Here is a 142,943-nt window from a genome sequence, read left to right on the forward strand (position 1 = left end):
TAACCAATGGACTGAGAAGTTTGAGAATGATGGAAATTTATGAATAAATCAACTTAAAAGCAGACCTGGTTTTTTCCAATTTTATTTTTATTTTGTTCCAAATTAATAATTTGCGTAGTAGTTAGGGTTAGATGCTGGACTTCGGATAGGTGACTGACGAACAGGTTAGCAATACGACTTATTGTTCTTGAGAGCAACAAAGTTCATCACCCACACAACAATCAGGTCATGATCAGGTGAGCGAATGGAAACATCTAGGCTCCAAGAAGATTCGGAGGTCATATTTCAGTGTTAGGAAAGAGAGTAATCCCCTCACAGCGCGCGACGAATTTATGATAGCTCAGAAACAATTAGAAACAGATTAAAGAATAAATCCCGGTGGAACATAAGCGAAAGCGAATCAATTGAAGTCAATGAAATCGAATGTACCGGATCCATTGGCTCCAACAAGAAGGCATCGGGATCCCGGAGAGACGTTGAGATTGAACTTGGTGAAGAACGGGGATTGGCCTTCGTAAGCGAATTGTAGAGCACATACTTGGATGCTGGCGTACCCGTCCTTCGACTGGCCGACTCCAGTCCCCATTATGTCCATCCACAAGCCTCACAGACCTGTGGGCATTTCTCCGTAGTTTTAAAACTTCCGTGAACGGAGGCACCAACCACCTTCATACGTGGGCAGAGATTTTCCTAACATGTGTCATCTTGTGATATGGCCAACAAATTGATTTTTTTGTTATTTTTAAATAATTTTAAGTAATAACAAGGGTAAGGTTTAGAGGAGGATGAGTGCAATAATCGGCATTCAAGGGAGTAAAGTATAATTCTATAATTCTCTAGGAGGTGGATATAATTAACATTTTATTCATAAAAGCTGGCGATGGTAGACCGTAGACCAAAGAACAAAGAGCAAACAAACGATTTACTGCTTCTTATTCCTCTGCTGAAAGTATGAGAGAGGACTCGGAAACAACCCGAACCAGCGGCGCAGCGGCGACGGCGAGTCGTCTCATCCGAGAATCGGTCGTTTTCCACCTCCAGCTGGGTTCCTTATTGAAGAATTCAATTTTAAGGATCCTTTAGCGGTCGTAATTCACCTGGTGATCTCCTATTTTTTAATTAGAAAAAATTTGTTCTCTACATTATTTGCTGTGACTTCAGATTCCTCTTTGCTGTCTTATCGTTCGTTACTCGTTCGTGATTCCAGCGCGCTTCTGGAAGATTTTTTCTTTTTAGTTTGTTGTTTGGGTATTTTGTTCTCGAATTCTCCGTTGTCCCGTTACGACGTCGACTCTTGTAAAAAAATGTATTGACTTGGATTGATGCAGATTAAGAATCAAAATATGTCATTTTCTTTTGTTTTGGTCAAATTTGTGTCGAATTTTGGGAGTTTGTTGTGAACGAAGGTATATGCTAGTTTTTTTAAGATAATATTCTGTTCATTTGCTTCGGTTCTCAACCATTATGTTCTTTTGGCAGGGGGCCACGGTTTGGCGACATTATACATAGCAAGTGAGAAACATACCCAACACAATGAAGGGAGAAGAGGAGGATAATCTTCTATTAAGCAGTTTAGGCATCAAATCCGCTAATCCCGAAGATATTGAACGTGATGTAATCAAACAGGTATCTCTCAAGCTATACTCACTCTGACGTGATTTTTAAGGGTTTAGTCTTGCATGCTTATAATTATTTTATTTCTGTCTCTTGGTTTTGGCATAAACTGAAATGGTCGTCCTTTCTGGGAGAAGATATACTTTTTTTCCATGTTTTTTATTCCATTCTCAGATTTGAATGGCAGAAAGTAAACAGGAATGCATATAATATATGTCAGACCACAATCTAGATTTTGGAAATCGAAGGTTCTATTGTGGATTAGTGAATGTATATGTATTGAGTGCTGAACGTGACTACTTGGAAGTGGTCTGTATAATGATGGGAACATAGAAGGATATGATTAATGCATGAAGCATTGGGACGCTGTGAGTCAGACATTAAACTTTACAAGACCTTAGAACTGTATAAACGAAAATTATCTGTTTAATTCAAACTTTTGAAAAACATTTTCATTTTAATTTTTTTTCAGAACCCATGCCTGTGATGAGTTGCACTTTGTTGTACTTAATAAAAAGAATGTAAGCTTTCATTGGAGTCATAACATGCTTCCTTTAGAAATTGGATATATGAGGCAACAGGAAATTGATCTAAAAGCTAATATGATATTTTTTGGGCATATGACATCATTAGGGTGTCTAGTTCATATAATTTCAATGGCTATTTCTTGACCATTGCAGGCAAAGAATTATGCTGGAGGTAGCATTGAAGTTAGAGAATGCAGTGAGGAGGAAGAACTTGACCATAAGCCACCTTCTACCAGTCGAGCCAAAATCTCCAGTAGGCTTAGAGCCTTAGAAGTTGAAATAGAAGCTGTTGCAGAAACTGTTCAACATACAAAAAGAACTGTGAATATTGAAATTGTTGGGGAAGGAGACCAAGTGGATGATAAGAAGGATTCTCTTCAAAGTTCTGACAGTGGACTAGCCCTTCAACATGCACTAGCTACTGATCGTCTTAGAAGCCTAAAGAGAACAAAAGCTCAGCTCCAAAGAGAACTTGATGATCTTGTGGAGAATGATCCTGAGGAGGATATTCTGTTAGACAAGTTAGTTAAGGAAGAGCCAAAGCTGAAGAGAAAGTTGAAAGAAGTTCAGTCTTCAGGCAAGGATTCCAAAAAACGTCAGAAAGTTGTGGCATTTGATGATGATTTAGGTTTTGATGCAGTCCTTGATGCAGCATCAGCAGGATTTGTTGAAACAGTGAGTTCGATACAACTTTTCTCTCTAATGTTACCTTTCAGAAATGGATACCAACAAATTTGTTTTCTAAAAGGAAGGAAACACTCTGTATATGCCTTGTCATTGGCTTGAAATTTTGAGAGGCCAATTGAAGGCATTTCTAGTTCTTGTTCTTTAGCATGAGTTTTTGGTGCTTGTAAGTAAATCGGTATTCTACCTACTAATTGATCCTCAAGCTTAAAGTGTTTGTCTATCAGGAAAGAGATGAATTGGTCCGTAAAGGCATCTTAACTCCTTTTCACAAGCTTAAAGGTTTCGAGCGTAGACTTGAACAACCAGGCCCATCAAACCAGAATTCTTCAGTTGACGAGGACCCAAATGAGACTCTTGCAGCTGTCTCCATACCTAAAGTGTCTCAATCATTCTCTGAGATTGCAAAATCTCGCCCGACTACCAAACTCCTTGATGTAGAGGCATTACCAAAACTGGAAGCACCTACACGTCCTTTTATCAGACTAAAAGTTCCTCTAAGAGTTCCAGATCTCGAAGGTGCTGAGGGACCTGATGTGAAAAAAGGAAAACTTAAAAAAAAGAGGAGACCTTTACCTGGCAAAAGGTGGAGAATAATTGCTTCACAAGAGGAGCTGCTGAATGGAAATGGTATGCTTATTTTCTTTTCCCTAAAAGTACTTTGTGATTGTTGAACTTGTGCATGGTTCAAATTTTGCATCTTTACCATTTGAAAGTTTTATATGCAGAAAAAGACTTGGAAACATCTGATTTTGAGGAAGAAAACCTAGAAGAGATCGATGATCCCTGTGATAATCAGCACACTTATGTAACTCTTGAGGGAGGACTAAAAATTCCAGAGAACATCTTTTCTCATCTCTTTGATTTTCAAAAAGTTGGTGTTCAGTGGCTATGGGAATTACACTGCCAAAGAGCTGGTGGTATTTTAGGAGATGAGATGGGTTTGGGGAAGACGATTCAGGTCTTGTCTTTCCTTGCATCTCTGCATTTTAGTGACATGTACAAGCCCAGTATCGTCATCTGTCCTGTAACCCTTCTGCGACAGTGGAAGAGGGAAGCCCAGAAATGGTATCCTAGTTTTCATGTAGAGATACTGCATGATTCAGTTCAAATTCCCTCTGGTAGAAAGAAAAAAGGAAAATCCGATGATTCTTGTAGTGAAACAGACGAGTCATGGGATAGTGATAGTGAAAGGCCCACTCCAGTTCGTTCTACTAAAAAGTGGGATCACTTGATTGATCGTGTATTTAAATCAGAATGTGGGTTGCTCATCACAACCTATGAGCAAATCCGTTTACATGGGGAGAAACTGCTGGATGTTGAATGGGGATATGCTGTATTGGATGAGGGGCACAGGATTCGAAACCCTAATGCTGAAGTTACACTGGTCTGCAAACAGCTCCAAACTGTACACCGTATAATTATGACTGGTGCACCCATTCAGAACAAGCTCTCTGAGTTGTGGTCTTTGTTTGATTTTGTTTTTCCGGGCAAATTAGGTGTTTTGCCCGTGTTTGAGACTGAGTTTGCTGTTCCTATCACTGTTGGTGGTTATGCTAATGCCACTCCATTACAAGTATCTACTGCTTACAGATGTGCAGTTGTTTTGCGTGATCTTATAATGCCTTACCTTCTCCGACGAATGAAGGCTGATGTAAATGCACAACTTCCAAAGAAAACTGAACATGTCCTATTTTGCAGTTTGACTTCTGAGCAGAGAGCAGCATATCGAGCTTTTTTAGCTAGCTCTGAAGTGGAGCAAATATTTGATGGAAATAGAAATTCTCTTTATGGGATTGATATAATGAGAAAGATTTGTAACCATCCTGATCTGCTGGAAAGAGAACATTCTGCAAGTCACCCTGATTATGGAAATCCGGAGAGAAGTGGGAAGATGAAAGTTGTTGCACAAGTACTAAAGTTGTGGAAGGACCAAGGCCACCGGGTTCTTCTTTTCGCTCAGACACAACAAATGCTAGATATTCTTGAAACATTCTTGATTGGAGCTGGACATGTGTACCGGCGGATGGATGGGCTTACTCCTGTCAAACACAGGATGGCCCTGATAGATGAATTCAATGACACTACAGATGTTTTTATTTTTATTTTAACAACTAAAGTAGGAGGGTTGGGAACCAATTTGACGGGTGCCAACAGAGTGATAATATTTGATCCAGATTGGAATCCTTCAACAGATATGCAGGTAATTCCCTTGAGTGGTTTATTTGTTCTCTCTTTGTCACATCTTTTTTTTTAAAACTGTTGTGCAAGTATCTTCATTCATAATTTGATTCTATGTAAAAGTTGATTTGGCTGTGTTTGGAGACTGATGGGGAGACGATTCTCTAAACCAGGCTAGAGAACGTGCTTGGCGAATCGGGCAGAAACGGGATGTAACAGTCTATAGATTGATTACAAGAGGGACCATAGAGGAGAAGGTCTACCACAGGCAAATCTACAAGCATTTCTTGACGAATAAGATACTGAAGAACCCACAACAAAGAAGGTTCTTTAAAGCCAGAGATATGAAGGATCTTTTCACTTTGCAAGATGATCAAGATGGTGGTGCCACAGAAACATCAAATATTTTTAGTCAATTGTATGAAGAGGTGAACGCTGGTGTAGATGATCATAAGCAAGAGAAATTTGAATCCTCGACTCTGGCCTCGACTGATATTTCTCCCCTTGGAGATAAAAAAGGTTGTCTTGATGGAGCATCCACTATTGAACTGCAAGGAGAGGTTGATCAGAGTGGTGAAGTAGATGAAGTAGATGAAGAAACAAATCTGCTAAAAAATCTCTTTGATGCGCATGGACTCCATGTAAGATTTCCCTCTGGCATGTCTCTTTATTTTGGTTTGTTCATGTCCACTGCACAGATGGCTCAATTATGATGACCTAGTCTCTTAATAATCCCCATGAATGTGGTTATAAAGCCTTTGGAGGACGATGTCTTAACCTTCTGGTTAGTTCATTATAAATAAATTATCAGGAAACTAAACATCAATCACTGTTGAGGATTGCCTCACTAGTCTATTGGGTCCCTCCCCATCCACTTGGTTGTTTATAGACCGCTGGTCGTAGCACTTTGAGTTGGGATTTGCTGAAACCAGATTATGGCTAATGTTCATGATTGAGCTGCATACATGGGTTGCTCCAGACTCAGATTTCAGCTTACCAGTGACTGGTTCAACAAATCTTGTTTCTTATCTGTCAATTTGTCATGTGTCAATGCATTGAAAACCAGTTTAGAAACTCTATTCCTTTAATGTATGTAAATAATTGTTTTTTCTCTTTATCAGAGTGCAATGAACCATGACATGATAATGAATGCCAATGATGGAGAAAAGATGAGGCTTGATGAGCAAGCTTCCCAAGTTGCACAAAGGGCTGCTGAAGCATTGCGTGAATCACGGAAGCTCCGGAGCCGAGATGGTGTTTCAATTCCAACATGGACCGGAAGAGCTGGTGCTGCTGGTGCTCCGCCGGCTGTTCGTAGAAAATTTGGCTCAACAGTAAATACACACTTCAATTCTTCAAAGCCTTTGGAGGAGTCATCTGGAAATGGTGGACCTTGCAAACCCATTGACTTTGCAGCTGGCATCTCTTCTGGGAAGGCTTTATCTTCAGCAGACTTACTATCTAGAATTAGGGAGACAAGAGAGAGAGCCGAAGCTGATGGCCATGATTGTCAAGGTGGTTCTTCCTCTGGCTCTCATTCCAGTGCACGAAATCGAGGGGGCAGCAGGGGTTCTAAGGCTCCAGTTAAGTTTGTGCAGCCCGAGGTATTGATTCGCCAGCTCTGTACATTCATACAGTTACAAGGTGGAACTACCAAATCTTCTTTTATAGTACAACACTTTAAAAACAAAGTACCCTCCAAAGATCTGGGTCTCTTTAAGAACCTTCTCCGTGAAATAGCCATACTGCAGAAAGACCAAAACGGGTGTTCCATATGGGTTCTCAAGGCAGAGTATAAACATTAGCAATCTCTCAGTGTGGCAATTCAATTTTGTGCAGTTTGGATCCAGACATTTAAGCTGCTGCAACCAAGTTCTTTCGAAGAAGGTAGTAATTGTGCATGTTTAAACGAGGCTCCTCCCTTACTTTGAATAACTGCAGGTAGCATATAGGTATTGGAAGGGGAAACCGCTTACTGTGAGGATCCATCTTATCTGCCATTTTTGGTGTATAGATTTGGTAAAACTGCTTCGGCTCATTGTAGAAATTCTTTTGATTCTTTTTGTTGTCTAATAGAGTGCCCTATTTGAAAGAGAATTTTTGAATTTAACCTCTCAAGACCTGTACTGCCTCAGAATTCTGGGCCAACAAATTTAAAAGAAAAAACAGTTCTTTTCTAATCTTGAGTGTGTAATGGAACTATTTACAGCTTTGGTATTGGAAACGCTTGTTGTAACAGCTTATGTGGGTGCACCAGAAATTGTGCGAAGGGAGAAGAGCTGTGACAACCCTCAAAATAGTTCAATTCCAGAATAAAACAGGAGTCTGAGTTTGTTTGGCATTTCTGTTGACACTGTCACTTTATATCAGAATCAAGCTAGTTGGAGTTTAGAAATTGGAGTAGACGACAGGAAATCTGAAAGTGTGTGACCAGAAATAATCAAGCTAGTTGGAGTTTAGAAATTGGAGTAGACGACAGGAAATCTGAAAGTGTGTGACCAGAAATTGAGCTATGCAACATTCATTGATTATTTTCCGACAAGAACAATACAACGCCTATCTCATGCCTCTCAAGCCGAAAGAAATAAACAAAGGAAAGAAAAACAAAAACGTTATGAAGAATACAAGGAAGGTTATCTTCGAATTACGCAGATGCTGTCATAGATTTAAAACGCTGCCCATCCCGACGCTGTACTCTTTGCTGAATCTGACCCGGTGGAAGGAAGACTTCTCTGCAAAATAACCAGCACCCAAATGTCAGAAAAGTAGCAGATTTCTCATGGGTCTATCATCGTCTATCAGTAATTTTACAACAGTACTCGACCAAAACCTTTAATACAAGGGATAATCACGGATTGCGCATATGTACTTAAAAGACTGTTTAGAACACCGAAAGTAGAGAGAAAAAAAAAAAAAAAGGTTTTTCTTCTCTTGTTTGGATACCCATGGAAAATGAGAGAGAAAATGAATATAGTTTATCTTGTTTGGATACAAGTGAAAAAAAAATTAGAAATATTTTAATTTTTTTATGATTAAGATTTTCTATCAAGTTTCCATTTCTTTTTTTTCTCCCAAAATTCCATCATTTTGTTAGAGAAATTTTTTTCACTAAAAGAGAAAATGACTTTCCATCTTGTTTTCTTTTTTCTCCATGATTCTCTGCTGCCAAACAGCAGAAAATCACTTTCTTTCTCCTTTTTTTTTCTTTTCTAGGGGTTCCAAACAGACCATAAGAGACACTACCTGAACCCACTTGAACATGTTCAGCTACCAATGAATCACAATGCCCCATGGCGGACAAGAGACACAAGAATTAGAATTTGTTACTGTATGTGAATGGAGAAGAAACTATTCAAGAAATACCCAACCGACAGTGTTAAGGTCATAAGACCATAAATTTCGACACCATGTAAATAGCCCACTACCACTACTGAATACTACAGTTAAAGTCCAGTCTGCACTCGGCCTACCAACGGCTTGTATTGATGCTCACTTGATTCAGCCAAAGGTCGAGTTGGTTCATCGGGGAGGCCAATAAGACACTACGAGGGCTTTCTAACTTAGAAAATAGCTATAAAAGTGCATTTTACCATCATTTCAAGAGAGTAGATTTGGATGAAAAGCATGAGAGAGAGAGAGAGAGAGAGACCTCAAGAACTGAAAGATCTGATAAAGAATCAGCTGTATGCCTTTTGTCCTCATTCACAGGCTCGAGTTCAACTGCATGCGGAGAAGTCATTCGAGCAGCCACAGGGTCATTGGGTGGGGGAGGAAGAGCTGACCTGATTTTTCCAGCCCCACTTGGTGGCGGTGCAAGAGAAACATTTAGCTTTCCAGAGTTAGAACCACTTCCTGACAAGCCTGCAGCTGAGAGCATACCAGCTCTGCTAGATGGTTTGGGCTTGACATTTATCCGGATAGTCTCCCCGTCCTAAAAACAAAAAGTTAGCAATTAAATCTTAGGAAAGAAGAAAAAGTACCAGCATTTATGTATGCAATGTAAGAGAGTCTCTTGGAGTCAAGTGCAAAGATATTGTGAAGGAGTCACAGCACCTGTCTATGAAACTAAGGTAATATAGAGATTTTTTTCTTTTGACAACAATAAATAGAGATCTACTGCACAGTAATTTACAAAGAAGTTCTAGCCATACAGGGGGTGCCTAGGAAGTGAGGTACCACATACCCCATTTCCTTCTGCATGGAACCCTTTTTTTTTTATATCTTGTAATAAGATACATCTGCAAATTTGGACACCTCTCAAGACTTAAAACAAGCAGTTTTCGAAAGGATATTGATGTAAGAAATGTTTTTGCCACATCTTTGGGAAGTTTTCGAACATATAATCTGCTCCTCTGCTCTAAGTGTTCATTGTAATATAAAAACAATCAAAAGGTAAAGTATTGAAAATTTCATTATAAGCTGTAGACTAAATCGGTCTTTGTTTACTACTTAACTATACCTCTTCAGCTTGTATAGTAATTTTTTTATGGTTATGACCACTATATGTTCCTATTTTGAAGAGAAGATATACAAACCTTAAAGAGCGGTGTTTCTCAGTCAGCATGAATGAGCAGAATATATGGCTAAAAATAAACCATCAGTAAGTCTTCCATTTTTTAAAAAATTTAACCTCATGAACATCTTGAGGATTCAACTTCCTTCACATTTGCTTCCCCAAATGTGACATTCAAGTTCTAATAACATTAACTACCACCCTGACTACAGTTATTTACATGTGAGAACAGAGCATTAAATTTTGCCAATATTAAGTATAAAAAGTTAGTAATAGTATCCACACTGATTGTACTAATATCCATAAAAAAGATGTATATCAGGAAAAGAATGGGATTTACTGAGTTTGCAATTTCAGTACTGGGATATGTATTCTGCAATTCTATCAGCATATTTCTTTCCAGAATACAGAATCCTAAAGTTAAGGTGCTCTCCATGGATTACTGCTGACATTAGAGAGAATAGAAGAAAGAGAAAGAAAGAAAAGACAAAAAGAGAAGGAAGAAAGGAGTACAGAGAGGTGGAGGAGAAGAGAAACAGAGAGAAAGAGAGGAGCAGAGGGGGAGGAAAGAAGCTCTCCTTCTGTAATTCACTCAATCTCTGACAAAAAAAAATTCTCCAAAGATGTGAAAAATAAAGTTTAGTAAGAAAAAGGGAAGAGAGAAAAGTGATGCTGGGGGAGAGATAAGAGGAAAGGAGAAAGAAGAGGTTTTCTCTTTCTTTTGGCATTTTATTTCCTTTCACTCAAAATGGATGTGGACCTCTGCAAGGATAATGAACAGACTGTAATTCCATAGAGAAAGGAGAAGTTCCTCTTCTGAATTTTTATTCCCTTCATAACATAATGAAAATGACATTCTGAAGCATGGGAAACAGCAGATATTCCTGTTCTACAGTACTTATCTTAAACATGGTCTTGTTCTTATCAATAGAAAATTCTCTACATATAAAGTTACCAAATGGTTGAAACACTTCTTTCTCTCAATCATTGACACTCTTTTTCTACTTTAAATGTCTGAAAACAACAATATAGTAACTGACAGAAATTAGAACATCCAGTTAAAAAGAAAAAAATAGGAGTCAGAATGTCAAACGTAGTGTAAGGGAAGGTTAGTCATTTTACATTGTGTATTTCGCTGAGAGTACTGCTCATGTTTAGAATGTTGAGACGAATCTATAGTTCAGTTTTTACATTGTTTAGAACTGTGGTTAGGAAGTTAAAAAGAGTTATGTACAAGAGAGTAATTCTGTAATTATACCTCAAACCACTTTAAGTTAATAAGAAAAAAGAGGGGTCGTGTACTGACCTAATGAGAGCCTACTTGACGTGCTCTTCCAGTCTCTCTCCTCTCCTTCTGTCCTTCTTCACTCTTCATTATTCGCCTATTTTATATTCTCTTTCATGATATCAGAGCAGCAAGGTTGAGCCCATAAAACTCTTCTTCCTATTTTAATGCAGCAACTCTTCAAAGAAGGGGATTTCAGGATTTACTACTGACTGAGAGTCAAGGTTTGATTTTTCTTGTTTCCTACAGTGTGTAATAATCCTCGGATTAATGGTCTGTGCTGCCAATTGAGCAAGTTCTATGTCTAATTAGTGCCCCAAGGGAGTTTTGACTTGGGATATCCCATCTGTAGTGTGCAGGGTACTAACCCTGTGCCTAGTGCTTGCGTCATCTTCAGGGGGGCAGATATCAGCCAATTTCTTGCAATTTTTGGAGGTAAGGCTGAAATTATTCTTGTTGAAGGTGTTTTGGTTGAAATTTGAGTTTCTGATCAAAGCCCTAATAATTGAGCTGGGGCCCACATAGCCTGTGTAGGCATCACTCCATGGTGACTTTAATTTTTTAATTGAGTTGGCTGTTATTTATTACTTATGGTTGATTCTGGTAAGATAATCACCTCACACAATGCTAATTCATATGCATGCTCCCAAGTTGTATTGAGGTAATATTGTGCTTACTGTTTGTTTTCTTATAAACAAGATGGTGCAGGACAAGGTACGTCCTTTAATTTTCTGCTTCCGATTGTGGCGTTTGGAATGGGAAGTAATACAAACAGAAAGGAAAAGGGGAATTGAGAAGAAGAAGAGAAGAAAGAGAAGAATAGACAAGAAGAAGAGGGAGAACGGGAAGATAAGACGCAGAGGAAAAATCTTAATTCATTTTTAATAATCACTAACCCGATTAAAATCAATTAATAAAAGAGAAACTAAAATTCAAAATTCAAAAAAGGGATAAATCACTAGCTGATAAATCTCATAAAATCAGGAAGATAAAAACAAAAAAAAAAGCAGGTAAATGAATTACAAAAATATGGAATCACCCAACCACAATGTGGTGAGTCCTGGCGGGGTCCTATGCCTCCGAGTGTATACTCGGGTGAGTGGTGGCATACTGGATAGCATGCTGACCGAATTACCAAAATCGATGACATGCTGGATATCACGCATATGAGGCAGTGCATTAGGAAGATCCTGGGGAAAAACATCTGGGAAGTCCTGTAAAATGGACTCTACCTCTGGTGAAGGATCTTCAAAGGGGTGTACAGGTGCCACGCGGGCTACCAATAAAAAAATGTAGATTCATGCAGCATTTCTTGCTCCAGATCCTTGAGACTAATGATGTGTAAAGTTTTCTTTTGAGTGTTCAGTTGTCCCTTACCTTGTGTTATGGGCTTAGGTGGTAGTGGCTTGAGGTGGATAGTCTTTCCTTTAAACACAAAGGAACAAATTTTAGAGCACCTATAAATGGTGGCATCCAAATCATAAAGCCACAGTCTACCCAAAATAATATGACCCACATCCATGGTAATCACATTACACCAAATATCTTCCTTGTATTCAAGGAATTGACTGGGAATCAAACACCGTCCTTCAACTAAGATGGAAGTGTCATTGACCTATGAAACCCGATACGGTCTAGGGTGTGGAATGGTCTCAAGGCCTAGGTGGGTAACAGTACGAGACGATACAGCATTGATGCAACTGCCGCTATCAATGATGACTTTACAACCCTTGTCGCCACACTTAATATAAGTATGAAATATAATAGTTTGACACTAGTCATCAGACTCTTTGGGTTGAGTCAACGCACATTGGACAATATTCATTATGGGGATGGAAGTGGTAATAGACCTGATGCAACTTAGACTGCTCGAGTTGTCCTCACATTTTTCTTCTAATAGATCAAAATCGGTCAGGTCAAGCTCATACTCTATATTCTCCTAATTGTCTTACGGTGACTCTTGATCCTCAATGAGTAGGGCCCAAGTACTACAATTGAACGTAATGTAGCCAAATCCTTGGCATTTATGACACTGAATTCTAGAATTGAATTTGGACACATCTTTCCCTATTCCTGAAATAGGGGGTTCCGAAGTGCGATTCACTCTCAAAGGGGGTGCCCCTGATGGTGGATGACCTAAAAAGCATTGGACGAGTGTCAATCCCACATGTAAGTGAGAACTTGGAGGCTAGCTCGTAATTATGTGCAAGTGCATAAGCATCCTCCATTGTTGTGACACCTCAAAGTAGCATTTCACGCCTAAGGTCATCATTGAAGCCTTTTCTAAATCAACTCAAGGTAATCACCTCATCTTCAATGACAAAACAATGCATCCGAAACTTATCAAACCGAGTGATGTATTCGCCGAAGGACTTATTTCCCTGCCTAAGATTGTGCCACTAATCTAAGAGAGTGCTTCGATAGGAAGGGGAAAGGTATTTAGTCTATAATTTGAGCTTCATTTTCTCCCAATGTGTAATAGGAGGTTCACACCTTCTAGCGATATCCTTCTCAACAGTTTCCCAGAAAAGTTGAGCAGTGCCAGTTAAAGTCATTTTGGTAAACCTAACCTTCCTATCCTCAGATAGTTCATACAACTCGAAAAATCGGTCCATCTCACGAACCCATGTGGAAAATACCCATGGATCCAAACGACCATCAAATACAAGGGCCTCGACCTTTATATGTTTCAAAATTTTGTCTTCGGGCACCTCATAGCACTGGGGGTAGGATGCATAATTCCTAAAAGAAAGGAATATATGAGGATGAGCACGTGGGAAGTCCTCCTCTTTAGTACCATAACCTCTAGGAGACCTAGCTTCTATAGGGCTTTTCCTTTTGGTTGATTGAATTTCTAGGACAATGAGTCTATCATTAATGGTGCCAAGTTGTTCTCAAATCAACAAAGATGCAAGACAAGAGTGTATAGACTAATAAGGTAAAGGAAAAAATGAAACTAAAACAGTTACATAGATCACACTAATTGGCCAAGCTTCAAAATTAACAATAAGAATTGAAAGCACATAGGTAATGTAGGCACACAAAAACTAAATGTCATTATTCTTCTTTTTTAGCACGGATTTTGAGGTCTAATTAATGTTGGTACAACTAACTACCAGCACAAAAATAAATATTAATGCAATTTAAGATAAACCGTGTAATACCGAAGAGGGGTAGAACGACGTAACCTGGTAGGCTGGTTGGGGTGGACAGAAGTGACGTATGCAATATAAACAATGAGCTAGAGCAAACAAGTTGATGATGATTCTCCCTTTCTTTTAAAAATTATGAAGACTTACACATGCAAATCACTCACGATTGGAATTAAAGGCCATAAGGGGGGGTGCCAGACTTTGGTTCGGTGCTGGTGACGAGACGATGTTGGTTGTCGATGGGGGCGATGGTTCCGGCTGACAACGGCAACGGTGTTTTTAGCGGTGGCGAGGTACGTTACACAACTATTGACGATGAAATGAAAGATCAAGCTCATGTTCAATGAGGAGCATCGGTGGACGGTGTCGCTAGCAGACCAATGATGGAAGACGGTGTTGCAAGACGGCAACAATGATAGAAAGACCTCAAAGATGAGTGTCGATGGCTAAAATCAGGGTTTTCAGCGGTGATGTGGTATTTGCGAGAGGTTGGGTGCAGTCACAAGTGACGGCGGAGAAAGAGAAAGAGAAAGAGGTCGGTCTATTGGTGAGGACCAGCGATTGGATGATCGATTGACTGAGGTGTTAGGTCGACGTGTTGATGCTGCGTAGCTTTGAAAGTCAGCTCGAAGAGGAAAGGCTGAGAATTGAGAAGTTAATTTGGGTTGAGGAAGGGGTTAGTTTTAATTGAGTAGTGGTTGGTTTCGTTAAAGCAAGAAGGATGGGCGCCAAGAGGATGTCGGAGGAGGTGAAGGCTCACCAAAGGGATCATCGGATCTGATACCAAACTGATGCGGGACGAGATATATCCTTTAATTTTTTGGTTCCAATTGTGGCGTTTGGAATGGGAAGTGATAGAAACAAAAAGGAAAAGGGAGTTGAGAAGTAGAAAGAGAATAATAGACAAGAAAAAGACGAAGAAGGAGAAGAGAAGAAGCAGAAGGAAAATCTTAATTCATCTTCAATAATCACTAATCCGATTACAATCAATTAATAAAAGAGAAACTAAAATTCAAAATTCATAAAAGAGATAAATCACTAACTGATAAATCTCGTAAAATCAGGAAGATATAAACAAAATAAAATCAGATAAATGAATTAAAAAAAATATGGAATCACCCAACCACAATGTGATGGGTCTTGGTGGGGCCCTATGCCTCTAAGTAAACTCGGGTGATTGGTGGCATACTGATGTCCCCACCAAAAGATACCTTCTTAAGCACTTGGAGGCAAAGTTCCCCTCCAAATACTAAACCATCTGCTACATTGTTTCCCACTTGTCTCATATTTTTGGATGTGTCGATTTTACTTATGATACATCTGCTAAAAAATTGTCTACTTGTGCAATCAAGTGTATTTTTTGGGGTTATTGTTATACACTGAAGGGATATAATGTTGTCTATCCACTAGAAAGACGTTTATATCTGTCGTTGAGACATTTTTTGAAGATGTTTCTTTCTTTTCTCTCTGACAAGGAATCAACTCCATCTCTTGCAGATACATGTATAGTTGCTTTTACTTATGTGGAAGATTTTCCTCGCTACCCTTACAGGTATATCAACGGCAGAAAACTGTTCGAACATTAGTCAAGGTTCCCTCTCTCTCACTTGTTGCAGAATCCTCTTCGTCAACAACTCTTGAGGTAACCGGTTTAGATCTTCCTATTGCTCTTTGTAAAGGCGTACGTATGTCCACTAGAAATCCGTTGTCTCGGTATGTGTCCTAAGGTTTGTTGTCCACTCGGTACAAACAATCTGTTATGTCTTTGTCTTCCTATACTATTCCTTCTTCAGTAAAAAATACTCTCTTGCCTCTTCAATGGAAGCAGACTAGGGATGTTGAGATAGAGGCACAACGTAATGGAGGTACATGGAGTTTATGTGACCACCTTCGGATGCTACAGTTGTGGGATGTCGTTGGGTTTACAGTATGAAGTATAGAGCATAAGGATCTATTGACAAATATAAAGCTAGATTGGTGGCAAAGAGGCATACTCAAACTATGGCATCGATGTTTTTGAGACCTTCTCACCCATTGCCAAATGGACTTTTTGTTTGCACTCTTGTATTTGTTGCAGTTAACCAAGGATGGCCCTTGTACCAATTGGACATTAAAAATGCCTTCTTAAATGGAGATTTAGATGATGAGGTAAGGGGAGACTGGACAATGTGCAGATTGAGGAAGGTAATTTATGGACTCAAACAGAGTCCTAGGGTATGATTTGAGAAGTTCAGCTAGGTAGTAATGTCTTTTGAGCTCTCAGGGAGCCATTGATCACTCTCTTTTTGTTATGAAGCGCTCATTTGAAATTGTAGTATCACTTGTCTATGTTGATGATATCATCTTGTCAGGGATTGATAAGAAAGGAATTGAGGCAGTAAAGGACCATCTTGCTAAACATTCCCAACCAAAGATCTAGGTTCTTTAAGATACGTCTTTGGGATAGAAGTTGTCAGAAACAAAGTGGGGCTTGTCTCACCACAAAGGAAATAGTAATTGATATGCTACAAGAGTATGACTTCCTGTGGAGACACCTACCAAAGTTGGTAATGATCTTCATGGTGATGAGCTTAGAGACAGAAAAAAATGTGTCAAATATTTAATTAGGAAGGTGATTTATGCCACAATTACTCGTCCTGGTACATCATTTTCCATAAGTGTAGTAAGTCAATTCATGGAACATTTACGCAAAATTTGTTTGAAGGCTGCTCAAAGGATATTAAGATATTTTAAAGGGTCACCTGGAAAAGGGTTGCTTTTTTAACCTCATAATCATTTTAAAATATAAACTTTATTAGATGCAAACTATGTTAGATCCTAGCGACATTGGAAGTCCATGTTTGGTTATTGTATGTTTATAGGAGAAAACTTGGTAAGTTTAAAGAGCCAAAAGCAAAATGTAGTTGCTTGTTCTAGTGCAAAAGCTGAGTATAGAGCTATGGCTTATACTATAAGCGAGCTAATGTAGGTAAGATATTTTCTTTAGGAGTAAAATTAACATGCTACATAACCTATGACCATGTATTGTGATAACTAGGCAACCATTTTCATTGCAAGTAATCTAGTGTTTCATGAAAGAACCAAACATATAGAGGTTAACTGCCACTTTATTCAAGATGTGGTAATGAGAAAAGAATTTGTTACCCCCTATGTCCGTTATAGTGATCAGGTTGGTGATGTCTTTATTAAAGCCTCAGGTAGAAGTGACTTTGGGACATTTTATTACAAGCTTGGGGCTCTTAGACATATATGCTCCAACTTGAAGGGGGAGTGTTAAATGTATTGTAAGGGTAGTTTAATCATTTTACATTGTTTGTGTACTTCGGTGAGAATATCATCATGTTTAGAATGTTGAGATGAGTCTATGGTTCAGTTCTTATGTTGTTTAGAGATGTGGTTAGGAAGTTATAAGGAGTTACGTTCAAGAAGAGGGGTAATTCTGTAATTAATCTCAAACCACTTAAGTTAATAAGAAGAGAGAGGGGTCATGAGAGCCGATTAGACGCTCTCTTTCAGTCTCTCGTCTCTCGTTCTTTTCTTCTCTCTTCATTATCCTCCTATTTTTTTATTTTCTTTCACAGAAATACAAGATGAAGAGACAAGCATAAATACAAGAAACAGCAAACAAGAAAGACCATATAGGAAATCTGGTGAGGCCCCAATTGTCAGGCACAACCTCATCATCAAACTATATTTTCACCCTGCCACTTCAACCAACTTTGGCAGCCAAAGCTTCTGCTTTCAGATAATGGATAATAATAAAAGCAACACCAGCATTAAAAAAAAAGTTCTAAAGTTATGGTTATAAACCAGGATGTGAGCAGCATGAAGCTGACTAGATCAAATTTCAGCAAAAGAGAAGCAATTACCAAGGCACCTCTTTTGGAACCTTTGACCTCTTCTAAGCATGGGTAACCAAGACTGAATTTTCATCGCTTGCCCTTGTTCTCAACTTGTACACATCATAAGACAGACCCCCTTATGCTTTCTCTTTTTTTTCTTTTGGACCCTTTTCTTCCCAAATGAGCTTCAGGTAAAAGAAGTGGCACATCTTTCAACTTACTCTCTGTCATACTTCAAAAGCGACAACATGAATTCTGTTAACAAATACGTATACACGGCAATGTGAATAACACTTTAGTGAATGTATTCCGTATAGACAAGAGACTTTCTCTATGCACAAGTACCCCATGATACATCTATAAGTTCTATTTGTGGGTTCCATCTTGCACCTCTCCTGGAAAGACTAGTTGTGTTTTGCAGTCTGGAGAGATCTCTTGCCAAAATGGCAAAAGTCTTTCCACATACATGGAGGAGTGCAGACAGAAAAATCAGCCCATTAACCTGTAGTGCCCATGCTCTCCCACCCCTGTCCACCAGTACAGAGGGAGATTTTTTTTTCTTGTCATATTTTATTAGATAGCTCCAACTAAACACCGTGCCAGCCTCTCAAAGTCCTATGTAATGCATACAGATTTGATGCCACAGAAACACAAACCTTTATTAAACTATTGCCTCTCTAGACCAGTGTCGCCAATTGGAGCAACAAAATCAACCAGCCAATGAGATAAATGGTCCTAGACATAGACAAAGCAAGACCAATTTTGCTAGACTTGTATTTGTTGATCCTACTAACACATTTGCCGCTCACATACAAAAGAAAGATCCACTCGATCGTTCAGTGAAAGCAAATTTTCAGGATCAGCCATGGTAAAAACGTATGCAGAAGCCAAGTTCCTAAAATGAAAGGATGTACCATTATCCTCTAAATATGAAGAATTTCAAGTTCAGTAGTCCGTGTAACATCAGAAGAATAATGTTCCTACTTACAGGAATAACATCACCGACGAAAGCTGCAAAATCTGAAGTATCAAACAAATTCATCCTTTCCTCGCCCATAAAAAAAAAAAAGCTTGCGTAACAAGTTCACATTTTGCAGTGGAAATAAAAATAAAATAAAATAAATGAGATAAGAGTTTTTATTCCAATTGATTAAAAGATAATACCTTTAATCTATGGTTCACTGCTGGATGAATATCGATTTGGCAATCTTCATTCACTTCTCCAGTCTCCCTTTCATGTTCCCTCTTCACATACTTCTCATGATCTGACAAAGCGACGTTAAAATCAAATGCTTCATTCCGCTCCGTGAATCCTAACCCTATAAACGCATGTTTGCCCATCCCGTCCTCAATTTTCAGCACAAAGTACCGAGATGAGTCAAGAACAGTTTCCACAGAATTCTCTCTTTGGCCGGGGTAAACGAAGCAAGCAGCAAATAGCTCGCCTGAATTGGGATCCTCCAGGCGAATCTCACATCTATCCTTACAAGAAACTACTCTGAGACGTCCTGACCAGATCTTGTCTGATTGCAGCCACTCGCCACATTTGTATCCGCCACTGGTAGTCCGAGGCGGAATTTTGTAGACGGAGACTTCACGAACCACCAAAAGAGTGTGCTCGAAAGAGTCCTCTTCCTCAAACGACATATTGTCTCTTTGAGCTCTAAGACTTGTTTGGAATAGTTTGGCGGGTCTAAATTCCAAAGTTCAAATCGTAAGGAACCGAGTCCGAGATTGTGACTCAAAACATGTATTTCAACAATAAGAGGTGAAAACTTGATCGAATTTAAAAAGGGCAAAAGGGTTTCTTCCGGAGGGCTTTTGCTAGGGGCGACAAAACGCTCGACTAGGAAAGCTTTTTGCAGTTTCAACACGAGTTGAAAAAAATGGTCCGTCTGTTACAATGCCAAGCTTGTCGGTATCTAAGAATGCGAAACCGTAACCTTGCAGACGCGGAATCTAGAATCCTAGATTTGGCCTTCAGAGCCAGCGAGAAGGCATTAGGCAATTTCAAGGTTCTTTCTAAAAAAATGAAGAATCTATCAGTTTTCAGAAGATCGACATCGAAACTGCGCCTCTTCGAAATACCTGAAACCTGCGTTTCGGAGAATCTGGCCGGTTCGGTTTCCGAGCACGGAAATTTAACAACAAGACGCGGTAGAGAGAGGGAAACAGGGGCTGAGATTGGTGGATTAGCAGGTAGTATTGACGACGTGAAATTAGAGGTAATTTGATGTGGATCTGAAAAATAACCTCCCAAAATGATGTATTTTCAAATGTGATCGTATAGTTAGAATCTAAAGGGGGACATTTACCTATAGGTTGTAAACATGGCAGGCTAATCCGATACCAAAAACGTGTAAACCATGGAAAACGGCTAAGATAGTCGTTGATCATGATCAGATAACTGAGATAATGTTTCGCATCAAATGGTTTTCGTATTGGATCACCACTCTCGGTTGTTAATATAATTTTAATAAAAACATTAAATATTAAAATATTTTTATTTTTCTATATTTTACATAAAATAAAAGTTGGAGGAGAGAAAAAGGGGGGCAGGGGGGTGGAGAAGCAATGTAATTGTTAATTTAATGAATTAGAAATGTGACATCTACAAGACAACATTTTTCTATGACATGAAGGACTTATTTGAAACTCATCCTTCAATACATGGTCTATCACTTCTTCTTTTCACTCTTTTCAAACATATATAAGGTTTTTAACCAAATAATTCACATTTTCTTCTTCTATATCAAATGAGAAAATGTGACCAACTTTCTCAAAAATGGGTTTCTCTTTCTTTGATGAAAATAAGGTGTATATTATGAAATATTATGTGATATAACATTTTATAGTATAAATATAAGCATTAATAGTATTACATAGTAGGGTTTACCCACATAGTGCATAAAATGGGGTTACCTAAAGTTACTTATAATAAGTTGCCTATAAGGCCAATTATAATGTTACCCTTAAAGGAACTTACGATCATTCAATTGACCACAACAACCAACCTAAGAATAACCTAAACTCACAAAGGGATTTTCTAGTAGCTTACTAGGCATTCTTTTCTAAACTCGCAAAGGAATTTTCTAATAGTTTACTAGGCAATTTTTTCTAGACCCACGAAGGGATTTTATGACAGCAACTTAGTAAACACCTAGGCCTAGATCTACCAAGGGTTTTTCAGCATTATTTACCTTCACAAGGAATCATGGCTCATAGAAACAACAACTAAGTCTTCCTAGCATTTTCCTCTTCGGTCGCATAGGCCTCTCTCGTTCAAATTGAGTTGAGGATAGTCTTATCTCGGCAAGGGTTACTTGCTTAGAATTCAACCCAAATATAAAAACCTCTCAATAAGGAAGATGTTAGGTCCTTGAATGACTAGATTCCAAAGTTCAAAGCTCTTAGTATAATTAGATTGATTTTGAAATATAGGGACACTTAAAAACAGCTCAATCAAATGATGTTATCACAATATAATCCATAAATAATGTTTTGAACAATTTTGTTGATTTTTAAGTATAAGAACTTTCAGTTCAAATTTACTTAACCAAGTGTATTCTATTGGACTTTTCAAGTACCCAAATCCTATCCCAAAATATGGTTTCAAAGTATGAAAGCTCTTAGGAGTTACAGCATTTACCGTCTAGAGAGAGAAAATTTGGGGAGAAATCAACTCAAATAGATGAGTTCTCTGCATTCAAAAATAGAACCATTGAGCTAAAAACTGGATATTTTATCCTTTCCAAATATCAAAAAATCTAAATTAAAAATTCTTAATAAAATACTTCATTTTTTTATATAATGAGTTGCTAATCATATAGATAGGTCACTTACATATTTTAGACTTCCATCTTGCATAGATCAAGACCTTCATTCTAGTTTTGCAACTTTTATGGAATAGGCTATTCGGATGTTTGTAAACTAGTTTGACTCTTTGTTAGACATCTTTTCTTCTTCTTTCGGGTGTTTGGCTTATTTTGCATGGATATTCAAACGATTTGTTTAATGGATGCTTCAATGGTTTTTCTCTCTACAAGAATATTGTTGCCTCAACTAAAATTTTAACTATGAAATTATTATTTTAACATTTGGTGAAAAAATTTGATGTACAAAAAAAACTATTTCCAATGAAAAATTTCACAGAAAATAGTTTTTTGGAAAAATTAATATCACCAACAAAAAATGTTCAGTAGATATGTGGGAAAGAAACATTTTTTTTATAGAAAATGGTTTTCGTCAATAAATATTTTCTACCAGTACTAAAAAAACATATATCTTCGGGCCAAAAAATATTTTGTCCATAAATACTTTATATTTTTTTATTGCTTCTCACTCATATGGGGTTGACTCCCTCATATGGGAAAAAGAAAGATATTTGGTAGCAAAACTTAACCTTTATTGGTAAATATTATTATTTGAATAATATAATTATATATATTCATTGAAAATTTTAATTTTTGCTACCAATAGTCAATATTAGGGGCAAAACATATTCTAGTAATAAATATTTATGTCTATTATTGCTTCTCGCTGAGATGGGGTCGAATCCTTCCCATATAATTGACTCTCCCACCATACACGGAAAAAGATATTTGGTAGCAAATTTTGAATTTTACAACTGAATATTATTATTTAGATAAATTTAATTATAAAAATTCTTCATCAAAACATATTTTTCATCACCAATAGTCAATATTAGGGGCAAACAATATTTCACTATTAAATACTTTATATTTTCCATTGCTTCTCACTTAGATATACAAGGGTCGACTCATTTTTTAATTCCAATATTTACTGTTAGCTATGGTCGACTTTTTTTTTTCTTCTCATTCTGATGGAGTTGACTCTTCTCCATGTACTCGACTCTCCACATATGGAGAAAAATATATTTACAGCAAAAATTTGAATTTTGTTACGAATACATTAAGTTTTTTATTTTTTCAAATATCTTATGTGTATTATATTAGTTTTTAAACACAGTTGTGTGTAAAATTCAAATAATATTGCTAAATAACATTTTGAATAAATTTAATAACATATTATCTTCATTAAATGGATGTTAAATTTTAAATATAGCTTTAAAATAATTGTTTTAAAAATTAAACATTAAACTTTAAAATACAATTAAAAAAGGTAAACTGATATAGTGCAAATATTATTAAAAAATAATTTATCTTATTTTAAAAATGATGATAATTGTATTGATAAAGTTTATATGAATAAAAATTATTACAAATTAGTATATACAGTTTTGATATAAAAATAATTATATATTTCCCACTAATGAACGCCTAAGTGAATAATTTTATAATTAAATTTATGATTATTTTTATAATTAATTTTTATCAGACTGATATCTAAATTTAAGTGAATTAAGGTCTAAGCTGAAATAATTATCTAATTTAATATTTTAAATAATTAGGTTAATGCAATATAACCTTATGACGTTTATCTTATTTATCAAGTGAGTTAATGTAAATAATTAAGTACAATCTATTGCATAATAAGGCTAATATAATTAACATCATATACCTTATTAGTGATGAATTAAGTTTAACATAATGGCTATTAATTTTCAATTAAATGGGTATACTCAGTCAAGTTAACTAAGTATACCTTAGTTACTTAAAGGATGGGCCAATTTTGTGTACCTTGTATACCTTAATGATTAATCAAGTGTACTTAGAGGGGTTTAGGTTGTTGATTAGTTAGGTTAGTGTAATATGACATTAGGTGTACATTACCCAAAAATTTAAGCTTTACTAGAGAAACATATAAACTTAGTGATTAATTATTTTTCCTTTTATGATTTAATTTGTAGTTGATCTATATTAAGTTATTTTTATAACTTTTATGTGAATGAAATAAATTATTTAATTTAATAATGTGAATAATATATTATGTTTTTATTTTATCTAATTTAAATACAATAAAATAACTTGTTAAATGAATGTGTATTTTTATTAAAATGATAAATAATTTTGAAAATATTTTAGGTGTATTTGACTAGTTTTTAAACATAGTTATGTACAAAATTTAAATTATATGTCATAAATAATACTATCAAATAAATTTAAAAACTTGACTAACAGATTTCATATATGGCCCTGATATTAAAAAAATTGAACTTCTGCCCTATGCATGGGGTGTTTTTGTTACTACTCACTTAGATAGGTTTAGGGCTTAGGGTTTAGATGGGTCGACTCCTATTGTGAGTTCTTCCCAATAGCAGTCGACTCTTATTGTGAGTAGGGGTGGCATCGAGCCGAGTTGAGCCTGAACCTGCCTATGTTCGTGTTTAGTTTGATTTAAATATTTTGAACTCGAGCTCGAGCCTAAAATTGTTATCGAGCTCGAGCCTAATAATTTTAACCTAGTTCGAGCCGAGCTTGAGCTTCAACATTCATTTAAAACTTTTAAAAAATACATGTCAGATAAATTGAATATAAAATTATGTATACATTTTACAAAAAATTGGGAATGGCCTCTACTTAAAATTGGGCATAAGGGTGGCATCAAATCCAGGAGTCCGAACCTTGTTCAAGCCGAGCTTGATTTAAATATTTCGAACTCGAGCCTAATAATTTTAACTAAGTTTGAGCTCGAGCTCTAGCCAAGTTCGAGCTTAACCTACATTTAATACTCCATATAAAATATATGTCAAATAAATTATATATAAAATTATGCATACATTTTAAAAAAAGAATGATAGGGGAGGTTCAGGATTGAATTTCAATAATGGATTAAAACTCACCAATATTAATCTTTTTTACTCCAAATATTTTCTTGTTTGTTTTGTAACTTTTGAATATGGTCATAATTTTACTATGGCCTCCTTAATGCCCCTGGTTGAAAATTTATATTATAGGAAAAACTAGAAATATTTTTCCGATGATACATATTTCCAAAAACAAACCTTTAAATAAAATCCTATTACTATTAGTGACTTATTAGAAAATTATAAGAAATATTTTAAATTTTTCTTAGGAAAGTTAAATGGACCTTTTATTGCCTCTTCTAGGGAAATAAATAAAAATTAATAATCAATCTAATATATTACTATACTTATCGATAAATTTTTAATCAAATAAAATGTCAAACACAAAATTGCAATGAAAATTGTTTCATGCTAAAAGTATTATAGCATCAATTATCAAATACTTATTCAAAAACAATTTATACAATTTTGCCAAGAAAATCTTACTTAGAAAATTATATATTTTTTTAATAAGAATTTTCACTTAGAAAAATATTTACAAAAAAATAAGACACTAATAGTCCCTAGAAACTTATTTCTACTAAAATATATTTTCAATTTCTTCAAGAGCCATGAGGAAGGAGAGTTTAAGGATTTTTTTTTTCACTTTATGATCTCGCATTGGGGGGGGGGGGAAGGGAATTATTTCTCCACTGAACTTAGATATTTTCCGCCGAGACGCCGTGGGAAGGGGGTTACGGCACCGGCGAGTAGAGGTGGCATCGAGCCGAGCCGAGCCCGAACTTGCCTATGTTCGAGCCGAGTTTGATTTAAATATTTCGAACCCGAGCTTGAGCCAAGCCTAGCTCGAGCCTAAAATTGTTATCAAACTCGAGCCTAATAATTTTAACTGAGCTCGAGCTTCAACATTTATTTAAAACTTTAAAAAAAATACATGTCTCAAGTTCGTGCTCCAACATACATTTAAATTTTTCAAAAAATACATGTCAAATAAATTGTATATAAAATTATGCATGCATTTTACATAAAATTGGGAATGACCTCTACTTAAAATTGGGCATAAGGGTGACATCGAATCCAACTGAGTTTAAACCTTGTTCAAGCTAAGCTTGATTTAAATATTTTGAACTCGAGCTCGAGCCGACCCTGGCCTCGCACTTACAATCGTAATTGAACTCGAGCCTAATAATTTTAACTAAGTTCAAGCTCGAGCTCTAGCCGAGTTCGAGCTTATCCTACATTTAATACTCTATATAAAAATATATAAAATTATACATACATTTTTAAAAAAGAATGATAGGGGAGGTTCAAGATTGAATTTCAATAATGGATTAAAACGCACCAATATTAATTTTTTTTACTCCAAATGTTGTTCAGCTGGTTTTGTAATTTTTGAATCTGGCCATAAATTACTATGGCCTCCTTAATGCCCCTGGTTGAAAATTTATATTCAAGGAAAAACTAGAAATATTTTTCCTATGATACATATTTAAAAAAAAAACTTTAAATAAAATCCTATTACTATTTGTGACTTATTAGAAAATTACAAGAAATATTTTAAATTTTTCTTAGGAAAGTTAAATGGATCTCTTATTGCCTCTTCTAGGGAAATAAATACAGCATCAACTGACAAACACTTATTCAAAAACTTTTATACGATTTTCTAGCCCATCTTGAGGAAAATCTTACTTAGAAAATTATATGATTTTCTAAATAAGAATTTTTATTTAGAAAAATATTTAGAAAAATATTTAGAAAAAATATGAGACACTTATAGTCCCTATAAACTTATTTCTACTAAAATGTATTTTCAATTTCTTCAAAAGCCATGAGGAAGGAGAGTTTAAGGATTTTTTTTTTTCACTTTATGATCTTGCACATGCGAAATCATCTTTGCGCACAAGGAGGGGGGGGCTGGTTCAGGTTTTTCGCCAAGACGATGCAGAGGGAAGGGGGTTATGGTGTCGGCGAGGACCTGTCGTAGAGGATGATGGTTGCGACAGATTCAGAGGCAAAGGCGAGGGGAGGAAGAAATTGAACGAACGACTACAGAGACGGCCAGCGAGCAGCTGTCGACGATGACAACAACGGACGGGAGGGGTGATGTGAAATTTAATTACATCGGCTTTTATACCTCGCAAGTGTACGAATCGTTCATGTAATCTAGCCGGAAGCGAGGGTCATATCCACAGGGAGGACTAAATTTTGTGTATTCTTTAGTCAACTAGCCTAACCAAATATGATGAATTAATCTGAACTAAACACTAATTATATCCTAAATTATCAAGCAATAATCTAATTAACTACTTGCACAACAGAAAACGTCAACTCTGGATTTTACCATTATTTGTGCCTCTCTCGAGCACCACGTAACCACGAATCCGGATTCTCAATCCTTGCGTTTAGCCCCTCTCGGGCGCCTAGAGTTAATGACAGAGATCGAATTACAATAAAATACAGAGAATCAATTTCCTATTGTGATGATGCTAAAATTATCAACTCTGGATTTTATCGTGATTCGTGCCTCTCTCGAGCGCCACATAACCATGAATCCGAATTCTCAATCCTTGCGTCTAGCCCCTCTCGGGCGCATAGAGTGAAAGACAGAAATTGGATTAAAATACAAAAATCCAACCTAAATTACAATCCTATCCTAACTAGCTAATTTAATCAAATATTCGAAAAACAAATATTCGTTAAACATTAATTATCAAATCAAATTTAATAAACATTCAAAACCTAAGTTCAAACTATAGGAAAATTCAATTACAAAATGACGGATTACTCCCCTTCTCCTTCCTCTCGCTCGAGCAGCACAGGCTCGTTCTCACGGGTGCTGCAATTTCCCGAAATTGATGGCTTCGGGTTGCAAGAGCGAGTGGCCGGAGGTAGAGACGACGCCGACGAAGAGGGATAGAAACCCACGGATGGAGGTGGTGTGGCGGATGACGGAATGGAGCCGAAATCGTCTGACCGGCTCTCTCGAGTCTCGGTCGGAGTCGAAATAGCTTCGAAAATGGTCGAAAATGGGTAATCGACACCGGAGGATGGTCGAAATGCGGAATCGGCGCCGGAGGACCCCTCTCGGGTCACCTCTTGGCCTGGCGAGCAGAGAATGGCAACGTCGAACTCGCCACGATGGAGACTCTCTCGAGCTCTCCTCGGGTCTGTTCTCGGTTGCCGGATAGTGGTGGATGACGGTGACATACGGTTGACGGCCTCCCCTGTTTCTCCCTTCTTTCCGGTCAACGGCCCCCTCTGTTTTTCCCCTCGAGCTCCCTTTTCTTTCAAAACGCCATTACCCTAAAAATCTCCCCCTTTCACTAATGACATTTTGGTAAATATCTCTTTCTCCACCAAAATTCTCCTGAAATTCAATAATTGAATCCATAAGAATCATTTCAAGAAGAAATAAACCCTAAAAACAATGAAATATAATTCAGGAGAGAAAAATATGCAATATAGACAGTGATTAATACCAAATTCAATAAATGCATGTTTCATTTGAAAACCGATAAATACCCACCTATAACACAATTATAAGGGCTATTCTATTATAATTAACCTAGTTCTCATGTCAGAATCTGGCATCTATCACACCCCCAAACCTAAATCTTTGTTAGTCCCTAGCAAAACAACAATAGAACCAAAATTAAGCCTAGGAAAACAAAATACCACTTTCGTAGGGAACACAATTGCATTTAGCGTATGCAACAAGCCGTTAAACCCCTACTTGACGGTAGTGGACGAGTTGTGTCTCGTGAGGGTTTGCATGGAATTTACCCACCAAATTCGTCTAAATCAATAATATAAAAGAAAACTCAAGAAAATTTACTCCTCATTAGCATATGACTAACACTTAGTATCGTAAAATATCAGAAAATTATTTGAAACCCTGCTCAATTTGAAGACCTGTGTAAAATATAGCACATTATCAATCCAAATACACTCATTGTTACTCCACCTGAACCAATGTGACCCATCAACAATTACTTCAACAGAACAAAGAGGCAACAAATAACAATAAAATCCTGGTTACATCACAATTAAGAGAAAATAGTAGAGTAAGCCTTTTGTCTGACAATCTCACAAAAGAAGTATACAAATTTCAATCTTGACCTGCAACTTCTTTCAACTTACAATTCATCATCAAAGTTAAGGGAACTCATTGCTTCCAGATTTAAACCTATTTTTCGCTATTACCAGCGCATTTTTGCTATTACCAGCGTAATTTTTGTTTCACTGAATACTTTTGGTATTACCACCATTTTGTATTCGTCTTCACTGCACATGCACTTATTTTTAAGTAACAGACTATTCCGTTGCATGTCCCTGGGTTTGCCCAGGCTGTTTCTGAGGTTATCTGTCTTTTGCAAGCAAGAGCATTTCCATCTGCATTCATACATTACAACAAGGAATTTCACTGAGATATAAAAAAGAATGAGTTCAAATAGACATACAAGACTATTCAGACTAACATAGATCAATACTAGATTTACATGTTCTCTGTTGCAACTAAGTTCCAAGTCTAATGTAATAGTAATTTATCCTACTGAATTCTCATGGATCACAACAAATGATATCAGATTTCTAATAGGCATATTCTACACAGTTTTACAAAAAATTTTGATACACATTTGAGCAACTTATTTTAACTCTACTAAAGTTAACCACATACTAAGAGGAGTAATTTGAAAACCATGAACAAAAATCAAAAGAAAATCATTGCTAAGACATAAAAGAGCCATTCTCACACCCCCCCCCCCCCCCCCCCCCCCAAACCTAAACCTGACATTGTCCTCAATAGGGAAAAGTTAATACACCAGAACGACTACAAAAAGGAATAACATCTGAAGAATAATAAAACTCATGGAAACCACATGCTCCATTGGCACACAAGAAGTAAAGCGAAGCCAAACAGTGCAAGGAAAAGAGATATCAACAAACACCCCCAAACCTAGAGCATGACACATCCTCAAACAAATCAACTAACAATCACTAAAATATCTGATTTACTAGACGATTTATTGCTGGCCTTAACGTCGGTTCTGGTGCCAGTCTTCTCGTCTAGTAGCTACTACTCTAGTTGACTCATAGCTTAGCTAGTTATACTCCAGTAGAGTGAGGGTTAAGCTCCCTCAGGGCTCCTAAATCCATAGGTGGGACCATATGTGTTTGGTCATCAACAATAATACCGAAGAGTCAATAAAGACCCCCAGGAATGATACATAGTCTCCCTCGAAGAAGGTTTACTCGTATCAGTCGTACCCGTAGATAATCATCCGTAGATGAAACCGCTATCCCACATCACACTTTGAAGAAATCTCCGTGTGACTGGCCACTGAAGGCAGCAGGAATCACGCGCTGAACACGAGTCCTTGAGTTACTCACCATAAGGTTTTCATTCAATACTTCAAGATCGAACTGGTCAATCCCAAAACGGTTGTTTGAGTACAGACCTCTCAAACTAGGGACCAAAAGCCTGGTCATCGACTACCGGAACCATTTATGCTCTCAGCCGGCAAGAGAGTACCCCGAGTCCATGACGGGGCCGGCATCGCTGGGGGATCTCCAATCAATCAAGACCAGAGTACACCAAAGGTTATCCCAATAAGAATGAATAAACCAAAAATAAAAACTGAAATGTAATAGAAACGTGGGGATTGCCCACAATGTGCTAAGTTTATATTCGTGAGCAAGACTCTGACGCAGTCAAGATGAATGGACAGGTTCCTCCAAGAAAATCACCATCACCTCCTCCAGTGGGGGACATTCTCATGATACGATTTGAGCCTTTGACCGTTAACTTTGAAGACCGACCCGTCTCAGTGATTGCGGATCTTCAACAGCACCATGAGGAAACACCTGTGTAACCTCAAATGGACTGGACCACCTGGATCTCAGCTTCCCTGGAAACGAATGCAATCGTGAGTTATAAAGTAAAACATTCTACCCAATAGTAAAAGACTTGCGAAAAATAGATTTATCATGTAAAAGCTTTGTTCGCTCCTTATACAGTTTGGCATTCTCATAAGCATCATGACGTATCTCCTCCAACTCATTCAATTGCAATTTTCTCTCCTCACCCGCTTGAGTCAAATCAAAATTCAAAGCCTTAATGGCCCAATAAGCTCTATGCTCAAGCTCAATAGGTAGATGACATATTTTGCCGAACACTAGGCGACATGGAGACATCCCAATAGGAGTCATAAGCAAGTTTTTTTTTTTTTTTTAATCCTAACCTGAGACCATGGAGAACAAAGAAATACACTTAATACGTGCTTCCCCGGCAATGGCGCCAAAAACTTGATGTGAAATTTAATTACATCGGCTTTTATACCTCGCAAGCGTAGGAATCGTTCATGTAATCTAGCGGGAAGCGAGGGTCATATCCACAGGGAGGACTAAATTTTGTTTATTCTTCAGTCAACTAGCCTAAGCAAATATGATGAATTAATCTGAACTAAACACTAATTATATCCTAAATTATCAAGCAATAATCTAATTAACTACTTGCACAACAAGAAACGTCAACTCTGGATTTTATCGTGATTCTTGCCTCTCTCGAGCGCCACGTAACCACGAATCCGGATTCTCAATCCTTGCGTCTAGCCCCTCTCGGGCGCCTAGAGTTAATGACAGAGATCGGATTACAATAAAATGCAGAGAATCAATTTCCTATTGTGATGATGCTAAAATTATCAACTCTGGATTTTACCGTGATTTGTGCCTCTTTCGAGCGCCACGTAACCACGAATCCGGATTCTCAATCCTTGCGTCTAGCCCCTCTCAGGCGCATAGAGTGAAAGACAGAAATTGGATTAAAATACCAAAATCCAATCTAAATTACAATCCTACCCTAACTAGCTAATTTAATCAAATATCCGAAAAATAAATATTCGTTAAACATTAATTATCAAATCAAATTTAATAAACATTCAAAACCTAAGTTCAAACTATAAGAAAATTAAATTACAAAATGACGGATTACTCCCCTTCTCCTTCCTCTCGCTCGGGCAGCACATGCTCGTTCTCACGGGTGCTGCAATTTCCCGAAATTGATGGCTTTGGGTTGCAAGAGTGAGTAGCCGGAGGTAGAGATGATGCCGGCAAAGAGGCATAGAAACCCACCGATGGAGGTGGTGCAGCGGACGATGGAATGGAGTCGAAATCCTCTGACCGGCTCTCTCGAGTCTCGGTCGAAGTCGAAATAGCTTCGAAAATGGTTGGAAATGGGGTAATCGACGTCGAAGGATGGTCGGAATGCGGAATTGGCGCCGGAGGAGCCCTCTCGGGTCACCTCTCGGCCTGGCGAGCAGAGAATGGCGCCGCGATGGAGACTCTCTCGTGCTCTCCTCGGGTCTGTTCTCGGTTGCCGGATGGTGGTGGACGACGGTGACGAACGGTCGGCGGCCTCCCCTGTTTCTCCCTTCTTTCCAGTCAACGACCCCCTTTGTTTTTCCCCTCGAGATTCCTTTTCTTTTCAAAACGCCGTTACCCTAAAAATCTCCCCCTTTCACTAATGGCATTTTGGTAAATATCTCCTTCTCCACCAAAATTCTCCTGAAATTCAATAATTGAATCCATAAAAATCATTTCAGGAAGAAATAAACCCTAAAAGCAATGAAATATAATTCAGGAGAGAAAAATATGCAATATAGACAGTGATTAATACCAAATTCAATAAATGCACGTTTCATTTGAAAATCGATAAATACCCACCTATAACACAATTATGAGGGCTATTCTATTATAATTAACCTAGTTCTCATGTCAGAATCTGGCATCTATCAAGGGGCTCGGTGGTGATGAGGGGAGGAGATGGAAGCGGCAGCGACAGAAACAGAGGTGAAGGCGAGGGGAGGAAGAAATCGAACGGACGGCTATAGAGGCGGCCAATGAGCAGTTGTCAATGGTGACAATAGCGGAAGTGAGGCCCCCTCGCTCCATCTAGCGCTCTCCGTTCCCCTGCTCCTAGTTCTGACTCGGTCCGTTAACGAGCCGTCGAGCTTGGCTCGTTAATTTAAACAAGTCAATCCCGGATCTTGAACTCAACTCGAAATCCAAGGATAATTGAACCGAGCCGCTCGTTTGCCAGCTTGGTTCGAAGCCACTCTTGATTTTGAGCTCTTCCCAATAGGGGTTCGTCTTCTTCCGTTAGGGGGGGTTGACTCCTGAGTTGACTTTGCAAAAAACTAAAAGGATAAAAAAATATTTCGGGCAGGTGTTTTTTTCCCACCCGTTATCCTTCCCTCTTCTCTTCCTCTAGCTCTACGCACTACTTCCGTCGTTGTTGTTATCAGCCCTATCGTCCCTGTCCGAGCTCCGTCGTCAGTCTCATTGTCGCCAACTGAGCTCCATCCTTGGTCTTGACATCACTGTTGGAACTCCATCGTCGATCTCGTCGTTGCCGTCTAAGCTCGTCTACAGGTTCCGTTGTCGCTGTCTAAGCTCTCTGCCATGGGTCAGGTATGCAGTTCTTTTAACTATTTTTTTGTTGTTCTTTATGCGTGATTGTTTGGTGTTTTGCCGGGTAGAGGGAGGGGGCGATGGCTTAGGGAGTGGGGGTTGTTGGCCTAGAGGTGCACATGAGAGAGAGAGAGAGAGAGAGAGAGAGAGATGTTGGATATGTTGCATGCCATTATTTAAACCAACAACATTTTTGGAGCATTACACAATGGTGAATGTTTTCTATTGAATTGGATAATATTTCAGTGCTTGCAATAGTGTTTATACGGTGAGGAGTTTTCTCCATCGAAGTCGTGGTATGAGACCATCCCATGGATTTTTTTTAAATTGGTTTGTGTGTTAATTTGATGGTGATTGTTTTTATCGAGAGTATTGAATTCTAGGGTTTAATCCATAGATACTTTGGTTTGAGAAGAAGAAAAAAAGAGAAAATAAGAAGGAGAAGCCAGAGCACAAGTTGATGAAAGAAACTTTAGGGGTTAAGAGAAAGCAGGAGTTTTAGCTCTTCCCCCCTCTCTTTCTTATTTATATAGGTGGGGTATAGATGCCCTAACAAATAAGAATAAAAAAGAACACTTAAACTAACCACTAATTATAGTTTATGTCACTCACTCTCACAATTATATAAAGTACGATGCTAACTACTTTAATAGAGAGAAAATTTTCAGAGTGCTATGTAAGGGTGTCCATGTAGTGAAGAGTTTTCTCTATTGGAGCCAAGGTTGGTATAATGGGACCATCTCAAGGACTATATTAAGAAGGATTATGTGTCTATTGTTGTTACAAAATGAATGAGTAAGTTCAATAAGAAATCGTGCTTGGCAAAACCATGAAATTAATAATTGTGCATAATGCGATCATTTCATGGATAATATTCATTTATAAACATCCTTTCTTCATGCTTGCATTCAAGTAGAATGACCAAACCATAATTTTATTATTGAGGAAGATAATCAGTGGTAGGAAGACTGTGAATTAGAAGAAGAGGAGGATGAAAATGAGGAAGAAGGAAAAGTGGTTGATAGGGAAGAAGCAAATGATGAAGATGAAATTGAAGTTGGAGAAGAAGAGGAAGACGAAGATATAGCAGAAGAAAGTAGGCAAAATGATGATCAATTCATGGATGACCCATGTTAAATGTAAAAATCAAAATAATTATTTTTAATTTTGTTTTATTTAATACTCAATCTAGTTATATTGATCAATTATATGATTCACTAGCATGTCACTAGATGGCCACACCTTCCATCATAATCACTGGAGTAGCCTAAGTTACAACTGTTGAAGGTAGAACTCTCCACTCATTTTGCTATCAAAGACATATATAAATTTGAGCTGTGACCGTGCTGGGAATCTTTTGTTTTTCCTAAATGTTGAGGAGATCAAATATCAAATCTGAAAATGCTTGAAAATAAACAATCCAACAAAAGTCATTTGTCCAAGTTCACCATGAGATTGTATGTATAATATTATTGACATTTTTATTTCTTTTCTTAAAGGTTTAAGGATCTAACTTCATTTTATATTACGTTTATAGGATGTGGTCAACAAAATCAATTTCTTGAAGAACACCCACTCTTAACAAGCCAGTGGACAGGCAATTGAAAAAAATAGACTTGTCCATGTTAGTATTACATATTTTTATGTTTTATTTAATTTTATTAATTAGATTTAGATAAAATATTAATTATTATGTACAACTTTAATAAGAATAGATGGACAGTTTAGTCCAGGAGGCCCAAGTTGTAGTTGTAAATCAACTATAATGCCATATATGATCAGGTGCTAGGTGTTCAAGTTGGCTCTGAGAAGGGGATGTGTCTTGGTGCGCCCCTTTCCTATGGCTCAAAGTTTAGGTACCACCAATGCAGGCCGGGTCAATGACTTGAAGAACTCGAATGGGGAGCTTGCACCTAAGGGTGGCTTCGAACCGAGCCGGCTCGCGAGCCACTCGAGTTCGGCTCGGTTTCGGCTCGGTTCGAAACGTTATATTTCAAGCTCGAGCCGAGCTCGAACTCAGGGATGGGCTCGTTTACATTAACGAGTCGAGCTCGAGCAGAGCCCGGTTCGGCTCGCGAGCCGACTCGTTAATATAACGAGCGATTCGGGATCGGGGATCGGGAGACGGAGACCTCTTCAATTCGGGAAATTTCTCTGCGAAACCCATACCTCCGTCTGCCATTTCCATGCCGTTTCAGCGTGATTTCTTGCGGAAATCGCTGTCCGTCGGCAGGTATTCAGGGGAAATGGGGGATTTGGTCTTCAAATCCCTCGTTCTCCCTCTCCCTCTTCGAGTCCTCGATTTATTCCTCTACGATTTCTGTCTTCCTTCCTCAAAGATTTCTTTCTCGCCTTCCTCTTCGATTTCTTCATCCAAGCTTTTCCTCGCCGACGAGACGAAATCGACGGTCCGACGGAAGGAGGTAAGATTTTTATTTAATCTTTCTATTTTTTTTGGTCGCCGAGCTAACCTAAAAAATCTCTAACTCTCTCTTCGTTTCTCAGCAGTGCTCCTTCATTATTGGAAAGTTTTTTTGGATATCCGAATGGCACACTCTGTTTCTGTAAGCAAACTCAGCTCTGTTTTTTTTTTTTTTTTTATATTTCCAGCTGACAGTTCAAATACACTCGGGAAGAAATCATTGTAAGAAAACTGGTATGAATTTTATTTCATGATTTTGAGTGTTGATACTGTTTGATTTTTTGAAATGGTGAGTTCTTGATTTAAGGGTAGAATGTAAGAAGATCATTTTATACAGATTGTATAAGGTTGACCTATTTTATTCTCTTAATGTATTTTTTTGCTTGAGTGTGCCATCAATTGCATTCTAGCTGGTTGAGAGCCAGGGAACTTCATACTGAGCTAACATTCAAGAAGGAAAGGAAGGGTGGGGGAGAAAAATCCCCCACCTTGTCATTTGTTATGTTTTTGTATATCTCAGAATGACTTACTAAGCTCAATTGCTATAATGTTTGGAAAATAGTTGGTTGGTTGTCAATGATTTTTTTGCTCAAATTATATTGTTCTTCATAAATGAAGTTATTATTCTAGACTTTCAAATATTTTTATGTTGTGGGATCTTGTTTCTTTTTTGCCTTCTTATTTTTAGGTGTCTGGCCTCTTATAAAATTTTGTACGTTTATCATATATTTCAGCAATAAACAGCAATGGTATTCAAATTGTTACTTGATATATTTTAGCAATGGAATTTTATTTCATGATTTTGAGTGTTAATAACATATTCTGTTCAATAATACTCTATTATAGTTAATGGAATCAGGAGCTTTCTTAATTGCATCCAACTTCTCTTTATTATAAAAAAGAATAAAAAAAGTTAGTTTTTGTCCTTCTTTCTTAATTCTCATTGAACTTATATCTACTCCTGTTACTGGTATAGTGGGGTATTGAGGTTGAATTTTTTTTTTTTTTTTTTATCATTAATTTCTTGGTATTGAGGTTGAATTTCATCAGAATATTAGAAGAGAATGTTGGTGTGCTTATTTCCTTATCTTAGAAGTTTCTAAATTTATATATAAAAAAAGGATCGGTATATTGGACTGGAAACTATTGGGTGCAGGGCTACTGGCTCAAAGAGACCCCGCTGCATTGAAAGACAAGGGTCGTTCCCGATTGTCACAATGTCACGTACCTTCCTCTAAGAATAAACAAGTATCTTAAATTATGTGTAGGATCTTTGTTGTTCGGATAACTTTCTTTTCTCTATGTTTTTAATTTGTAATTTTATTTTTTTGTAGAAGTAAGAATGTCAACACCTCCTCAATTGACATCAATAATTAACACTAGTTCTAGTGTAACTATAAATAGTGACTCAACTCCACCAGAGTCACTACCCTCTGTCATAGAAGTGGGCCCAGATGAAATTACCATAAATGAGGATGAAGGTGATTCTACTCATACCTCCAAAAGACAAAAAAAGTCTCATGTGTGGTTGGAATTCAAAGAAGTATCACTTAATGGTACAAAAAAGGCTCAGTGTGTTCATTGTAAAATCAATTTGAGTGTTATTAGTAGTGGAATGACCACACATATGAGTCGACATTTGAAAAGTTGCACTAGTAGAAAAGTGGCAATGAGAAAACAAAAAACCTTAAACTTTCAACCAGTGGGAGCGGGGTCTAATGTTGATCAGAGTCTATCTGGACTTTCTTTTATGGATTTTGGAAGAAATTATGATCAAGCTAAAATGAGAGTACTCATTGGATTCTTATGCATGAGCATCCATTCATGATACTAGAAGAGGAGGGATTTAATTTCGTAATGAAGATGACAAATATGAATTATGAGAAAATATCTCGGAAGACTATTAAGAAGGAGTGTATGGAGGTGTATGAGGCAGAGAAAAAGAAATTGAAAATTTTGTTAAAAGAGATTAACAAGATTAGTCTTACCACGGATCTTTGGAAGTCTCAAAATCAAAAAATTGAATACATGGTTATTACTGGGCATTTTATTGACAGTAATTGGAAGCTACAAAAACGAGTCTTGAGTTTTGTGCATGTTCCTCCTCCTCCTCGTGGCGTTGATATAGTAGATGCTATTTACAAGTGTTTGAAAGAGTGGGAGATTGAAAATAAAAATTTTAGTATTTCAGTTGATAATGCTGCATATAATGATGTTTGTATCAGAGTTTTGAAACAAGATTTTTCAAGGAAAAAAAATTTGGTGTGTGGTGGAAAGTTGTTTCATGTGCGTTGTTGTGCTCATATTTTGAACTTATTAGTCCAAGATGGTCTTGTTCAGATTAAAGATATCATTGATAATGTGCGTGAAAGTGTCAAATTCATAAAGTTTGAGGCTAGACTTCATACTTTTTCTGAAATTGTACAACAATTAGAACTTGGTGAAAAGAGGTTGGTTATTGATTGTCCAACTCGTTGGAACTCTACTTATGACATGTTGTCTTCTGCATTAAAATTCAAAGATGCATTCTCTAGATTTAAAGTTAGAAAACCAACATATGATTGTTTGCCAAGTTTTGATGAATGGGAAAAAGTTGACATGGTGTGTGAGATTTTAGAAGTTTTTAATGCAGTTACTAATATAATTTCTGGGAGTGACTACCCTACTTCTAATTTGTACCTTAGTGAGGTATATAGGGTAAAAGAAGTTCTGGATTTTCATTCTACAAATGAAAAAATTTTCATTAGGACAATGGTTAGTAGAATGAAAGAGAAATTTGAGAAGTATTGGGGTGAATGCAATTTATTGATGGTTGTTGCTTCAGTTTTGGATCCAAGGGTCAAATTAAAGTTGATCGAAATGTGTTTTCCAGTGATATATTCTATGGAGGAAGCTACAATGAATATAAATTTAGTTCGACGCACCTTATATGAGATCTACGATGAATATGTATCCTTATATAATGTGGATATTAGAAATGAAGAGATTGTTTCAAGTACTAGTAGCTCTATGGGTGTTTCCACAAGTCGTAGGCCTTCATCAAGTTCAGGTTGGTCAAAGTTGATGAGTTATATGAAACAAAAGGATGCAGTTAATTTACCAAGGTCAGAATTGGAAATTTATCTTGAAGAAGGTGTATATAGTTGTGAGGAAACTTCACAATATGATTTTGATGTTTTAGAATGGTGGAAAGTGAATCATATAAAATTTCGAGTATTATCTAAGATGGCAGCAGACATCCGTGTAATTCCCATATCCACAGTAGCTTCAGAGTCTACATTTAGTGCTGGTGGTAGAGTAATAGACTCATATTGTTCTTCCTTGGCACCAAATACAGTTCAAGCTTTGATTTTTGGCAGTGATTGGATTCGGGTTCTTCACGGTATAAAGAAAAATCAAAAGGTGAATTTCTTTGATCAATTCTTTATTATGATATTTTTTAGTATATTTTTTAGTATATTTTTTAGTTTTATTTATTAAAATTTTGTTTTATGATTACAGCCTGAGAAGAAGAGTGTAGAGATAATGCTACCAGCTACATGATTTTTCATGTTTCTCTCATCATGGTAATTTTAATATTTTTAACGACATTAAGTAACTAGTAATGGAAGAGTATTTTTTTATCTGACAATAACTAATTTTATTTTTTTGTTTTTGTCGTAGGTGGAGATTTTGCTCATGCAGGGATGTATATTATTTTCTAGCATTAAGAGAAACAATTATAGTTTGTAATTTTATAATGGATTTATAGTTTTTATTTGGGTGATTGTAAATTGATAGTGATATTTCATTTAACTTTGTTGTGTTTGATTATTGTATGAAGTTTATTTATAATATTATGCAGTGTATGAAGTGTTTAGACTATTTTATGAAGTATTTATGGAATTTATAGATAATTTTATGGAGTATTTATGGAGTGTTTATGGAGTGTTTATGGAGTATTTATGGAGTATTTATGCAGGTATTATGTATATTGATTATGTCCAATTTTAAGTAGAGGTCATGCCGAATTTTATACAGGTATTATATACATAAATTATATTCAATTTTAAGAAGAGGTTATGCCTCAATCTTATACATGTATTATATATATAGGTTATGCTTAATTTCTTGTAGAGGTCATGTCCAATTTTATGTAAAATGTATTTATAATTTTATATATAATTAATTTGATATATATTTTTTGAAAATTTTTAAATGTATGTTGAGGCTAGAGTTCGGCTCGAAGCTCGGCTCGAGCTCGGTTAAGATTTTTGGGCTCGAGCTCGATAACAATTTTAGGCTCGAGACAAGGCTCGACTCAAAGCTTGGCTCGAAATATTTAAATCAAGCTCAGCTCGAACATAGGCAGGTTCGGGCTCGGCTCGGCTCGATGCCACCCCTACTTACACCAATGAGGGAAATAGTCACACAATAGGCACAACAATTAACAAAGTAGACACTACAGTTAGTAGAGCTGACATAGTTAGTAAAACAACATATTGTTAAGAGTGGGCTTTAAGCTCAGATGGCTTAGATGATGAGTTTTTTTATTTCTCGTTAACAACTCAAGCTCCTCTCACCTTGGTCCTTCATTATAGCACGCTATTTTTGTATTTTATGTATATACATAAAATAATTTTTAACTTTATTTTTTGTGCACTATTATTGTATATTTGGCAAAATAAATAAAATTTTGAATTCATATTTTTTACTTTGCATTTTTATTTTATTAACTATTTTCAATAAGTATACAACATATTAAGAAAATAATAAATATAATTAAGAAAATCATTGATGAAAATTTCCCCAATAAATATTTTAAAATAAATCAATAAATAGATACTTTATCAATGAAATATTTTATTAATAAATAATTATTTTTTGATTTTTTAATATTTTAATTAAAATTTTACTATAACGAAATATTTTACTAAAAATAGTTTTCTAAAAAAAATAAAAAATAAGAATTGAATTTTTTTCTCAAAAATATTTTTATTCATTTAAGAATTAAGTTTTAAATGTTATAAATAAATAAAATATCGTATAAAAATTACTTATGAGAAATAAGTTTTAGAAAAAAATAATTTGGTGAAAAAATTCACTGCCAAATGCTTAATTATTGGGGGTGAAATTTGATATTTTTGAGATTACCTTATTATCAACGGGTTATTATCGACAAATTTCTCGACAAAAGAATCACTGAGAAAGTTTTAGCGGGAAAATTTAATATTTTATCAGCCAGTTTTTGTTGAAAAATAGAAATTTTGTGAAGTTTCTCTCCTGGCTGTTCAAATAATCTCTACCAGGTTGATCGACTTTCATTGACCACTCCTCTTTTATTTAGTGCGGTCAATTGGGTTGTCAAATGGGTACTTTTAGTCATTTTCTCTCTTATGTCGGATTGTATGGAGAATGTTCAGTTTGACAATGCCTTCTTGTCTTAGCCACATTTCCTTCTTTTCATTTTCTACCTTCATAGAGCTAGTCATTTAGACATCTAGGCGAATCGTCTAAAATATAACCTTTTCTTTCTCCATTATAGTTAAAAGGTGTAGCAAGGCTGGTTGGATGATGTGTTTTTTGGCATGAGCGACTTGCTTCCTGAGCCACTAAGACAAATAATGGCCTGTTGAATGGATATGCTACCAAAAATTTCCTTTGGGTTTTTTTTGAGCTGCAAGGTATACTTATACATCTCATTAGTATCTTAAGTGTTCCTTCTCATAAAAATTATCTCAATAAATATTTTGAGACTAACAAAAATTGAAAGTTCATTTTAACGTTGTTTATTTTCTCAAAATAATTTTTGTTATTATTATTGTGAGTATAAAACAAGGACAATAAGGAATTTAAAAAAATACCTGATATTTTAATTCAAATATTTTTTGGATATAAGATGTAATATCATCCCATCTCATTTCACTTAATTTTTTCAGTAAATCTTTATTTATTTGTCTGTTGGCACTTGGTATGGGTGTTTTCCAAGCTTGTGATTTGGGATTATTTGGATATCTACAGGCTTATACTCCAGTAGTCCAACTTCTGATAATAGATCTATGATATATTTTCATTGGGAAATGAATATGCTTTGCTTGGACCTAGGAACTTAGATTCCTAGAAAATATTTGAGTCCTCTCAGATTTTTCATCTCAAATTTTGTTGCCAATTTCTCTTGAAGTTTTGCTATTTCTTTTGGTTCATCTCTTGTAATGATCATATCGTCTATATACACTATCAAAACTATTACTTTACCTCGTCGATACATTAAGAATATTGTATGATCCGAGTTACTATGTTTAAAACCATATTTTCGCATTGCCAAACTCAATCTCCCAAACTACGCTTTAGGAGAATGTTTCAAGCCATATAAAGTTCGTTGGAGTTTGCACATTGTCCTTGCTTCAAAATTTGCTATATATCCTGGAGGAACATCCATGTAGATTTCTTCTTCAAGATCTCCATGGAAAAAAAATATTTTTAACGTCAAATTGGTGCAGCGGCCAATCAAGATTAGTTGCAAGAGATAACAAAACCCTAACAGTATTCAATTTTGCCACCAATGAGAATGTCTCTTAATAATCCACATCATATGTCTGTGTATATCATTTTGCTACTAGCCTTACTTTGTACCGTTTAACTGCTCCATCAGATTTGTATTTGTAAAAGAACAAGACTTAAGTCTCATTTGTCATTAATGCCTCCGTTTCTTCCTTCATGGCTTGAGCCCACTTAGGGTCTATTAGAGCTTCATGAACACTTGTGGGAACATGGTGTAGGGAGAGTTCATTTACAAACTTCTTGAGGAGTTCAGACAGTTCTTATGTAGACACATAATTGGCAATATGATATTTCAATTTGTTTCCCTCTACTTCGAGGGAATATCTATTTGGTGGTTTGCCCCGATTGTGCCTGACAAGTAATTCATAGCCAACAAGAGTAGCCATATCATTAAAATTTTGAGCTGTGACAAGATTACTTACATCAATAATATTCTCAGGAGATGGGTCGTTGGATACTAAGGGGAAGAGGGGTACTACTTCATCAATTTCTGAGGATATCTTCTTTGGATCTAGTTCCACAATGGTCGTTACATCGGAGTTGTTGGCCATGCATTTGGGGTGCCCCCTTCATCCCTTGCATAGGGCTTCTTGGATCCTCGTATCGAGACCCTTACAATTCGATTACAAGATACTCATTATATTTCTTGTATCAGGTTGTATTAAGTCTATCTTAGGTTTAAAGAGAATACTAAAAAGTTGTCAAACCTGATACATTGTATCATGACTAGTACATGGACCCTTAATTTTTATATTTACTTGAAATGTGGCATGTATCATAGGACCCCATGTCTCCTCTAGGGAAGGTGAAAGGGAGAAGCCTTTTCTCCTTGTCTAGTAGAGGGAGGAAGTGGAAAAGGGTTCCTCCCCCTCCCATAAATTGGAGAGGCAAGGGAGCAAAGGTGGTTGTTAGTTCTTTTGTTTGCAAGAGAAGGGACCCAATAGAGGTGCACACCCCTGTCCCCCTTCTACTTCTTGTGCTAAAAGAGTTGAGTTTGCTAGTATCACAAAGTAGTATGGGCTAGTCTTTTCCAATGAGAGGTGAATGAAATTTCCAATGAGAGTTGTTGGGTCCAGTTCGTTCGGGTTCCCTGTGAAACCCGACGGGGTGCCGACCCCTTCCCGGCCGTGGACATCACCTCGAGACTCTTTCTCTCTCACTTTTTATTTCCTTTTTCTCTCGATTTGCTCGCCCCGGCCGTGCACAACACCTCAAGAGTCTCTCTCTCACTTTCTCTCTCTCATTTTTTATTTCCTTTTTCTCTCGACTTGCTCTCCTACCAAATGCAGCCTTGATAATTCGCACCATCTTCTCTGCGCAGTAAAAGAGAAAAAGGATATGTTTTCAATTGATCGGGGAATTCCCTACTCACTGGCACCTTTGACAATGCCATTACTTCTTCCGTGTATCCCATAAAAAGAGTAAATAGCATCTTGAACTCGAAGGGCTCTCGCATGTCACTGACCCAAAAATTCTAAAAGCAGCATATCAGTGTTCTTATATAAGATAGAAGATAACCAAACATTTTCACGACGTGTCAAGGTAATTTTTGTGTAGAAATTGTGTTATATTCAAAGATTGGGTGTTTTTTCTATTCCGTTAAACTCCGTATGTGCTGTGGTTTTAATTTTATTTGCTTTTGTTGTATTTTATTTTACTGAAGCAGAACCTGTTTCTATATGGGTTTACTGAAAATTCCTCTCTTTTTGTTTGGTGAAGTTATTGATTTTCTTAAAATACAGTTAACATAAACATGACGATGGCTGAGCAGTCGACTCCTCAAGGAAATGATCTACTGGTTCAATTGGAGACTATACTTGAATCTGATCCACTCATGTAAGCTCTTTTTCTGTCTTTTTCTGTTTTAGTAAGTTTATACATGTCAAACTTTCGGACACTGTTAAAACCGATGTGCTACAGGACAGCTTTGGGCTTCTATGTCTCTGTTATCTTGATATCTTTATCCAACAACTCCTCCCAGGCGGCCAACACCATGCGCCACAGGACACAACTGTATCTCGATTAGTTTATTGAATTTCTGTCTAAGATGCTTGAATTAATCACAATTTATCTTTTTGTTTTCCCGCAGTAAGATTATTATGTTATATTTCAGATATGCAATATTATATCACTGGTGATTGAAGTTGTCCGTCATATATGTATTTCTGAATATTGTCAGTCTTTATTTAGTTCCTTCTCTTGTCTTTTTCTCTCTGGGGAACTCTATATAGTTTTTAATGTTAGTGTTTATGGCAAACAGTGATGAAGTTGGGTTCGTTCCTCCTGCTCAAATCGTAGAACTGAATGAAAAAGCAGATGATTTGCCTCGTTTATCTGCTGATTGTGTGGATTCAATGGTAGAGGTTGTGACTACCAATTTTTGGAGCAAAGATCATAAACTAGCTATATCTATGGAGGTGTTACAGCCATTGCTGGAAGTTGCCAAGCATGCATTTACTGTTGCCAGCAAGCAGTATAAGACATTTGTGGATTTACCACTCGATAGGATCTGTGTTGGTAGTTCAGAGTCTGAAAGTTTTCTTGAAAAAGAAGTTATGAAACATGGCAAGGCTCTTCTATTGCTAAGTTATGATTTCAGGAGCGCATGGAATTCAAGGTTTTACCGTTCTCTGCTTTAAATTTAAGCCTGTTGCTTTAGTTTGTATCTTATATCTTGTTCAGGGAGGTCTCCCGTAGTAGTCGTCATTATCAGCAATATCGCATTAGTTTATGAGATTTGACACCCTTTATATGATGCAATACTATGCTTTGGAATATGTTTGCAAAAATAAGAATTAACTCAATGTTAAGCAAGGGCCTGTCCCTGCTTCAAGCATACTCACATGTACTGAGTGTTGGTCATTTTGCTCATTTATGCTTTCCTCTGTTGAGCAGGAAACTAGTTGCTTCAAGGAAGAAAAATCTCTCATTATATATGGAAGAACTCCTGTTGTCAACACTTATTCTATCATATGCACCCAAAAGTGAAGAGGCTTGGAGCTATAGGTACTCTGGTGTTTAACAAGTTTATGGGTTGGAAAAAAATATCATGAACAAATTTTGGTTGTGCAGTTTTTTCTTTTGAAGGAAGTCCTATAAATATGTATACAATATGTACATCTTATAAACCAATCATATCTCTCTGCCATTACACACACAACTTTTTGATGGAAAATGCTGCTGATTTTGGTTAAGGCATGATTTAGTGCTGCAGCTATTTTCCTCTTGATGTTGTTTTTTTCATGAATGTGTTTGTAAACACAAATGTATGTACTTACATGTAAAATAGTCTACAAGTAATTGGTTTAGTAGGCTCTACATCAAGTTTATGTGATCCAATTTTTTCATCCAAATCTGGGCATGAAAATGAGTAGAATCGATTAATTCGATATCATTTGACTTATTTATTTTTGAGAAATAACCTTCAAAATTTGCATGATTACAACAATTCATTCATGAGAGATTTTGCCTTTAGTTGATATTTTGATCAGGTACGTAGTTCAGGCTGAAACTTTTAGTATGTTAGTCATTTTATGGCTAATTATTAATGGATGTTTGCAACAAAAAAAGATTTTTCTTGTAGTAGATTTTCCTCAAGTACTTGCAGGCTAATATTTTCCTATGTACGTTTACAAGAAAAATGGATAGCAGACTCACCTGTATTAGTTTGCTTGGCTCAATTTTTAATTTGGCCCTGGATTTTGATTTTTCCTTTTTTTGAACTTCTACTAGGGTTAGGTTCAATGCTTAAATTTTAATTACTATATGCTACATTTATTTATGCTTGTATGGGTTATGGTTGACGTTAACTTTAAATTTGTTTCTATTTTTGTCATTTTTATGAAAAAGGGTTCTCGTCATGAGATTTATCAGATTGCTGTTTTATAGTGCTGTTATCTTCATTTCATCATTTGAAACTATCAAAAGTCAAAAAGAAAAGTTGACAACTATCATGAATAGATAAGAAAAGAAAAGGATGTAAAAGAGGTAGAAATGAAATTTCAAAATTTAGGTGTGAAACATTTAGGCTAAACTAGGCATGGACTTGCATAATCGTTTCTCTATGAACAAAAAAAAGCTTTTTCTTCTATTTATCTTGGCCCTGGATTTTGATTTTTCCTTTTTTTGAACTTCTACTAGGTTTAGGTTCAATGCTTAAATTTTAATTACTATATGCTACATTTATTTATGTTTGTATGGGTTATAGTTGATGTTAACTTTAAATATGTTTCTATTTTTGTCATTTTTATGAAAAAAGGTTATCATCATGAGATTTATCAGATTGCTGTTTATAGTGCTGTTATCTTCATTTCATCATTTGAAACTATAAAAAGTCAAAAAGAAAAGTTGACATCTATCATGAATAGACAAGAAAAGAAAAGGATGTAAAAGAGGTAGAAATGAAATTTCAACATTTAGGTGTGAAACATTTAGGCTAAACTAGGCATGGACTTGCATAATCGTTTCTCTATGAACAAAAAAAGCTTTTTCTTCTATGTATCTGTGTTGACTAAATCTTTTAACTCTTTAGATATGGTATCTACAATATCTTCAGTTGTTTTTTTATATTTACAACAATTCCGTTATTTATATTTGTCATATCTAAGTAGTAATATAAATGACCGTGAAATGGTTATTAACCATGGATACCTGTGAAAGTAAAAGGATGTTGTTAGGAACATTAAAAAAATAAAAATGAATGTTGATAGGAGAAGATGAAGTTTAAGCCAGTTTATTATAACTCACCCTAGTAGCTTAAATTGAATATTGGGTACCCATAACTTACGTAGAATTGAGGGTCCACATTCAAGTCCATATCAATGGGATGTCCACCTACTTTTTAGGTTAACCATTATATTTGGATTTAATGGCTTAAATTATATTCTTCTTGTTTTTTATATTTCTTTTGTTTGTAGGAGTTCATAATTTATGTTGATTTTATAACTATTTTGAATAAGAGCTCTTGTATCGGAAGGTAGCTTGTGGGTGGTCCCACATTTTGTTTTTTTATAGTGCTTCCATTCATGTTGAAGCATCTTATTATATATTTTATTTTGAATAATTATGAATAAAGAATAGACACAATACTATTGTTGTAACTATAGTGGATTTTTAAGATGGGAGGGTTGGAGGGTAAGTACTAACAAACATCAACCATGGCACAGAGGAAAAGAAAAAAAGACTGTAAAATAAGAATTGAAATTAGTCCCACGTTGGATGTAGAATAATCCATAACGTTGTATGAGAACTCCAAGCTTGAGTTGGATGCCTTTTTGAAAAAAAATTATTTGACAGAACAGATGAAATTGTTCATCAATATATTTTTTATTTCACTGAAAACCTTTCTGTCAACTTCTTTTTTTATCACTGAATCCCTTTGAATGGTAAGAGCTATTTCTTACATGCCCAAATCTTTTCCAGGCGATGGGTGATCAAAATGATTGATGGGACGTTCCCAAATACGCAGGACATACTGAAGAATGAATCAGAACTAGTAGAGAAAATTGCTGAGGTCTATTTCAACGTTCTGGCATCGGGTACCATAGAGTAGTAAAGGTTTATTCAGTTTTCATTTGATGATTTTTTGTGAGTCAGTAATTCTTTTTAAGAGTGCTACATCTAATAGAAAATGAAACCAGCTTATCCTTGGTTCTAGTCGTCTTACCAATGTGCATCCTGTCTAGTTTTTGTAATGCTTGGTTCTCTTCTAGACCTCTCAAAAGTAATTAAACCTGAAAATGTAAAATCAAATTTGAAAACAAGGCACATGTTAAAGATTTTTCTTCTTCTAATATAGATATCTTTTGTTTCCATTCAAAAAAATTTGAGATGTCTTTACTGCAGCAATTTATGGATATATAGGTAGAGCAGCAAATCTCTTTCACAGGCCGTGGACATTAAGAATCTTCTCACCAGACTTTCATGCAGTACCTGTTGTCTATCTTCTTCTTACCTTCTCAGCAGACTTTTATATCGTATCCTGATGCCTATCTTCTTCATTTCCTTTGCCAGTTTTTTCTTATCCATTTGGTTCTTTTACCTAGCAATGGCTATAAAGTGGCTGAAGCATGGTCCTTATATTGAGAAAATGAAATATTTTATGAGATCTGCTGTTGTGTCCCGTTTCTTAATTATGCTTTTGTTGCATTTACTTCATTGTAAAAAGTATTTATTTTAGACCTCTTATTTTTTTTAGTGGTGTTATTCTTTGTTTCTGTCTTAATTAATTGGTAATATTGTTATGCCTTTTCTTAGGCCAAACTTGTTGTCTACCTTATCATTCTGCATCTTTAGTTTCTGCTTTGGTGAATTTATAAGGCTGAAGGCCATAAAGAAGTACAAAGAGGAAGATCATGCTCATGTTTTGTAGATAACGAAGATTGCAACCCTCTTATGTTATAGACATGCTTAATTCTGTCTGTTTTTTTATATCTCAGAAATTGAAAATGAACTATCGTGCATGGTATCATCGATGCTGGCTTGTCTCCTACATGACAGGACAACAGGTTTGAACTTTATTTATTTTATTTTTTTTGTCTCAGCTTATGTTGTACATATTTCAACAGTTAACAACTCATTCTTAGTTGAAATCGTAAGAGCTATTCACAGTTGCCAGTATATCAAATTTTTCGTAAAAACTATGAGATGCAAAAATAAACACTTTAATATGTTGATACTCTTAAATGAGTCGGACAGAAAATTCATTGATTGATATTGTTGGGTTGAGCTCAGTGCTTTTCCAAAATGACTAGCCACTTAAGAGGCTTATTGTTCGATCTTACAGCTCATTAACTGTTCTTCCCATTTCCTGATGTGGGACTTTTTCCTACTCAACAGTCCCCCTCATGCCCCGGTGTTACACGTAATGGGCCTGAGATATGGGTAGAAACTCCTAATGGAGTAAACAACACATAGACTCCCTCCTCATAGAGCCCACAACACATAGAGTCCTATCTCATGAAGCTCACAGCACACAAATAACTTGGAGAGCAGAAACTGGGCCTCGACCCACTCCCATATCCTACTCAAATACCATTTGTTAGGTTGAGCCTGATTGCATCTCAGTGTAAAATAGAAAGATAGAAGAAAAAATGAAGAGAAAAGAGAGGAAATAAGAAGAACAAAGGAGAGAATAAGGCTGCGTTGAACATACTTGATGGGGAAAAGTTGACCCCTATCTTCTTTTATTATTCTCACTTAAGTTCTTTTACAACTTAACAAAAATGCCACTTTTTTTTTGAGAAAAAAAGTGTGAATATATTGCAAAGAAGATAGAGAATACAATACCTTGCTAGAGAGGCCTTCCTCCACAACAAGTTGTTGGAGGGAAACGCCTTTTTTAGCTTGAATGTCAGCTAAATAATTAGCAGATCTTGGAATGTGATTCCATTTACATTGAATTTGGGAAATTAAAGTACATATATCATCAAATAACTCCCAATGCCGCCAAGGAGGTTTGGAAGGCTTCGTACACCAATTGATAATAACTTTTGAATCGCCTTCAACATAAAGGAGGCCTTCCAGTTTTTGCTTGAAAAGTTTCACCCCGTTATATAGCCCGTGTAATTCAGCACATGTTGAATTTGATATCCCAATTGGCCATGCATATGAAAAAAGAAGGTTCTTGTTTTCATCATGAATTACTCCGCCATATCCAGTAGGCCCCGGGCATCCAAACACACTTCCATCGAAGCTTAATTTGAAGTGCCCTACGGGAGGTCTAGACCATATTGCCATTTCAGGAGGTCTAGCCGGAGAAGACATTTCTCAATAAGACGCCAGTTTCCGCACAAGTTTGATCCTTGTAAGTTATAGAATTCCTTTCGTAAGAGTATCCAAGAGGATACTTACCCAATGATTTTGTCACATAGAATTTTCCATGGAAGAGAGTTTTGATTAAATTTCCTGTTGTTTCTCTCTTTCCATAAATTCTAGACCATGTATCCAATACAACAAGATATTAATATTTTCCCCAGTTTGGGAAGATGAGCTCTTATAGTAGTGAAGATTGTGTCGTGTAGGTATTGCGACGGGCAATATTGTAACCCTATTTTATTCATCAGTTCGGTCCAGACCAAACGGGCATATTCGCAATGCAAAAGGGTGTGATCAGCAGTTTCAGGGGATGAATTGCAGAATGGGCACAATGGATTCGGAACACTATTTCCATGTCGCAATAATGCGTCTGAAGTTAAGATTTTCTTTCGGCAAACGGTCCAAATGAAAAACTTTGCGCGAGGAACAAAAATGCCAGTTATAAGAGGATTTATACATATGTGAAAAATGGCTTTAAAACATTCAGAATTTACATGTTGAAGCACACCAACTTCAAACTACTAATCTGGCCCCTTTGACTACAATATTACAGAACTACCAACATATGAAATTACTAAAATACCCCTGACTTCTAACAGTATCCTCTTCTTTATTTATTTATTTATTTATTTATTTATATTTTCATTAATGTTATCTAGTTCTTATAAAGTTGGGCCAAACCATAATGAATCCATGCATTCCTAGGTTTTTGATGAGTTCAATCAATCAAGAAAATGGGCAGAATTGCATGTTGCAGATAACTGTTGCTTCCACTATCGAAGAGTGAGTGTCTGATCCCCTCGCTTGACTGCTTTGTCATTTCAAGATGGTCTATGCAGACTGCATTCGTGCAGTTGATATAATCTGTGTTGATGTGGATTGCTTATCTTCTTTTAGTTGAGATTCTCTTTTCTTGCTGCAGTGCTGATTCAGCTGAAGATGATGTTTTCTTATCTTTCTTGTCCTTTTGATAATGTGATTGATGAAGTTGTTCCTTATCATTGTATTTCTTTTACTTGTTCAATGCAGCGGCTTATGTGTAGGATGCTGGAGGACTATTACTTGCAACAGAGGGCAGAACACTGCCTTTTTTACAGCTCCGATCTTTCTTTAATGTGGAAGGTAAGTGTGTGGGAAAGGAGTGGTGACAGTAGGAATCATCATAACATTTTTATGATAAAATTTTTATTCTGTGCTGGAGATATTTTCAAAATCATGATTCAATTGTTTTTCCCTACTTTCAGTTTCTTTTTTACATTTATAAGAATAAAAATACCTGTGTTTTCCTATGAGATTTGGCAAAAAATAAATAGACAAATGGCTGGTTATTCTAGTAAGTTTTATACTTGGAATGATTATGTTTTGCATAACTGAAACAATGTCTAAAATTTTTTGACTGCATGGCTTTTGCAGGAGGAACTCAACTGGAATGAGCTGCTGATCAAACGTTTCATAGGAAGAGAGGTGTCTGTCTTCTTATTCTCCTCTTATTATTTGAAAATTTTTGGCTTGGTCCATATATGTGAACTTCTGCCACTTGGCACCACTTGGACCTTACTCTCTGTACACCATGGAGTCATGTAGCTTATCTGGGCTTTGGTGCAGGCTTTATGGGTTCATCGGCGCTTTCTTTCTCTGTCTTGGATGAAGCATTTTGTTTCTCACAGCTCACACAAAACCCATTTGGATGGTTTTCTGGATCATGAGTTGCAGCTAATTCATACTTGTTTGCATGGTGGTGGTGATGATTTTGTTGACAGTGAGGCTCATGCAGAACTTGCTTCTGCTTATATTCTCTGGATATCACTGGTATTGAACCAATTGTGGGCTTTTAGGTTTTTCAAAGTTTCTAAATAATAAGCTTCACATCAAGTATAATTTACCCCTTTTCAATGTTTTATCAGCAAGTTCCCAAAGATCTAGGAGCAGCATTTCAAGCAAAGCTAAGGAAAATTGGGCAACTGAAGACCATAGTTAAATCTTGCCCTGGGAAGCAGCTGCTATTTGGGGATTTGGTGGATGACATTTCATAGAAAAGGAAAAGGACATACTTCTTTCTCAAGAGTTTGTGTGATAGTCCGTGAGAATTGATTTTATTTTATTTTATTTTTTCTCATTAGCAAATAAAGGTGTGTAGACCAACCCACTATGAATTTCAGAGCCCTTAGTGCAGAGTTAGAAAACATGGCGAGTCGACTTATGACTCGGTTGAGTTATCTAGGATCAGATGAAATGGAATCTTGAGTTTAGTAAAAATGAGATGTAAATTTTACTGTAACTTGGTCTAGTTTTCTGTGTTAACTCGATAATTAAGCAGACTTTAATCTTAAGACCCATTTTTCTGCCAGGTCTAATATGATGCCCACGTCCACTAAAGACATAAATGATGCATTGTTTATGAAGGAATAGGTAGATTTTTTTAAGTAATATACTTTCATTTTCCTTTATATCCCTAGTCATCTAGTTGTTGAATGAGATACCGAATGATTATTTCCAACGTTTCTCAATGTGATTCTTGTGGTTGATGCATATACTGGTTGATAGCACCGGCCAAATAGAAAATATCTAGTTTTGTGACCGTGAGATAGAGTAGTTTTTCAACTAATTGTTGAAACCGACCAATATCAACATCACTACCAGTTCCTGCACACAATTTAACATCAGACTCCATAGGTGTGTTTGTAGGCTTGCATCTAAGCAACACGATCTCCTTCAACAAATCAAGTACATACTTCTTGTGTGATATGACTATACCATGTTTGGATTGAAGAACTTCAATCCTGAGGAAGTACCTAAGAAGCTCGAGGTCCTTAGTTTATAACTCCTTATTAAGGTCCCGCTTTACCTATTGAATGCCACAAAGGTCAGTACCCGTAATAACAATATCATCTACATATACCACCTTAAGAATGTTGCCCCTTAGAGAAATTTTGGTAAACATTGAGTGATCACTTTCACTCCTCTTGAACCCAAGTTTTGTAACTACAATGGTAAATTTATCAAACCAAGCTAGCAGAGACTATTTCAACCCATATATTACTTTATTCAATTGACATACTTTCTCCCCTTCAACCACATAACCAGGTGGTAGATACATGTAGACTTCCTTAGAGAGTATATAATTCAAGAAAACATTCTTGACATCTAATAGATGTAATTCCCATTTAAAATTGCCCGGTAGAGAAATAAGAACTTTGATTGAGTTCATCTTGGCAACATGAGAAATGGTTTCATCATAATCAATATTGTAAGACTGATTATAACATTTACCATCCAACTGAGCTTTGCATCTAGCAATAGAACCATTTGGATTATAATTTAGGGAGAAGACCCATTTGCACTCGATTGCCTATTTTCTTGGCCGAGAAGAATTGAATTGAACCATATGCCTTTGTGACTATCAAAAACTTGAATTGAATCTATCATAATGTCAAACATAAGGTGAAACTTATCTGATTAAGGAAAAAAACTTGTTGAATTGATTTAAACCTTTTCCTCATCTTCAAAACTAGACGAACCCTTTATTGCTTGAAGGCTGAATTGAGTTTCCTGTCCACTAAACTTTCATAACTTGATCAACATTACTTTAAACCCTAGAATTCTAACTCTAATACTATGTTGAATTCTAGGGTTTAATCCATGATTAACTTGGTTTGAGAAGAAGAAGAAGAAAGAAGAAGAAATGAGGAAGAGAAGAAAAGATGAGAAGGACAAGGTAAGAGCACGAGTTGAGGAGAGAAACTTTAGCGGTTGAGAGAGAACACGAGTTTCAGCTCCTCCCCCTCTCTTTCTTATTTATATAGGTAGACATAGATGTCTTAATACATAAAAAAAAAAAAAAAGAACACTTAAACTAACCACTAATTATAACTTATGTCATTCACTCTCGTAATTACATAGAATACCACTCAAACTAACTCAACACTAGTTAAGTAAACAAAGTTAAAGATTAAAGATAATTTCAACAGAATGTTGATGAGAGGAAAAATTATTTCTTGCCCGTCTTTTGTCTGCGACTTAGAATAATTTCTTTTAATAATAACTAATATGAGTCAAGCATTGCAATTCTTCTTGCTTGATTCAAATCTTTGCACAGATTATTCAAGCCAATATGTTGGCTTGTATTTTCGCTATTATTTTGTGCTTCCCCATTTTTTTTATTTTTTTAAAAAGTCACTCATTTATAAGAATATCATTTATTTTATTATATTTATAAAATATTTATTTTATTTAAAATAATAAAATTTAGAAACAAATCTCAAATGAACATCAACATGAGTGTATGAGATAATTAATAAAAATAAAATAAAAATAAATTATTTTTATATCTTTAATTTAAATATGATGGTTAAATTAAGCTTATGAGTACTTTAAGTTTAAACTTTTTTAATTTTATAATATAATATTTCTAATTTAGTGGCCTTTTTTAATATATAATGTATCTTATATTGTATTAATAGATAATAGATTAAGTTTTTAATATGTATAATATATTTTATATTATGAATATGTAATATTTGTAGTATTATATTATGATTCTTAATATAGTTTCAATATGATATAACTTTATTTATAATATAGTTTCAACCGGAGGGTCCTGAACCGGCCTGCTCCCAACGACGATGGCCGGTCCGATTTTTACGATATTGGTTGCGGTGCGAGGCCTGTGCCCTTGTTAAAGACGAGGGCTAACATGGTAATTGTCTCTCTCCACTGGTTATTAGGGTTTTGCTAGGGTTTGGCACATTCACGGCAAGCTTGGCTAATCTCTTCCAACTTTGAAGACGCTTCGCAGTAGCTGGTGATTGGACTTCCCTTCGCTACGTGATTTATCGTTTATTTCTTTGTTTCAATCGCTCCTTTTCCCCCTGAATTTCTCTTGTCCTGGCTTATCCCTCTATATGACGTAAAAGCTCGTATGAGTTCTTCAGTCTTCGCAACCGCTGCTTTATTCCTTCTTTAGAGGTTCTCTTCTCTTGTTGTGTTTGTATTCATTTCTTCTCCTGGCGAAGCTAGCTCTTCTATCCTTTTCCACTTCAACTTATATGCAATTGGAGTTAATGTCTTCCTTCTCTATGCCCTTTTAAATACGTAGATAGAATTCGATTCGAAAAAAATCTAATTTGTGATGTAAAGGTTATTAATACGTGGTCTTAATTCTTTTGTTCTCGATGGTTAAATGACGTAGTGCTAGAAAATCACTTTGATGACTTGGGAGATAGCTTTTCCTAGACGTCTATCTGCTTCAGGAAAGCAGACCAGCATAGGAAGCTATCATTAGATTTTTGTCTCTTAGTTTTTCGATTTTGATTTGATACGAGTGAATGCGATTGTATTTTCAGTTAAAAGTATTCTCACTAACTTTCCTTGGTCTTTGTTGGCGAGACATTTCTGATTCTTGTGTATGTGACAACCTTTGCTGATATTGTAATTTGTAATAATTTGGACAGGTTAGAGTTCTTCAACCATGTATCTTCAGTGTTATATAAACGAAAATGGAGATAAAGTATACACCACTAAGGTATGTATGTTTGCTCTTTCATCCTGGTTAGATAAGTCATATTCCCTTTTCCAAAGATCATATTTTGTTGTCTGCTCCATGGTTGATGGTCTTTTTTTCTTTTTACCTTTTCTGTTGTAAATACTTGAGTTGAAGTTACTGTATTCAAATGCAAATAGGCACTTTCTTATGTTTTAATTCTGATCTGCTGATACATTTGCATTAATAAGATCATAACTCATGAGCTGGGCTGGGGGGTTTTCATTATTGATAAAGTAATTCCACACAAGAAATGCATGGTAAGCCTATATACAGTCAGAATCACTTCTGGTGGTTGGTTGAGTCCTTGGCACTGTGGTCACTGTGTGGACTTTCTTAATGTGATTTTATGCTTCAAGTCTATATTTGGTGTTTGTATATAATATCTGGAAAAAGGGAAATATGTAAACTCCCCTCTTCAATTTTTTTTTATATTAAGAAACCTTTTTTTTTCTTTTGTTTAGCCTCACTAAAATACTAAACAGTTTATTTGTACCCTTTTATTAACTGGTTCTATTAAATTTCACTTTATTAAACATTACAATATTAGAAAATTCCCTTTGTTATATAAAGAATTCTTTTATCATTTATTTTCTGTTTCCTATTTATTGGTAAAATCAAGTTATTATTTTTTTTAAATTTTGGCCTTTTGCGATCCAATTATCTTCGACTCTGTTGAATCCTGTGGTGGTATGTTCTTTAGGATAGCCTACTGGTTGCTTGATTTAGACATTTCCACTGGTAAAATCTGAAAAAAAGATGCAAATTCCTTACTGTTAGTATCCTTTAACTACAGAGCCCACTTTTCAATCCAATTGAAACAAAGAAAGATTTTGTGCTTACCTAAGTTGTCTTTCATAAAGCCAGATTTTTCTTTACATTAAAAATGGTCATATGTTCTTAGCTATTCAAACCTAGACTATTTAACATCTTTAGTGAGTATGGAACATAGGTTACTGATTCAATTAGAATCAATGAGTTTAAGGGGATCAAGCTCAAGGGCAAACGAAGCTGGTTGCAGATGGGTGAATTAATTGCTTGAGTGGAGTTTCTCTTGTTCAACTTTTAAGAGTTAATGAGCTGATGACGTTCAGAGGATCCTAGCATTGAGTGTAAGGAAAATTTTTGTTGTGTGGTTGGCAAAATAGTTGTGAACTGTATCAATACTGATTCGATCATCCAGAATACTATGGAAAAGAGAAAAACAAAACTCCATAATTCAAAAGATTATGAAGGAGAGTTTTTTTCATAAAAAAGAGTATTATAGATATCCTGGAATTCAATCAAATTCTGTTTAGTGGAATTTGCTACCTTGGGGCTGAAACTAACATTTATCTTTTGGTTGTTTTGTTATAACTTGCTTCAGTAAAGTTAAAGAGAATTAATCCAATCAAAGAAATTGTTTGATATAAACATTTTGAAACGCTGTGGTAGACATGACCCAAAATTCTTAAGTTGCTTATATCTGTAAAAAAATCGAACATAAATATCTGATATACTTCAATAAAAGATGACCATTGGCTATTTCTCTTGTATGGTTGCCAAATTGAGAATGGTTATCAATTTACTTTTATTTGGGTAGTTTTTGCTTTTTGATATAATTATGGAATCAGTCTCAACCTTCCAATTTCCATCTAGGGACCCTTCAGATCAGTTTGCAGAACTGTTCACAATTTAGTTTGAACCACCATTTAAAAAAAAAGTTCAATAAGTTCACAAAAAATATGAAGCTAAGTTTGAAAAGAAGATAATAGTTAATTAATTTTGTGTAAAAATATTAACTAATTTTGTTTGTCAATCTGGCAAATACTATTTGTTGTCTTTTACAATACTGTTTCAATGAGTTTGAGATGTATAGAAACCTAAGCATGAAGGTATATCTGAAAGTATAGGCCAAATAATACCTAAAGATGTCTGCCAAGGCATCTTTACGGAATCAATTTTGATGAATTTGTCAGCTTTGCTTCTCATCATTTCTATTGTAGTGATTATGTGCTCCTCTTTTAAAATAGAACTATTTCACCATTAGTTCATTAGAGTCATCTTATTTCAATAGTTTTCTGCAAATAGTTATTTTTACTCTATTATCTGACACATATATATCTCTTCTTGCAGAAAGAATCACCACTGGGTTTGGCAACACAATCTGCTCACCCTGGTAACTTGATAGATATAATTTATACATATGCCATGAGTTGGTCTTAGCTTCTTCCAAACAATGTTTATATGCCGAATCTTCTCTTACTCATGGACTTGTTTTTCTTCCGGACAAAAACAAATTTTAAAATGATTTATGTGAATTTTTTAATGTGGTCTAGTCGATTGAGCAACCTACCTGTCAACTAGATCAATTATTTCAGGTTACTTCAGGTCTTGGTTCAAGTTTAGATTAATTTTGACACATATTAGTTGCGACTAAGATTTTGCATTCTTTCTTGTTTGCTTAGTGTCTAAGGGTACACCTCAGCATTTTCCTTTGACTTCATACATGTGAAATTTGAAAAACGGTTTTATAAAGGCTTTCAAAAAAGTGAGAAAGTATCTTAAAATTTTCACCAGTTCTCGGACATTGTCTTCTGCTGTTCACCTTATCAACACAAATGCATCGCCAGTGCAAGCATTGGGAGCTGCTTTATTTATCATTTGGGCAATGATATAGGTGCATTGAAATGTACCTTGAAACTTGTCCGTCTTAAGTTACTAGTTGATAATACCATTGGTTTGCTTAAACCAACTTTTCAATAGATCCACTTCGATATCACTGGTTTTAAGACATAAAATTGTAGTTTTTGTCATTTTTTTCCTCAGATTGATTCCTTGTATTTGAGGTTTATAACTGATTTAACATAATGTGTCTCTTTACTTATTTGCATTCTTTTACTGTCCGCAGCACGATTTTCTCCGGATGACAAGTATTCGAGACAGCGCGTTCTTTTGAAGAAACGATTTGGTTTGTTGCCGACACAGAAACCACCCCTGAAATACTGAGAAACCCATGTTTCTGAGGTAGAAACTTCTGCAGAGGCATAAGAATTGTCGTGATGTGTAATTTACTGAGAACAGAATCTGAGAGATTGTGAAGGCTTAACAACAAATGTTTATTACAGATTGATGATCGAGTGTCTTTTGGCTTTGAGAGGGCAAAACTCTAATATTATGTGATGATAGTGTCTTTTGAGTTCTAGACTGGATTGTTGATTTTAGTCAGCTCCAAAATCTGACGAGCAGATCAGTTGATTTTGCAAAAAGGAAAAAAACAGTAGATATTGATGAGTTTTAGAGGCTCTCGTAGCTCAATAACTTGCCACTCTTGGTTCTACCCTGGAATAAGGCATCATTGCCAAAGGGCAGACGAAAACTTGGGGTTTGATTACCATCTGGACTCGAAAATTCAAAATGAATTAAAGGTTTTTGCCTAGAATATGACAAATATGGCAAATAGTTGAGGGGGAAAAGGGGGTTTTTAAGGCCACTCTCCCCCTTATCTGTTATTTCAAAGGGACAGGGCAGGGCCTCCCTCATCTCTGAAGGAAGGACAGGCTTCTCCCACTACTACACTTACTCTGTTACTTCAAATGGAGAGGGCAGGGCCTCCCTTACCTCTCCCTCATCTCTGAAGGAAGGACAGGCTTCTCCCACTGCTATACTTCTCTGTTACTTCAAAGGAAGAGGGCAGGGCCACCATTACAACCCCCTCCCCGCCCGCCCCCCCCCCCTCATCTCTGAAGGAAGGTAGACAGGCTTCTCCCACTACTACACTTCTCTGCTTCTTCAAAGGGAGAGAGCAGGGCCTCGCTTACCCATCCCTCATCTCTGAAGGAAGGTAGGACAGGCTTCTCCCACTACTACAAGTGAAAACCGGAGAAATAAAAATACAAGTAAATTTTATTATTTTATGATCAAATTAAACTAAAATCAAGATTAGTTTGATTAGTAGCTGCAATTAAAGTAAAAAATAGGAGTAATTTTTTATAAAAAACACACTTGAAGATCATACCAGAAGGTTTATCTAATTCTGAAAGATTGTGGTTGTAAGCTTTTCACACAAACAAAATCAAGATTAGTTTGATTAGTAGCTGCAAGCCTGCAATTGAACAGGGACTAATGGGTGATGCATACGAATTATCTGATACACTAAAGGCTCTCCTCTTTTCTATTCTATTCTCTCTGTGATCTCAAGTCTACCACATATTTTCTCACGGCCAATTTGCGAAAACCGACGATATCTTCGATTCTCCCTGCATTCTACGGCTCAGATATTTTCTTCTGCCAAACGAATGGATTTCTTCTACTTCCCTATTCGCTCTATTCATTCTCTGCACACGCTTTCTCCAGACGCCAGAAGAATCATGGGCATGTAAGGGTCGTGCGTGCCTCTATTTGTTCTTCCTTCCCTTTGCCTTCCCTGTATCCCCTCCCTTCACTCCATGTTACCCATAACTCAGCTTCGTCAAGCTTAAGTGTTTGAGCAGCAGATGCGCTACGGTTGGGCCAGAAACTTGAAGAAGTCATCCCATGGCTTCCCTGACCACCGATTTTTTCTCACACTCCCTTTCTGTCAGCGACCGCTTAAAACCTCGTTTTCGTTACTCCTATTGTTGCATTTTCTGCTGCACTAGTTCTAATCGGAGAAATCCACCTAGGTTAAGGGCTTCGACTGTAACGAAAGCAACCCAAGCTCAATCACTTGATTACAAACAAACCCATTTCATGAAGCTTCTCAACAGATCCTGTAAAACAGGCAAGTACGATGAAGCACTCCATTTCCTTGAATACATGGTGAAAAAGGGTTACCGACCTGATGTGATTCTCTGTACCAAGCTTATAAAGGGCTTTTTCAACTTAAGAAATGTTGACAAAGCAGTTAGGGTCATGGATATTCTAGAGTCTCATGGAAGCCCTGACGTTTTCGCCTACAATGCTTTGATAAGTGGGTTTTGCAAGGCAAATCGGATAGAATCTGCCACCGAGGTTTTACAGCGCATGAGGTCCCGAGGTTGTACACCTGACACTGTTACTTACAATATCCTCATAGGAAATCTTTGCTCAAGAGGAAAACTGGATTTAGCGCTGAAGCTTTTGGATGGTTTGCTGGAAGACAATTGCCATCCGAGTGTGGTTACATACACGATTATCATAGAAGCAACCATCACTGCAGGAGGGATAAATGCCGCAATGAGCCGCTTAAATGAAATGTCTGCTAAAGGTCTTGTTCCTGATATGTATACTTACAATGTCATCGTCAGAGGGATTTGCAAAGAAGGGATGGTTGATAGAGCTTGGGAATTTCTTAAGAGCTTGCCTTCAATGGGTTGTGAACCAGATGTCATTTCATACAACATTCTATTACGGGGATTCCTGAGTCAAAGGAGATGGGAAGATGGAGAGAAACTGGTGGGCGAGATGATCTCAAGAGGGTGTAAGCCAAATGTTGTTACTTACAGCATCTTGATCAACTCTCTGTGTCAAGAGGGTAAGGTCGAAAAGGCGATGACATTGTTGAAAGAAATGGTGGCTACAGGAATGGCTCCAGATACTTACAGTTATGACCCCCTGATTTCAGCTTTCTGCAAAGAAGGCAAGTTGGATGTGGCAATTGGGTTCTTGGATTATATGATATCAAATGGGTGTATCCCTGATATTGTTAACTACAATACAATCTTGGGAGCTCTCTGTAAGAGTGGAAATGCAGATCAGGCTTTGGAGATGTTCTACAAACTAGAAACAACTGGTTGTTCTCCAAATGTGAGTACTTACAATACAATGATTGGAGGCTTGTGGAATAGTGGAAACCAAGCAAGGGCTCTGGAGACGTTATCGGAGATGATGGAAAAAGGGACTGAGCCTGATGAAATCACCTACAATGCTTTGATATCATGTTTGTGTAGAGATGGAATGGTGGAAGAGGCAATTGAAATGATGAATGACATGGAATGTGGCGGGTTTCGACCCACAGCAATCACATATAATAGTGTTCTACTTGGTCTATGTAAGGCACATAGGATTGATGCAGCTATAAATGTTCTTGCACAAATGGTTGAGAAGGGGTGCAGACCGAACGAAACTACTTATGTTCTACTCACAGAAGGCTTGGCCTACGCTGGATGGAGAGCTGAAGCTATGGAACTGGCGAATGAGTTGGTCGCTAGGCGTGCTGTTTCTGTTGAATTTCTGAAACGCTTGAACAGGAATTTCGCCATACTAGCTTCGTAGTGAGAATCCCCATTCAGAATTGATGATTGGCTGTTGCTTCCTGAGGTTGAATTCAGTATATTGTAATGTGCCTTTCCAACGGGAGATCTGAAGCTGTTGCAAGTCTCTCTGTTCCCAGGCCCCCTTCTCCTTCTGGAACTCCCATATTTGTTTTCTTCCCCTTTCTGGGTTTTTCCTTGCTGCCCTTCAGCTACTGCTCCAGTCTCCTGCGTCTGTCAAACAAAAACCTCTTCTTCTGCTGCTATACGTCTCCACTCCTCCACCTCTCCTACGTAGTAAATGAGAGGATCAGCAAAGAAGGAAGGAAAACAAGAGAAGTGAGAGTGAAGAAGCAAAGGAGGGTCAGTTAAAGGGGAAAGAAGAAGGCAAAAATGAAAAATACTGTGACATATTCCGCGTGCTTTTGCCACATTAGTTCTCTGTTTCTGTGTATAATTGGCATCTTCAAACTGAATTTCGAAACTATATTGATAACGTTACTAATAAGCTCTCTTGTCCATGTTCCACTGGTCGATGATGAGCAATGTGTTATGCATATGAGATTTTTTTTGCCCTGTCGTTTATTTTCACCTTGTTCAGTATGAAATTCGGACGACATCCGCGAGGAGAGAGAACATCATTCATCCAATTGAACACTGAAGATTCTCCTTTCACCATATGATGGACTTTTAAAAAGACAGTTCCGGTATTTTCAAAAAATAAAGCCATTTTGGTTCCGTGAGGACATATAAAGCTATGATTCATTTGAACCAGTAATGTCAATAGGGCAAGAATAGAGAGAAGTAGGATTTCAAACCATGCCTTCACATCCTGCAGGCCCTGGCTTGCCTTTAAACTGCCATTAACGTTTAGTTTATAGCAGTCAAAGGGTGGGGGGTCTCCAAGAATAAAATCAGATGCCAACCATACTAGTGACACTAATAAAAACACCTAAACCATTGTTTTTCCCAGCCTAAAAGAGAACCAAATGAGTGATTCTTTCCATGACGAATCCAATGGAGTTTGCTTAGCCTTCAAAACTTACATACTGCTTGTTGTACAGGTGAAGGTGTTTTTCTGCCATTTCGTTTCTATCTCGTGAGAGTTGGGATGGAGACGGTGAAGATGTAAATAGATCCAAGGCGAGGGAGAGAAGAGCAAAAGAAGAAAACAAGTACTGCAAAAGTGGAAAAATTTAAGGGAGCTAACGTGTTCTCCTACCATAAAATATTTTCATGTCTTGGGTTGGCGAGTTGAGCTTGATTAAGTTTGATTATGCTCCACCAAACTCCCAACTCGGATAAAAATCTAACTAAACCGAGTTGAAACTGCTTTAAGCCCGCTTACCCGGCTGAGTTAGCTGCGGTTTGACTGTTTTTCAGGTTTATAATGCCTATTTGTGAGTTTTATGCTAGACTTTTACACACACCTGGACTCAAGCTCCTTTCAATCTGAGATCTTAGAGAGCCAGATTTAAAGAAAAAACAGGGATTAATCTGATGGATCAGCCGATTCGACCAATGAACAGGTCGACCCGGACCAGTTCGGCATACATTTGGAGAGATTTTGACTTCACAGGCTGGTTTTGGGCAGGGACTTCCAGAAAACCACTCACAAAAGTACATCCCTCTTGGATCTAACGATTTTGGTCAGAATTTTCGTTTTGCTTTGATTTTCTTCCGGAAAGCAATTTGAATGCCAAAATTTCTGATTGTCCCACCCAAAAACTGAATCTATCTAGGAATTCACATACAAACCTATAAAGAATAGTTGTTGGTTGAACTGAACACGATTTTGTATTTATTTAGAGTAGTATTTATATACAATTTTACAACAAAAATTACCTAAACAGAAAGGTGGTTTAGAGGAGTTAAGAGGAGTTCTATTCTTATGGACGACTCAACTGATTAGTTGATGAATTTTTACAGAGTCAAAGTATTCTGTTCATTATGCCCCTCAAGGTAGGCTACAATTAGAGAGGCCAATCGTGTCTCTTAGCAACTGAAATTGTGAACGAGGCAATGACTTGGTAAGGAGATCAACAAGTTGGTCAACAAAAGCAACATGAGCAACACAAAGTAGACCAGATTGAACCTGATCACGGATGAAGCGATAATCAAATGCTACATGTTTCATTCTAGAGTGAAACACGGGAATGGAGCTTAATTGAGTGGCACTAATATTATCACAATAGACAACAAGAGAAGACTGCAAAGTCACAACAAATTCAGTAAGTATAAAACACACCCACCGAAGTTTAGCAGCAGTAGCAACAACTGATCGATACTTAGCCTCAGTAGAAGAATGCGCAATAGTGTGTTGCTTCGTTGAACTCCAGGAAATGAGATTATGCCCAAGATAGATAAAGTAGGTACTAATGGAGTAATCATCTTTATTGCCATCCCCATCGGCATCCGAGAACCCATGAAGAGATAGGAGACTTACAATGTAGAAGAGGTCCTTTATCTGATGTGCCACATAAATACCATAACATCCGTTTAACAAGTACCCAATGCTTGTCAGTCGATTGATGCATAAACTGAAACATTTTAGTGACAACAAAGGAAATATCAGGTCGAGTGAGATAGAGAGAGAGATAGCAGGCTGATAACTACTTCACGAAACTCAGATGGATCAGAAAGAGGAGAGTTTGAGGTCATGGTGAGTGATGAAGAGTTTGTCGGCAATGGGGTGAGAATAGTTTTAGCATCTTCCATACGAGTCCTTTTGAGTAGGTCTTGAATGTATTTGCACTGAGAGAGTAATATGCCACTGCGATGCGAAATAACCTCAACTCCAAACAAGTAAGAAAGAGGGTCGAAATCTTTTAGAGAGAAATGTTGAGCGAGGCAATCAACAAATTGAGAAATAACGTCATCACTATTACCAGTAATAATAATATCTTCGACATACACTTGTAGAAATAGAACATGATCGCCAATATTGAGAGTAAATAGGAAAGTATCAGAGTGAAAATTCTTGAAACCTGAACCCACAAGAAATTGACACAATTCATGATACCAAGTCCGTGGAGCCTGTTTGAGACCATAAATAGTTTTATGAAGTTCGTAGACATAAGTTGGATGATCTGAATCAACAAAGTCCGAAGGTTGTGCCATATAAATATTTTGTGAGAGTTGGCCTTGAAGAAAGACATTATTGATATTAAATTGACGAAGGGACCAACCATTGCTAATTACAATATTAAGTACAAGTCTCACAGTTGTGGGTTTAATAACCCGGCTAAAAGTCTCATGGTAATCCAGACCTGGTTGTTGATGAAATCCTTAGGCCACAAGATGACCTTTGAATCTGTCAATAAACCTGTTAGAGTGTCTTTTGATTAAAAAAATCCATTTACAACCAACAAAATTAGTGATACCATCATAAGGAACTCGTTCCCAAGTCCCATTACAAGCGAGAGCATCATATTCTGTTGAATTTATGGAAAAGAGAAATACTTCATGAAATTTTTTATAATCAGAATACATGAACCCCTATTTATAATAGAGGAAAGTAATAGAGTCTAATTAAAATTAAACTACCCTTGTCCCAATTGTACCCAAACTCTAACACTTAAAGATAAGTCCTAACATAATTAAATAACTCAACATAAATAGAAGATTAACATAACTAAAACACCTTTAAGCTGAAAATCTTTTGTGATACCTTTTGTGAGACTCTTATAAGATTCCATCATTTTAATCATAGCTCTATGAGACTGCTTACTGTGAGAGTCATGTAAGAGACTTTCATATCTTCTCTGCAACACTCCCCCTCAAGCTAAAGTTTATAACTTCAGCTTGCAATGAAAAAGATTCTTGATCTTCAATTGTCTTTGTTATAAAAATTTCTTCTTAGATGCAAAAAATTTCATCTTTTGTACTCCCCCTTTCTTAAATATTTTTGTCACATTAAAATTTCCACAACATATGGAATAAAATACCTATTTCATGTATTTCTTCTTCTACTTATCCCCCTCAAATTAGGAGGTAATGGCAATGATCCTAGCTTGAACCAAATAACATAGATGTAGTAATAAGCTCCTCCATCATGGTATCCCAAGTATAAGTACGACACCAAGTACAAACCTACAAAGGGTAGAAATGGGTGATAAGTGGTTAATGCCTGTCTTTCACAAGACGACGATAAAAGACCCACAGATACATATAAAAAGTCTCAATGGACTTAAAACACCCGTATATATATGTGTGTGTGTGTGTGTGTGTGTGTATAAAGGTAAACCAACCGAAGCAACACATAAGAGGTTGGCCCAAAGGGGTATGTGAGAGTCAAATAAAGGATAGTAGGAGAAAGGTTGCCAAATAACCAATGGGTAATGGGTAAAAGAGGAAGATAAGATGTTGAGGCCACTATGTGCTTCATTTTTCTAAGAAATTCAAATTTCGCATCAAAGGAACCAATGCCTACAACATCCAGCAAATAATGAACCCAAGTGAAGCAACCGAAGAGTTCTTCTTCAGAAATAATGTCTCAATCAAAGAGACTCAATAACAGTAGCGGAAATGGGCCAATGCCCAAATAAAATACAGCACTTGTGTAGTTGTATAGTAGCAAATAACTAGTAAATAATAGAACTCCTTAAGGGTAATAAGGACACATGAAATAGCCTACAACAAGTCCATTAGTAAATAAGGAAGTTAAACAAAAATAGTATGTTGGAACTGAGTAATAATCCAAGATAATAATCCAGCTGGAGATAGAGAATTGAGTTGAACTGAGTCAAATAGTAGAATAATATAACTGAGTCAATAGAAATATATAGAACTCGGAACCCAAACATGTATAACCGAGGCAGGAAATAAGTGGCCGAGTCAGGTTGACCCCGGACTGGGTTGGGCTGAATCAACTCTACTCGCTAGGGTAAACCAAGCGGAATAGATGACTCTCGGGTTACTAGTTCACTGGGTTGACCCGATAATGTCTAGTATGAGTTGGGCTCAGCGCTCAATTAAAACCAGTTTCCTAACTTAGGGAAACTTTAATTCAGCAACAATGCCTTCTTCTTCCCGACAACGCTGAACAACTCGGAGATAGAGAGATAGGATAAGCTGTTAATTGGAAGGTAAGTATTTTTGGAAGATGTCGACAACCGGTGAGAGCAAATAACTTGGCTAAAATAGAGTTCTCGGCGGAGGAAATAATCTAGTGAGTTGAAACAGAAAACGACAAAAATAAGGCAGGGAAGGAATAGTTGTTGCCGCTGCAGCCTGTTATCGTTGTCCCCGCTTCCGAACAGAGCGGGACAGCGATGAACCACGATAGATCTTAATCTTAGCAGAAATAGAATGGTAGATGGCAGATAGTTTGCGAGATCAGTGGCCTTCGTCTTCGACCTCCAGAAGCAGAAATAGAGCCGTCGATGAAGAGAAATAGTGTCGTCTTCTTCTTCCCCGACGACACCGAACAGAGCAGAAAAATCAGAGAGGTGTAACTGGCGATGAAAGAAGTTTCAGAATCAGAGAAACAACAACAAAGATGTCTTCTTCCCCGCTTTTGAACAGAGCGGGATAGTAGTGAGACCAAAGAGGGATCGTCGCGGTCACCGATGATGAACCAGAGATCCCAAAGAAGCAACAATAATAGGCAGAGTAATCAACTTGGCATATAACTCGACAATAATTAACTCTGAACCAGATGACCAGAGTAATCAACTAGCACTCAATAGATTAATCAGATTAACTCAGTAGAGCAGTACGGTAGGTGGTAGTGGGTCCTGACGAAGAGATCTTGCCTCGGCAATGCCATTCCCTCCTCTGCGCGAGATAAGATTTGAAAACAAAATAAAATAACACAACAACACCTAATCGATGCCAATTTCAGGATCTCTTCAATCCAAACAAAATGGAATCAGACAGACCAAAAAGGGAGATAGGATAAGCCCTTATCTAGAAGGCAAAAGAAGTAACCAATTGTGAGCCAGCATAGACAGCACAGATGAGGTAGTAAATTGAACTCTCGGAATCAATCACCGAGAGCAGTAGTAAACAATGGGTATAGGTGCTGAAAAGAGGGGAAAAATGATAGTTACGAACCTAAATTGTTAGAGATCTTAGATTAGAAAAAAAATTATATTATCTTTGTGGGTTGATTGAGTCAACTCATAAAATTTGCTCTTATACCATGTTGAGTTTATAGAAAAGAGAAATACTTCGTTGACTTTTTTGTAATCAGAGTACATGGACCCCTATTTATAATAGAGGAAAGTAGTACAGTCCAATTACAATTAAACTACCCTTGTCCCAATTACACCCAAACTCTAACACTTAAAGATAAGTCCTAGCATAATTAAATAACTCAACATAAATAGAAGACTAACATAATTAAAACACCTTTAAACTGAAACTCTTCTGTGATACCTCATTTGGTGAGACTCTTATAAGACTACCATATTAATTCTAGCTCTACGAGACTGCTTAATATGAGAGTCATATACGAGGCTTTCATATCTTCTCTTCAAGAAGTATTCAAGAAAATATTCCATATGTTATGGTAATTTTAATGTGACAAAAATATTCAAGAAAGGGAGAGCACAATAGATGATGTTTTTGCATCTAAGAAGAGTTGTATTTGTGAAGAATTTTTTCCAGCAAAACAAAATTGAAGAAAGTAGAAGAAGAAGTAAGAGGCTTTCATATCTTCTCTTCAACATGTTCAATTAGTTGGATTTGCACTAATCTGCATATGTGCATCAAATATTAAGTTTGCACGAATGGTTGCTTTAAAATATAGAAATTTCTCATGAAGCTCATCAAAGGTGATGGGTGCATCTTGAGCTTGAACAATACAAACAAGCTATTTTTAGTCATCTCCCAGTCCATCCCAGACCTTTTCGGTAAGATCTTCCACATCCATTGGTTCTCCTAGTATGGAAAGCTCATGTACACGAGATTTAATGTATTGAAGAAAATCAGTGATATTCATAGTATCTTTTGTGGGATTTTTTAGAAGATTCTTGACTTGTTTAATCCTGCCACAGGATGGGTTGGCGTAAGTATTGGCAATATTAGTCCATGCTTTTCCTAGAGGTGGTGGCTCGAGCAATGAATGATATAATTATAGGAGATAGAGTGCCAATGAGGGCATTATGAATCAGTAGAACTTGTCGGATCCAGACATTATAAACTAGATTTGGAAAGAGATTTGCAGTGTGGGTCTTCGGTGGGACAGGGTTTGGAGCCATCAATGTACCCAAGGATATCATACCCAATGAAGATAGTTTTAAATTGAAGCTTCCATGAGAGATAGTTGGTAGACGTGAGTTTGAGAGGAGCTTGAGCAGAAATATTAATGGTAATAAGATGGAATTCATTGGTGTTGAGCACTATTGGGTATATTGGAGCATTTAGAGCTTCACTTGTAGTGGACTTAGTGATTGATCTGGTTGAGTCAACTTACATAAAATAGGCAGTGAGCTAGAACGACAAGGTGCCAGGATGTCGAGAAGTTCGTCTCCGACAACAACAATAGAGACGACGGTGATGAGTGTCTTCTATGGCGACAACAATGCTTTGACGATGTTGAACAAGGGTCGTTGGTGCGACCTAAAGGAAGAAATATGAATCACTTCAGAAGTTGCTATAGTTTAGGTCTTAGGCAACATAGTTTGGTTAATCCGCTTGCCGATGATGTTGGGTACCAAAAAGTTGTAGGTGGTGCCCTTGACAGGGACGATTTTCATCGATGGGGATGAGGGATTCATTAACGGAAGTGATCTGGGAGCCGAACTCATAAGCTAGACGAGCATGGAGATGCTCAAATCGTAGTCGATGGAGATGGTGTAGCTCGTAGTCAATAGTGCAGAAGAAGTGAGGAATTAATGGGAAGAGGAAGGTGCCGCTTTGATACCATATAAAGAATTGTTGTTGGTTGAACTGAACACGATTGTGTATTGATTTAGAGTAGTATTTATATGCAGTTTTACAACAAGAATCACTAAAATAGAAGGGTGATTCAGAAGAGTCAGAGGGGTCATAGGAGTTCTATTCTTATGGATGACTCAACTGATTAGTTGATGAATTTTTACAAATTCAAAGTATTATGTTCTTTAAAACCAATCTGGAAAACTTCCTTCCCTTTACTTACTATTATCGATCTCACACTTCTCCTCTTTTCGTAAAGAGATCAATTTCTAATCCCCGAATCAACTAATTCTGATTCAATATCAAAGGTTCAAGTACTTTATTTTCTTTCTTCCCCCTTCGGATTTCTCTATCTCTTTCTCAGTTCCTCTGGTTTCGCCCAAACCATGCTATAATTTCGTGACAATGTGCTCAGAATCTTGAGTGGAAAAAGACGATATAGAGAACTCCATTGAAACGTTGTGGTGGAAGGAGACGAAGCTTGTGGTGATAGCGAAAAAAGAGAGACAAAGCTCATTGACTTACGAGTAATTTTTTATAGGTTAGAGCTTGGCCTTATGAGAATATTTCGAATTTGAGCTTGAGTTAAAATTGAACTTGAGCTTGAACTCAAGAATTTTAACAAAGTTTGAGTTTGAGTTCGAGATCGAGCCAAGTTCGATCTCTAACCTATATTTTAAACTTTGCATTAAAATACATGTCTAATAAGCTGAATATAAACTTTGCACAAAATTGTGCATGAACTCTACATAAAATTGTGCATAAACTTTGTATGTAATTGTTCATAAACACTACATAAATTTGTGCATAATCAACAATATAAATTTTATGTTCACCCAAACAAAAACTATAGATCAAGTATCAATTTGGATTGCTTAGACAAAGATTATGAACCAAATATTAAACTTAAAATTTGTAATTTTGTTGTTCACAATCACAAAATTTATCTAGTTTTAAGAATGGAAACTCATTCTTAAAAAACCAAAATGAAAGAAAAACTCCAAATCTTTCCCCTCGTGCTAATTTTTTTTGTTAAGTCTCAGTTCCCTCAAACGCTTGAGCAAAATCTCCACCTATGACATAAAAAAAAAACTTATTATTGTGTGATAAAAAATATAGTCTTCCACTACTCATTAATGAATGTAATTGGTAGCACAAGTTGTTTCTCATGTTGCAATCATCAACCAAAAATTTAATAAATAAAACTAAAATATTCATAAGAAAAGTATCACAAAGAATTATTATCTAATATTAGTTCACCTTTTGATTTGTTATTGACACCTTGAAAAACCCAAATCCAATCACTACCATAAATCAAAGTTTGAACTATATTTGAAGCCAAGAAAGAATGATACATGTCTATTATTCTACCACCAACACTAAAAGTAGACTTTGATGCTACTGTAGATATGAAAATTTCAAGAATCTCTACAGTCATCTTAGATAATACCCAAAATTTAAGTTACTAACTTTCCACCATTCTAAAACATCAAAATTATATTTCGAAGTTCTCTCCACAAATATACACACGTTTTTCAAGATAATTATCCAATTTTGGCTTTGATGAATTCACTACTTCCATTTATTTTCTATAACTCATTAACTTTGACTAACCTGAACTTGATGAAAAATGTCCAAAATTTAAGTTATTCACTTTCCACCATTCTAAAACATCAAAATCATATTGTGAGGTTCCCTTGACAAATATACACACCTTCTTCAAGATAATTATCCAATTCCAACTTTGATGAATTTACTATTTTCACTTATTTCATATAAGTTATTAACTTTGACCAACTTGAATTTGATGAAGAATGTGACCTAAAACTTGTGGAAATAGCTAAAGAACTAACACTAAAATGGTCTCTTCATTACTAATTCTCAAATCACACATGACTACATATTCACCATAAATTTTGAATAAGGTCCTTCGAACTAAGTTTATATTCGTTCCTGTTTTCAATTTAAAATATATCTTTGGAGAACACATCCCAATCAATTTTAATTTGACCCTTGGATCCAAAACTTAAGCAACAACCATCAACAAATTGTATTCTCCTCGGTACTTCACAAAATTTTCTTTCATTTTACTATCATTGTCCTAATGAAAACATTTTTCATTCATAGAATGAAAATTCAAAACTTCGTGTACCCTATATTTCTTAGATTCTATACCTAGCTACAATTGTTGCAAAGTTTCAGGAAAAGTATGAAGTCTTGCCTTAGACTGATTAATGAATTTGATATTCTCACGCATTTTCTCAATGATATCCTTAATTTCACCAAGACCATCTTGGGCTAATAAAATTTAGAATATGAGTACAACAACACACATGAAACAACTTTCCACCATAAAACAAATTTTTATTTCTTGAAAAATCATTTATCAAAACTCTCAAACAAATATCATTATATGCATATCAACTGAGATACTGAATGTTTTATTTCAATTTTCTAATCTTTCAAACACTTGCAAATAACATATGCTATGTTAACACCATGACAAGGAGGAGGAACATGCATGAAACTCAAAACTTGTTTTTGTAACTTTCAATTATAACTAATGAAATGCCCAATAATAACCATATTAGGATTTTTTATTTTGAGACTTCCAAAGATTTGTTGTAAGAATAATCTTATTAATATATTTCAATAAATTTTTCAATTTTTTTCTTTGCCTCATACACCTCCACACACTCATTCTTAAAGGTCTTACGAGATTTTTTTTTATAATTCACATTTGCCATCTTCATTAAAAAAAAAATCCTTCATCTTCTACTTGTTGACCGTAGGTTGACTCCCTTATTAATTTTGATGATAATAAAATTTAATAGATCTAAAAATTTACAAATCAATTATTTCAGGTACTTTACCTTTAAGAGTCAATGCATCTGAATGTCTAAAACTTCAAAATGACAAAGCCTACTCAAGACCTCAAGCATCAGTGAAGGAAGTCTCTTGAAGAAGCACCCACAAGGACGAAGACAACAAGAAGACTAGAGTTCAATGTAAAATTTTTATGTCTAAACTCAATCACATTGTAAAAGAGTATACTTAAACTCTCTTCTTTGAGTACAATAGTGATATATTGCATGTAGACATGTTTAAGAACATCATAAAAATTAGAACATGTGTTGAGCACTTAAACAAAATCATTATCATTCTTTTAAAGTCAACTTAGTTGATCTAACACTAGACTAATCGATCATCCTCTGCCAATGATTGATCATCCAGAAGTGTGCATGCCAAAATATAAAGGATGATTGATCATCCAAAACATGGTCATTTCATGCTATAAAACATGATTGATCATCCTATTTGGATTGATCGATCAATACTATCCAGGAAAGAAATTTTTTACATGGAATGATCGATCATCCCACCAGATTGATTGATTAGACAAAATCTTACTAGTTAGGGACTTAAAGCATGATCGATCATAGGAAGTTCATTGATTGATCATACTTGCATTGCACAACCACTGAGAATTCTGATTAATCGATCACCCCCTATGATCGATCAACTTAAATTTTGAGGACCAGCGGTAACATATTGATCGATCAGTCCATCGATCAACCAGTCACTTTCTGACAGAAAAATAGTTGTTATGATCGATTAATCGATAAATCACTTTACCGATTTTTACAAACGAGCAAAAAACTACTAGTTTGGCTTGGGGAAATTATAAATATCCCACCAAACCACACATAAAGCAGTTAATGAGTATTTATTGACAAATATTTTGAGCATTTACCCTTATACTTGTAAATCTTCTCTAAAGTGAATTTTGAGTGAAAGTGAGCTACAAACTTGCATATCCTTCGGTCTTTCTTCTACCTATTCCTTGCATTTCATATAATCAAGCTCCTATACTGTGCTGGAAAGAGGTGGATGCTTGGAGCTCTCAAGGAGAAGGTACTCTCCAGGTAAAGGTTGTAGTTTTCTTTTCTTTTGTTTAAATTTATGAAAGGTTCATCTAGAACCTATTCAATCTAGATAGAAAGGGTCGACTAGAGCTAGAATCTAGCATCAATCTCTTGGGGAGATTGTCCTTTGTAAAAGTCTGTATTGAGTTACACGTGGCTTAAAAAAAGTCAGAATCTCTTGTGTAAATTCTAGCTATTAGAGCTTTATGATAGTGGAATTTCCCATGCAAGGATTCTTAGGTGGTGAATACCATTAAAGGAAAATTGATGACAAAAATTCTCCTTGTGTTATGGTGTGTGCATTTTTATTTTCCATCTAAATTGCAAATTTTCATGATATTTTATATACATGCCTTACATACCTTATAATTTGAAATACTCACTTCACCCCACACCCTCCCTCCTCCTCTTGAGAAGCTACCTAGGACAACAATTGGTCTCAGAGCAAGCTAATTACTTAAATTGAAATCAAAATCCAGTTATTAGAGCTTTAAAATAGTGACTTCTCAAGCAAGGGTTCTGGGTGGCGAATACCATTAGGGGAATATTGATAATAAAAATAATCCTTGTGTTATGGTGTGTGGTTTGTTTATTTTTCATCCAAATTAGGAATTTGTATGATATTTTACATACAAGCCTTAAATAGCTTAAAACTTGAAATACTTCCCCACCCCCACCGAGAAGCCACCTAGATCAACATCCACTAGAATTGAAGAGTTGCTAGTTAGTTGGCAATCTTTCATATCTCCAAGCATTATACTTGGAATATTGTTACATGTTGAAAAAGTTGCCTAATAACGTAGCCAACCTTATTAACCTAAGATACTTCAATATAATCAATTGTGAGGGTTTGACTTCTTGGCCTACTTAGATAGGGAAACTTGAAAATTTAAGATTAAAGCTTTAGTTCATTGTTTGGGAAGGATGTTGGGAAGTGTGGAATTTACGATTCTATGGTGGAAGACCTTGATCAAGGTGGTAGAGAAAGAGAGGAGGAAGAAGAAGAGAAGAAAAGGGTGAAGACAGGAGAAGAGAGGAGAAAGAGAGGGATGGTTGGTAGAGAAAGAAGGAGTGAGCTCTTGGGAAAAGAGAGAATAGGCTAGGGATGAATTATGAGAAGAGGAGAGGTTTGATGCTCTACCCCATGCTTTGATACTCTTGTTTATAGTTGTGGGAGGAGGTTTACAATGAATACAATGCCCTTAGGGCTACAAGTTTTATGAAAGAAATGACATAAGTAAACATACATTATCTTACATAATTACACCCTCATGCCTTCCTTGTGAAGATCACTTTATTGCCACCTTTAGACGTGGGGGAGGAGTTCTGTCTTTTTTTACCGTTTGTGCCACCCTTCATGGGTGCCTTCTAATAGGAAGAACATAGTAGAACTGCAAGGATTGAACAGTCTAAAAGGTAAACTTGTCATTGAAGAGCTTAAAAATCTAACTGATGGGGAAGAGGCTAAGGAAGCTGATTTGAAGAATAAACAACTTAATAAGTTGGAATTACATAACATAGCTAAGGTTGATGGTGAATTTCTCTATAGTTAAAAAAAAAAAATTCTTAACATGCATATTTTATTTATTACTATTGTTACCCTTGGCTATAGATATTATAATTTAGGAAGATAGAAATAAATCTCCACATGCATCCAATAAGAAAGAGATATTAAAGTAAAAAAAATAGAAAACAGAAAACATGCAATAAGTATTAAAAAAATATCTTATTTTTTGTTCAAACCCAACTTATCTGAAGCTATAACAAAATCATATGAGAGAAGAAAATAGAACGAAAGAGAAAAGAAAAGTGATGAGGAGAACTGAAAGAATCACGACAATGAAACTTGAAACCCATTAACCAATCAAATTGATACAATACCACTTCGGCAGGGGTGCAACAAGATGGAGATTCACACTCTTCAATTTAAGTTCCTCAATTTAAAGGATTCGAGTAATTTCAACTTTTTATTTATTGACTAGTGACTATTTTATACCCGATTTTTTCAATCAAGAATTGAAAAGAGTGGTGCTTTATCTTTATATATATATATATATATATATATATATTATACATATTATCAAAATTCTAATATATTAAGATTGTTAGGTTACGAAGAAAAAAATTACCTAAATTTCTCTTGTTCAAAAAATAATTAAAACAGAGAAAAACGCGTTCCGTTACTCAAAGTATGACAAATTAATGGGTTCCCCCCTAGCTTGAGGCTTTGGCGAGTCAAGCAAGCGCATTGCGCACTCAGCTTACATTAGTGAGAAATTTCTATTGATCCACCCTACAATAAGATTGGCTTCTTTCATCTCGCCGGTGCGGTCTCTGATCAGAAAGCCCTGACGCCGGTCAGAACAGAAATTAAGCGAAGCGAAGCAGGTTGAGGAAAAATGACGGAGGCGATGGTAAGGAAGAAGCCCGGCATGGTTAGCGTCAAGGAGATGCCAGTTCTGCAGGACGGTCCGCCGCCCGGCGGTTTTCCGCCGGTCCGTTACGCTCGCCGTATTCCGAACAAGGGACCCAGCGCCGCCGCCATATTTCTCGCCACCTTTGGTGCCTTTTCCTATGGCATGTACCAAGTCGGCCAGGGAAACAAGATCCGACGGTCAGCATTTCTTTTCTCGTCTCTTCTCGTGCTAATATCTTTGTTGATTTCTCCAATATTTACTTTTACCCTGAGCGAAATGCTCTATTCTTAGAATTAGGGTACGTGAAGCGTGCTGATTTGGATCACTCACCCGGAATAGGTTCAGTTTCGTCTGTGATTTGGTTGCTTCAATTTTGGGGCCGTTTCTCTGGTTGGAACCCGATTAGCTTTTCTGTTTCTATCCTTTATTTTTTTTTTCCTCTGTCTTGTAACTAAGATAGAGTTATCTTACATTCTATAATTTTAATCTAAATTGCAACTTTTCATGGGACGAGTTATAGAGTTGGATTATCTGACTTTTCCATCTACTTGAACAATGAACAGGTTTACCTTTTTCCTCGCGTTTCTCAGAACTAGAACTTAATTGAATATGTTATCTTTTCTACCTCATAGTTTTGTATTTTGTTGTTTGTTTATTTCCGCCTCGCCTCTTATATGGTTATTAATTCAGGAATATTCTCATTTTTCTGCTCTTCTTCTGCATATTATAAGTTCTGAAGAACATTTTTTTATCTTAATAAGTTTTGTATTCCCTGATCCTATTTTGTTCCTAAACTCCATCAGAGTTTTCTAAAAACAGTCTGCAATTTTTAACTGCTCTTGTTTGCCTCCATTCTTCGCAATGATGACAGAATCATGTTGGGGTACTCAGCTGCTTCATTATGCTGTTGTCTTTTATGATTCATGATTTGTGATTAGCCACGGTAGTGCTTGCAAGTGTTAGCACTGAACCATGAAATGGGCATATAAAAAGTAGTTTTTGAGCTTTCTGAGTTAGTGTTTTGGAGCAAATTTTTGCATCTCTAGGAAGAACAATTTCTCTGGATGACTTTTTGTTGTCTAGAAAAGCTACCTGGCCTTTATTGAACCGGATTTTCTGTTGCTAGTGCTGAACCTAGTCTATAAGTGCATGGGTCCATAAAACAAACTGGTTCTTTTGTTGGGATGAGATTTTTGTAAAGCCATGCTTATTTTCTTTATTTCTTCCTAAGAGACATTGGTTGAACTGTTGGATACCAATTCATATTTTTATGCTATTCATGGGCCAAAGCAATGGAAGCACATTTCCTGTGCAGTCCACTTCTTTGAGATTTTCAAATTCAAAACATAATTTTCTTACCCTATTCTAGGCTTCTCTAGTGACCTGTGCAATCTGTAATATTATCTGAATTGTTGGTGGGGTCCCGACTGCAAATTATGAAGTAATAAGTTACTTTCAGAAACTTACTGTTAGAAGATGGGCTCAAGCCCACACGATCAAGGAAGGCCCACACATCCAAGGAGAAGGCTCACACGTTCAAGAGAGTTAGTATCATGGTAAATAAGAAGACTTCTCATAAAGATGGCACAAGGATGTAATTAGTCAAGGAGGAACATGTCTAGTTATGTAAAACTTTTAGCCCTAAGGGCATTATGGGCCATCATAACATCCTCTAAAAAACTATAAATAGAGGTCCTTGGCTTGGGGTAGAACATCCAAGCTCCCCCTCTCCCCCCTCCCCCCCCCCGCCTTCTCTTAATTCGTCCAAGCTCTCTCTTAGCCTAAAGGTTCACTCTCTCCCTTTCTCTCTTCTCGTCTTCTTTTCTTCTCATCTCTCTCTCTCTTTTACTTTGCTCGAGGTTATAGTCATGAGATCCTAAATTCAACATGGTATCAGAGTGGGAAAAGATCTGAGATGGTAAAGGAGAAGAAGGGGAGGAAGAAGAAGAAAAAAAGAAAAGAAAAAGAAACAAGAGGAGTTCTTTACTCTTCTTTCCCAATTCATGTTTTTCATTGGATTTTTAACTCTCTTATTGTATGATTCATATAGAAAATTATATATCATTGGAAAGATATTTGAGTGTAGTTTCCAACTAAAAAAGAATCGTTGAGATCAGATTTTTCTAGAAAGTGAAATTGACATATGAAGTAGCAAAGGTCAAGCAGTAGAAAAGTTTCATGCAACACATGAAAGCTTAAACTTTCGAGCTGTTGTATGCCATCAAGAATGAGACTTTACAAAGAGAATTATATATCAAAAGAAAGATCTATAAGTCCATTTTCTTACCTATTCAACTAATTCTCAATTTGAGTTTTTTATATGGAGATATTGATCTCAGAAGAGTCAATGGTCATGCTGGCTAAAGGAGAAAGAGTACTCAGTTCTGCCAAATTACAGAGTTTGAAATCTATTAGATTATTTATCTCAAAAGAAGTATATTTTATGAAGAGAAGTTATAATTGGATGAAAGGTTTTTAAATCTAGTTTCAAAAGGAGAAAATTTTGTGTCAATCTGATATATATTTAAGGAGATATTCATATTGGAAGAATCAAAGGTCATACTGGTATCCCGTTGCATGTGAAGATCCAAATTCAAGCTGAATTTTTTGCTTCATTTTTTGAGTTGTTATTAATCAACAATATCAGGAAAGTATCTCATTTCTACCCTTGGAAAGTTTCTGTTTGTTAACTAACAATATCTAGAAAGAATCTTTAGAAGATCATCTTATTATCAAAAATTTTCCTTAATTTATTTGTCAAACAGAAGAAGTGTTCCTATTCTGAATTATGAACCTTTTCGGCTAGCCACGAATTTTGTGAGATTTTGTTGGTGATTTGGAAAGATTACAAAAATCTAATTTAAAGCATAGAAATATTGATTTTTTGGTAAGTGGTGTCATAATACAAGGGAAAATTTCCTTATTTATTTTTGGAAGTTGCTGATTTTATGAATGATATGATGTGGTGGATAATTTGATTATCATCCTTTTGATTAAGAAAAATATGATTTTTGGCCTGCCAAGAGTTTCCTTAATTAAGTGCATAATTAATTGAAATTGAGTTCATGTTGAAATTGAAAGATTGGGCTCAGATTCTTCCTTGAGCTGAGTTGGTTCAAGTTGTCACTTACTTGGGCTCTTTGATTTGGTTTAGTTCTTCTTATACATATTTTTCCAATTGATATTTGAGTTATTACTACTAGCCTCCTTAATTAGTGGATTAAAAATTGAGATGGAAAATTGACCTAAGCCCATCATCAACTTGGGCTAGCACAATTTACCAAGGAAGGATATCCCGGGCTAAGTTTAGTGATAAGGTGATTCATAATTTTTTTTGGTGAACTTGTACTTAATTTATTCTTTCTTGAGTTGATTATTAGCCCTTGCGAGTCGTAAGAGGATCAGTAGCTCTCGGTTTGAAGTTTACCAAGGCTTGGAAATTACTTTCTTACTTCATCCTTTACAAGCAACTTATTACTCGGTTCCAACTTATTATTGGGTGCACATTCTCCTTATTCAAGGATGGTCTCGTTGCGGATTATTTCATATGTCATTATTAAGGACTTTCATTATTTGGTATGTGTTATTTGGGCATTGGCCTATATCTGTTACTGCTATTGTGTCTCTTTGACTGAGACATTATTATTGAAAAAGAACTTGGTTGTTGAATGTTGTCAGCATTGGTTATTCTGATAAAGAAGAAAGTACATGGTGGCCCCATAATATTATCTTCCAGTAATTACCTTTTTACCCCCTTATTTGGTAAATTTATTCCTACCATTTGAGAGTTGGTGGCCTATGTTGGGACATTGTGATGGAGGAGCTTATTACTACACTTCTAAGCAATGCCTATAGACCCACTACCTATAGAGGATAGGAGTGTGTCCAACATCCAATGTGAGTCAAGTCTATTATTCACCCAAGAGGTGTTTTTTTGAGCTACCCTGAGGAAGTGGGCAGGCTCTGTGTCCCATAGTAGGGCTGCTTTTTTGCTTGTGAAATTGAATAGAAAGTATTTTTTACTATGGCCATTTGACTGGAGTATGGAGCTGTCTTACGGCTAGGAGTTATTTTACTCTCTCTTATATTATGCTAGTTGGGTCTCTTGGTAAAGAACAAATAGACCACCATCATGAGGGTGAGTGTTGGAAGATATGATGAACTACCATTTTATACGGGAAGATCCTATACACCGTTTGTAGCAAGTTGGACATTTATGATGTTCTCTCACCCCCAACTTGAGGGGGAATGTTGGAAGATGGGCTCAAACCTACACAACCAAGGAAGGTCCACACATCCAAGGAGAAGGCCTACACGTCTAAGAGAGGTGGCATCATGGTAAATAAGAAGACTTCTCATAAAGATGACACAAGGATGTAATTAGTTAAAGAGGAACATGTTAACTCTTTTCTTATGTAAAACTTTGCATTATGGACATCGTAACATCCTCTAAAAAACTATAAATAGAGGCCCTTGGTTTGGCCGCTTCTCTTAATTCGTCCAAGCTCTTTGTTAGCCTAAAGACTCACTCTCTCCCTTTCTCTCTTCTCTTCTTCTTTTGTTCTCCTCTCCTTTTCTTACTTAGCTCGAGGTTCTAGTAATGGGATCCTAAATTCAACACTTACACCTATTATAATTTTTTTTATGAAAATTGAAAATTTTGTTTGATACAAAGTGTTATGCACTTTTCCTCTTTCTATCATAAAGAACTTTTCTCAAGCTAAAAAGATTCTTCCGCCCAAAGATTTGATTTGTGTTTCTCTGTACCTTCAATGACTGTTGTTGTCTGTTATTTCATGGTTCGTTGCTAGTTTTACTGTATGAAAAATTATTGATTACTTAGTGGCATTGCTTGAAGCTACAGTAGTTTTACTTTTGCAGTGTAGGTTTTGCACCCTTGACAATCTGTATTACCGATCTGGGTCAAAAATTTGTATGTGTACTATATTGGAAGACTAGTGTTAATAAAAGAATTAAATGACTTTGTGAACATGATATTGGTTTATGTTCTTCTTGAAACGGAAAAGAGCTGTAAAATTATTTAGTGTTTCTTGTGTCTGGTTTTAAGGCTTCTTTATCTGATTAGACATGAGAATCAGTGGCTCAATTTACAGGCAGTTGTATTTTAGCCATCAGGGCTGCAATTCTTTGCTCTCTATACTCATATGTGATACTCTTGTATTGGTTTAGAGCTCTTAAAGAGGAGAAATATGCTGCTCGTAGGGCTATAATTCCCTTGCTTCAAGCAGAAGAGGATGAAAGGTAAGGGTGATCTTTGTTGTTGGCTAATGTTATTACTCTTAATTCCTGCTTACGAATCCGAAATGTGTTGTTCCTAGATTCGTTATGGAGTGGAAGAAGTCTCTGGAAGAAGAGGCAAAGATAATGAAAGATGTACCTGGTTGGAAGGTTGGTGAAAGTGTTTACCACTCTGGGAGATGGATGCCACCTGCTACAGGTGAGCTCCGCCCTGACGTCTGGTGAGCACATTTTGACAGAAGTGACTCACAAGTTATGTGACAGTCGTGGGTTTGAACAAAACCATTGTCTTTGTTAATAACTCGAAGTTGTATCACTCCAAGGGAGGAAATGGTAATCAGATTTTCGCAATAAATTGATATGCTTAGATGCCTTTGCTTTTTTTTGATTCTCATTGTTGTAGTTTGAATTTGGTGATTTAGTATCTTGCGAAAAAAAGTTCTAAACGCCGCCTTATAAAAGAAAGTCCAAATGTCAATCTGCTTAAAGAATCTGTCAAAAGTTTGGTTTCAATCTTCTATGACATGGATCATTTTGACAATTTATATCGCCTTGAAGGTGGTTTATGACTTGTGACACAGGAAGTGTTTTACTCGTCTGTTGTAATCTCTTCTACTTCTCATAGGAAATTTTGGTTTCAATCTTCTATGAGGATCATTTGTGTTTGCCTGACCCCTTCTGCTCTCTTTGCTCCACCTGATATATCTCTTCTACTTCTCATAGCAGATTCTTTTCCCCTCGAGATTTCATGATGGATGCAGTTTAGTTGTTCTTAGTTTTTGTTTTTAATCAGCTGAATGTCATTTCACTGGCGATTTCCTTTGATTGATCTGTAGTTTCATGTTTTTGTTTCTCCTCTCTTGTTGCTGGAATTTTCATATTTCTAATAAGACATTCTATGATACTAATATCAAACTTTTCATGTTTAAATAAACGAAACATGAGGTTTTTTATACCACTCTCATGGTAGGCATTTGCATTAAGGGTGTAAATGGGTAACAAAAGGAACAAGTAATGGGTATTTCATTACTGTTTCTCCTCAAACCAAAGAAGGCATTCCATTCTCCATTTGTGTAACTTGTAATAATATACTTAAAACAAACATGTATACCTAAACACCAATTTAACCAAAACAAACATGATTACTACGTTGATAAGTAATTTAATGTAGAATTAAAATATATTAATATTTTAATTAATTAAATATTATATTATATTAATTAATTAATGCAGTTTATTGTACATTAACACAGTAATTACTCGTGACAATTAATTGTGCACTGATTGATTATAAAATATAAATAAATACAAAGTAAAAAATAACATAAATGAATATAATAAATTAATTTATTATTTTATTAATAACACAAGTTGGATTTTTTATATAGTACTAATTAATAATATATTTCCATTAAATTAAAAAAGGATTAGTTTAATTATTTATAAAAATAGGATAATTATTGAATAATAATTGATCAAATGATTACTTTAACTATATTTTAAGTACCGGTCTTAAATATCTAATTTCAACATAGTAATAAAATTTATGAATACAATAAATAAATAAATATACTATTTTATCCATAACCTAAGATAGATTATTAATAACATATATATATAATTAAAAATTAAAAAAACATGCTTGAAAATTAACCAAATTACTCGTAGTAATCCTTAATTTACAGCATAAAACGTTTATGCCTTGGAAGAGAGGGTTACTCAAGTTACTCGTTTAATACATGTGAAGGACAAGATACATGTTCAAAAGCAATAAGATACAACCATCATTTATCATTTCATATATGAGTCGCTATGGCATCTCGATATTGTGTGACTCTTGTGGGTTCTAATGTATGTTGCCTCAGAATGTTTGTTGATTGGTTGTCCTCATCTACAAAACCATCACTATCATCGTTATCTGCATCATCATTTACACCTACTAATTGGACCACATTTTGCTGTCTTCTTTTAAGGTCCAAATGTCATATGTTCGAACATTTTGCTGTCATCTTCGAGCCATTTCTAATCTAAATTCAAGATGCTCTTCATGGAAAAAACTTTATCAGATAACTTTTACCCGTCATAGTAACTAGGGACACATGGAAACACAAAAAACAACTGAAAAAAATACCACGTGGTGGATATTTATAACACCCAAATATCCTCACCACATGGCAAGATCATTCCATAGCACTTCAAAATTATTCAATAACATTCTATAACATTTAAAAATTAATCAAACTAATTCGATTGCAGATGCCCTAAACCCTAAACACACTCATCAAGTCTAAATTCACCGAACACCCCTGGTAGAGCCCCATATGACTTCTCAGTCACTACGAACCGTACCTCATTAGTGATGGGGGTCGGATTTCGTGGGCTAATGGACACCCGTGTAGGCGACTTAGCCTAGTTTGAACTAGATTCATCCTACTCTCCATTAGCCCCTAAACCCTGAACCTTAAACCCTAAAAGTCCCAAACCCTGAACCCTAAACCCTAATTCCATAAAGTACAAAACCCTAAACTCTAATTCTTGAAAGTAAACTAAACCTTAAACTCTAATTCCAAAAAGTACAAAACCCTAAACCCACAACCCTAAATCTTAAGACCGAAAACCCTAAAAAAAACCCTCAACCCTAAACCTTCAACCCTAAATACCCTTAATCTTACTCTAAATATCCTAAACCCTAACCCTAAACCAGAAATTATACACTAAAGACAAAGTTTAAATACCATAAACCCTAACCCTAAAACCCAAAATTATGGAGTAACTAAACAATCAATAAAAATACCACACACAAAAATTAAAATTATATCAAATACAACAATATATTAATTGAAAAAAATTAGGGTTTAGGGCTTCCTTCTAAAATTTTGGAAAAACTGAAGCCCAATGGGGAAATCAAGGGAAATCAAAGTTCAATCAAAGAAATCAACTCTGAAATGGGGAAAATCGAAGGAAATTGAAACAAAATGGGAGAAATCGAAGGAAATTAGGAGGATTTTAAGGGGAGAAGAGAGAAGCGAGAGGGACAAGGGAGAATGGAGAGGGAGAGGGAGGTTGAGAGAGAGAAGAGAGTCGAGAAGGGAGAAGCTAGAGCGAGGCCAAGAGGGAGAAGGGAGTGTGAGAGGGTGAAGAGAGTGCATAGACGAAGTCGAGAGGGAGAAGAAAAAAAATTCGAGAGGAAGAGTCGTGTCCCAACGGCTTCAAGTGGTTGACTCACAAAAATGGGTGGATTCCTGATTTCATTATTTAAGTCCGGGGTGGCTTCATCCCCATCATGGGCTTCATTCAGTTGAAGCTGGCGCTGGTAACAGCTTCTTTGAATGACCTAAGTAATACGGGTGAACTTCATCTCCTGATTCATGTTGACTAACCCCTAGTGTCCTATTTTAAAACCCCTAAAGAGTAACAACCTCCCCCTTTAATTTGCATTTTTTAACAAAGCCACATCTTTCAATAATCGTTGGTCACCACTTGTTACCATTAAACTCTGTTCCCCCTAGTTCCTCCCTTCTTCTTTCTACTACTGTTAATTGACTTTGACATTCATAGGAGAGGGAAGTGTCAAAAAATTCTAAGGCGCCATTAGTCACCCTAGTTGGAAATTTATATCCCAGGTTTTCCTAAGATTTATATATTTCTACGAAGCCCTATTAGTGCCTTATTAGGAAATTATATTGAAAATTATAAAATTTCCTTAGAAGCCCTATTACTGATTTTTTTAAGGAGATATATGCAAATTATTAATCACTCTAATACATAACCATACTTATCTTATAATTTTTTTTTGTAAAATAAGATGTTAAAAATAAAATTTTAAATCTTTTTATCTAAAACAAATAAGATGTTAAATGCTCTATTCCACTCAACATATCATCCCACATTTGAGCTATTATATCGTTATGAAAAGGTTTAGCTCATTCATTTTATTCATTTGATCTATTATAAAAGCAAAATATATGCCAACAACAAAATTCCAAATTTTCATGGATAAGTCAGACTTTGATAAACATTAACTACTATATATAAAAGCATGTAAGTGATTTTCTACTCTTTCAATCGATGTTCCGTGCTTAGCAACATCCAAAGTGAAAAGTAAAAAATGGAAAACAGCTAAGGCTACTAGAGGGTTAAGGATAAAGATAAAAGAGAAAGAGAGCAAAGAATGAAAGGGGCACCTAGTCATTATAGAGAGAGAGAGAGAGAGAGAGAGAGAGAGAGAGAGAGAGAGAGAGAGAGAAGTGGTACTTAGTATTAGTGCAATTTACTCTTAAACATAGAGCTTAAGAGAACAAACATACTTGCAAATATTCTTACAATTTACTCCAAATAGTAAAACCAACCAAATATTCTACAAACTTGCAAATCAAATAGTTCCTTTTCAATTTTCTCATTTTGATTGTTGAGTGATGTTAGCCTACTACAACTTTTAATACGGGATGTTGCTTCTCTCAAGTCTTTCTCCATCTCCTGCAAGAAATGACAAAAAGGAAGTCTAGCCACCCGAACATCAAACTCTTTCTTGAGAAAACATTTGCCATCAAACAGTTAGACATGTACACTATTTAGACGTACAAAGAAGATGACATAATTTATTAAGTCTTCAGGTATCACTTATTTTTCCTTAACACCGAGGCAAAAAGAAGAAAGAACCGATAAAAGGGTCTAATACAAAGTAAAAGTAGATCAATTAGACCAATTGTATTGATGGTTTTCTAGACGAAATATGGACCAAAGAAAAATGAATAGAAAGAGTGAAAAAGAAATTTTCTAGAGAATACTCACCAATATTTACTCTATGGTCACCGTTGATTGATAACTAATCTACTCGTAAACTTGTTGAATGTTTCACACAAAATAATACCCAAATAATATCAAGAGTGCAAGAGTTAAACGATAAATTACTACTGAAATGACCTAGTTCCCTCAAGAAAACCAAGAAGTAAAGGAAATCCTGAAATTTGAGTTTTGACTGGAGAACAGTAAAAACATAGCTAGCTACATGTTCTTGGTCATTGACCTATAGAGAAATTTTCCATTAAATTCAAATGAGAATCCCATGCCATCCCATGAATGAAGAAGAAGTGCATGCTGACATGAACGCAAAAATGCATATCTAGACAAATGAATGAACCACCACAACAAATAATCACCTCTAACAATTTTTTACTTAAATAATGACAAACTATTTTTTGCCACTTCTCATAATGGTTGTCTTCCTATTTATTTTTAAAAGATAACCACGTGTATAGGGGTGGCATGCCTAGTAAATAAGAAGAACTTCATCTAGATGACATAAAGTTGTAATTATGCAACCTGGTATATGTCCTCTTATGTCTTTTTCCTTTTAAAACATGTAGCCCTGGGGGTATTGTAGTTATTGTAAACACTTTCCCACAACTATAAATATAGCCTCAAGGCATGGGGTAGAGCATTCAAGCTTCTACTATTGGCTCAAATTCATCCTTACACATCTTTCCTTTCCTCTTTTTTCTCCCTTGATTTCTTCTCTCCTCTCTCCTAGAGCAAGAGTACCTCTCTTCTCACTTTTCCATGAGATCTCTTGTGTTTATTTATTGGCACTAGAATTCAACATGGTATCAACATGGAAGATGAGAAGAAGATAGAGAAGAAAGGGAGAAACAAGAAGAAGAAGAAAAAGAAAAAGTAAAAAGAGGAGTTTCCAATTTTCCCTTTTAGTCTTCTTTCTCAATTCCTATTTATATTGGCTTTCTTACTCTCTTAACCATAAGTTTTATATAACAGATTATATACCATTAGAAAGATTGTTGAGTCTAACTTCCAACTCAAAAGGAATATTTTAAATCAAATTTTTCTAGAGTGGTATATCTACATCTGAAGTAGAAAAGTTTTTGATAGCATGAAAAAACCTCAACTTTATGAACAGTTTGTACAAACATGACCAAAAATTTATATTATGAAATATATCTCAAAAGAAAGCTATGTGAGTCTATTTTCTATCCCAATAAATCATTTCTTAATATAATATTTATATAGAGAGATATCCATATTGGAAGAATCAAAGGTCATGTTAGTAGCCTGTTGCATACGAAAATAAGAATTTAATCTGATTTTTTTTCTTCACTTTTTGAGTTGTTAATATTGGTTAAGTTTCTTATTTTTTTTCAATATTTAGTCAATATTTTGCCAACTTGAGTATCTTTCCTTATAAGTTTCATTTCTTTGATCTCACACTACATTAGATTTCTTAAGAGAAATCTTTCCCTATATGAGTGTAACTTCTTTTTTAATGAAGTCTGAAAATTTTGAATTAGAAAGTCTTGTTTGCTTAATTCTAGATTCCAAATATTAGTGTTCTAAATTCCCTTTTTCCATAATTTATCTTTTGAATATTTTCTTTCCAAATTGGTCAAGTGTATTAAGAGGTAATTGCCTTATATGAGAAGTCCATGTTTAGAAAATTTCCATTATTGTTCCATCTCAAAACTTTTTTATAGAAGTTTTTTTTAAAGTTTCCTCAATCATCATGTTCATAGAGGAATTATTATTTTTATCTCCCTCTTGACTTGGTCAATTTTGTTACCTTATTTCAATACTACCATTACAGTCTCCAGCTTATTATGGCGGTGGTTATTTTCTCTGGTTTTAATCCTCCATTACCAGTTTATTTGGTTGTCTTTCTCCTACCATAATTTTTTTTTACTATCGTTTACCCTCTTAGGCCATCCCCATTGGTGCGTTGTTTTGGTTGGTCCTCTTTTTTTAAAGGGTTCAAGGATTTGCCGATTAATGCTCATTAATTTTTCTTTGTGTGGTTTGGTGGGGTATTTATAACTTTCCCAAGCCAAACTAGCCCTTTTTTGCCTATTTGAAAAAATCAGATCGTAGGTTGATCAATCACTTTATAGTGATTGATCAATCAATCGATCATAATGGCTCTTTCTTGTCAAGATATAACTTATTGATTGATGGACTAATTGATCAATATGTTTTCGTTGGTCATGAAACATTAAGTTGATCGATCATTGCCAAGGGATGATTGATCAATCAGAATTCCCTCTGGCTGTGTAATGCAAGTATGATTGATCAATGAACTTTCTATGATCGATTTTGCTTTATGGCCTTGACTGACAGGATTTTGTTTGATCAATCAATCATGTGGGATGATTGATCATTCCATGTGACATTCACTTTTCAAGACAATACTTATCGATCAATCCAAATTGGATAATCAATCAATTGACTATGGTTGATCGATCAATCGACTATAGTTGATCAATCATGCTTTATAATGTTAACATGGACACTTCAGAATGATCGATCATTCCAGTGCCAGTTTAGCTAAATTGACTTTCAAAGCATGAGAATGCTTTAACCTAAGTGCTCTAACATGTTCTATAGGATGTATATTATGTTCCTAACCATGTTTATATGCAATGAATGTCCTAAATGTCCATTTTCACTATTGTGCTTTAAAGAAAGGAATTAGGATAGTTTTCTTACATTTGTGATTGAGTTTTGACATATATCATTTACACTTAAACTCCAGTCTTTTCGTTGTCTTCTTCTTCATGGGTGGTTCTTCAAGAGATGCCCTTTTATGTTATTTGAGGTCTAGTGTAGACTTGATCATTTTGAAGTTTTGGACCTTAAGTGTATTGGCTCTTGAAGGTAAAGTATCTGAAATACTTTGGTTTGTAAATTGTTAGTTTTATTAAGTTTTATTATCATCAAAATCAATAAGAAAGTCAACCTAAGGTCAACAAATTCTACTTGAGGGAAGAGAAGTAAAGAGGAAGAATGAGGGTCTCAGTTAGGGTTATATTTTTTCCTTCCTCCTCTAGCTTCTATTTATAATATTCTTCTAGCGAAAAATTATAAATATGGCACTAGGTTTGGAATAAGTAAAGTAAACCCATTCTGAAACATAATTTCAATTGTACTCCAATCTCTTTAGTTCTTCACCATGCTTGTTGAATCTGTTACACTCTTTCCCTAAATCCCCGAAACCTCTCCCCTTGCCATAATTACTCCCTCCCACTCTCTCTTCGTGGGTCCTCCCTTCCCCCATCACTAAGTCCCCTTGGGTTTCCCCATATCATCACTAAGTCTCCTCACATTATCACTCAGGCCACAATTATAGGTAAAGACTTAAATTAGACTCTATCTAAGTATGCTTACCAAGTCAAATGCATGCATGTGAATGTCTTTTTCTCTCATTCTTCAAGGAAAAGTATATGGGCACTATATTGGTCTCTATGAGTGGTTGTGGAGATGCTCCTTTGATACAATTGTAGTGCTATAGAAGAAGATTTTTATTGGCTAACCGAATACTTGCTAGTAAAATTGTTTGGTCATTACAACTTGGATTCTACTATATCATTACACTTTCTATCTAACTTTATGCAAATCTAATGAATAGACAATGGGTTAGAATTGTTGCTTATCAATACTAGTATTTTTCTTGTGCTTCAACGGTTGGTCCTTATTATAACTCACATATAAAAAACGCCTTGATTCAGCTTTATACTCGTAGGGGGGATTTTGTTCTTGATCTTTCTTGGGGAAAAGTATTTAAAGATATGATGTTAAATATAAGTTGTTCTCATTTTGTTCATTTGTTTTTAAAAAATTTCAAAATATGATGAGTTTGTTATGTCTTTTTAATGTGATATTCTTAAGAAGTAGAGAAACTGAATCGTAGTGATGAAGAGATTGAAGGAAATAAACTAGTAGAAGTTATTGGGATAATGTAAAATTTGGATAAGATCAAGAAGAAGATGGAGATGATTTGAAGGAAGAAATTAACCAGTCTATAGTCTTAACATTAGGTTGGAAGAGAAATGAACAAACTGTATTAACTAACGGATTTTATAACAATATAGTAGCTCAAATGTGGAACAATATGTAGAGTGAAATAATTGATTTAACATGAGCAATTAGGTTGTAGATAAAAAAAAAAAAAGTTTTAAATTTTGATATGATTTTACTAAAAATTTATCAAATAAGTATGATAAAGTGATTAATAAGTTTTCATATATTTCCATAAAAAATGCACTAATAGATAGAGGAAAATTTAAAATTTTCCATGTAAGTTTGACACTAATAAGTTTTTATATTGAAGGTTTATTGAAAATGTGAATCTCTCAGGCTGTGTTTGGAACTTAAAAAGTGGAAAAAAAGAAAAAAAAAAGAGAAAGAGAAAAAGAAAGAAAAAAAAGTTTCTTTTCTCTTATTTGGATACCCAAATTCCAAACATTTTGTGAGAAAAAAATTATTAACTAAGATAGAATTTCTTATTTTCTTTTCTCTAAATGATTCTCGTCTGTCAAACAACAGAAAATAATTTTATCTCTCATTATTTTTTATACTGGGCACTAACGGCCTAAGAGTATCATAATTTCCCGGGCCCCTAAGAATTTAGATTCTTGGTTAATATAAATCCACAAACATTTCACTTTAATTTTCTTATTTTCTTTGCTCTAAATGATTCTCCTCCTCTGTCAAACAACAGAAAATAATTTTATCTCTCGTTGTTTTTTTACACTGGGCACTAACGGCCTAAGAGTATCATAATTTCCATAATTTAGAACCTTGGTTAATATAAATCCCACAAAGCATTTCGCTTTAATTTGCCGACAGAAAACAATGGCTTCCATGACAAAGTTAAAGCAGTTTTGTCGACGTGAACAACTCAGGATCAAGCATTTCCCCTTAACTTTTCGGTTTTCTGGTCGCTAAACTGTCGAGAAAATATCAATAGCAGTAGCCAAGGAAGGTAATAATCATGGAACAGTGAAAGCCAGAGAAGAGAACAGAGGAAGCAGACATTAATAAAAGAAAACGAAAGAAAATGACGGTTTCCTGTTCTTAAATCTTAAGACGGTGTGAACACGAGATGAGAGCTCTAAGGGTCTGGCAACTGGATCAAAGAGTCGTAATTAATATCCCTACACTGCCAAAAGGAAAAAAAGCCATGCCTGTCACCGGCGCTCTGTCGCGCTCGGTGCCGCGATTTCTCGCTCCGTCAGGTCCATGTCTTTGCATGGAAATCGGAATGGAAGGAGTTTGTAAAAATATAAATGCGGCGCGAGCAGTTGTCGCCCTGACGGCCGGTCACCGACAAATTTCATCAAATACTCCTTTTTCCCCTGCAGAATTATCACTAACAATGGTCGAATCGTAAAATAATTAGAGAAAATACTTTGACCTGGTTTATTGCCCTCTTAATTCTAATCTCCCTATTTATGGAATAATTAATCATCTGTCTCTTTTATATGCCTCATTTAGGGTTATTTTAACCCCTCGTTTGACGTCTGTCATTGTCAAACGAGATAAATTCGCGAGACGAGACCAAAGAGTATTATTCTCTCGTCTCGTCTATTGGCACCGAAACCCGAAAATAAACGAATATTTGGTATGCATTAGAAATTTAGAGGCTCTCATTCTCTCGCTTGTGGGTCTGTGTCCCAGATCTTGCACTCACTCGACCCGATTTTGCTCTGCCAACCGTCCCTTCCCTCTCCCTTCTTCCAAGTGGAGACTGCCCCTGCTTCAGTTCTTGAGGTTCGATCTGGATCTGCGTCTCCTGTAACTGTGAGTTCTTGTATACCCGCGTTTATCTTATCTGTTTTGTTGAGAAGTTGAGAGATTAACCTGGAATTTAATGCATTCGTTTCAGATTGAATGTTGGTTGGGAGGTTAACTCGGAGTTGTCTGTTTTCTGGTTGTGAATCCTGGAGATTGTGGAAGTATCTTGAATTTGGTCTGTTGGACGCCGTTTCTGGCGTTTTTTCCCGGATCTGCTAGGTTAATTAGCTCGATCTGCTTTTTCCGTCTGTTTGCTACCAAAGTATCGAAATTATCTTGTTTTGATACTTACTTACTTTTTTCTGGAGAGTGTATTCACTTGCTTCGTCTTTTGCTTCTGCTACTGCCTGGTGCTCCGGGTTTCGCCGTAAATGGAGAGAATTGTAAATTTGCTTTTTTTTTTTTTTTTTTTTTTTGTGGATTCGGTGGAAAAGCATTTGTTAATTTCTATAGTTATTCAAAGGAGGAGGATCTGTTCACTTTTTTTACTGTGGATCTTTGGAGGTTTTGCCGACCGAGACTTTCGAAGTGCTCACTGTTTGTAGATGATAAATTTCTTTCGATGTTGCTTTCGGTGTCTTCCCTGCCCAGACATGGTTGGAATGGTTCGCGACATAGTTTCTCTTTCGTTTTGCAAAATGCTTCACGTTGTGTTTAGTGTAAATAGAGGAGAAAATGGTGGATACTAAAGTTCATACGGTAGTTGGAATCGTAGGCAGGCTTTAGTGTGTTGTACCTGGTGGATCGATCTCATCTGGCAGATTTTATTCCTTCTGACTAAAATTCTATCTTATCTGGAATGTCAACCAACATGACACCTTTTCAATCCTAAATAGAGGTTTTACCTTTCTTCAGTTGAACTTGGTCAGTTTTACTATTAGATGTCGAGTCTCATGCTGTTATGAGCACAAAAGAATGACAAGTTGAATCAATTAATATCTAGAGTCGTTTGTTTTACTCTGGGTAACTTTTCTGACTATTTAGGGGTTCAACAGATTTTACTCATAATTTCTTTGTTGGCTGACTTTTTCAGGGTTTCAGTTTCCAATCTCAATTGGACACCACTTCTGGAGTTTCTCTGAAAGCTTTGTTCTGTGGGATTCACAAACTTATGGTGTCAAACTTGGCTGCTGTTCTTGTTGTGCAGTGAGTAGAACCATCCTTTTGGAGTGCTTCTGGGGTAATTTTGTTAAACTTGAAGAGGATAACTAAAACAAATAGTGGCTCTAGTTCAATTTTGAGATCATGAGGGGAAGGCCAGATGGAGCTCAAAAGAAACAGTTGGTCACCACATTGTTTGTTGTGGGGGTTTTGGTTGTTTTCCTCTTCTTTTATTTTGGATCTGGTTCCCAACATAGTGCGTCTGCCATGGAATATGGTAAAACTTTGAGAAAACTTGGTTCCTCTTATTTGGGCGGTGATGATGATAGCGAGCTTAATAAGCAAGATGAGTCCAAATATGCACTGGACGATGGAGATAATTCAACTACACCAAAGAGCTTTCCTGTTAGTTTCCATCAACTCTATCTTGTCTTTACTTCTAGTGTTCTGGCAGTTCTGTGAAGCTCACACTTCTATTCTTCTCTATGTTCAAAGGTTTGTGATGACAGGCATTCAGAGTTAATACCCTGCCTAGACAGGAATCTTCATTACCAGCTGAGGTTGAAGCTAGATTTGTCTTTAATGGAACACTATGAGAGGCATTGCCCTCCAGCTGAAAGGCGCTTCAATTGCTTAATTCCCCCTCCACGTGGCTATAAGGTTGGTAGTCCTTTTCCTTTTATGTGCATTCTAAGGAAGAGCTTAGTGGGAATCTCCTTTGAGATCTTTATGTCATAGCAGCAGTTCTAATAGGGATTTTAATGTGTGCTTGCAGGTTCCGATAAAGTGGCCAAAAAGTAGAGATCAAGTGTGGAAGGTTAACATTCCTCACACTCACCTTGCACATGAGAAATCTGATCAGAACTGGATGGTTGACAAAGGTGAAAGGATTGAATTTCCTGGAGGAGGCACTCACTTTCATTATGGTGCAGATAAATATATTGCTTCACTTGCAAATGTAAGTGTAATTTCCTTTTGATGGATTACCACAAAAGAGAAGAGGTAACAAACAGTCTTCTTTTTCTTTTTTCGAAAGCAGTAATTGTAATCCTTTTTAGGAGTGTTTTATGTTTTATTATTGTTTCTTTAATGTTGTGTATTAACTAGTTATCTATTTTGCACCTTTATATTTCCATGGTTTTTTATATTGGTTTATGATATCTTTGGTTATTCTAACTTTGATATTCATTAAATTTCTTTATTTTTTGCATATTTATTAACTTTAAGTAAAAAACAATTATGTTTCTATTTCTGATTCTATCCAACAGATGCTCAACTTTACAAACAATAACTTAAACAATGAGGGGAGGATCAGGACTGTTCTTGACGTGGGGTGTGGGGTTGCAAGCTTTGGGGGATATCTTCTGTCATATGATATCATAGCTATGTCAGTAGCACCCAATGATGTGCATCAAAACCAGATTCAGTTTGCCCTAGAAAGAGGAATTCCTGCATATCTTGGCGTCTTAGGGACAAAGAGGCTGCCTTACCCTAGCAGATCCTTTGAACTTGCTCACTGTTCCCGCTGTAGGATAGATTGGCTTCAGAAGGATGGGATTCTTCTCCTTGAGTTGGATAGATTGCTCAGGCCAGGAGGATATTTTGCTTACTCATCACCAGAAGCATATGCTCAAGACGAAGAAGATATCCATATCTGGAAACAGATGAGTGCTCTTGTGGAGAGGATGTGCTGGAAAATTGCTGCCAAGAGAAACCAAACTGTCATTTGGGTTAAGCCTCTGACAAATGACTGCTACCTGGAAAGAGAGCCTGGAACTCTTCCTCCTCTGTGCAGATCTGATGATGATCCAGACGCTGTGTGGAATGTACGCATGGAAGCTTGTATCACACCTTACTCTGAACGTGAGTATACTCCTTTAGACTTTTTAGTTCATATTAACTCACATATTTAAGAACCTTTCTTTTTCTTGTTCTTTTCAATTTTTTGGTTTACTTCAACAGTCAATTTATAAACATATTCTTTCCCTTGCATCTGAAATCCAAACATGTTTTTGGCTGATAGATGATAACTACAAAAGCTTAAAATCCATTTTTAAAGCCAGCACTTGAATACGATCCACTATGAAATGTTTTCCTGAGAAAAAAAGTTTCACTATTTTCTGGAGAAAAATGATCCATCATTCTGCTAGAGTTTGGCAAGTGGAAGCTACTTTTTTTTTCTTCTTAATTTGGAATCTCTTATATTTGCTCCTTTCTTTAGAACCCACAAGCAAATAAAAAGTGCACTTGTGATTAGATTGGCTCATTGTCAAATCTTCTGAGTTCAACTGGACAGTGTTAGTAAATTTTTTGTCTCCACATAGATATTATTGCCATCATCAATTGTGTTGACCTGCAGACTGCACATGTTCCATTGATTTCACTCTAAAAGCTCTTCCATATAGTCAACGCCATTTAATGTTAAGTTGCTTACTGAAATGTTATGTAGGTGAAGCATGTTTAGTGCTACACCCTGAGAGATGATTTACCTTTTTCACATTGTAGGCTGGGATATTTGGGAGTGTTTTGAGTTGGAGCATGGTTGTGTCTACCATCTTATTTGAATAACATTTCCTCTTTTAATTAGTTTCTGTTTTTGTGTTGAGCAGAAGTCACTTGCTCTTTAATTATTTGATACTCCAAAATTTGGAGAGTATACATGACTGCTATCTGTACATTACTCAATTTCTAGTATCATTTCATTGAGTGCTTTACTAAATTGAATGCATGACAAATTTTATGTAAATTTACCAGAGACTCAGAGGGCTCACGGAAGTGGATTGGTTCCATGGCCAGCTCGTTTAACTGCTGGTCCTCCTCGTCTTGCTGATTTTGGCTATTCTAACAACATGTTTGAGAAAGACACGGTAATCTGTGCATATTGGCTTTTGAGATTTGTTGCATCATGGACTGGTATTCTTGCATGTGTTTATCTAGTGCAAGCTCGTGTTGGGGTGACATATGATAAAATAGTTGTTTATGGGATGCAGGAAACATGGCAGCGCAGAGTTGAGAACTATTGGAATCTGTTGGGACGAAAGATTAGGTCAGATACCCTAAGAAATTTGATGGACATGAAAGCCAACTTGGGATCATTTGGTGCAGCACTTAAGGACAAGGATGTATGGATAATGAATGTCGTGCCAGAGGATGGACCAAACACTCTGAAGATAGTATATGACAGAGGCTTGATTGGTTCTGTGCATGACTGGTAAGTTACTATGATACCCACCGTCATTCTTTAGTTTTATTAACCTTTGTATTGGTGTGATGCATATGGAAATTTGTTAACCTTAATTATCACTTTCTTGTGATAGGTGTCAATCATTTTCATCATACCCCCGGACTTATGATCTACTTCATGCTTGGACCATATTCTCTGACATCGAGAAGAAAGGATGTAGTGGGGAGGACCTTCTGCTTGAGATGGACCGTTTACTTAGGCCTACTGGGTTTATAATCATCCGAGACAAGAAATCAGTAGTGGACTTTGTCAAGAAGTATATATCCCAGTTGCACTGGGAAACAGTGGCATTGGCTGATTCTGAGGATTCAGAGTCGGAAGAGGAAGAAGAAAAGGTATTTATCATCCAAAAGAAGATGTGGCTCCCAGGAGAAGGCAGCCTTAAGGATTCAATCTAAGTGTGCCCCACCTATTTATCAATCTTTTACCACAATTTGTGTCATTTTTTTCCATCTCGCTGTAGTAATCTCGGAAGTGTGGGGAAGAGCAGTTTGGCTGCTATTATCTTACATTCATTAATTATGGTATTCTAGATATTCTTTTGACTTCGATGCAGCTCCGGTGGTGACCGTGATAAGAGAGAGAAATTAGTTTGGAAAGTAAAACTTTGGATAGTGTATTGGTTTGTATAATTTGATTTAGGTTTTCTCCCGCAACTTCATTTACCTTTGACCTTTGTTGATGATTCCACTTATTTTTTAAGTGTCTTATTTCATTTTGCACAAATCTTTCTCTCTACGGAGAACTTAACCATCCATTTAAAATTATAAAGACACTATGTAAGATAAAGTTTAGAGAAGTTGCATGGGAGAAAGCCGAACTGTTGATCTTGGATTATAATTGCATGACTATAATTGTAATGTTTTCTAAAATTAATATAAATAAGAATATTAAATGGCAGACTGTCAGTTCTCTTTGGCACGTTCAAAGAAACAAATTGTGAGGTGATGGGTGAGAACATGCACCATTCTATAAAAAAACACAGTCGGTCAATGAGTCGAAGACTGAACCGCGACCTCGAGTCAAGGAGTCAACCAGGGTTCCCACGATTAGCCGCTCGAGTCAGATAACCAAGTCGGCCTAGACTCGGAGACTCGAAGGGAAGATCCGAAGACGTTCCGCACCAAGAGGAAGACAAGTTTTACCAAGTAAAAAGAGGATTTTGGAAGACCCTGTCCGCTGAAAAGCTTTGGCGCGGATCTCTCTTGACAGCGCCTTCTCTTTTTCCACGGTCTTCATTAAGCTTGATTTTCTTTCAGAAACCCCCCCAAAACCAAAAAAACACACAAAAAAAAAAAAAGAAGATAGAAAGGAGAAACTTGGTTGCAAACTACCTGTTCGAAGAATCGTCTTGCTGAAAATGAAATCTTAACTTGTGAATGAAGTGGAAATGTGGAGGCAGCTGCGGGTCGTTTCTCCTTTAGTCACTTCTCTCAAATCCTCCCTTCGTCAGGTAACCCTTCTCGTTCCAAAATTTTTGAAGTTCCTTTCATGGTTGATACCTGGTATGATCGGCCTTAATGTTATTTCTCTTTGTTTATTTCTCTTTGTGGTTTCCTATGTCTAGTTTTTGGAAGAACAGAGTTTGAATAATGATCGTTTGGCATCATGATTTGGTGAGCTGAGCGAAATAAATTCGGCATGGTTATTGATTACCTAAAAGACCATGATTGTTTTCTTTGTACAACAGCTTACATGATCTCATAGATTGGATTCTTATTTCATTCCTCACATGTTGTACAGTGAAAAAATTCTCTCATTATCTAATTCCTAAAGGAGCTCTCTTCTTGTCTTTAATGTTGCCGCTAATTTGTTTGATTATAAATGAGAAAGTCAATCGGTTAAAAAACTGATAGTGTCCTATCCATCATACAGATGTCTGCTTGTATTTTGTTTTATTTTTTCGTTATATTAAAGCATTATACTTCAACTCCATTATCTTATTAAAACTTCTTACATAAGCTCTTTTCATATATGTTCATTTTTAGCATATTTAAATTTCCTTTGGTGCATCTATGTTCAGGAAAAATAAAAATCCTTTGGGCCATCAACATCTGCTTTTTAATTGTTCTACCAGAACTCTTTTGTCTTTTGAACTTTTTTTTAAAACTACTACTTCATTTCTTTATTTTTAATTCAGGTATGTGGATGAATTCTAATGCAGGTACCGGCTACATGGAGCTATATGGAAGCCTTCTCTGCAGATTCTATGAATATGGTGTGTTGGTATTTGTCAACTTATTTCAGTGTGCTTTGAATCTTAGTTAGTTACATTGATTTTGGGTTATGGTAGAATTTGAGAAATTAATAGTAATTTGCATCTAATTTGATTGTTGACATGCACTTACTTCTAATTTGATTGTTGACAACCACATATTTGATGTAACTATGTAATTGTTGATGCCTCAGAGAAGATTTAATTCCTCTTTTGTTCTTTCTCTTCCCATACCTTTTCTTTATGCAGGCCAAAGAGAAGGCATATTCCCATATGAAGAATCTATTTCTAACTTTTGTTCTAGGTGAGCTCTGTCAGTTTTCTGTTTCACGTGCCCAAGCTTTACTTTGATTGTGCATCGTTTTTTGCTGCTCAAACATGCTGAAGTGAAATAGAAACTGGTGGTTGGCTTTTAGTAGCTCTCATTTGCCATCACTTTTTTCACCTGCATATTTTACCATTGAATTCTGGACAAATTTGTAAAGAATACTTTTTTTCCTATTTTCACCAGCTGAATTGTTGCTTTTTTGTCATGGTTCCAGGTGGGCCTGGTAGTGGAAAAGGTACTCAATGTGAAAAGATTGTAGAAACGTATGGATTCACACACCTGAGTGCTGGTGATCTTCTGAGACGGGAGATAGCCTCAAAGAGTGAAAATGGGTACTTCTGAAGATTAAATTTTCTTTGTTAAGTACCATGCTGTTTACTGCTTTAAGTGCTCTAACTGATGGTTTAGGTTTATATTTCAGAGCTGTGATTCTTGACATTATTAAGGAAGGAAAGATAGTCCCTTCCAGTATAACTGTGAAGCTGATCCAAGACGAAATTGAATCAAGTGAGAACTCTAAATTTCTCATTGATGGTTTTCCACGAAGCGACGAAAACCGTATTGCATTTGAAAAAAATGTGAGTGAAATTTTCATTTCTTTGTGCAAGATATGTAAGAGAGAAATGCTATTAGAAACGATATTTGAGAAACATAGATTTATTTAGCTTTTTGAAATTTTATTTCATCTGGAAATAGGAAATTTCCATTATCAAGAGAATTTTCAAGAGAATGTGTATGATGTTAAATTTCTGATGTGATTCTCCAATGATAAAATGCAGATTGGAAGGGAACCGGATCTTGTACTTTTCTTTGACTGCCCTGAAGAAGAAATGGTGAAAAGGGTCCTAAGCCGTAACCAGGTTTTGCTGTTGTAAAACGCTTCTGTTTCCTTGGCTTGAAACATGGGTTGTTCATGCTTTGATTTCGTCTGATATTCATTTACTATGGGCTTTTCCATTTCTCTCAGGGTCGAGTTGATGATAATATAGAGACAATTAAGAAACGCCTGGTTGTCTATCATGAATCGAACCTTCCTATTGTAAATTACTATGCTGAGAAAGGAAAGGTTCACAAGGTAATCCTCATTTTATTTCTGAAATCTAAATTTATGATCTTAATGTTGTTAAAGATCTGTCTTGTGGGTCTCACAAATTTATAAATTTATGAGCATGAATGTTGCTTCATGCAGATCAGTGCAGTTGGTTCTGTAGATGAGATTTTTGAACAGGTCCAGCAGATCTTTTCCAAATACAAGGTATGGCATTTGGCCAATTTGATGTCTTTATTTAGCTCGTGACCTGTGATGGTAAGCCTCAAATATGTTGTTCAATCTTTTAGTGCTTGTTGGCAAGCAGGCTGATTTTCTTTTGTTTTTGTCCCATTTGAGCACTGGCTAATTTATTTACTCCCAAGTTGATATATTCATGTTTATTTCAGTGTTTACTAGATCAATCTTCGAATGAAAGCTTTCCAGTAACATCTAGAGCTCTTCACAAAACGATGAGGACGTAAATACAGGAAATAGCTAACAGAGATCTCTCAGTGACCCAGTGTTCGAATAAGAATAGCTCCTTTTATTTTTATTTTTTGTCCTTTCTGTTACCTGGTGAGGATGTTAGTCAGCAGAAATGTTCTTTAAATTTCTTTTCTTACCTTGATGTCTCAATGCATAAAGCATGGGATCAATTTTCCTCCTGAGGTCGTATACAAAGTGAAAGTAGACTTCTCAGAAGCCTGGAAATGTACTAGATCTGTTGAAAAATGGATGGCAAGAAATTTGATCTATTAATGCTTAATAATTTCCCTTTCCGTTGTAAGCCAATCTTAATCAATGAAAATTCTTGTTTTTTTCAGTTAAAAAGATGATTCAAGCAAAATAATTAAATTTAATGCCTTAAGACCAATGTTATAAAACTGGGTTCGGTCATTGATCCGCCAAGGTGCTCTAGCTCGGTTGAACCCGGGATGAATCTGATTGCTAGTTGATCTGTGATGATATTATTTGATAATTAAAATTAGGGGAAGCTTCTCCCATCCTCTAATATCTTGGTTTTTGTTATGGATAGGGGAACCCTCCCTTATCACTCCATTGAATAGGAGGGGGAAAGAGGTCCCAGCTCCTTCCCCCTTCCCTTTTGTATGCAGAGAGGCAAAGCGGGAGAGGGAGGGTGGGCATTATCCCTCTCCTGCCCCCTGTTGGTTTTGTCAAGGGAGGAGCCCCAATATGTGGCACTGGGGAGCTTCTTGTCTTTACTTAGTTGTGTATTCTTCATGGTTTATGCATAAAACGGTTTTGTGGCTTTCCGGTGTAGGGTCCTATGCAAGCCCAGATCGGGTTTTATACAGTTATTTTCACACCCTGCTGTGGCGGCTGCTTCTTCTTTCTCTCCCTGCATTGCTCCTTCACCCTCTAAAACCCTAAAATCAATTCCCAAATCTCTAGTTGGGTTGAGCTTTCTCTCCTCCTCCGCTAAGACCGTTAAACTTCTCCTCTCTTGGGTTTTTAAGGGTGCCCCCGTTATTGCTTGGGGTGCTGCTGTCGTCTCCATGGCGGCTATTAAATCCCCGACCTCTCTAATTTTGAGACATCGGTTTTCAAAAAAGAAAAAGCCACGCTTATAGGACAGGATGAGGTATTTATTTCCTCCAGCTCATAAGCAAGTCCCTGGAAAACTCAGTATCGAGGGATAGTACTGACTTGTTTTGCTGTTCGGTGCCAGTGAAAAGCCCACACATGAAAGAGTGTACCATATGTATGTTGGACTAACAATCACCACCACCACCAACATCAGCGCAACCTTCCAGTTCTCCGTCTCCAGAGAAACACCAGTCGAAGACAAGCTAAGCAGTAGGAGTCCTGTCACTCATTCAAAGCATCTACTCGCTGTTATGTGTTGTGCGATTCTCAGCGACCCGTTGGGTCTCTTATGCCCAGAATGCTTTTAAGATCATCATAATTTGTGGTTCTGTTCAGCCTGCCCAACGACGTAAAAATTTACAGGCAGGGCCGCTTTAATTCGATTTTCTTTCTTTCTGGCTTTGGTCATAAACTAGTGAAGTCTGAACTCTGACATTTCTGATCCGCTTCCTCTTTGTATTCCACCGTACAAGTTCATAACGACGACACGAGGTTCGTAGAGTTCATCAGTTTTTCTTTCACAGAGTTGATTCAAACGGCGGGAATCGACAGAATGAAAATCATTTACAGTCGAGAAGTTTAAAGATGATCCAAATCGAGCGCATAAAATGAAAGGACGACGTTGAGGTAGTGACAGACCATTTCAGGGGGCCATCCATAAATTGTCGGCCATGACCAGTGAACTTTGTTTTCATTTTCCACAAATCACAATGCTGCTACCTACTTTACTATACAAAGCGATTTCAATTTGTTTCTGTGATTGGACCTGTCTCACGAAAGTCGGTTTCTTTTATTTAAAAAAAAAAACAAAAAACTTGATTTGTTTCTGGTTTTTAAAGCGGAGAGAAGAAGAAGGAAGGGACTACATGCTTCAAAAGAAAAAAAAACATCATAGTACATACACTAGCTTGCATAATCACAATTTTATGCTATCTCTATGAAAGTTCTCTTTATTTACTAGTCATGTCATCCCTACCCACATGAGTATTTCTTAACACTCCCCTTCAAGTTGGTGTTTGATGTCATTATTAAAAATATCTTTCAACATAATTCACTATGGTATAAGAGCTGGCATTCTAGGGTTTACATTAAATTTGATCGAGTTATGAAAGTTTAGTAGAAAGGAAACTCAATTCAGCCTTCAAGGAGCAATTCAGCAAGTTTTCTCCTTTATTAGATAATTTTCACCTTATTTTCATATTATGAGGTATTCAATTCAAGTTTTTGATAATCATAAAGTTGTTTTTTCACTAAAGCCTAATTATTCCCCTCAAAATTCTTTTTTTTTCCTTCATATAAATGCGAAAATCATCTATTTGTCATGCACATGAGTTTCCTTTATTCCTTGTTTGTTTGATTTAATTTTTATGCCAAAAATTCTTCCTTAGGAATCCGAAAAATCCTCTTGAAACTATTCTTAAGTTCTGGTTTGTTGAAGGTATGGCTTCTCAATTAAGTTGTTAAAACCCTGAGTTAGGGTTTGAAGAATAGTTTTGGAAAGTAATCAGTAGTTCTAGTTTATGTTCTATTGCTTTCTTACTAGTACCTAGTTTGTTTGTTTTTTTCTTTTTTTTTTTATCACCATTGGTTATTAAGTGATCAGAATTTTGGTTTGGAATCTCAAATAGCAACAAAAAAAAAATCGACAAAAGGGGTCATGCTCGTGTGATCTATTGGCTGGTTTCCTTGCTTGTTACTTGTTGAATTTGATCACTTGACATTACATAGTTGTTCATTCCATTACTTCAAATATTTGTTAGTTTTGATAAAGTCTTGTTCTCTTTCCTCCTAAGTTAACCTAAAGGTGTTAGTTTTCTAGAGAAAAAAAAGTTCTTTTGTACGTCATGATGTCTAAATTGTCAAATACTTCATCTTCCTCTATATATGTCAATTTCAACAAAAATGATCAATTCAGAATTACTTGTTTTGGTCTCAATGAGTGAAACATTTTTTATTACTAGAGACCTTGTTGAGCATATAACTCAGCCTCCTATGCATGTGGATCAACCCTCTCACCATAAGTGGTTGAGGGAAGACACACTTGTTATTAAGTGGCTAATTAATAGTATGGAAGAACATGTGGCAAACAATGTGGTACACTTAGAGATAGTCAAAGCAATATGGAACATATATTTTGAATTATATTCTGCCCTTAACAGTCTACAAAATATTTATGATATTTTTCTGGAGACGCACAACACAAAGTGTAAAGACAATCTTTATGAGTACTTTGCTAGATTCAGAGGGTTGTTACAAGAACGAAATGTTACACAAACATATGCACTCGATGTTGCCATACAGGAAAAGCATAGGGAAGACATGGTCTCAACTATATGTCTTGAAAATCTACCACCCTACTTGGATGTTTCCAAGTTACAAGTACTTACCTCTATTGCAAAACCTTCTTTTAATGATGTGTGTGCAACCATGCTACGAATTCCAGTTGAGTCCAACAGTTAACTAGAACAAGTAAAAACCTCAGTTGTGTTCACATAAGGGAGGGAACAATGATTCTAGTAGAGGTAAAGGAAGAGGTGGAAAGACACCTAGCAGACGAAGAGGTAGAGGTGGGAATGCTCCTACCTCTAATATTGGTGGTTAGCAAAAGAAGTGTACCTTTTGTGGTCTCAACAACTATCTAGTTGAAAATTGTTGGAACCTACATAGCAAACCACCTTAATTCAAGGTTAATTAAACATCAACCTCTACTACATCTACCCACAATGAAGCACCATTAGAGTCCTCCAGAGGAAGATTGACTCTATCAAAAGAGGATCATGAATTGTTTCAGAAGTTCAACAATATGATGGTTGCTCCCCAAAGTAACACAATCGTCACATTTGCTACTACTGGTACATATCCATTTCTCTCTTGCTCGAGCAATTCACCTTGGATCATTGATTATGAAGCCTCTGAGCACCTCAAAGGTAAAATTAAAATTTGTCCTCTATGACACCATGCACTTTAGATCATTTTTCTCCATTACAAATGGATCATAAACTAGGATTCAAGGTACTGATACATCCACCATTTCACCATCATTTTCACTTCCTAATGTCTTGTTTGTCCCTCAATTTCTATTGAATCTTATATTGGTGAGTCAATTGACCAAAAAACTAAGTTGTTCTGTTACCTTTTTTCCATCTCAGTGTGCTTTCGAACATCAAGATGAAATAGGTGATGGGTGGAGGCCATGAGAGAGGGAGCCTTTACTATATGGATCCTACTACATTGACAGTAGTAGCAACAACCACAATAGAAGAGGCATCTAAATGGCATAAAAGGTTTGGCCATCCCTCATTAACAAATTTAAAAAGTTTTCTTTCACTTCATTCAGCTTCAGAATTGTCATGTAAATTTTGTTAACTTGGAAAACATCATAGATCGGTTTTTCAACCCAGGCAAAACAATATTGCTTCTAGTCCTTTTACTTTAGTTCATTTGGATGTGTGGGGACCTTTTAATGTACCAAATATATCTCAATCTAAGTATTTTTTATATTTTTGGATGATTACTCTAGAGTTATATGGTTATATTTGATGAAGGAGAAGGTTGAGGTATTTCCTATTTTCATCTCCTTTTGTGTTATGGCAGAAAATCAGTTTAAAACCAAGGTCAAAATCTTTCAGTTTGATAAAACAAAAGAGTATTTTTCCTCAACCTTTCAATTTTTTTGCAAGTAAAAAGGGATCATTCACCAATCGTCATGTGTTTATACACATTAATAGAATGGTGTATCCGAAAGAAAATATTTCCATTTTGTAGAAATTGGCCAAATTATTATGTTGTCTATGGATGTTCTCTAGTTTTATTGGTCTCATGCAATCCACATTGTTTGTTTTTTTTATATTAACCTTATGCCCTCCACTGTGCTCAAAGGTACCACCCCCTTCTCCAAATCGTTTCCTTACTCAGTTGCCTTTTCGTTAGCACCAAAGGTATTTGGGTGCACATCTTTTGTTCATCACTTGGGGCCTCCCTACGGTAAAGCCCTTCCCCAGGCTGTTAAGTGCATTTTCTTGGGGTATTCCGAAGATAAAAAATGTTATGTATGTTATTTTCTGTCCTTGAAGGAAACATTTAACTCAACTAATCTTTCCTTTTTTTAGCATCAACCCTATTTTTCTGCTAGCTCTCCTCCTAGATTCTCATCATTTATAGGGATGACAAAGCCACTTATTCATGTGGATTATGATTTACAGGTCATGGACCAATCTTTTGAAGACCCTCTCACTACACCCATTGATCGATCATTTAGATTTCTTCAGTGATCCTGAGGTATGTTCTCCTTCTTCATCTCTGGTCGTTTATGGACCACCTTTTGCTACTAGGCCCATTGCTCTTTGCAGAGCCCCGCTCCACTACTGTTAGACCTCCATCCACTTCATACCTGATCTCTCATTATATTTCCACTCAATGTTTGTCTCTGAGTTGTGTCTTTTTTTTGTTCACATTGTCTTCTTCCTCCATTCCTACCTACTATGAGAAGGCTTTCACTGATCAGAGGTGGAAATCTACCATGGATGAAGAGATTTAGGCTATGTACCACAATTCTACTTGGCATTTGGCCATTCTTCTGCCAAGAAAAAAAGGTAATTGGGTGCAAATGTGTCTACTCTCTAAAGTATAATCCAGATGGTTCTATTGCTAGATACAAGGCTAGGTTGGTTGATAAAGGTTATACCCAGTCTTACGGTATTGATTATGATGAAACCCTTTCTCATGTTGCCAAGATGATCTCTAGTAGCCATTTTTTATTGGGAGTTACATCAATTGGATGTCAAGAAGGCCTTCTTGAATGATATATTCTTTGAGGAAGTCTACATGTGCCAACCATCTGGTTATGTGGTTGAGGGGGAGAAAGTATGTCAGCTGAATAAAGCAGTATATGAGTTGAAACAGTCTCTACAGGCATCGTTCTATGGTTATAAAACTTGGGTTCAAGAAGTGTGAATGTGATTACTCAGTGTTTATCTAGAATTCCACTTAGGACAACATTCTTATGGTGGTTTATGTGGATGACATTATTATTATAGGCAATGACCTTAGTGGCATTCAGTAGATAAAGCAGGATCTTAATAGGAGTTCCAAACAAAGGACCTCGGACATCTCAAGTACTTACTTGGGATTGAAGCTCTTTAGTCCAAACATAGTATAATCCTATCACAAAGGAAGTACGCACTTGATTTGTTGAAGGGGATCAGAATGCTTGGATGCAAGCCTGTGAACACATCTATAGAACCTAATATTAAGTTGTATGCAAGAACTGGTAGTGATGTTGTTATTGGTCGGTTTAAATGTTTAGTTAGGAAGCTGATATATCTCACAATCACAAAACTAAATATTTCCTATTCGGTCAATGTTATCAACTAGCATATGTATTAACCACAAAATCACATTGGGAAGCATTGGAAAAAATCCTTCAATGTCTCAAGAAAAGTCTAGGTCAAGGGTTGCTATATAAATGTCATGATCATACATTAATTGAAGGCTTTGCTAAGGCTAACTGGGTTGGGTCTCCTGATGATAGAAAATCCACATTTGGTTACTGTGCAATTATTGTGGGCAAGCTAGTCACCTAGAGAAGCAAAAAACAAAATGTTGGGGCTAGATCAAGTGCAGAAGTAGAATATCAAGCTATGACACTTGTAGTAAGTGAATTGTTATGCTTAAAATCATTCATGACTGAGTTTGGGTTCCAGATAACCAAGCCTATACAACTTCTTTGTGAAAATCAGGCAGTCATCCATATTGCGACAAAACTAATCTTTCATGAGAAAACCAAGCAAATTGAGGTAAACTGTAATTTCATATGAGGAAAACTTCAAGCCAAAATAATATCTACGCAGTATATCCCTTCAAGGAATCAATTGGTGGACATCTTCACGAAGGCTACTCTGCAAAGTCACTCACAGATACCTGCTCTTAAGTTAGGAATATTTGACGTTTTCTACCTAGTTTGAGGAGGAGTGTTGAAGTACTTGAATCAATTGGTGGACATCTTCACGAAGGCTACTCTGCAAAGTCACTCACAGATACCTGCTCTTAAGTTAGGAATATTTGATGTTTCTACCTAGTTTGAGGAGGAGTATTGAAGTAGTTTGAGTGATATTCTATGTAATTATGAGATTGAGTGGAATAAATTCTTACAAATAGATAGTGTCTTTCTCTCTTTGGTAATAAAATTTCTCTCAAAAAGGGATGGAATTAGGGGAGAAAAAAATAGAAACTTTAGAGAAAATTTTAATTATCAAAATTTTAAAATATTACTATTTTTTATTTCTTTTTTACATGTATCCAAAAGAAACTACATTTCTCTTCCATTTTTTCTCTCATTTTTCACTTATAGATTCTAAACCTCTTTATCTTCTTTTCTCTCCACCTTTTGTGTTCCAAACACAACATTAGAGCTAAGGCGGTTGGAGGAGAAATTACCAACTTCGGTAACTTCGATTTCCACTCCAATAGATTCCCATAGGTTTTGTTCGGAACATCGAAAGTGGAGAGAAAAGAAATAGAAAAGAAGAGAAAATTAGTAGTTTTTTAAAATTTAATGATTAAAATTTTCTCTCAAGTGTCTATTTCTTTTCTTTCCAAATTCTATCTTTTTTCTGAGAAAAAAAATTATTAATTATTTTCTCTTATTTTCTTTTCTCTCAATAATTATGTGGTCAACACAAAAAAAATAACTTTCTTTCCTTTATTTTGTTTACAGACCCTTAGCATATAGATAGAAGAGTTATTTTGGTCCAACTATGAGCCCCAAGGGAGATTCTGTATTAGAGGTCCACGTGTAGTGCGTAATACGCACCAGTGTCCAAGTTAGATAGTTGTCCGAACTGAACTCCCTCTCCCTTCTCCCTCTCTCTTCTCCTCTCCCTCTCGGCCTTCGTTGAGACCCTGCTATGGCGGATGCTTCTTCTTTCTCTCCCTGCATTGCTCCTTCACCCTCTAAAACCCTAAAATCAGTATCCAAATCTCTAGTTGGGTTGGGCTTTCTCTCCTCCTTCGCTAAGACCTTTAAACCTCTCCTCTCTAGGGTTTCTAAGGGTGTTACCGCTGTTGCTCAGGGTGCTGTTGTCGGAGCTCGCATGGTCTCATGGCGGCTATTTGTTATAAGCCTAGCAGTTCACCTGGTCCCGCCCTGGGCGACTCGGATCCTGGGTTAAGTACCTATGTCTTCCGCTCCTAATTGGCCATTTTTTTGGGTAATACTGACTAAGTACCTAACATTTGGTATCAGAGCCAGACCTAGTTGCGAGTTTGAATTCCGGCGGTGACCTGGGTAGGCCGTCGCAGAAGTACCTATGTCTTCCGCTTCTAACAGGCCGGTCTTTTGGGTAGTATTGGCTAGGTGCATAACATTTGGTATCAGAGCCAGGCCTACGTTGCGAGTTCGAATCCCGACGGATACACCTTGCGCTAGTGGAAGGGGTGACCTGGGTAGGCCATTGGAGAGCGAAGGGGGTGGCCAGAGTGGGCTTCTCGCCCCGTGGGTCGTCTCTAGCGTTGGGCCACCGTGGACGTCGGCTCTTCCCACGAGGGAGTGATGTTATAAGCCTAACAGTTCACCGGGTCCCGCCCTGGGCGACTCAGATCCTAGGTTAAGTACCTATGTCTTTCGCTCCTAATAGGCCGATCTTTTGTGTAGTATTGGATAGGTACCTAACATTTAGTATCATAGCCAGACCTACGTTACAAGTTCGAAATCTCGACGGATACACCTTGTGCTAGTGGAAGGGGCGACTTAGGTAGACCATCCCCGAACATTGTGTCGTCGTGGACGTCGATTCTTCCAATGGGGGAATGATGTTATAAGCCTAGTAGCTCACCCGGTCCCGCCTTGGGCAACTCAGATCATGGGTTAAATACCTATATCTTTTGCTTCTAACAAGTCGATCTTTTGGGTAGTATTGGTTAGGTGCATAACATTTGGTATCAGAGCCAGACCTACGTGGCGAGTTCGAATCCCGACGGATACACCTTGCGCTAGGGGAAGGGGAGAACTGGGTAGGCCGTCGCAGAGCGAAGGGGGTGACTAGAGTGGGCTTCCCGCCCCGTCGGCCGTCGCTAGTGTTGGGCCGCCGTGGATGTCGGCTCTTCCAACGAGGGAGTGATGTTATAAGCCTAGCAGCTCACCCGGTCCCACCCTGGCGACTCGGATCCCGGGTTAAGTTCCTATGTCTTCCACTCCTAACAGGCCGGTCTTTTGGGTAGTGTTGGTTAGGTGCATAATACTATTAAATCCCCGACCTCTCTAGATTTTGAGACATTGGTTTTCAAAAAAGGAAAGGTCACGATTGTAGGATAGGATGAGGTATTTATAATTTTTTGGATGCTAATGCTTTTCCTTTTTGGGGATTTTTGAGTTTATTGACTTAAATCTATGGAGTTTATTTCGGTACATTGTGAGAGGAGGGAGGGATCTGTTTCAGTTGTTGCCGTATGCGTTCAAGGGGATTAAGCAAATTGGTGTCATTGGGTGGGGTTCTCAGTTGATTTTTTTGCTCTACTGCGGAATTTGAGAGATTCGTTTGCCGATGCGAAGTCCAACATCATTGTAAAGGTGAGCTCTTTCTTAAATCTTTTAATATTTTTGAAGTTTTTCTTTAGTTATATAGTATCTAGCTTCTTCTTCTTCTTTTTTCTGATTTTTTGTTTGGGAATCTTATGTCATGTCTAAGTAATATCTGAATGTTCCAGGTGGATAAAATGACTAGATTTTTTTATTTTTTTTATTTTTTATGGTTCTTAGTGGCGAAACAAAGGGGGACAGTTTTTCTCTGTCTAATATCGGGTTTAAGAATCTCTGTACTTTCCCACAAAATTCTTCACATATGCAATTCTTTGTAGATGTAAAAACTTCATATTTTGTATTCCCCTTTTTTTGAATATTTTGGTCACATAAAAATTACCACAAAATGTGGGATAAAATACCTTTTTTTTGTACTTCTTATTCTACTTCTCCCCCTCAAGCTAGAAGGTATCAATGTAATCCTAGTTTGAAACAAAAACATAATTACATTTATTATCTCCTCCATCAAGGTATCTCAAGGATAAGAACTCAATCGAATATAAACTCTCAAAAAAGAAAAAAAAGTTCGAAACCAACCTCATAGGATTTCAAACAAAAATAATAATAATAATCACTAAAAAAGATAATACATTTCACTCAAAGGACGATGATAAAAACCCACTAAGGATTCTCAAAGTCTCAATGGACTTAAAACACCCATATGTATAAGGGTGGCATCGAGTCAAGTCGAACCGACCTACATACGGTTTGATTTAAATACTTGGAACTCGAGCTCGCTCATTTTCTCTCTCATTTTCCAACCTCTTTATCTTCTTTTCTCTCCACCTTTTGTATTCCAAAACCAACTTAGGTAACTCCGATTTCCACTCCAAGAGATTTTCTTAGGTTTTGTTTAGAACATCGAGAGTGGAGAGAAAAGAAATAGAAGATAAGAGAAAATTAGTAGTTTTTAGAAATTTAATGATTACGATTTTCTCTCAAGTGTCTATTTCTTTTCTTTCTAAATTCTATCGTTTTGTGAGAAAAAAATTATTAATTATTTTTTTTATTTTCTTTTAAAGATTATAGATCCACGTCTAGTGCGTAATACGCACCAGTGTAGATTGCTGTTTCACCTTGCCTTTATCATTTTGTCTTCTCTGTCTACCCGAAGGGTAGGGTTTTATACAGTTATCACACCCTGCTATGGCGGCTCTCTCTACCTGCCTTGCTTCACCATCTCAAACCCTAACATCAGTACGGTTAGGCTTTCTCTCCTCCTCCACTAAGACTGTTAAACCTCTCCTCGGTGCCGCCGCTGTTGCTCGGGGAGCTGCTGTCGGAGCTCGCATGGTCTCCATGGCGCCTATTAGATCCCCGACCTCTCTAGATTTTGAGACATCGGTTTTCAACAAAGAAAAGGCAACGCTGGCTGGAGAGGAAGAGGTATGTACATTTTTTTCGCTGCTAATGCCTTACCTTTTTTGCGGATTTTTGAGTTTATCAACTGAAATCTGTGGAGTTTATTTCAGTACATTGTGAGAGGAGGGAGGGATCTGTTTCAGTCGCTGCCGGATGCGTTCAAGGGGATTAAGCAGATTGGTGTCATTGGGTGGGGTTCTCAGGTGAATTTTTTGCTCTACTGCAGCTCTTTTGTAGTATCTTCGATAGCATCACGACTTTTGATTTCCGATTTCTTTTGTTATGAACTTCTTGTTTGTACTTAGTTATTTATTCTTCGTGGTTAAACGGTTTTGTGGCTTTCCGGTGTAGGGTCCTGCGCAAGCCCAGAATTTGAGAGATTCGCTTGCCGAGGCGAAGTCCAACATCATCGTAAAGGTGAGCTCTTTCTTAAATCTTTTAATATTTTTGAAAATTTTCTTTATTTATATAGTATCTAGCTTCTTTTTTTCTTTCTGATTTTTGGTTTGGGAATCTTATGTCATATCTGAGGAATATCTGAATGTTCCAGGTGGATAAAATGAGTAGATTTTTTTTTTTTTTAAATGGTTCTCTCGCGTATAATGTAAGAAATGTACCAGTATTGCACTGGATTATCTTAGTGGCGATCCAAAAGGGGACATTTTTTCTCTGTCTAATATCGGGTTTAAGAATAATCTCTGTACTTTCCATTGGAAGAGAGTCAATGATTTTGTCCACCTTTTTTTATAATTTTTTCTTATCTAGAATTTCCCTTGTTTTATGGTATGTGGTTTAAAATATTATGTCATGCCTGAGGGTGTCATGCCTGAGGGATATCTGACTGTTCCTGGTGGATCAAATAAGTAGATTCTTTTTGAGAGTTCTCTTGCTTATTATTTAACATTATGTACTTGTGTTTCACTGGATTATGGAATTGGCCATAAAAAAAAGGAGGCATTTCTCTGTGTCTAATTGCAGTTTTAAGTATGATTTCTGTCTTTCAATTGGAAGTGAGTCAATAATTTTGCATGCACTGCTTTCACCCTGTTTTTGGTAATGTTGGTTTCTCTGTTCCCTTAAGATGTTAATTATCAAATAATTAACATGCCACTGGAATATACTGGAGCTTTCTTGTAGGCTTCAGTTAGTTGGTGTTGGCTTGAAATTCCAATGACAATAATGAATTTGTTGAAATTAGTATGCTGTTGAAGATTATCATAACATGCTTGAGTCAGTTAGTTTGACAGCTCAAAACATTGATGTTGAATACATAATATCCTGATATAAAGCCATCAGTAAGTGCTGAACAGGCATGTCCTTCATAAGGATAGTCAGCTTCTTAGTGTGACTCTGGGTTTTTTGCTCAGTGGTCACATGGGGTGTCTTAAGTGTGTGGTTTGAGGATAAGGGTGTGTGTACGTAATCAACCCTCCCAACACCAAAATAAAAAGTAAAAAAGTAAAAGTCAACTCATAGGTTAGTTATCCTATAAACCATGATGTTGACTTCTGTATTTATTTGTATTTTTCTTAATAATGCTTTTGTCTGTATCTCATCTTTTTCTAATTTTTTTTTCTTCTCTGTGCTGCTATGTTGAAAGTGTCAGTTTGTCACTGCAATGTTTTTGGGGTATGACCAATGGTTGTCACCTATTAAAATTAGAAGTTTAGTCACCATTTAATTGCAGGAGCATCTATGAGATTTCTCTATGAACTATGCTTGTATGTTATATGTCAAGGCTCCTGCTGTCATTTACCTAATTTTCTTGTCCTTTAAAAATAGAAAATTAAAGATTTTCTGATAATTGGTAAAATAGCTAAATTTGAGTGTCCATTGTAGCATCATATCAAATTTTTTATGTGTTAGTTGAACTGATTTCCATGGGCTTCATTGTATGTGGTTCGTGTAGATTGGATTGAGGAAAGGTTCTAGTTCCTTTGCTGAAGCACGTGCTGCTGGATTTTCTGAGCAAGATGGAACTTTGGGTGATATATGGGAAACAGTTGCAGGCAGTGACCTTGTTTTGCTTTTAATATCTGATGCTGCACAGGTTTGATTTATATATGCTTTAATCTACCACATAATTGGTTTTGCATTTGTGATAATCATTTTGCATTCAGCTTGTGTGAGTAGTTGCTTCTCTTTTGCAGGCAGATAACTATGAGAAAATATTTTCTCACATGAAACCAAACAGCATTCTTGGACTTTCACATGGATTCCTCCTTGGACATCTGCAGTCCCTGGGGCAAGACTTCCCTAAGAACATCAGTGTAATTGCAGTCTGCCCGAAAGGGATGGGGCCATCTGTAAGAAGGTTGTATGTTCAAGGAAAGGAGATAAATGGTGCTGGAATAAATTCTAGTTTTGCTGTTCACCAGGTTTTACTCTTTCCTTGTTATGAGTTATGAGTTATGATGGGTTATAACTTTGTGCCAACCGCTCTTAGTTTTTATATTTTTTTCCTACCGTAGGATGTTGATGGCAGAGCTACAGATGTTGCCCTGGGATGGTCTGTAGCACTTGGTTCTCCTTTTACATTTGCCACTACATTGGAGCAGGAGTACAAGAGTGACATTTTCGGGGAGCGGGGTTAGTTCAAGTTGCTGCTTTTTAACAGTTTGCAGTTGTCCAACTTGGACTTTGATATTTTCGGGAAGTGAGGTTTAGTTGTTGCTTTGAACAGTATTCCATCGTCCATCCTAGACTTTGATATTTATTCATGTTACTTGTGATTAGGAATTTTACTTGGTGCCGTGCATGGCATTGTTGAGGCCTTGTTTAGAAGGTACACAGAAAATGGAATGAATGAGGATTTGGCATACAAGAACACTGTTGAGTGTATTACTGGGATTATATCAAAGACTATTTCAACTCAGGTACCAAGTTGTGTTCTTGAACACTGGGATTTTATTTGTCGTTTCTCTTTGTCCTAGCTGTTAATGATATAATGTCACTAGGGCATGTTGGCTGTATACAATGCGCTGTCTGAGGAAGGTAAAAAGGAATTTGAGATGGCGTACAGTGCATCATTCTATCCTTGCATGGACATTTTATATGAGTGTTACGAGGATGTTGCTAGTGGAAGTGAGATAAGAAGTGTTGTCTTGGCAGGCCGTCGATTTTATGTAAGTTTCCTTTTTATTTATATTTGTTTTGGTCGTGCTAGCTGAGCCTTAAATGTCATTATTTCTTTTGTCTAATGTTTTCATGTGTACAGTTTGAGGCATTTTGAGAACCATTCTCTTGAGGGGAGGTTCCTGAAACTGCATGACTGACGTACTTACTGGAATTTGGTTAATGTGCATTTTTATAGTAATAGATTCCAGGATACAGAACTAAGTTATTATGCTCCTGGAAATTATTTTAGAAAGATGTCTTTGTCTCTTGTTTTAGGAAGGAATTAGGGGAACAAAGTTGTCACCTTTCATGCGATGATAATGGACATCTGAGTATTACAGTTCCATACAGTCCCCCTTAGTGGAATGCTCAAACACCTAATTGGCTCTTGGCTGTGATGCTTGATGGCAGGAAAAAGAAGGGTTGCCTGCCTTCCCTATGGGCAAAATTGACCAAACAAGGATGTGGAAAGTAGGTGAAAAAGTCCGATCAACAAGGCCTCAAGGTGATCTAGGCCCTTTGCATCCCTTCACAGCTGGTGTTTATGTGGCTCTAATGATGGCCCAGGTACGATCAGTTCCAACATGTTGCTTCTCGCCTGTATAATCCATATCTCTCTGTATCTGATGATTGCCCTTTATAAAAAAACAGATTGAAGTCTTGAGAAAGAAGGGACATTCATACTCAGAAATCATCAATGAAAGTGTGATAGAGTCTGTGGATTCCTTGAACCCTTTCATGCATGCTCGTGGTGTCTCCTTCATGGTTGATAACTGTTCAACAACGGCAAGGTTGGGATCCAGAAAGTGGGCTCCTCGGTTCGACTATATTCTCACCCAACAGGCTCTAGTGGCCGTCGACAAGGGTTCATCGATCAACCAGGATCTCCTTAGCAACTTCTTCTCTGATCCTGTTCACAGTGCAATTGAAATTTGTGCTCAGTTGAGGCCTGCGGTGGACATCTCAGTCCCAGCGGATGCAGATTTTGTTCGTCCTGAGTTGCGTTAGTGAGTCAACTAGGTAACCACATAGGAGTTTTATTGGGTTGCAATTTTAGACTTTATCTAGTCTGCGTGTGGAAGTTTTGCACATGAGCCTGCTTGACATTTTGGCAAAGACTGAAGTAATGAGCTTGGTGGATAACATTTTGGTATTCATCTCATCCTTTTGTTGATTTTAAAGGTAACAAATTATCCTCAAAAATCAATATTTATATTTTTCTCTTTTGTGTTTTGTGTTTTATATATTTTTTAAGATTTATTTAATCCTAAAATTAATACTAACATGCCTGTGATAATATTATTGAACTATGACTGTTGACATGTAACTATGTTTAGTATCATCCTAGGTGAGCCGGTGACATCCTTCAAAGGATCATGATGTTTTTTAGATTATATTTAATACCAATCATACAAAAAAATTACAATGACTACTTTGCTCAATTTAGAGGATACTTGTAAGAGTGCAATTTTATTCCACCGATATTTTTGTTAAAGAAAGATAAAGAGAGGAATTAGTTGGAGACGAGAGATTGATCAATCCAAAGTTTTGATTGATCAAACCATCACTTAAATTTATGGATCATATTTTAGCCTATTGATTTTTTTCTGGTTGATTAATCATTGGCAGACAATGGTTTCGGAGAAATTTTTTTTTTTTTCTTGCTTGCTCGCTCGCAACCTTTGGTAACTTTAATCGCCCTACTCCTGCTTCTCTCCTCTCTCAGCCTCCTTCTCAAATTGTGTTGCAGAACACGGGAGGCTGAGCCTTTGTCGCAGAGCCTTTCGGCCTCCCTCTCTTCCCTCCTAAGTAAAGTTTCTTAAAAACAATTCAGAAGTTTCTGCTTCCATTCCTCTATTTGCTTTCTAGTAGTTAGTGACAACTTCAAATATGTTTTGAAAAGTTTTGAGAAATATGTTATTGAGACAGGATGTTAATAGCTGGATTTGATGTGTTCATAGAAATCTCCCTTAAAAATAGCAATCAATCCAGAACATCAAATAATGGATGAACATGTGCAAAAGTTACCTGAAATGAAAGTAACAGAAATTGACATGTCCATACTTGAAATAATAATGCAGCCAGGATAAGCAGCATCCACAAGATTCCTGCCACAAGAGCCAACCGTATAAAACCTCTTTTCCAAATGATCTTCATAGCAATTTCTGGAGAGATCCTTCCTGAAGACAACAGTCCATCTTCAACGTCTGCGTTTACAGAAAATAGAACAAATCTATGCACATCCTGGAACAACAACACCAAAGACAACAGTCCTTCCTTATATTCACACTTAAAAAATGCAAAATCATAATTAGGCAAGGGGAACTTTGACCTAATCCGAGAACATGCAGCAAAACCAAATCAAGCTCAAACTTGATGAGGTTATGGGTCAGGTGTGCTCACCTGATCAAGAATTGGGTTGGGTTTGGGTTAAACGTCTAGATCCAAATCCAAACTAGACACTACCTGGTACATGCCTTTTTTAAGCGAAAACAAAAATAAGATGGAGAAGAAGTGACCTAACTGTAAGACTCCTTCAACAGATAATTACTGATGTTGGGCTTTTCAGTCTGCTTTTTTTTGACCCCACCCTCAGTAAAAGAGATCACAAAGGATCGAGCTCCATTGCTAGCTTTATTTACCAATCTACCCACAAAAGATCAAAGATCACAAATAAGGATCTGTTAGAATAACAGTCCAAGGGCATTTTGATCTTTTACTATGTTCTGATTTATCTTAACATATGTCTGTTAGTTAGATGACTACATTAAACTCTAATGTTTCCAGTTTCATTAAAATCAGAATTGTATTTTATGAGCTATAAGATTTTTTGTAATTAAGGGCATTTTTGTCCTTCTTGTAATTATCACTTATAGGGTTTAATAAAGAGAGCCAAGGCTGCTCCCTTTCCTCTTCTCTTAAACTTTTTGCCTTCTCTTCCTCTCTCAAATATCCTTCTTTACATGGTATCAGAGCAATGAAGGCGATCTTAGGCAAATCTTCTTCAGTTTTTGGCTTCTTCCTCTCCATTCAGCAAACCTATTGAAGTTTACTTCCAAAAATTTCTGGACTGGTAGGATGAAACTCAATTTTTCCTCTTTTCTTCCTGCCTTAACCAATTGGTTGATGGCCTTTACTCTCAACTGAGTAAATACAATGATTTGAAGCCCTTTAAGGGCTACTTGAAGCCCTAGCTTCATTACTGACTGAAGAACCTACCAAGGCTTGCGTCATCCTCTCAATTACCTGGGTCATCCATTCTTTATGCAATTAAGTTGATGTTTACTCAAGTTTCTATCTCAATTACAAAGTGCAACTGCTGTCCATTGCTGGTTGGGTACTTTTGAGTGAAATTGTGCCCTAATTCCTTAAATTGAAGGGCCCACTTGCCTATGCAAGGTAAAATGAATTGGGGAAAGTGATCCTTTGTGTAGTTAAACACATATGCATTGAATTAGGATCTTTTAGAGGAAATCAGATAGCTGAATCCAGCACACAGGTTGCTGTCCAAAAAACAACTGAGAGTTTAGAAGGAAAACACTCTCAACCTTTTCAGATAATATCTATCAGATTGAATGAGTCAAACTATGTGAATTAGTCAAGGTCTGTTCTTATGTTTCTGAAGGCTAGAAGAATGGCTAAACACATAAGAGATGATCCCCCTAACCAATTATTAAGGATTGGGAAGCAGAGATAGTCAAGTTATGACTTGGTTGGCAAACAGTACGGAGTCATGGTTTAGTGACCAAATTTTGAGTTGTGGAACAGCAAAGGAAATGCGAACAACCTCGGTTTCTATTTTGTCTCAACAGAGTAATTTGTCTCAGATTTATGAGACATGACAAGTATTTTAATATGAAGAGAGGAGATAGATCATATAAATTGCTAGAAAAACTAAGGCTCTTACAGCATGTGATTAGATGGAGAGGAAGAAGCTATTCAGGCCATTAACAATTCGATGGATCGCTTCACCTCTCGCATGCAAGGCTTCAATGAACAAGCTGACCAGGTTGAAGCTAATTTAATGAAAGTCAAACTTACAACCCAATAACTCTCAGCGGCCACTAAAACTCTCTTGGACCCAACTAAACAAGCTAGAGCTCAACCAAAGGAAGTTCAACATGATTTTGGCCAACTTGAGAGACCTATGCCAAGTTAAGGCAAAAGATAACAAATTGAATGAGAATGCTGCAAAAACAGCGGCTTACAGTCAACATGAGGCTAAAGTTGAGCCTGAAGAGTGTGATATCGAACCGAAATGGGAGAAAATGCATCTGGTCAAGCTAAAAGTACATGAAAGCCAACCAGAAGACAAAGATGCTGAACTCATTTCACAAAGGCTGCACCTAAGAAGATTCAGCAGCCAAGGTTAGCTAAGCTCAATTTCTTGAAGCTCATGAATGAAAAGGATCCCACCAATTCAGATTAAGAAGTAAAACAAATTTCAAAGTCTTGCCAGGTCGTGGAAGACAAGAAAGCACAAATGGGATGCTTTGTCATCATGTTGAAGGTGGAGTTCCACTGACCTGCAAATGATCAAATTGTATAGCTGATATCTTCATCAAGAAATGGAGGCACTACCTTGGGGGTAGCCATGCACAACAGTGTATCTTAATTGTCACTGGAGATGCTAGTGACTACTTGTGTGGTATGACTAGTTTGCAGTTCGATCCTCGATTGGGTGCAAACATCCATAAAAATGTTAGACCATGGGAAGAAGGATGACACAAGTCAAGACACAACTACAGTGGCTGAACCTTGAGGACAAGGTGTCTTGAAGGAGGGGAGTAATGATAGGCATTTTGTATTTAAATTATTGTCTAAGATACTCATTCAGAATTAAGTGTTAAAGGAGTAGCTTTGGCATTTATGAAATCATATTAGGGTAGTAATTTGGCACCACTTAAGGGAGGGGTGTAGGGTAGTTTTGGTACTACATTTTTGGGTATATTTTAGAGAATATGTAGAGAAAGTTTTGGTACTATGCCTATAATATTTTAGGAAAATGTGGGGACTTGTTATGGACTCATTAGGGGTTTATTTGCAATTTCTATTCATTAGGGGTTTATTTGTAATTTGTAGAACTTATGGCCTTTTGGCATGTTTTCCCTAATTCTCTATATAAGGGTGTAAGATAAATGAGAAGGTAAGCATTGAATTAATTAGTTGTAATCAGGTCAGAAGTTGACATTCTTAAGCTACAAATAGAAGAGATGTTGAAGGAGAGCCTCAGACTAGCTACATGAAATACAGCCTATTATATACATAGATTGATACATACATATAGATATATAATACATAAATACAGATATTCTGCCTATAGATACATGTATACACAGACACAGCTCCTTCCCTCCCTACCTCTCAATGTTGGAAGGACAAAGAGAAACGGCGCCCCTCCTCTCCCAGTGAGAGTCAAAAGGGGAAAGCCGGAGCCTCCTCCCTCTACAAGGCAGTCAGGCAAAAACAAGGAATAAGGAGCACACATCCCTTGCCCTTGCTATGCAGTGGTAGTGCAGGGACAGATGGTGGCTTCAACCTCCCCCACCTTTGTTATACTAATTCCAGAAATCATGTGCCTTCCCAAAGGGTTCCTCCTAAAAGCATTCTTGCTGCATCAGCTATCCAATTTCCATTAACTCTTATAACCAAATTATTTCCTTGCACCATCCATCGACCATTCTAGATAGATATCTTGCTCCATCTAGATCTAGATTGACTCTTGTTGTGAACTAATGTTCTAGTTATCTGGTTAATACTGGTTGAAATTCTGCTTTTGCTTTTATCGGTATCCTATGGATTCCTATTTTTCCAATTTTTCCCAAGTAGTAATTTTTTTTAGTTACCCTTAAAATACTGAATAAGCTTTTTTCAATGCCCTCAAATTGAACTTGTTTGCTTTTGACATTGACCGATACTATTTTTTAAGCTGGTGTATGGTGTCTTGTCATTTGGCTAGGAGTGATATTTTCTTTTCTCATATTAGTTTTTTTGGCCAAGGTGGCTTCTCAAAGGAGGGGAGTGAACTGAGTTTTTAAGTTTTAAAAAGTTAAGGTGTGCAAGAATTAAATCAAATAAATATGTAAATAAAATAGGTAGAAATTCACTCACCACAAGCTGAACACAAATAGTTTGTTATTGATGTTTCCCTATTGGTATTCATTGCCTAAGAAATTCTTCTAATAATTGTTCTATTAGCTTGGAATTACAAGAAAGAAAATCCTACTCTCCTTCAAGTCATGTCTATACTCAAATAAACGATTACAACTTAATCTCCCCGAGAGATTAACTAGATTTTAGTTATAGTAAGCTTTTTTTTATCTAGATTTATTACAGTTTTACATGAACCTATTAGCAAATGAAAAATTACAAGAAATGTCAAAATTTACTCTATTGTAATTGGAGAGATACCCTTCTCCTTTGAGAGCTCCAAGCTTCCAACCTTTGATCCATGATGGTGAAATTAAGGGTTCGACTAAAGTGAATGCAAGGAGATGGAAGTAGAAAGAAATGCAAAGATTTTTTAAAGTGTGGCTTTCTCTTTCTCAAAATTACACTTTGGCCCTATTAGTGCCCTTTGTAAGTGAAATGTATTTCACTTACGCTGGGTAAAAGGAACACATCGTAAGTGTAGGGGAAAAGTAAAATACAACTGTATTTCACTTTCCCCCGTTTTAGGCATAATGGGAGGGAAAGTGAATTTAGAGGGGTCGAGCTCTGAATTCACTTTCCCTCTCTCAATTACATCGGCCTCGGGCCGTCGGGTAGGAAGTCTTTGTCTCGCGAGGGCTTCGGAGAAAAAAAAAATTCTCTCTCACTCATGACTTTGACGATTTCAATCACCCTCTGTGCGACCTGTCTCCGATGCTCGACTCCCTTCCTCTCGCTGTCCCCAGCACCGACGACTTCGGCGACTTCTCTCCCCTATCTGCAACCTCTCTAGCTCCTCTCTCGCTCGTGACCTTCGACAATTTTAGTCTCCCTCTCTGCGACCTCTCCCCGGCGCTCGACTCTTTTCCTCTCGCTGTCCCCTGCATCGAAGACTTCTCTCCCCTCTCTGCAACCTCCATTATTCGTTCCTCTCGTTGCAACCTGTTATTCGTTCCGCTCGCTGAGCAAGGAAGATGAGCTACAACAACCTATTTATGTTCTGTTTTTTATTTTATATTCATATTTTGGACTTTTTCATTATGCAATACTTAGTATTTAATTACTTGCCAATTATAATCTTTAATTATACAGGATAATTAAAACTAATAATTTCTTTTTATTTTATTTTGTTCCTTTTAAAATAATTTTAACTTTGTTTAATGTTTGGGTCGAGTGGAGTTTCTAAACACTCAACCTAACCTCGAGCCATATTTTTAAGAACTCAACTTTACCCGAACCCTTAACCTTAAACCCCTACTTCTAATTTGACAAAAAAACAGGCTAAAAAAAGGAACTAGATCCACCCTGTTTCCCCACCCTAATTTGACAAATATTTTGTGTATTGTATTTTTGTATATACAATTGTAATTTTTTTATATTAAATAAGTGATTGAGTTATATTTGTTTTATTTTTATTTTTATTATTACGATGTTTGTGTAGTACGCTGTGTAGAATGATGTTTGTATAATTATTTAATATTTTGATATTATAAAATTATAACTTTAATAATATAAAAGTAAGCATTTATTTAATTGTTATATATAATATGTTTTATTTATTAACTAATATTAATTTAATTTTCTGAAAGTCAGTTATATCAAAATATTTTATTTAATAAATAATTTATCTGTACTTTACACCACACTTTCTATTGTGCACACTAACACAAACAAGTACTTTACACTGCATTTTTCATTGCGCACACTAGTACAAACAAGTACTTTACATTCCTTCTCACTTTCCCTCGAGGAAGTACTTTACATTCCCTCCCACTTTCCCCCTGAACTTACATTGTGCACTAACCCCCGCTTAGGAAGGATTTCTAAATGATTTGGAATAAAAGCAAGTCGGTATGCCAATAAAAAGCTCTTTAAGTTTTGAAAGGGAGATTTGGTGGGGGTATTTATAAGTTTCCCAAGCCAAACTAGTTGTTTTTTGCCTATTTGAAAAAGTTGATTGTACAATGATTGATTAGTGTAAAGTGATTGATCGATCAATCGTATGTAAAGACTATTTTTCTGTCAAAATGTGACTTATTGATCGATGGTATGATTGATCAATATCTTCCTGTTGGGTATAATATTTTAAGTTAATCGATCCATGTACATGGTATGATTGATCAATCAGAATTCCACTAGTAGAGCATAACAAGTATGATCAATCAATGGTCTTGCTATGATCGATTATGCTTTATGTCCTTGATTGGTAAAGTTCTGTATGATCACTCATTCATTGAGGTTGATTGATCAATCAACATGAATTTGCTTTGCTTGGATAATATTGATTTATCACTCCAATTGGGATGTTCGATCATGCTTTATAGCACAATTTGTTCATGTTTTAAATGACCAATCAATTGACCTTGGTTGATCGATCATGCTTTATATTTTTTGCCTGTGCAATTCTGATTGATCGATTATTGGCGGATGCAAATCATTTAAAAACATGAAAATTTATTCCTAAGTGATTCTAACATGTATGAAATGTGTGTTTGGATTTTAAAAAACATGTTTGAATGCAAAGTATGTCCTAAAACTCCAAAATTTGTATTGTACCTCAAGTTTTGAAAGAATTGGGTTGTTCTCTTACATAGATGAGTTTTAGAGTTATCTCAATAATTAGTAAACTCTATTCTTCAATTTTTCCTTTTCTTTTGTGGATGCTTCTTCAAGAGTGCTTTGACATTCCATAAAGTTTGAGGTCTTTGAAAAGTTTTTGTCGATCCAATGCTTAGACCTTTGAATTCCGTATCTCTTGAAGAAAATGCATCTGAAATACTAAAATTACAACTGTTAGATCAATTAAATTTTTGTCATCAAAATCAAGAAGGGAGTCAACAAGTTTTCTGTAAGCTAGGTCTCTTGGAAAAAGAAAGAGAGATCCCTAGCTTGGTAAAAAAAAATTCATGACCATGAAATAAAGGGGAGAATGAGAAATGTGAAAAATGAGATAGGTGATAACGCCTATTGTGAATAATTTTATGACCTTGAATTGTAGTAAAAATTTCTTGTGACTAATAATGAGGAATTCTGCAAGCTTTGGTAAAGAATATACAAATAAAGGGGAGCATGAGAAGTATAAAAAACGAGATAAGGGATAAAGCCTACAATGAAGAATTTCGTGACCATGAGTTATGGTAAAAATTTTTTGTAGCCACTAATAAAGAATTCCACAAGCTTTGGTAAAGAACATCCAAATAAAGGGAGAATGGAAGATAAAAATTGCATCTTTGAAAGTTTTTCCAGTCAAAAGTATTGAAGAAGGAAGATTGAAGATCGAAAAAAATTTCTTTGCAAGTTGAAATTACAAACTCTAGCTTGAGGTAGAGTATTAAAAAAGTAATTATAGAAGCATCTTACATGACTCTTATGACAAGGAGTCTCATAATCAAGGAATTAATATAACAGTCTTTTATGAGTCTCATCTAAAGAAGTCTCTCACAAGAAGTCTTTTAGTACTATTAGTTATCTATTTATGTAATAGTTGTTTACATGTTTTAGGTCTTCTTTTAGGAATTCTACTTTGGTGTAATTGAGACTTTAGTAGTTTAATTGTACTTTGTTTTTAGTTATTTTCTATTGTAAATAGAGCACCAATGTACTTATTCTGCAGAATTAGTGAATACAAATTTCTCCCATCTTTTTCTTGTAAATTTCAACTTACCTCAAAGTTAACTCACTATGTTCAACTATCAACTGATATTTACAAAGGGGGGGGGGGGGAGTTTTGTCTACGAACTTCAAATTCATTTCAATCATCTACATGAACTTCAACTTCAAATTTGGTGTTAGTGTGGACGAGTTCATGTGCATTGGAAAACAATTTCCAATGTTAGTGCCCCAAAATGAGAAAAATATAAAAAACAAGAGAATGAGTAACTTGTAATAATATACTTAAATAAAACATAATACCTAAACCCCAAATTAGGTAAAACAAACATGATTACTACACGAATAAGTAATTTAATGTATAATTAAAATATATTAATATACTAATTAATTAAATTAGATATTATATTATTTAATGATTGCAGTTTATTGTACATTAATACAATAATTACGTGAACCAATTAACTGTGCACATAATTAATTATAATTTTTTTTAAAATTAACATAAACGAATATAATAAATTAAGTTATTAATTTATTAATAACATATGATATACTTTAACATAAAAAGGAATGATTAAAAAGAATTGATCAAATGCTAACTTTAACACACTATATATTTTTATGTATTATTAATTAATAATATTTTTTCGTCAAATTTAAAACCATTGGTTTTATTAATTTTATAAATGGGTTAATTAAACCAAAATAAATATAATGAATACATAAAAATATTATTTTATTAATAACACAAGATGGATTTTTATTTAGTATTAATAATATATTCCCACAATAATATAGATTTTTTTTGACACCGAGTTGAATCGGATTAACTCGGCTGAACTTGGGCTGGTCCAGTCCGAGACTCGGGCAGAACCAATGGTTTAATTTTTCTTAACTTATGAAAAATTAAATTGGCCTCTTCTTCTTCACGGTGCTGCAATGGGGGCTCTGCGACGGAGTAGCCCTAGGGGGGCGCTACGAGGGTTGTGATGGAGGCGGTGAATCAACAGAGGCGCTCCGACAGGGAAAGGGGGCGCTGAGAGGGCTGCGACGGAGACGGTGTTCGATGTCAGGAGGCCGGAAGGTACAACGGCTTGCTGCGATGGAGACGTCGGGACAGACCAAGAGGGAGAAGTGAGCGGGAGAGAAAGAAAAACAAATTCAGCCTCCTATGACGACACGTCCCGCTCGCTTCATCTGGATGATTCACAAAATACTTCGGAATCCGAAATCCGGAAATTAAACCGTCGGTGTTATTTTCGGATTGATCAATATGAATTGGGCGCTGGTGCACCACTAACTACGTTAGGAGATGAACCGAGTAATGTGACTGAAGTTCATATCCTGATTCAAGTTGACTAACCCCCCTAAAATTCTATCCCATAGGGACTTAGGTCACTCAAGTAACCACACCAACCAATATGCACAACTCATCCTTTCACAAATATAGTACTCTAGGTTCTCTAGCCTAAACCCACACTTGGGATTTGTAGCAGCTAATAGACACTCTTGCCTAGAATCCACAAAGGATTTTTTGCAGCAAATTAGTCTTTCTAGCCTATCTATACCTGTAAGGGGATTTCATGTACATATCAAAGGCTTATAACTAGAAATCCTCAACCACAACAACTTTTCTCAACAAGTTGAGGGATGGTCTTGCTTATACAAGGTTTTAGCAAATGTTTTCAAGGGTCACTTGCTTACACTTAATATACAGACTATGCTTATTTGTCAAGCTGAATTTAAAATTTCATGCACACACAAAGTATGCAACCAATCCTATGTACCCAATCTACATGGGAGTAGTTCAATAAATCCTTAATTGACTTGATTTCAAATTTGTGCAAATTCTCTTTCTCCTTAGCCACTTCAATGAACAAGAACTCACAATTTTGAAGAGTTCTTGGTGGATTTATGCATCAAGAGTCACATGTGCAAGTTTGTGAGGATTCTCACTTTGCTATCATGTCTTTTTTAAAATAAAAATTCCTTCTTCCTCCTAAGGATTCCACACTTCTTTAAAGGAAATCCACCTTTCTAAGTTTGAGATGGAACACAATACTATTGAAGACACAATACATGACAACAAATGTCTTGAAAAATAGAACTTTTCTTTGTTTATGGTATAAAGAACTGGGGTAATCAGACTGCACCAAATCTTGGGTCTCTTCTTTGAATGAGTGATAAATGTTATTTGGAAGATTCTGTATTACTTCAAGATGTGCGCATTGTCTTATGTTATCTTGATGAAGCATTGAGTTCCAAAGATCTGGGCATGAAAGTTGTGTGGTTTCTTCAAAAATTAATAGGGGTGGAACATCTTTTGATTAAGCTGAACGTTTCCTCGATTGGGTAGAGTGTTTTTTGACAGTCATGCCATGCACTAGGTGAAGAAGTTTCACATAAATGTGGACCTCCATGATGCTCTTCAAGTGGTTATCCTCAACAGTTCCTTTGGTACGGAAGAGCTTGATATTTGTTTGAGGAAGTTTGCTTAACGTTCTCTCACCCTCTAGAACACACAAGATTCGGATCACCGAGGCCTATGACTTATGTTGCCATGAAATTGACTTCATCCAATATTTGTACAACAATTCTGATGTTCTTAAGAAGCTCACAATCAAGCCAATGATCAACTAAAAAGTCTTTTATTTTTTATCTCTTGAATTGTTAAGCTACATCCATGTAAACTTTTACAAATTTATGTATTTTGTCTCTTTGATTGAGCAAAATTTGTTGATCTCACTCATACTTTCATGATTTAATTTTTGGAATACCTTCATTTGGATTCTAATGCTTTTTCTTTTCATGCTAAAGTGTTTCTTCATCTACTTTATTGGCATAAAAAATTGCACATCAAAGGGGTACTTTTGTAAATTTATTTTTCCAAGGATATTTTGGTAATTTTCACCAAATAGGGAAATTGTACCATAAGGATGTGAAATAAATTCCTAGAGCAAAATCATGTGTAAAAAAATTTAGAAAGCCTATTTTCTATATTTTTAAGTATAAGAGGTATTTGGTAATTTTTGGTCAAAATTCAAGAATTATGTATAATAATATCCAAGTGTCCTTAGTCTAGGAACATTATATTTCTAGGAGATTGATTGTATAAGGCCCCTTTTATGTAATTTTTATGCAAAGGGGAGAGTGATCCAACGGTACAAGCCAACAAGCTATGAACAACTTAAGCTCAAAGAATCTAACACGAAGCCCATCTTGGCCCAACACCAACTCAACTTGGTTAAATCTGACCCTAACCAAACTATTAGGAATTAGACGCCCTAATTCCAAACTAACGAGAGTAATAATAATAATCGCGAAAGAAAAGAAAAACAAAAACGAAAATACAACAAGATTTATACAGGTTCACCTCAAGGTGAAACTACGTCTTGTCTTCTGCTGCTACAGTAATCCACTATGAAGATGAAATAATTTACAAAGAGAAATCACACTCACTTACATGTGTTTTTCTCTAACCTCTCTCAGGCTGTAACTCAAAGTCCTTCTTCGAGATAATAATCAAATCCTAATAGTGGCGCCCCAGATATAAAGAGGAAACTAGGACAACCGCTATACATGTGTAAAATTTCCAAAATGCCCTTAATGAAACAACATTTAATATATCCGAGTACCGACTTATTGTAGGGCGTTGATTAGGCTCCACAACTTAACACAAACCAGGTCCAAGTTAAACCAAACAAAAACTAAACTAACCAAAAATGAACAAAAAGAAGCTAAGAGACAAATAACCTTTGAGCTTTTGTAATAGATGATCTTTGCATATTGTAACTCTTGTAACTGATATCCCATGTTCTCCCTCCATAATGAGCTTGAGAGATCATTATAGATGTTGAATTTTTGGAAAGGATAAAAATTTCATTGACCTGAAGTAATCTGAGTACATGAGCCCCTATTTATAATAGAGGAAATTAATAGAGTCCAATTACAATTAAAGTACCCTTGTCTCAATTACACCCAAAGTCTAACAATTAAAGATAATTAAACATTAACATAAATAGAAGACTAATATAACTAAAACACTTTTAAACTGAGACTCTTCTACGAGACCACCTTATGTGAGACTCTTGTAAAACTCCACCATATTAATTATGGCTCTATGTGACTTCTTACTATGAGAGTCATGTAAGAGCTTTCCATATTTTCTCTTCAACACTCTTCCTCAAGTTGGAATTTAGAACTTCAGCTTGCAATGAAAAAGATTTTTGGTCTTCAATTTCCTTTGCCGCAAAAAAGTCTTCATAGGTGCAAAAACTTCATCTTTTGTGCTCCCCCTTTCTTGAATATTTTGGTCACATAAAAATTGTTGCAACATGTGAAACAAAATACTTCTTTTTTGTACTTCTTCTTCTACTTCTCCCCCTCAAGTTGGGGATAAAAAGAACATAGAGATCCAACTTGGACAAAATACAATATTGGAGAAGAAAATCACTCCTAGCTGCATGAAAAAGCTCCATACACCAGTCAAAATGGTCAGTCTAAAATACACTTCGTTCAATTTGAAAGGCAAAAAAATAGTCCAACTTTTGGGTTTAAAAAAAAGAGTATTCACTTTTAAGGGTAGCTCAAACACAAATCACCTCTTGGGTGAAGAATAAAAGACTTGATTCAAACTAGATATTGGGCACACTCTTATAGTTTTTAGTTAGTTGGTTTAGGCATTGCTCTGAAGTGATAAAAACATAAGATGATATACTAAAGAAATAATTGAGAAAATCAACTTTAACCGGAAGGAGGAGACTATGTAACACTCATACTTCCAAAGTGACATTTTTTTTTAGAAAACTAGGGGAGACTATAATGATAGAACTGAATAAAATTGACCAAGTATAACTTTATTTGGGTGAGTACAATTTTTTGGAGTTAACTAATAAAAATACAAAACTTGAAAACAACTTTGATGCAAGATATTGCATATCTTGAATGAGCACATCATAGAGTGATTAAGTTGGACAAAAAAACTCTGATTAGAAGACAATTTTGAGTAAAAAATTCAGATTTTAACAGAAAAGGAAACTCAAATCACATCAATGCTTGGAGAGATAATAGGAGAGAAAAAAGAGATAAAGGAGAGATTTTTTGCAAAACTGACTTTTGATACTTTTGATATCAATATCTCCACAAATATAGCTCAAAATTACAAAAATTTTGTTTCTAAAGAAACTAGACTCAAATATATTTCATTGAAGCATAAATTCTTTTCATAAAATATATTTATTTTGAGATAAAGAAGCTGATATATTTTTGGATTTGTAATCTAGCTGAACTGGATACTCTTTCTTCTTTGGCTAGCATGACCATTGACTCTTCCAAGAACGATATCTCCCTCTAAAAAACTCAGATTCAGAATTGGTTGAATATGTAAGAAAATAGACTTATAAATATTTCTTTGGATTTATAATTCTCCTTGTAAAGTGTCCTTCTTGATGGCATAAGATGGATCAAAATTTGAAGCTTTCTACTGCTACTTGAACCTTTCTTGCAGTCTGACTTTCCTACTTCAAATATCGATTTCTCTTTGTATAGAACTTCAATTGAAAAAATTCATTTTATGTTGGAAAGTAGACTCGAATATCTTTCCATAAATATATAATTTACAATATGAAAAGCTCATTATTGACGTTTGAACACCAAGAAAATAACAGGTATTAGAATTGAAAAGAGAAAAAAAGATCGAATATGAACCTAAACTACTAGAGATAATAGATTCGAAAAGGATCACATTATCTTTATGGGTTGACCAAGTCAACTCACAGAACCTGCTCTGATACCATGTTGACTTTTTAGAAAAGAGAAAAACTTCATTGACTTTATGTAACCTGAGTACATGAGCCCCTATTTATAATAGAGGAAATTAATAGAGTCCAATTACAATTAAAGTTCCATTGTCCCAATTGCTCTCAAAGTCTAACACTTAAAGATAAGTCCTGGCATAATTAAACAACTCAACATAAATAGAAGACTAATATCACTAAAACACCTTTAAACTGAGACTCTTCTGTAAGACTCCACCATATTAATTTTGGCTCTGTGAAAATTCTTACCATGAGAGTCATATAGGAGCCTTCTATATTTTCTCTTCAACAGTAGAAAGGGATCAATAATAAAAATTGAGGAGGTCTTGTGTCTTGAAAGGGGTCTTTGAAGGACAACTTTTGTCTAGGCTCTAGAAAATTAGACGTCAAAAGGGAAAGGAAAATTGTTGTTGTGCTACTTTAAAAAAAAAAACTTGATGTCTTGCAAGGTTCTTGCACTCAACCAAAAACTTGAGGAGAAGAATTAAAGGCATATTTTTTTTTATTTGGAGTAGTAAATTGTAGGTTGTTATAAGAAGTCTTTTCCTTGTAGCAATCGAATAACAAATCCACTATGTATTAATTTAAATTAATAAATTTGTAATTCTTTCTTTCAAACTACTTTTATTGTAAGCTTTTTCTATGAGTTGAATCGCATCACCAATAACCATTCACCACAAACAAATTTATGGCATACTTGGTGGGACCTGTTCATCCTCCCATCTCTCCTCCTCAAGGTCCAATCTCCCTCTCTCTGATCAAGGCCTTCATCAAATACTTATATGTCAAGGAAGAAACAAAGAGCATCAAAGAAGAAAAATGAAAACATGACCATCATAAAAAAATGGCACCTTTCTTGCCACAATTAAAGAGAGATACTACCATATCACCTACCATGCATAAAGTTGCCACAATGATAGCCAAAAAATTCACTAGCAACTAGCCATCTTCAAGCACCCATCCATCTGGAAATGGGTAGCAAAGCCTATTCCAAATTACAACAAGTTTTCTCCATTGACAGGTTGTAAGGGACCAATCAACAATGACTTTTTGAAAGTGAGAAGCTAGGGGGTTGCATGCGGCACATCTCGCTACGTTGAGAATAGTCGTGACTCCTACTTTCTGGGCAAGGCTACCTACCTATGCCATAGACAAAAAAATTGTTGATGTTAAATTCTAGGGCCTTAGCATGGAGAGAATTTGGTGAGAGGAAAAGAAAGAGGGAAGATCAAAAGAATAATAGGAAGACAAGCTATAGTTTTTAGGAGAGAGAATGCTAGATGTGTGAGAGAAACCTTGAGAAGAGAAAACTTCCCCAGGGTCCTAGGGTTGAGCTCTGTTGGAAGACATCTCTTCTAATATTTCCAAATAGCAGACAACAACTACCAATCACAAAGCATAAGCTAAAGACTGACATGTTGATAGAAGTACTTTAAAGGAGCTTCATTCTACGTATAATTGGATTCCACCTATCGAGAAGCCCAAAAAAGGGTGTCACGCGATGCTTTGATTTGGGTTTACCCGATGTTCAATGGATCAATATTTTTAAATAACACCACAAAGGTAGTTGTATTACTTGCAGTAGATGAGGATGATATTGTTTTGACAAGTAGTGATATAGGTAGCATAAGTCAGGTCAAATACAAGATATGTAGTGAGTTCAAAACAAAGGACTTAGGACTCCTCAAATATTTCATTGGCATTGAAGTCTTCCACTTCGAGCATGGTATTGTCCTATCACAAAGGAAATATGTACTTGACCTAGTTGAAGATACAAGAATGTTGGGATGTCGACTGGCTGATACTCTTATGGATGCAAATACCAAACTATGTGCAAGCTCTGAAGAAGATATTGATGTGAGTAAATACAAGAGGCAGGTAGGAAAACTTATTTAACTTACATTGACCAAACTGGATATTTCTCAGGTTATAAGTGTTGTCTATCAATACATACATAAACCCCAACTTACTCACTCACAAGCATTGGAAAGGATTATCAAATATTTGAAAAAGACTCTAGGAAAGGGACTCTTATATAAATGTCATGGTCATTTTAACATTGAAGGTTTTGCTGGTGCATACTAAGCTGGACCTCCTTATGATACAAAATTCACCTCTGGGTATTGGACTTTAGTTGGAAGCAATTTAGTCACCTGGAAGAGTAAAAAATAAAATGTTGTTGCTAGATTCAATGTCGAGGCCAAATATAAAACTATGAGCCATACAGTAAGTGAAATTTTATGGATTAAATCTCTCCTGACAGAATTAGGGTTCAACAAAAAGGCTCATATGGAACTTCACTGTGACAATCAAGCAACCATTAATATTGGTTCAAATTCAGTCTTCGACGAGAGAACAAAGCATATTGAAGCAGACTGTCACTTTATATGAGAAAAATTATAAGCTAGTATTATATATCTCAAACATGTTTCATCTCAAGGGCAAGTTGTTGATATTTTCACAAAGCCGGTTACATCAAATACTGAGACCACTATATGCACCAAACTGGGTATCTATGACATCTTCTCACCACCAACTTGAGGGGGAGTGTTAGATATGATTTATCTCTAGTGGCATTGATGTAAGTCCTTGATTTCTTGTCCATTTCCCATCCTATTTGGGTGAAGTCAATGTTGTAATTATTATTCTTTCACATTTATAAATAAAGCATAAGGGGGGGGGGGGAGGAGAATTAGGGTAGTGCTTTCACTACCCTAATCCTCTCATTCCCCAAAGTCCACTCCTCCTCTCTCAAACCAGTCGTTCCTCTTTTCTCTCTCTTCTTACTTTTCTCTTCTTTCTCTCTTCTCTTCTCTTCTTCTTCTTCTTCTTCTTCTTCTTCTTCTTCTTCTTCTTCTTCTTCTTCTTCTTCTTCTTCTTCTTCTTCTTCTTCTTTGTTTCTTCCTCTCTTTCATTGTCTCAACCGAACCTAATCACCATGGAATCCTGAAAAAAACACCCTAGAAGTTTCTATTTTTTGGTCAATTGTGGTAAAAAAGTTTCTCCCATGTAATGTTAATTCATTCCTTTAAAAAAATTTGAAAAGAAACGATAGAAATCCAATCTTCTGATATTTTTAAAGATTAGTTAGTTGTATTAATCTATTGGTTTAATAAGTACCTTATTCGTTTTTGGAAGTATGAGTATTGTATTGCCACCTCCTTTCATTCAAAGTATAGGTACTGCTATATTTATGTTCCTCTAATATTTCATCAATTTAACACTTCTTATTTTTTTATCACTTAGACATAATGCCTATAGACCCACTACCTACAAAGTACAAGAGTGTCCCAAAATCTAGCTTGAGTCAAGCCTTTTTTATTAACCCAGGTGTATTTTTTCTGTGCTACCCTTAAAAAAGTGAGTAATCTCTTTTTCATGCCTAAAATTAGGCTTTTTCTACCTTTGAAATTATGTAGAGTTTTTTTTCAGACTTTGACCATTTTGAATGGTGTATGGAGTTTTGTGGTAAGACTAAGTGTGATTTTCTTGTCCCACATTTGTGTTGTCCAAGTTTAGTCTTTAAGTCATTTTTATCCCTAGTTTGAACGGGAAAAGTAGAAAAAGAAGTAGAAAGAAAGAGGTTTTTTATTTTATGTGACTAGAATATTCTAGTAAGTGGGAGAATAAATATGAAGATTTACATCTATAAAGATTTTTTTTCAGCCAAAAAATATCTGAAGAATTTTTTTCTTTGCAAGTTGAAGTTACAAACTCCAACTTGAGGGAAAATGTAGAAGAGTAATTATGGAAGAATCTTACATGACTCTCATATGAAGAAGGCTCAAAGAAAGAGAATTGAAATGGAGGAGTCTAACACGAATCTCATGGGACCAAGTTTGACAAGAGGGTCTTAATTCAAATGTGTTTTAATTATGTTGGTTTTCTATTGTTTAGCTTGGTTATCATTAGGAGTACTATTATGGGAATAACTGAGATTTTGAAAGTTTAATTTTATTAAAATTCTGAGATACATTCACGTGAAATCATTTGAAAAACTGGAGAGTAGGGCGACATATCATTCTCTCCTTCAATATGCATATTCGATTTTATGCGTATGACGGGGTATGGGATGCATAGACGTGGAGCAAACGCTCATAGTGTGTTTGACGAGATGAGAAAGGCTGGTCTAGTTCTGATGGGGTTAATTTTGTTGTTTGTGCTATATGTGTGCCATCATTCAGGAATGGTGGAATATGAGTTCGAGTACTTCAATAACATGAATAAGAAATATGATGTTGTGGCTGGCATTGATCATTTGGCTTGCATGTTGGACCTTTTCGGTCGTGCTGGTCGATTGAGTGAAGCAAAAAGAACTTATAGAGACAATTTCGATGAAATCGACATCACTTTTGTGGCTTGCATTGCTTAGAGAATGTAGAGTTCATGTAATGTTGAGCTTGGGGAATATGCAGGAAAGAGACTTTTAGAGCTGGAACTTTGAAATGATGGTTTCAAACATGCTATGCCAATGCATGATAGTGGAGGAGTGTTCCTCTCATTAGAAGACTCATGAAGGGGGCATAAGAGTTCTTTGTCTCATGTTGAGCGTCTATTGCCTTCTCCTTATTTACCAACATTTACATAGCAAAACAGTTGAAGTTATGTCTGAAACAAAACTTTGGGGAAGAAAAGAAAATTGAGAAAACAGAAAAGGGTGTCCAAGCAATCAATTGTCAAGCAACAAAGGAACCTTTTCGTAGTAGATGATGAGCACCCGGGGGTTGATGTAGGAAGCAAAGAGTTGCTAAAAGCTGTTTTGAGGTAATTTGACAGTCTTATTGTCTTTCTACCTAAAAAGTTGTAGCGAGCGATGATAAAATGGGCAGAATGAGGATGATGACAACAACTGTTCCGAGTAGGAAGGCGATACAAGTCCACTTCCTTGAGCTTTTCTGGTGTTCCTTCGCCGTGTAGAGCTGTTCGGTCCCTCGCCGTACAAACGAGCTTGCATGGGCGACATTGCTTTCAATATCGTTGAGCTGCTGTCCCTGTGCTTCAACCAAAGCAGCCATATCGAGAAAAACTTGGTGCAGATCAAGTAGGTGTTTCTCGATCTCCTTGACGGCGTCGTGGCGTTCCTGCATCTCTGAGATGGTGTCCAAGATTTGGCCTCTGCCCTGCTCTTGTATGGCCTTCTGCAAAAATGTTTCACTTTCTCCCGAGGAGATTAAATTCTCAATGGTCTGTTCATCAGCTTTCTCGCCGGTGATGGTGAAATACCGTCGCTCTACTGTCTCCTTATACTCGGCGGTCATCTTGGCCCTCAGATCTTGAAAATCATCCATGAGGTCCTTGAGTTTCTTGCCTAGGCCACTGACGACGGACGTCCGGGTCCTGTCGGCAGAACTGCCGGGGCCGCATCCGGGGAGCTTTCGGTGTGCCACATTGGATTTATCTAGATTTTCCAGCTTCGCCTTGACAACCTTCACTCGTTTGAGCACCTGCTCGACGTCGGAGTCCATGCGCGCACGGACTTCTTTCATGGTCTTGGCATTGTGGACGGTCTTGCTCTCCTCGTTGAGATCCTGGAGCTGCTTGTAGAGGCGCTCCACCCAGCGTATATCATCCTTAACGTTCTCAACATCTTCGAAAAATCTGTCCAGATTGACTGTCTCTTTCCCCTCGCCTCCTTCCTCCATGGCCACGTGTTCCATATCATCCATCTGAACCTGCTCCTTCAGGTCCGTGTACTTCTTGAAGGAACTTGAGAAGAGGTCGTTCATTGCTGCAGCACCGTCTGCTTTCGACTTGCCTTTTTCTTCTTCCTTCCGCCTTAATTTGATGAATCGATTGGCAGTTTGATCGATTATGAAAACGGCGTTATCATCTGCTAGCAGGAAGCATTAGACGCCGAACGAAGGTTAGAGATTGGACGAGGAAGAGTTTATCTTCGCCATTCTCATCTTCATATCGTTGTCTGCTTTTTGTGCCTTGTCTCTTCGTCGCCGTCGTCGTTTTCTTCTTCGTTGCCGTGGTTCTACAACTTAATTTGTTCTGGCATCGAAGACTGGAAGGAGAAGATAGTGAAATCTAAAAAATCGAGAAAGAGAAACAAGAAGAAGAAATGATTCCATGGAAAGAATGGAAGAGAATTTAAACGGTAAATAGGATGCAAGGAAAAATGCGTCCAAGAGATTGCCACGTGGTGGTTCCTACTTCAATAAAAGCCCGGTTAGGAAGCTCTTCCAGTCGCTTTTTTGTTGTCTTTCCTGGACGGAAAAACGAAAGGACGACACACCTCGGCGACTTAATCAGGCGAACAGAAAATTTACTTTTTTTTTTTTTTTTATTCTGCAGAATCGAATTACTCACTACGAAGAAGAGAATCTTTTAGCGCAACAGGGAAGGGAGTAAACTTGTGTCACCTCCGGCCTCTCTTTACCGCCATTAATGGACTATGCTAAGAAAGCATCCATGTTTGCGGCTCTTTTCTATATTAACAAAGTATCCCCTTCTATAAGATTTTCCAAAGAGAAAATACAAAATAAAACTGAAGTGCTTATGGTGCAGTTAAAAGTAAATAGATAGGTAAAAAATAAGGCACATGCACACAACAACAAAGAGGCAATTTTTTTTTTTTTTATTATTGATGTTCCCCTAGTGGTAATCATCGTTGAAGAACTTTTTTTTATGGAAATATTTCAATATCTTACTCTAATAGCAAAATTACAAAGAGATTCCAACTTTTTTGTAAGACATGCGTACTACCCAATTACACTATCTCAATCACTCCTCAAGAGCTTCACATACAAACTATATTATAGCTCTAATGGGCACTCCCTTTCTAAATTCAAGGTTATAGAAATGACAATTCTTCAAGCTTTCCAGGTACTAGAGAACTTCTTCTAAAGAAAAGTGAATACATCTTTCTTTTGGAGAGGTAATCCTTCCCCTAGTGGGATCGCAACCTCTAATCTTTAACCACATGGAATAAAATTTGGAAATATATGCAAATTTGGGTTTTTTCTCATGTAGAAGGGTAAAGTTGGAACTTGAAGCACAAAAATATTTCTTCAAATGTTTCATATGCCAATGTATGCTCACTAAATGATCTTTTACAAGTTTAGAAGCTTATATATATGAATCCTAGCCAAAATAGCTTTTTTTCACCATTTTCAAAAAGCTGCAAAAAGGGTTGATCATCAATGAAAAGGTATGATCGATCAATTGTGCATACGACTATATCTTGGAGATCCTATGACCTTATGGTCGATAATACCATCGATCAATGTGAGTTTTTATTGTATAGTTGATTGATCAAGTCTTTATACTTTGGCCTGACATGTCTTCAATTGATCAATCATGCCTTACATAGATTAATCAGTCAAGCTTTATAACTTTCACCTAAAAAAATTGAATGATCGATCATACCTACAGAGGTTGATCGACCATGCTATATAAAACAACCTGTCAAGCCTTCTCATTGATTAATCATGCTCATAGGTTGATCAATCAAGCCTTTATATTGACTGTTTGTTGCCTATGTATGATTGATCAAGCCTTATGCAGGTTGATCGATCATTCTATTTTGGTAGTGTGTAGACTTAAGTGAAAAAAATAATTTAGGTCAATTTAAATTAATGAAGGGCTTCAAAAAATTTGAGTGAGCTTTGAAAACATGATTTTGGAAATATTTTGTATGTCCTATACTCCAACAAAAAAAATCATATTCAAGGTTTAAAAACTTGATGGTTAATATCTTTACATAGCTAGAGTTCTTGAAATTTTTTATTTTTCCTAAATTCTAGGTTTTCAAAACTTCATTCTTCACCTAGGTGCTTCTTCAATATGACTAGGTCTTCATATTTAGCTTGCAGGAAATGCATGTGAATGCAATAAATTCAAATTTGTTAGGTTAGCTTGAGTTTTATTATCATCAAAACATGGGAATGAGTCAACCTTGGTTAACAATCTCCCACTTTTTTATATTGACAAAACCTAGCTTGTGAAATATGAAAATTTCTCCAAGTGTGGTGAAACATGCATGGGTTTTAGAGTCTCCCCCTCAACTTGTGCATGCATGAGAATGTTAGTTAAAAATATTTTAATTTTAACTCTCCCCCTCAAGTTATGCTTATGTTCTCTCCCAATTGTGTCATAATTTGAAAAGAAACAAAAAATTGCAAATAATGAAGTTTCAAAATGGGAGAAGATAGAAATTAAAACCCTTGTAGTTTGAGAAGTTTGAAAAAAAATAATGATTCAACTGATTTATGGAGACTAATCAATGCACGTTAGTTATGAGGATGAAAAGGTTGACTGAACCTTACCTACTTAACCAAGCTTGAAAATGGTTCCCCTTCACAAACACCGATCAACCGATGGCATCATAGTCAAGTTGCACACTAGTAGCTCAAGCCTCCTGGACTAAGTTGTCCATCTATTTCTACTGAAGTTATATATAGCAATGAATTGTTTGTATGAATTTAATTCAAAAACAAAATATGAAAATAACTATTGGATTCTAGGGTTTAATCCATAGATAACTTGGTTTAAGAAAAAGAAGAAGAAAGAAGGAAGAAGAGAAAAGAAGGTGAGAAGGAGAAGGCAACAACTCAAGTTGAGGAGAGAGACTTTAGGGGTGAAGAGAGACTAGAGTTTTTTGCTCCTCCCCTACTCTTTCTTATTTATTTAGGTGGGTCATGCATGCCCTAATACATAGTAATAAAAAAGAACATTTAAACTGACCACTTACAACTTAGGCCACTCTATCTCATTATTACATAGAAACCATTCAAACTACTTCAAAACTCCCCCTAAAGTTGGGGAGAAAACATCAAATATTTCCAGCTTGGAGCAAGTATCTTTCAGTGACTTTGCAACAATAGCCTTTGTGAAGATGTCTGCCAATTGATTCTTTGAAGGGATATATAGCATAAATATTATTCTGGCTTGAAAATTTTCTCGTATGAAATGACAGTCTATCTCAATGTGCTTTATTCTCTCACGAAATACTGGATTGGTTGCATTATGGATAGTTGTCTAGTTGTCACAGTGAAACTATATAACCTTGGTTATCTAGAACCCAAACTCAGTAATGAATGATTTTAATCACAACAATTTACTTTCAACAAGTGACATAGCACGATATTCCAGTTCCCCACTCGATCTAGCCATTATGTTTTGTTTTTTTCTTCTCCAGGTGACTAGATTGCCCCCAATAGTTGTGAAGTAACTAGAGGTGGATTTTCTATTATCAAGGGTCCCAACCCAATCAGCATCAACAAAACTTTCAATTTTTGTATGACTATGACATTTATCTAGCAGCCCTTGACCTGGACTTTTCTTGAGATACCTAGATTGCCCCCAATAGTTGTGAAAAACTAGAGGTGGTTTTTTTGTTATCTAGGGTCCCAGCCCAGTCAACATCAGCAAAGCTTTCAATTTTTTTATGACCATGACATTTATATAGTAGCCCTTGATGTGGATTTTTGTTTAGATACTGAAGGATTCTTTCCAACACTTCCCAATGTGCTTGTTGTGGTTGTTGCATATATTAATAAGAAATATCTTGTCTTGTGACTATGAGATAGTTCAACTTCCCAACTAACTATTGGAACCAACCAACATCAACTTCACTACCAGTTCTTGTACACAATTTAACGTTTGGTTCCATAGGTGTGTCCATAGGCTTGCATCCAACCATTCTGGTCTCCTTTAACAAATCAAGTACGTACTTCCTTTGTGATAGGACTATACCATGTCTGGATTGAAGAAATTTCATCCCAATGAAGTCCTTGAGAAGCTCGAGGTCCTTGGTTTGGAACTCCTTATTAAGGTCCTGCTTTACTTGGTGAATGCCACAAAGGTCATTGCCTATAATAACAATATCGTTCACATATACCGCCCTTAGTGGAATTTCTAGTAAACACTAAATGATCACTTTCACACCTCTTTATCCCAAGTTTTATAATAACAATGGTAAATTTATCAAACCAAGCCACAGAGACTGTTTCAACTCATATATTGTTGTATTCAGCTGACATACTGTTGGAAGATGGGCTCAAGCCCACAAGCACAAGGCTAGAAGCCCCCACGTCAAATGAATGGCAAAGTGGTTATTTATGGTATGTTCGATAAGGATGGCATGAAGATGTAAATACATTGTCTTAGTATGTCTTTTAATTTATTGAGTTGCAACCCTAAGGGCTTTGTAACACTATAAATAAGAGCATTGGCAAAAAGGTAAGGTATTCAAGCCTTCTCCTCTCTTTGAGAAATCGTCTAGCCACTCCCTCTTCTCCCTTGATGAAGCCTCTCCTTCCATTAATCCAAAATCTCCTTTCTAACGTCCTTCTCCTTTCTTCCTCTTCTCTCTCTTCTCTCCTTCTTCTTCCATGTTACCCTAGAGTCATTCTCATGGGTCCTAACTTCTACACATACTTTCTCTCCCTCAACTACATAACCAAGTGGTTGGCACATGTAAACATCCTCAGAGAGTATACCATTCAAGAAAACATTCTTGACATTTACCTAATGTAACTCCCATTTAAAATTGCCTGCTAGAGAAATAATAACTTTGATCGAGTTCATCTTAGAAATAGGAGAAAATGTTTCATCATAATCAATATCATAAGACTACATATAACCTTTAGCAACCAATTGAGCCTTGTATCTAGTAATAGAACCATTTAGATTATACTCTAGGGAAAAGATACATTTGCACCCGATTGCCTTTCTTCTTGGTGGAAGAGTGGCCAAATACCAAGTGGAATTGTGGTACATAGCCTGAATCTCTTCATCCATGGTAGATTTCCACCTCGGATTGGTAAAAGCTTGCTCATAGCAGGTAGAAATGGTGGGAGAAGACATTGTGGACAAAAAAGATACATAATACAGAGACAAACGGTGAGTGAAAACATAATGAGAGATAGGGCACGAAGTGGATGGAGGTCTAACAATAGTGAAGAGGGGCTCTTTGCAAAGAACAATGGGCCTAGTATCATAAGGTGGTCCATAACCTAATAGAGATGAAGGAGGAGAACATACTTCAGGATCATCTTAAGACTCCACACGTGACTGATGAATGGGTGTAGTGAGAGGGTCTTTAGAAGGTTGGTCCACAGTAGAAAAATCATAATCCATGGGAATAAGTGGATTTGGCATCTCTGTAGAGGATGAGAAACTAGGAGAAGAGCTAGCAGAAAAATAGGGTTGATGCTTAAAAAATAAAACATCAGTTGAGATAAACATTTTCTTAAAGGACGAAGAGTCAAACACATAGCATTTTTTTTTTATCTTTGGAATACCCCAAGAAAATGCACTTAACAACCCACTAAAGGAATTTACCCTGGGGAGGTCCCAAGTGATGAACAAAAGATGTGCATCCAAATACCTTAGGTGCCAATGGGAAGGCAACTAAATTAGGAAACAATTTAGAGAAGGGAATGGCACTGTTGAAAACATTGGAGGGCATACAGTTAATAAAAAAAAACAAAGTGAGGGCTGCATAAAGCCAACAAAATTGGGGAACATTCATAGATAACAAAATAGTTTGACGTTCTATAAGATGGTGATGTTTTCTTTCGGGTACATCATTCTGTTGAGGTGTATAAACACATGACAATTGATGAATGATACCTTTTTCTTTGCAAAATTTTTGAAAGGGAGGGGAAAACTACTATTTCATGATATCAAATTGAAAGATTGGTGCTAAATTGATTTTCCACCATACAACAAAAGAGGTGAAAATAGGAAATACCTCAGCATTGTCCTTCAGCAAATATAACTATGTAACTTCGAGTAATCATTCAAAAATATAAAAAAATACTTAGATTGGGATATATTTGGGACAATAATAGGTCCCCACACATCAAAATGAACTAAAGTAAAAGGATTGGAAGCAATATTGTTTTTCCAGGGTTGAAAAATTGATTGATGGTGTTTCCCAATCTCACAAAATTCACATGACAAACATGAAACCTAATGAAAGGAAGGAAAACTTTTTAAATTTTCTAATGAGGGATGGCCAAACCTTTTATGCCATTTGGAAGCCACTTTTTTTGTGGTTGCAGCTATTGTTGTCAATGTAGTAGGGTCCATATAAAAAAGGCCCCCTCTCTCATGGTCGACACCAGTCACGTCTTAATGTCCTAAAACACACAATGATATGGAAAAAAAATTAATAGAACAATTTAGTCTTTTGGTCAATTGACTCAATGATATAAGACTCAAGAGCAATTGAGGGACAAATAAGAAATTAGATAGTAAAAACGATGGTGAAATGGTGGATATACTACTATCCTGAATCCTAGTTTGTGATCCATCTACGATGGAGACATAGTGATCTAAAGTGCATGGTGTCATAGAGGATGTTTGAAGATGGGCTCAAGCCCACATGACCAAAGAGAAGGTCCACACGTCCAGGAGAGGTGGCAAGATGGTAAATAAGAAGTCACCTCATAAAAATGGCACAAGGAATTTAATTAGCTAAGAAGAACATGTTTACTTATGTCTTTTCTTATGTAAAGCTTGGAGTCCTAAGGACATTATAGACATTGTAACATCCTATCAAAAACTATAAATAGAGGCCCTGGCTGGGGGTAGAGCATCAAGCTCTCTCCTCTTCTCTTAATTCGTCCAAGGATTCTCTCTTGTTTCTCTCCCTTTTCTGTCTTCTCTAGCAGAGCTCTTGCTCTTTATCTCCTCTCTCTTTTTCTCTTCTCTTCTTCTTCTTCTCCTTCTTTTCCTTCTTCCCCCTCTCACTGCCTTGATTGAGGTTCATATCATGGGATCTTAAATTCTACATGGTATCAGAGCATAGTATTTAGTATCCTCATGTTGAAGTGATGCTCAAGGCTTTTCAATGACCAAAGTCTCATTCAAGTCACTCATGAAGCAAGGAATTGAGCTAAGAGAAAGATAAAAATTTCTTGATATTCATCCTTTACACTCTTTTAAAACAAGATTTCAAAGCCCTTGATCTATGTTTTTTGAGTCAAGAGGTAATGATTTTCATATAAATATCATGAAGTTATTCTTTTTATTTGAAGAACAAGTTATAATCTTGTTTACTCGGTGTACAAGTTTTTTTAATCAAGTTTGGTTACTTGCATGAAAATTATCATTTTATTGATGGAAAATTTTTTGTAAGACTTAAGTTTAGTCTTCTCTAGCAGAGCTCTTGCTCTTTCTCTCCTCTCTCTTTTTCTCTTCTCTTCTTCTTCTTCTCCTTCTTCCCCCTCTCACTGCCTTGATTGAGGTTCATATCATAGGAT

The 142,943-nt window shown here is 36.3% G+C and overlaps 11 protein-coding genes across 18 annotated transcripts in view; 8 read left to right on the top strand and 3 right to left on the bottom strand.

Moving 5' to 3' along the window:
* The window catches only part of LOC137962231 (ABC transporter I family member 19-like), a 2,672-nt gene extending 2,079 nt beyond the window's left edge, over positions 1-593 (bottom strand). Inside the window, exon 1 of the mRNA XM_068808978.1 lies at positions 430-593. Within this exon, the coding sequence (XP_068665079.1) occupies positions 430-586 (157 nt within the window). The 5' untranslated portion in view covers positions 587-593. The remainder of the gene's footprint in view (positions 1-429) is intronic.
* Positions 594-921: 328 nt separating this feature from the next.
* LOC137961976 (DNA excision repair protein CSB) lies at positions 922-7,103 on the top strand. 3 transcript variants are annotated; one of them, XM_068808649.1, is made up of 7 exons: positions 922-1,100; positions 1,480-1,626; positions 2,295-2,816; positions 3,053-3,455; positions 3,542-5,028; positions 5,180-5,647; positions 6,128-7,103. In XM_068808649.1, exons 2-7 carry the CDS (start codon positions 1,534-1,536, stop codon positions 6,809-6,811), a joined length of 3,657 nt encoding a protein of 1,218 aa, XP_068664750.1. In that variant the 5' UTR covers positions 922-1,100; positions 1,480-1,533; the 3' UTR covers positions 6,812-7,103. The 3 variants fall into 3 exon arrangements, with proteins under 3 accessions (XP_068664750.1, XP_068664751.1, XP_068664752.1); XM_068808650.1 differs by having other exon boundaries at positions 922-1,626; positions 3,554-5,028; XM_068808651.1 differs by lacking the exons at positions 922-1,100; positions 1,480-1,626 and having other exon boundaries at positions 2,745-2,816; positions 3,039-3,455.
* A 398-nt stretch (positions 7,104-7,501) lies between these two features.
* On the bottom strand, positions 7,502-19,975 carry LOC137961977 (uncharacterized protein At1g03900-like). The gene is made up of 3 exons (XM_068808653.1): positions 18,963-19,975; positions 8,656-8,937; positions 7,502-7,738 (listed from the first exon to the last, which is right to left on the bottom strand). The coding sequence occupies exons 1-3, from the start codon at positions 19,443-19,445 to the stop codon at positions 7,673-7,675; spliced, it is 831 nt and encodes a 276-aa protein (XP_068664754.1). The 5' UTR covers positions 19,446-19,975; the 3' UTR covers positions 7,502-7,672.
* Positions 19,976-43,060: 23,085 nt separating this feature from the next.
* Positions 43,061-52,084, top strand: LOC137963050 (uncharacterized). Of its 3 annotated transcripts, XM_068810231.1 has the most exons (12): positions 43,061-43,173; positions 43,278-43,498; positions 43,699-43,792; positions 44,217-44,573; positions 44,852-44,962; positions 47,378-47,468; positions 48,394-48,462; positions 50,477-50,554; positions 50,801-50,893; positions 51,185-51,235; positions 51,377-51,580; positions 51,676-52,084. In XM_068810231.1, the coding sequence occupies exons 3-12, from the start codon at positions 43,710-43,712 to the stop codon at positions 51,802-51,804; spliced, it is 1,266 nt and encodes a 421-aa protein (XP_068666332.1). In that variant the 5' UTR covers positions 43,061-43,173; positions 43,278-43,498; positions 43,699-43,709; the 3' UTR covers positions 51,805-52,084. The 3 variants fall into 3 exon arrangements, with proteins under 3 accessions (XP_068666332.1, XP_068666331.1, XP_068666330.1); XM_068810230.1 differs by having other exon boundaries at positions 43,153-43,498; positions 43,676-43,792; XM_068810229.1 differs by having other exon boundaries at positions 43,153-43,498.
* Positions 52,085-54,484: 2,400 nt separating this feature from the next.
* On the top strand, positions 54,485-58,494 carry LOC137963725 (H/ACA ribonucleoprotein complex subunit 3-like protein). 2 transcript variants are annotated; one of them, XM_068810895.1, is made up of 4 exons: positions 54,485-54,572; positions 55,222-55,292; positions 57,426-57,468; positions 58,201-58,494. In XM_068810895.1, exons 2-4 carry the CDS (start codon positions 55,239-55,241, stop codon positions 58,296-58,298), a joined length of 195 nt encoding a protein of 64 aa, XP_068666996.1. In that variant the 5' UTR covers positions 54,485-54,572; positions 55,222-55,238; the 3' UTR covers positions 58,299-58,494. The 2 variants fall into 2 exon arrangements, with proteins under 2 accessions (XP_068666996.1, XP_068666997.1); XM_068810896.1 differs by lacking the exon at positions 54,485-54,572 and adding an exon at positions 54,642-54,736.
* A 1,129-nt stretch (positions 58,495-59,623) lies between these two features.
* LOC137962577 (pentatricopeptide repeat-containing protein At3g04760, chloroplastic) lies at positions 59,624-61,999 on the top strand. The gene has a single exon (XM_068809527.1). It carries the CDS (start codon positions 59,826-59,828, stop codon positions 61,521-61,523), a length of 1,698 nt encoding a protein of 565 aa, XP_068665628.1. The 5' UTR covers positions 59,624-59,825; the 3' UTR covers positions 61,524-61,999.
* A 13,613-nt stretch (positions 62,000-75,612) lies between these two features.
* Positions 75,613-81,379, top strand: LOC137963018 (NADH dehydrogenase [ubiquinone] 1 alpha subcomplex subunit 13-B). The gene is made up of 3 exons (XM_068810196.1): positions 75,613-75,925; positions 80,919-80,990; positions 81,068-81,379. Exons 1-3 carry the CDS (start codon positions 75,711-75,713, stop codon positions 81,210-81,212), a joined length of 432 nt encoding a protein of 143 aa, XP_068666297.1. The 5' UTR covers positions 75,613-75,710; the 3' UTR covers positions 81,213-81,379.
* Positions 81,380-91,361: 9,982 nt separating this feature from the next.
* LOC137962249 (probable methyltransferase PMT3) lies at positions 91,362-96,551 on the top strand. 3 transcript variants are annotated; one of them, XM_068809011.1, is made up of 9 exons: positions 91,362-91,571; positions 91,657-91,784; positions 92,599-93,071; positions 93,162-93,326; positions 93,442-93,624; positions 93,935-94,529; positions 95,421-95,533; positions 95,657-95,877; positions 95,984-96,551. In XM_068809011.1, exons 3-9 carry the CDS (start codon positions 92,811-92,813, stop codon positions 96,306-96,308), a joined length of 1,863 nt encoding a protein of 620 aa, XP_068665112.1. In that variant the 5' UTR covers positions 91,362-91,571; positions 91,657-91,784; positions 92,599-92,810; the 3' UTR covers positions 96,309-96,551. The 3 variants fall into 3 exon arrangements, with proteins under 3 accessions (XP_068665112.1, XP_068665113.1, XP_068665111.1); XM_068809012.1 differs by having other exon boundaries at positions 91,657-91,740; XM_068809010.1 differs by lacking the exon at positions 91,657-91,784.
* Positions 96,552-96,931: 380 nt separating this feature from the next.
* Positions 96,932-100,308, top strand: LOC137962820 (UMP-CMP kinase). Its single transcript, XM_068809906.1, has 9 exons — positions 96,932-97,363; positions 98,075-98,128; positions 98,375-98,429; positions 98,668-98,785; positions 98,875-99,031; positions 99,233-99,313; positions 99,421-99,528; positions 99,643-99,708; positions 99,891-100,308. The coding sequence occupies exons 1-9, from the start codon at positions 97,301-97,303 to the stop codon at positions 99,963-99,965; spliced, it is 777 nt and encodes a 258-aa protein (XP_068666007.1). The 5' UTR covers positions 96,932-97,300; the 3' UTR covers positions 99,966-100,308.
* Positions 100,309-110,739: 10,431 nt separating this feature from the next.
* LOC137962133 (ketol-acid reductoisomerase, chloroplastic) lies at positions 110,740-115,371 on the top strand. Its single transcript, XM_068808857.1, has 10 exons — positions 110,740-111,052; positions 111,139-111,231; positions 111,380-111,445; positions 112,938-113,078; positions 113,179-113,406; positions 113,500-113,617; positions 113,765-113,904; positions 113,986-114,153; positions 114,557-114,712; positions 114,797-115,371. The coding sequence occupies exons 1-10, from the start codon at positions 110,813-110,815 to the stop codon at positions 115,151-115,153; spliced, it is 1,707 nt and encodes a 568-aa protein (XP_068664958.1). The 5' UTR covers positions 110,740-110,812; the 3' UTR covers positions 115,154-115,371.
* Positions 115,372-134,516: 19,145 nt separating this feature from the next.
* Positions 134,517-135,449, bottom strand: LOC137963316 (syntaxin-124-like). The gene has a single exon (XM_068810454.1). The coding sequence runs from the start codon at positions 135,447-135,449 to the stop codon at positions 134,517-134,519; it is 933 nt and encodes a 310-aa protein (XP_068666555.1).
* Between the last annotated feature and the right edge of the window lie 7,494 nt (positions 135,450-142,943).

The sequence above is a fragment of the Aristolochia californica genome, unplaced genomic scaffold, assembly GCF_029961685.1.
Source record: "Aristolochia californica isolate CCGP_79_NKW_82.1479 unplaced genomic scaffold, dmAriCali1.0.hap1 SCAF_4, whole genome shotgun sequence".
Classification (NCBI taxonomy): domain Eukaryota; kingdom Viridiplantae; phylum Streptophyta; class Magnoliopsida; order Piperales; family Aristolochiaceae; genus Aristolochia; species Aristolochia californica.

Coding starts and splice junctions, on each gene's coding strand:
- LOC137963050 (XM_068810231.1), top strand. CDS start 43,710: ATGACGATGGCTGAGCAGTCGACTCCTCAAGGAAATGATCTACTGGTT. Junction 47,469..48,393: donor TAGTAGAGAAAATTGCTGAG/GTCTATTTCAAC, acceptor TTTATATCTCAG/AAATTGAAAATGAACTATCG. Junction 50,555..50,800: donor GTTGCTTCCACTATCGAAGA/GTGAGTGTCTGA, acceptor TGTTCAATGCAG/CGGCTTATGTGTAGGATGCT.
- LOC137962577 (XM_068809527.1), top strand. CDS start 59,826: ATGGCTTCCCTGACCACCGATTTTTTCTCACACTCCCTTTCTGTCAGC.
- LOC137962133 (XM_068808857.1), top strand. CDS start 110,813: ATGGCGGCTCTCTCTACCTGCCTTGCTTCACCATCTCAAACCCTAACA. Junction 111,446..112,937: donor AGTCCAACATCATCGTAAAG/GTGAGCTCTTTC, acceptor TGGTTCGTGTAG/ATTGGATTGAGGAAAGGTTC. Junction 114,154..114,556: donor TGGCAGGCCGTCGATTTTAT/GTAAGTTTCCTT, acceptor GCTTGATGGCAG/GAAAAAGAAGGGTTGCCTGC.
- LOC137963725 (XM_068810895.1), top strand. CDS start 55,239: ATGTATCTTCAGTGTTATATAAACGAAAATGGAGATAAAGTATACACC. Junction 55,293..57,425: donor ATAAAGTATACACCACTAAG/GTATGTATGTTT, acceptor CTCTTCTTGCAG/AAAGAATCACCACTGGGTTT. Junction 57,469..58,200: donor AACACAATCTGCTCACCCTG/GTAACTTGATAG, acceptor TACTGTCCGCAG/CACGATTTTCTCCGGATGAC.
- LOC137961977 (XM_068808653.1), bottom strand. CDS start 19,445: ATGTCGTTTGAGGAAGAGGACTCTTTCGAGCACACTCTTTTGGTGGTT. Junction 8,938..18,962: donor CAGTGAACCATAGATTAAAG/GTATTATCTTTT, acceptor TTTTGTTTTTAG/GACGGGGAGACTATCCGGAT. Junction 7,739..8,655: donor CAGATCTTTCAGTTCTTGAG/GTCTCTCTCTCT, acceptor GTTATTTTGCAG/AGAAGTCTTCCTTCCACCGG.
- LOC137962820 (XM_068809906.1), top strand. CDS start 97,301: ATGTGGAGGCAGCTGCGGGTCGTTTCTCCTTTAGTCACTTCTCTCAAA. Junction 99,032..99,232: donor GTATTGCATTTGAAAAAAAT/GTGAGTGAAATT, acceptor GATAAAATGCAG/ATTGGAAGGGAACCGGATCT. Junction 99,314..99,420: donor GGGTCCTAAGCCGTAACCAG/GTTTTGCTGTTG, acceptor CATTTCTCTCAG/GGTCGAGTTGATGATAATAT.
- LOC137963018 (XM_068810196.1), top strand. CDS start 75,711: ATGACGGAGGCGATGGTAAGGAAGAAGCCCGGCATGGTTAGCGTCAAG. Junction 75,926..80,918: donor CAGGGAAACAAGATCCGACG/GTCAGCATTTCT, acceptor GTATTGGTTTAG/AGCTCTTAAAGAGGAGAAAT. Junction 80,991..81,067: donor CAAGCAGAAGAGGATGAAAG/GTAAGGGTGATC, acceptor TGTTGTTCCTAG/ATTCGTTATGGAGTGGAAGA.
- LOC137962249 (XM_068809011.1), top strand. CDS start 92,811: ATGAGGGGAAGGCCAGATGGAGCTCAAAAGAAACAGTTGGTCACCACA. Junction 93,327..93,441: donor CCCCTCCACGTGGCTATAAG/GTTGGTAGTCCT, acceptor GTGTGCTTGCAG/GTTCCGATAAAGTGGCCAAA. Junction 93,625..93,934: donor ATATTGCTTCACTTGCAAAT/GTAAGTGTAATT, acceptor TCTATCCAACAG/ATGCTCAACTTTACAAACAA.
- LOC137963316 (XM_068810454.1), bottom strand. CDS start 135,449: ATGAACGACCTCTTCTCAAGTTCCTTCAAGAAGTACACGGACCTGAAG.
- LOC137961976 (XM_068808649.1), top strand. CDS start 1,534: ATGAAGGGAGAAGAGGAGGATAATCTTCTATTAAGCAGTTTAGGCATC. Junction 1,627..2,294: donor AACGTGATGTAATCAAACAG/GTATCTCTCAAG, acceptor TGACCATTGCAG/GCAAAGAATTATGCTGGAGG. Junction 5,648..6,127: donor TTGATGCGCATGGACTCCAT/GTAAGATTTCCC, acceptor TCTCTTTATCAG/AGTGCAATGAACCATGACAT.